Raw genomic sequence first — 144,179 nt, forward strand, 5'->3', positions numbered from 1 at the left:
TGGCAACCAGATGTCTCAGTTATCTAGTCTGGTGCCAGGTTTGGAGACCGTGGTAAATTTCAGAGGCTTGTAACCTGCCTGAAGCCAATGGTGGCTAAAATAGTATCACTCATCCAACATGGTCTTCTAGAATAGGGGTCAGGAAACTTTTCCGTTGTGGCAAAGCCAGAGACAAGACGTAAATGCCCAGACGCGACTGCCCTGGAGAGAGAGCCTGATTTCATCCAAGGGTCATAATTTGCCAACTCTACTCAAGAACTCTGCCATTTCCCATCATGAGGTGGAGTCTAATACCCCTCCCCTTGAACTCGGGGAAGTATGTGATTTGCTTGTGACCAAGAGAGTATGAAGGAACTGAGAGTGCATGACCTTCAAGGCTGCATCAGAAAAGGTGATGTTTCTTGTCCCTGAGACATCTGCCTGCCTGGAGCCCCAAGCCACCACAGAAGCATCCAGTTGTCCTGAGGCCACCATGCTGTAAGGAAGCCCAAGTGAGCCACATGGAAAGACCACATGAAGAAGAAGCCTTGAGACTCTAAGAAGAGGGGGAGATTAACTCAGCCAGCCTCCAGAGTTCTAGCTCGCCATCCACCCGACGACAAGTTTGGGAGAGACCCTGAGGCAGAATCACCCAGTTGAAGCTCTCCCCAAATTCCTGCCTCCTAGAAATAGAAATATTAATAAAAAATGATTGCTATTATTTTAAGGCACTAAACAAAAAAAACTCAGAACACAGTCTCAAAACTAGTGAGTGGCAGATATGAGATTCAAACCTAGGCTGGCTTGACCCCAACCCCACGTCTGTTCTATTACATGACTGCTAACAGCAGCCTTTTAAAAATATCGTGCTAAAACATCCATGACATGAAACATTAAAAAAATGTTGATCAGGTGGTTTATGCTCTCTGCTCAGGGGACAGAAGAACGATGAATACTACTTCTTATGAAGTGTTTCAAGCCGTGTAACCCCTCTGAAAATAAATAGTCCAAATACCAGTTCCATTTCTTCCCCTGCAGGCACAAAAAAGGGAAAATTACTTATCAGGTATTTAGTTTGCTTATTCTCTACCTCCTCTTCTTTCCCTAGAAAAAGTTCCCAGCATCCTGGATGTGCACACCAAGAGTAAGCTCGAGTAGCCATGTTCTTTACTAAAACTCAGTCACTAAAGCAACATTCAAAGTAGAGCATACCCAAAATTTAAGGGCTAAATATTCCTTTTATTTTATTGACAAAAAAATGTAGCTGTTCAGCTGAATAAGTACTGTGAAATGGAAATGGGTCATCATTCCTGCACTCTAGGAATTTAACATCTAAAGTACACAGCACAGGAGCAGACATTATTACATTACTGGCTATATTAAATATGTACACAGCAGAGTTTCTATACTGAGACAACTGTTTGGTTTTGTTACAGTCACACTTTGACTACATGCAAGTGTATTATAAAATAAGACGATGCACAGACACAACAGCAAGAGTCAAACTATGAATAGTTTTATCTATGTAGACGGTATGTGCCAATGAAGTCACATAAAAGTCACTGGAATTAATTCAGAAAGCAAATACTTTACTTTGAATTTGCCTAGGCAGCAGACTTGGGATTTGGGGAAAACTAAAGGTATAAATCCTTTTGATGAAATGAAGCTTTATCCCTGCACACGATGAAAATAAATTTCCTTACCCGAATAGAGCTCATGTTTACTTTCCTTTCTTCTGGGCATTCCTTTAAAACAAAAAAAAAAAACAAACAAAAAAGGAAATGGAGAGAAATGGGGATGAAATTATTTGGTTAGCAGAAATTACCAGAAAATTAAGATGGCTCTTCACTGTCTGATTCATTTGCTATGTTCTATTCCTACCAACATTCTTGGAATCCTTTTGAATAAACACCCACTATAACCTTTCATATTTGTCCCTAGAAGCACAAACAGAAAGAAGATAAAATCACAGCAGATAAAGTGAGCACCATTTTGTTAATCTACGGCCTCATTTTTAAAAATTCTGGACTCAGTCACGGGTGGAGATGGCAGGTGTTATAGAAGGTTTTTCCTGAGGAATATGATTATCTGAATTGAGTTTTGAAGGATGAGGACGAAGTCTGGTGAGGCAGTCTGTGTACACAGTAGGTTTCTGAAATTGTAATACTTTATGTAAACTCAAGAGCTAGGTGAGCTAGCTAGTTATTCTCTGGCTTTAACTATCACCTACGGTACTGCACTGAAAAGCCATAAATTCTAACAATCTTTTTTATGAATCACTGAGAAATAACTCTGCTGATCAAACCATGTATAACACAATTAGAAGTTTATATTTTACAATGAGTGAGTTTTAGATGTAGGCAGATTTTGAACATATATCATTTTTACCAACATGAAATGGTAAATCAAAACAAAATTCAATGGTGAAAGTTATTTCTAAAACTTCACATTCAGAGTCTAACTCTTCTGAATTACTTTTCTACTTGAGGGTTGTGGACATCTATGTTTATCTTCACACAGTATCATTCTCTGTGCCAGAGAGTGGATTATGCAGCATTTCTTAAAGGAACAGAAAGCTACGGCGCTTGGGTCTCAACTGCAAAAAGCTAACCTACTTTTGGCCCTTGCCTTAAGGAAACGTCCAAAACATGTATGGTTCACCGCTTCTCTACCTTCTTCCTCTGAGTCATTTGATTTTAAGGGCTTAATATAGTGCTCCAATATCATCTCCAATTCTCCCCCACGCTGCTGACATCCAATCTGCAAGGTCTGATTCTGGCAATCTGCCAGTACACACTTAAAACAGCAAAACTCTATCATGATTGCTACCTAGCTGACATCAATCACATGATGCATCCCAATCTCTGAAAAGTTAAAAAGCAAAAAAAAGAAAAAAAAAAAAGTAGTTTTGGAACTGATGAAGTATCATCCATGCTGATGAATTTCATACTTATTTCTCACACTCCAACACCTCTCTTGAGCTCTAAAGGTCCCTGTTTCAAGGTGCTTACTTACACTTCTTGGATATCTAATAGGCATCTCAAACTTAAGTAGGTCCTACTTAACTGATTGATTCTTGATTCTTAACCTGCCCTCCCCACAAAAACAAAATAACCTATCCTGTTATTCTATCAGTCAGTCAGTTCAGTTGCTCAGTCGTGTCTGATTCTTTGTGACCCCATGAACTGAAGCACGCCAGGCCTCCCTGTCCATAACCAACTCCTGGAGTCCACCCAAACCCATGTCCATTGAGTCGGTGATGCCATCCAGCCATCTCATCCTGTTGTGCCCTTCTCCTCCTGCCGTCAATCCTTCCCAGCCTCAGGGTCTTTTCCAATGAGTCAGCTCTTCACATCAGGTGGCCAAAGTATTGGAGTTTCAGCTTAGCATCAGTCCTTCCAAAGAACACCCAGGACTGATCTCCTTTAGGATGGACTAGTTGGACCTCCTTGCAGTCCAAGGGACTCTCAAGAGTCTTCTCCAACATCACAGTTCAAAAGCATCAATTTTTTGGTGCTCAGATTTCTTTATAGTCCAACTCTCTGGATCTTTGTTGATAAAGTAATGTCTCTGCTTTTTAATATGCTGTCTAGGTTGCTCATAACTGTCCTTCCAAGGAGTATGTGTCTTCTAATTTCATGGCTGCAATCACCACCTGCAGTGATTTTGAAGCCCCCCAAAATAAAGTCAGCCACTGTTTCCACTGTTTCCCCATCTATTTGCCATGAAGTGATGGGACTGGATGCCATGATCTTAGTTTTCTGAGTGTTGAGCTTTAAGCCAACTTTTTCACTCTCCTCTTTGACTTTCATCAAGAGGTTCTTTAGTTCTTCTTCGCTTTCTGCCATAATGGTGGGTCATCTGCATATCTGAGGTTATTGATATTTCTCCTGGCAAACTTGATTCCAGCTTGTGCTTCCTCCAGCCTAGCGTTTCTCATGATGTACTCTGCATATAAGTCTATACTCTGCAAATAAGCAGGGTGACAATATACAGCCTTGATATACTCCTTTTCCTATTTGGAACCAGTCTGTTGTTCCATGTCCAGTTCTAACTGTTGCTTCCTCTTGTTCCTTAATCTAAGTCACACTGGCCTTCCTTTTTTCCCCTGAATCCTTTAAGTACTGTCCCCACTGCCTAGAATGCTCTTCTTCTAGCTATTTTTAGGTTGGCTTATTCTCATCTTTTAGAAGAAATCTCAGATCAACTGTCACCTCTTCAAACAGGCCCTCTTTGAACACTCATCCCTGACAACTCCCCAGTCACACACTCTCACACCACCCTGTTTCTGCCTTTCATGACATTTCTCAAAGTTTAAAATGATCACATCTACTTATTTCATGACTTGTTTATTGCTTGTTCTCATTAGAATAAACTCCATTTGGACAGAGATGGTAGCTATCTTCTTAGGCACTGTATTCCTAGTGTCAAAAGTATGCTGTGCTGTGCTGTGCTTAGTCGTTCAGTCGTGTCTGTCTCTTTGTGACAACATGGACTGTAGCCCGCCAAGCTCCTCTGTCCGTGGTGATTCTCCAGGCAAGAATATTGGAGTGGGATGCCATGCCCTCCTCCAGAGGATCGTCCCAACCCAGGGATTGAACCCATGTCTCCCACATTGCAGGCAGATTCTTTACCATTTGAGTTACCAGGGAAGCCCAAGAATACTGGAGTAGGTAGCCTATTCCTTCTCCAGGAGATCTTCCCCATCCAGGAATCAAACCAGGGTCTCCTGCATTGTAGGCAGATTTAGCCCATCAAAAGCATAGTGGACACCTAATATTTGTTGAATGAATAAACAAAGATATATCTAATTATTAGTTCAAAAGTAATTGATAAGAAAACCAAGAGCTTCAGAACTTCCTGAAACATAAGTTTGACAAATGTCCAGACTCATGGAGTAACTTGAGCTCTTTGATACTGAGAACTGATTGGCCAAATTAAGTTTACTAAATTATCTCTAAAACTATGGCCAATTCAAAATATTTACAATGTGATAATTCAGCAAAGTAAAACTGTCAGAATTAAATCACACTAACATAGTATCAGAGGTTATTTTTATCACCTCAAAGGTACAATCATTCGATAAGGAGCAGGAAGTTGGTGACAAGGCTCAAAAGGAATTCTTTTAAGAGAAAGAGTGCCATTAAAGCCCAGTATTTTCTGAATCATGCAGAAACATTAATTACAAAATCCTAGTTACACATTTTGCCAAATGTGCACAATGCTGTTAGAATTAAACTTTCAAGGATCGACCTTCCTGCTGTATAGCACAGGGAGCTCAAGTCAGTGTTCTGTGATGTCCTAGAGGAACGGGATGGCAGCAGCGGAGTTCAAGAGGGAGGGGATATATGTATACACATAGCTGATTCACTCTGTTGTACAGAAGAAACTAACAACACTGTAAAGCAATTATATTCTAATCTTAAAAAGAAAAAAATCAACCTTCCTAAAATATTTTTTTGAAACACTTCTGATTTAAAACAATATATTTATTCCTGAACCCACAAAACAAGTTTGCTTACCTATGTCTAAGTTGATAGCATTTATCATTTTAGAGACTGAATCTTATAATTAAGATGTATACACACATGCACACAGTCTGGGAAGAAAAAAGAACTAACTTAAAGAAAATTAATTCTATTCTGTGATTCGTCATGTAGTATTCCAAGTAAGGATTGGATGCAACTGGACTCCCATTTATTGTTAGCAGTAATGTAAGTTGGTATAACTTCTACTGAAAGCAATTTGACAACACCTAACAAAATTACACCTAACAAAAGAAGCATGCCGCCTGCGATGGACCTCGCAGGACCTTGCAGAAGTGAGGCTGAGAGGAGCTACCTCATGTCTGAGGTCAGGGGCGGTGGCCAAGAGTGCCACGCTGCGATGGTGCAGGAGCGGCTGACAGGAGCTAACCCACGTCTGAGGTCAGGGGTGGCGGTAGAGAGGAGCTACTCCATGTCTGAGGTCAGGGGTGGCGGCCGGGAGGAGCTACCCCATGTCCAAGGAGCGGTGGCTGCGGGCACGGGAGGGCCGAGAGGAGCTACTCCACGTTCAAGGTCAGGAGGGGCGGCGGTGAGGAGATACCCCTCGTCCAATGTAAGGAGCAGCAGCTGCGCTTTGCTGGAGCAGCCATGAAGAGATACCCCACGTCCATGGTAAGAGAAACCCAAGTAAGATGGTAAGTGTTGCAAGAGGGCATCAGAAGGCAGACACACTGAAACCATACTCACAGAAAACTAGCCAATCTAATCACACAGACCACAGCCTAGTCTAACTTAATGAAACTAAGCCATGCCATGTGGGGCCACCCAAGACGGGCGGGTCATGGTGGAGAGGTCTGATACAATGTGGTCCACTGGAGAAGGGAATGGCAAACCACTTCAGTATTCTTGCCTTGAGAAGCCCATGAACAGTAGGAAAAGGCAAAATGATACGATACCAAAAGAGGAACACCCCAGGTCAGTAGGTGCCCAATATGCTACTGGAGATCAGTGGAGAAATAACTCCAGAAAGAATGAAGGGATGAAGCCAAAGCAAAAACAATACCCAGCTGTGGATGTGACTGGTGATAGAAGCAAGGTCCGATGCGATTAAGAGCAATATTGCATAGGAACCTGGAATGTTAGGTCCATGAATCAAGGCAAATTGGAAGTGGTCAAACAGGAGATGGCAAGAGTGAACATTGACATTCTAGGAAATCAGCAAACTAAAATGGACTGGAATGGGTGAATTTAACTCAGATGACCATTATATCTACTACTGCGGACAGGAATCTTTTAGAAGAAACGGAGTAGCCAGCACGGTTGACAGAAGAGTTCGAAATGCAGTACTTGGATGCAATCTCAAAAACGACAGAATGATCTCTGTTCGTTTCCAAGGCAAACCATTCAATATTACAGTAATCCAAGTCTATGCCCCAACCAGTAATGCTGAAGAAGCTGAAGTTGAATGGTTCTATGAAGACCTACAAGACCTTTTAGAAGTAACACCTAAAAAAGATGTCCTTTTCATTATAGGGGACTGGAATGTAAAAGTAGGAAGTCAAGAAACACCTGCGGAAACAGGCAAATTTGGCCTTGGAATATGGAATGAAGCAGGGCAAAGGCTAATAGAGTTTTGCCAAGAGGATGCACTGGTAATAGCAAACACCCTCTTCCAACAACACAAGAGAACACTCTACACATGGATATCACCAGATGGTCAACACCGAAATCAGATTGATTATACTCTTTGCAGCCAAAGATGGAGAAGCTCTATACAGTCAGCAAAAACAAGACCAGGAGCTGACTGTGGCTAAGATCATGAGCTCCTTATTGCCAAATTCAGACTGAAATTGAAGAATGTAGGGAAAACCACTGGCCATTCAGGTATGACCTAAATCAAATCCCTTATGATTATACAGTGGAAGTGAGAAATAGATTTAAGGGACTAGATCTGACAGAGTGCCTGATGAACTATGGATGGAGGTTCGTGACATTGTACAGGAGACAGGGATCAAGACCATCCCCATGGAAAAGAAATGCAAAAAAGCAAAATGGCTGTCTGGGGAGGCCTTACAAATAGCTGTGAAATGAAGAGAAGCGAAAAGCAAAGGAGAAAAGGAAAGATATACCCATTTGAATGCAGAGTTCCAAAGAATAGCAAGGAGAGATAAGAAAGCCTTCCTCAGTGATCAATTCAAAGAAATCAAGGAAAAGAACAGAATGGGAAAGACTAGAGATCTCTTCAAGAAAATTAGAGATACCAAGGGAACATTTCATGCAAAGATGGGCTCGATAAAGGACAGAAATGGTATGGACCTAACAGAAGCAGAAGATATTAAGAAGACGTGGCAAGAATACACAGAAGAACTGTACAAAAAAGATCTTCATGACCCAGATAATCATGATAGTGTGGTCACTCACCTAGAGCCAGACATCCTGGAATGTGAAGTCAAGTGGGCCTTAGAAAGCATCACTATGAACAAAGCTAGTGGAGGTGATGGAATTCCAGTTGAGCTATTTCAAATCCTGAAAGATGATGCTGTGAAAGTGCTGCACTCAATATGCCAACAAATTGGGAAAACTCAGCAGTGGCCACAGGACTAAAAAAGGTCAGTTTTCATTCCAATCCCAAAAGCAGGCAATGCCAAAGAATGATCCAACTACCGCACAATTGCACTCATCTCACAGGCTAGTAAAGTAATGCTCAACATTCTCCAAGTCAGGCTTCAGCAATATGTGAACCATGAACTTCCAGATGTTCAAGCTGGTTTTAGAAAAGGCAGAGGAACCAGAGATCAAATTGCCAACATCTGCTGATCATCAAAAAAGCAAGAGAGTTCCAGAAAAACATCTATTTCTGCTTTATTGACTATGCCAAAGCCTTTGACTGTGTGGATCACAATAAACTGTGGAAAATTCTGAAAGAGATGGGAATACCAGACCACCTGACCTGCCTCTTGAGAAACCTATATGCAGGTCAGAAAGCAACAGTTAGAACTGGTCATGGAACAACAGACTGGTTCCAAATAGGAAAAGGAGTACATCAAGGCGGTATACTGTCACCCTGCTTATTTAGCTTATATGCAGAGTACATCATGAGAAACGCTGGGCTGGAAGAAGCACAAGCTGGAATCAAGATTGCCAAGAGAAATAGCAATAATCTCAGATATGCAGATGACACCACCCTTATGGCAGAAAGTGAAGAGGAACTAAAAAGCCCCTTGAGGAGAGTGAAAAATTTGGCTTAAAGCTCAACATTCAGAAAATGAAGATCATGGCATCTGGTCCCCTCATTTCATGGGAAATAGATGGGGATATAGTGGAAACAGTGTCAGACTTTATTTTGGGGGGCTCCAAAATCACTGCAGGTGGTGACTGCAGCCATGAAATTAAAAGATGCTTACTCCTTGGAACGAAAGTTATGACCAACCTAAATAGCATATTGAAAAGCAGAGACATTACTTTGCCAACAAAGGTCCGTCTAGTCAAGGCTATGGTTTTTCCAGTAGTCATGTATGGATGTGAGAGTTGGACTGTGAAGAAAGCTGAGTGCCAAAGAATTGATGCTTTTGAATTGTGGTGTTGGAGAAGACTCTTGACAGTCCCTTGAACTGCAAGGAGATCCAACCATTCTATTCTGAAGGAGATCAGCCCTGGGATTTCTTTGGAAGGAATGATGCTAAAGCTGAAACTCCAGTACTTTGGTCACCTTATGCGAAGTGTTGACTCATTGGTAAAGACTCATGCTGGGAGGGATTGGGGGCAGGAGGAGAAGGGGACGACAGAGGATGAGATGGCTGGATGGCATCACTGACTCAATGGACGTGAGTTTGAATGAACTCCGGGTGTTGGTGATGGACAGGGAGGCCTGGTGTGCTGTGGTTCATGGGGTCGCAAAGGGTCAGACATGACTGAGCGAATGAACTGAACTGAACAAAATTAGAAATATATACCCTTTGAAATCAATTCATGTGGAGCAATTTTATCCAACAGACACACTTACACATGTATGAAATAGTGTATATAGTCAAACATATTCATTAGAGTTTAATTTAATAGCAATTGGAAATAACTCAAAAACTCAATTTATAACTTATATGCTTAACTTGTACTACATCCATACAATGAAATACTACCGAGACAACAAAAATGAGGCAGTCCTTTATGTACAAATATGAAACAAAAGGGATTCCCTTGTGGCTCTGTGGTCAAGAGTCTGCCTACCAAAGCAGGAGACGCAGGCTTAATCCCTGGGTCAGGAAGATCCCCTGGAGAAGGGAACGGTAACCCACTCCACTATTCTTGCCTGGAGAATCTCATGGACTGAGAAACCTGGAAGGCTATAGTCCATAGGGTCGCAGAATTGGATACAACTGAGCAACTGCACACACACACACACACACACACACACAGGCACACACACACACACACACACACACACATGCAAAACAAATGCCAAGATACTAACTCAAAAAAAAGTCAAGAGACAGAAAAGTATGTATAATGTACAGTGTTGAAAAAGATCATTTACACAGAAATATACAATACACATCTGGAAGGATATTCAAGAAATGGAAGGTGACTGTTCTATGATAAGTGTCCACATGGAGTTCCACTTCCAGGATGGGATCACGAGGAACTCTGTGGAACTACTCACCAGCAAAACAGGCAAAGTTGGCAAAGACTGTTTTTATAAACCCAGGATTTAAAGTTTCTGGAAATTATCCTAACGACATACAAAATATATAAAAATATTTATTCAACAAGATCTACTAAAATTCCATAAGAACAGCAATGTAAGCCATTGGTCCTTCCTAGTGAGCATGGCAGATGAATCAGGGCTGTAAATATTTACATTAAAAATGAAGATCTCAAATCGATAATCTAATTTATTGCCAAGAAACCAGAAACAGGAGAGCAAACTAAATCTAGAGCAAGAAAGAAAGAAATAATAAAGATCAGAGCAGAAATAATAGAAATAAAAAGTATATAAAGAGAGAGAATATCACACTTCCTGATTTCAAAACTTACTACAAAGTTTCAAATTAAAATAATGTGTTACTGGCATGAAGACAGACATAGAGACCAGTGTAAATGAACAGAGAGCTCAGAAATAAACCATCATGGTTATAGTCAAATGATCTTTGACAAAGGTGTCATGGCCATTCACTGGGGGAAAGAACAGTTTCTTTAACAAATGGCATTGGGAAAACCGCATCTCCATATGCAAAGGAATGAAGTTGGATCCTTTACACCATATACAAAAATTAACTGAAGGAAGGGAAAAAAATGGACTAAACATCTAAACATAAGACTAAAAACTATATGGATTTCCATATCCATAGAAAACTGTATTTTTGTATGGATTAGAAAAATCCATAGGGGGAAAGATTTATGACACTGGACTTTACGATTTCTTAGGTATGACACCAAAAGCACAAGCCAAAACAGACTACATCTATATCCATATATACATATCCAAATGGCATTATATCATATGCTTAAAATGTCTATGCATCAAAGGATGCAATCAAGCAAAATGAAAAGGCAACCTACAAAATGGGGGGAAATATTTGCAAATCATATATCTGTACATAATTAATATAATCATATATCTGTAAATAATTAATATCCAGACTTCTTATATAAAGAATTCCTACAACTCAAAAACAAAAAATCAAAATAACCCAATTAAAATAACAGCAAAGGACTTGTAGATATTTCTCCAAAGAAGATAAACAAATGACCAACGAACATATAAAGAGATGCTCTGCAACACTAATCATTATGGAGATGTGAACCAAAGCCACAATAAGATGTCACTTCTCACACATTTAGATGGATATTATGATTGCTATATTTAAAATGGATAACTGACAAGGACCTACTATATAGCACATGGAACTCTGCTCAATATTATGTGGCAGCCTGGATGGGAGGGGAGTTTGGGGGAGAATGGATACATGTATGCTGCTGCTAAGTCGCTTCAGTCATGTCTGACTCTGTGTGACCCCACAGACGGCAGCCCACCAGGCTCCCCCGTCCCTGGGATTCTCCAGGCAAGAACACTGGAGTGGGTTGCCATTTCCTTCTCCAATGCATGAAAGTGAAAGGGGAAAGTGAAGTTGCTCAGTCGTGTCCGACTCTTAGCGACCCCATGGACTGCAGCCTACCAGGCTCCTCTGTCCATGGGATTTTCCAGGCAAGAGTACTGGAGTGGGGTGCCATTGCCTTCTCCAGGATACATGTATATGTATAGCTTAATCCCTTCGCTGTTCACCTGAAACTATCACAATATTGTTACCCCAATAGAAAATAAGTTTAAATTTTAAAAAAGATGGTTATTATGAGAAAAACTAGGAAATAATAACTACTGGTGAGGAGGATATGGAGAAATTGGAATTCTTCTGCACTGATGCTATGAATGTAAAATTCATATGAAAATAGAATGCTGTTTCCTCAACAAAGTAAAAAAACAATTACCATATGATTCAATAATTCCACTTCTGTGTATATATTCAAAGGAATTGAAAATAAGAACTCAAAGAGAGAACTTTACATGCATGTTCATAGCAGCATTATTTACAACAGCCAAAGCTGGAAGCAAGCTAAATGTTCATCAAAGACTAAACAGACAAACAAAATGTGGTGTATACATACAATGGAATATTATTCAGCCGTTAAAAAGGATATTTCAAAACACTGCTATAACATGGATGAACCTTGAAAACATTATACTAAGTGAAGCAAGCAAACATATGATTCCACTTATATGAGCTACCTGGAACGATCAAACTCACAGAGACTGAAAGCAGAATGAAGGTTACAAAGGCTGACGTGAGGAGGGAGGAGGGAATAGGGAGTTATTGTTTAATAAGTTCTGAGTTACAGTTTTACAAGATGAAGAGTTTTAATGCCAGTGAACTATATACTTAAAAATGGTTAAGTTTTATATCATGTATTTAACCACAATTTTTAAAGCTTTTAGTTTTTAAGTAGAGAAAAATCAATGACACCAAAAGTTTGTTCTTTGAGAAGATCAACAACACTGACAAACTTTTGGCTAGACTAAACAAGGAAAAAAAGAAAAGATTCAAATTACTAAAATCAGGAATGAAAGGGGGAAAACATTACCAACTTTATAGAAATAAGTATTATCAAAACAACAAGATCCTATTGCATAGCACAGGAAACTATAGAAGAGAAATTATTAATTAAAAAAATAAAAGTTATCATCAATAAATTAGATAAATGATATAAAATGGACAAATTCTAGAATAATAAATATTGAAAGTGGCTCAAAAAAAATAAAATATCTATATAGACCTATGATAAGAAAAGAGGTTGACTAGTAGGAGACACATGCACCCATGGCTGATTCATGTCGATGTATGGCAAAAACCACCACAATGCTGTAAAGTAATTATTCTCCAATTAAAACATAAATTATTTTTTTTAAAAAACCTTCTCAATAAAAATGCCCATGACCATTTGGCTTCATGGGTAAAATTTACCAAATATTTAAAGAAGAATTAATGTCAATCCTTCACAAACTTTTCCAAAGAGTAGGAGAGAGAATATATCCTAACTTATTCTTTGAGGCCAGAATTAACCTGAAACCAAAACCAGACAAAGACATCATGAGGAAAAACCAATATCCCTATCCGCCACAATTTACTGGGAGACCAAATTTGAAGGAAATTATACTAGGCGAAATAAGTCAAACACAGAAGGACAAATACTATAAGATACCACTTATATGATAGATCTGAAATAATCAAACTCATAGAAGCAGAGAGAGTAGACTGGTCATTGCCAGGGGCTGAAGGGAGAAGGAAAAGAGGAAGCATTAAAAAAAAGTACACGTGATAAAACTAAAAACTTAATAAATTAAGATTTCATCAAAATTTAAAACTTCTGTCCTTCAAAAGATACCAAAAAACGAAAAGACAACCCACAGGAGAGAAGTTTTGCAAATCATATATATATATATATATATATATATATATATAAACTATAAACTATATATATAATTTGCAAATCATATGATAATCAACTGGAATTTATACTATAGAAATGAGTCTTATAAGCCATTTAGACAAATCACCTAATTTAAGAACAGGCAAGGATTTAAGTAGACATTTCTCCAAAGGCAATATACAAATGGGCAATAAGCACATGAAAAGATGCACACCAATAGCAATCAAAAAGCACATCAATAGCTATCAGGGAAATGCAGATTATAACCACAATGAAATACTACTTCACAGCTTCTAGGATGGCTAGAATAAAAAAAAACCCAGACAATAACAAATCTTGAGGAAGGTATGAAGAAAATGGAATCCTTACACACTGCATACCCATAGATGAACGTTGAAAACATTAGAAAGAAGCTAGTCACAAAAACCTATGTATTATTGTATGAGTTCATCTTTATGAATTTCCAGAATAAGCAAATCTATATAGATATAAAGGAGACGAGTGTTTGCCTAGGTCTGGGGAATGGGGAAACTGGAGTGTGATAGCTAAGGGGAAAGGGGTTTCTTTTGGGAATAATAAAAATATTCTAAAACAGATTGTCGTAATGGATGCAAAGCTCAGTGAATACACTAAAAGCCATTGAAGTATATAATTTAAAGTGGTGAATTGTACTGTATTTGAATTAAATCTTAATAAAGTTGTAAGAAACAAGAAGAAACAGAAAAAAAATTTTAAGTGCCCATATCTTTTAGAATAAAATTGTGTAACATTTGGTATTTGTTTCAAACTAACTGGGTCATGGGAAAGTATGAAACTGGATGGGAATAAAGACGAGCTGGATCTAAAGGGGCTCATTATACTATACATTCGCTCTCTTTTTGTATTTTTAAAATTTACAAAACATGGGACTTCCCTGGCCCTCTAGTGGTTAAGACTCCACGCTTCCACTGCATAGGGCACAGTTCCCTGATCAGCAGACTAATCCAATATGCCACACAGTGCAGCCAAAACAGAAAATAAATAAATACAATTTACAAAATAAGAAAAGTTATGTTTAAAAAAAGTAATACAGGGGTAACATTAATAAAGGGAATGCCAAAGTCGATGGTAAGGTTAAGCCAAAATCTAGAAGATGAAAGCCCAGAGGGGTAAACCTAATACTCAACGTCACTCCTGGCCTAAGGAAATTTGCCAATCCAAAGGAGTCAGCTGCAAAACTGAGCTGCATCTCCACTAAGAGGTCACGAAATCAACTCAATGGACTTCAACCAGCACTTTTTAAAAATTAGAATAGAATGGAATGGAATAAATCAGAGTATGTTACACACAGTGGAAAAAACAACCAAACAAAAACCTGAGCTGCATTTCCACAAGCTCCAAGGGCTAAGGTGACTAAAGTCAAAGCAAAGGTTTGCCAAAAGTGGGAACTCTCATAAACTAACATTCACTTTAAACTAGAAACCCAAAGGGCTACCCCTTCAAGGTAACAGTTCACCAGAAATAAATTAGCCTTCTCACAGGCTTGCAGTTTGTTCACCAATTGTGTAAGGAATCTCAATTTGCATTACGTTAGTGCCAAAGAGGGAGATGGCAATGGTATCCCACTCTGGTACTCTTGCCTGGAAAATCACTTCAACTTCTCTTGTACCCTTTTCTTACCTGGCACCACCTCTACCCAAACAGAATTGAACTAATATTCCCTCCCCCTATTTCTCACAATTATACTTCTCATTTCACCTAACTATATTGCAGTAATGTTCACAAATCTGTCTCTGCCACAAACCCAAGCTGTTTGTGGGTAGAAACTAACTTTGAATCCCCAGAGCCTAGCACAATACCTAGAAGTTAGCTGATACTCAAAAAGTATGACTGAACACATGTCTTGCAATTCAGACACACTAAATTTATGAAATTTCCTATTTGTGCCATCATGGTATTCCCACAGAAAATCTAAAAACTGTTTAAATATTCTTACCTGTAGCAGAAAGGAAACAGTATAACTCAAAAAAGCAGGATGATGGACTAAATTTAAACTTTTTTTATACTCTGCTACTGAAGCATTTCCTAAGACTTCAGGGTCAATATATAATCCTTTCTGGAAGGGTTTGGATGTCCACAGACAACCAACCATGGCTGTCAAATACTGATTAAATTCTTGATAGGTCTTGCTGCTGAAGCTGAACTCTGATTTTGTCTGTTGGGAAAGGAAAAAAAATTGTCATTATCACCTATTCTCCCTTCGTTCTTATTCCCAATAGATCTTGTATCTCTACAATGGTGACTTAATACAGATATTCATCATCCATACCTTGTGTACAAACTCATTTCTCTTTGCAGCAGTCAAATTTTTATGATACCTAAAAGACAGAACAAACAGAATAAAACTTTTACCATTAAATGCCTTTCCTATGTAAATATAAACAAAAGTTTACATTTTAAATGTAAATATATGTACATACACAAATATCCAGCTGTCTAGTTAAATATTTTTTTCCTTTTGTAGTACATTTTCCTCAAAGAATAAAAATTAAGAGGCTCAAATATTAAATTGTACACTTAAGATATGCACTTGACTCTGTAAATCGTATTTCAGTAAAAAAAGAAAGGCAATGTTTTTAATGTTTCAGTATTAAAAATTAATAAGAGTCTCAAAAGCAGCTACTGATACATAACATTTCTTAATGTGGAAAAAAAGGTGCAGTAGACAGGCTAAAGGGAAAATTAGAAATTTAATTTTTTCTTGACGGAGAACGATTCTAATTAGCTTTCGAACATTTCAGTTCAGTTCAGTCGCTCAGTCATGTCCGACTCTGCGACCCCATGAACTGTAGCATGCCAGGCCTCCCTGTCCATCACCAACTCTCGGAGTCCACCCAAACCCATGTCCATTGAGTCGGTGATGCCATCCAACCATCTCATCCTCTGTTGTCACCTTCTCCTCCTGCTCTCAATCTTTCCCAGCATCAGGGTCTTTTCAAATGAGTCAGCTCTTTGCATCAGGTGGCCAAAGTATTGGAGTTTCAGCTTCAAAATCAGTCCTATTTAAACCTTAGCATTATCCTACAAGTTATACCAAAAGGGTCTACACTTATGGCCTAAAAAGAACAATTTCAGTCCTTAAGTGGAAAAATTAGAAGGTATCAGAAATTTAATACTTACAGTTTCATATAATTGGTAATAGCTCCCCTTTATCTCCCAGAAAATGTTCTTTTTACCAAAGAAGCTATGTAGACTTAAACCAGTTGTTGTCAGTAAATGACTAACTGTTCTGTGCAACACAGCAATAAGAATTAACAATGCTGAGTGCAACATTACCACTGCATAAAAAGATCCTTAATTATAAATTCTTTTATTACACGTCCCTCATGTTGACATTTTAAGAACACAGTTAAAATAGTTCCACATTGGAAGGTCATTCCCAAAAGAAAGCCAGGTTTCCTATTTCCAAAGGCCCTGGCAGAAAGTAGATAACAATCTTATTGTTCTGAATATTTTACTGCATTATATATAATAAGCTTGTATGTGTGTGTGCAGTCGTGTCCGACTCTTTGAGACCCCGTGGGCTGTAGCTGCCAGGCTTCTCTGTCCATGGGATTCTCCAGGCAAGAATACTGGAGTGGGTTGCCATTTCCTTCTCCAGGGGATCTTCCTCATCCGGAGACTGAACCTGCATCTCCTGCAGCTCCTGCATTGCAGGTGGGTTCTTTACCACTGCGCCACCCGGGAAGCCCATATAATCTTACTGTAGTATATTTATATACTTTATTTTATAGCTGGAAAACGAGGATTGAATTATGATATAAAAATGGGGAAAAGGCTTCATACCTGTCCATAATGTAACAGAGTTGATTCAGGATACTGGAATCCAGGCTGAGGAGTACAGGATAGAAGACCCCAGGAGGAAACAATATCACTAATGGAAGGTTATAATTTATATATATGTCACACACCTTTTGGGAAGAATGATAACATCAGTATATAAATTATTCCTCAGAACCCATCAATCAACTTCACCCAAAGAATCATCACTAGAGAATAAGCATTAGGGATGGTACTGCCTGATTCATAAACAGAATAGGTAGTCACAACTTGCTTAAAAATGTACCTCACCAAACAGTAACCTTATGATAGAGGATTATTTCTGGAAGGTTTTATTATTAAAATCTCTCTTTTTTTCTGGGGAGAAATCTTAGAGTTAGGGGGAAAGGGGAAAGGAACATTTCTTTCTTAAGTCCTATGCATGCTAAGTCGCTTCACTCGTGTCCGACTCTTTGCGACCCAATGGACTAGCCCACCAGGCTCCTCTGTCCATGGTATTCTCCAGGTAAGAATACTGGAGTGGGTTGCTATGCCCTCCTCCAGGGGATCTTCCCAACCCAGGGATTGAATCCGCCATCTAGTATGTCTCCTGCACTGGCAAGAGGTTCTTTACCACTAGTGCCACGTGGGAAGCCCTAGGTGGGCTTAAGCCCCATAAATACTGATTTATCACGTTAGCTGTCAACCTGGAAAACAAGCAAGCAATCTTCTAAGCAAATATAATACAACTAGGTATCAGTGAAGGGAAGAAGCCAGGAAAACCGAGATTAGTGGGTACTTCCTAAATAATAGTTCCATCTGGGTTGAATACTACAAAACAACAGAAGAGGACCAGAATCATAGGTACTGGAAGAAATAAGGCAGCTGAAAGCTGGGGGTAGAGAGCTAAGGAAACATAGCGTATTTTTGTTTTTTTATTACCAGGGGTTAGAGATCTATAATGGATGAGTAAAAAGACAGACTTCTGTTTAGGGTTAGCATTATTCAGGGGAATGTCTATTAAAGTGGTACCTACAACTCAGAAAAAAAACTTTGCTTTTTCTCCTTGTCAATTATTCAGGCCAGAATATAATCATTAACTTCAAAATTAACTATGTTTAACTTTAGTTTATTAACTAAAATCAACTATGATAATAAGATCATAGTCCAACTTAATAGCTGTGCATAAAATTTAAACACAGAGTAGTAAAGCAGACAGCTATCACAAAAATCTAAGTAGGGGAAATGGGATGTGTACTACCTTCTCATAGAAATCCAAAATAAAGTGCAGCAAGAAAGTACGGTTGCTTTCCAAGCGAACTGCAGTAGTGGACAGCCATCCTACGTAGTGAATCAGTTCAGACACAGAGTTCATGGATCCACCTAAAGTTGTTTCTCTGCAATAAGAAACCATGACATGCAGATCCATATTAGCAAAAGTCCTCACAATTTCCCAGCTAAAGCTGGATTAAATATACAGCAAAAAGTTGTTGGGAATTTCAGAAAATGACTGGCGCTCCAAAGTATAACTCACTTTTTTTAAAACCACAGTGATTACAACTATACAGCCATCTAGGGAACCATTAAGACCAATTCATAGAATATCCTGAGCAACCACTCTAATATTAGTAAATAACAGAGAAAGAAAGGATTAAACTCCAGACTTTAGATAATATTACCAATGTCCAGGGACCACAGCAGTCAGCAAATTAGTTTCTAAATACACAAATCCAAAACCAGTTTTGCCTGAATTTCTGAACTAAAAATGCTGTTAAAAGTATATATAACCCTGTATGCAAGACAGCAAAAGAGACACAGATGTATAGAACAGTCTTTTGGACTCTGTGGGAGAGGGCGAGGGTGGGATGATTTGGGAGAATGGCATTGAAACATGTATAATATCATATATGAAACAAATCACCAGTCCAGGTTCGATGCATGATACTGGATGCTTGGGGCTGGTGCACTGGGAAGAGCTATATTTTATCATGCCAAGTAGTATTAAGATAAGCAAAATTACCTACAATCATGTACATTTATTTAAGAATTTTAGAAAGCAGAGCCCCTTTTTAAATGCCCTCTCAAAATTTATGACACTAATTAAAAAGGATCCTAGGATTTTTAGAAAGTACAGAAATTGTAAACCACCTGTATTACGGTGCCTAAGACTTACACTGCAAATTGGCTAAAGATTATAAATGTAAACATACTATTCTTAATAGAATTGAGGTATTCGAAGAAATTAAGCATTCAAATGGAATTTCTTATGATAGGGGTTCCCAAACTTTAGCTTGTACCAAAATTCTGGAGGCATTTGTTAAAATACATATTTCTGAGCTCTACCTCCAGTAGTTATGTATGGATGTGAGAGTTGGACCATAACAAAGGCTGAGCAGCTAAGAATTGATGCTTTCGAACTGCGATATTGGAGAAGACTCTTGAGAGTCCCTTGGACAGTAAGGAGATCAAACCAGTCAATTCTAAAGGAAATCAACCCTGAATATTAATTGGAAGAATTGATGCTGAAACTGAAACTCCAATACTTTGGCCACCTGATTCGAAGAGCTGACTCACTATAAAAGACTAAAGGCAGGAGGAGAGGAGGTGGTAGAGGATGGGATGGTTGGATGGCATCACTGACTCAATGGACATGAATTTGAGCAAGCTCTGGGAGCTGGTGAAGGACAGGGAAGTCTGGAGTGCTGCAGTCCATGGGGCCGCAAAAAGTCGGACACAACTGGGTGACTGAATAGCAACAAGTGCCCAGGTTATGTTGATGTTGCGGGTGCAGAAACCACATTTTGAGAAGCACTGCTTTACAAGATACTTTCACTACTCACTAATGCTTCATTTTCTTCTAAAAGTGATCAGACATACATGATATATGGAAGCACTATAATAATGAATATGAAGAAATAAAAAATTTCCAGGCAACTTCCAAGAATCTTGTTTTCTCCATTCTCATAACAAAGTTGGAGATAACTATAGGGAAAAGAACACAGAGAAAAATAGATGTAGACTAGTCTCACCAAACTAACCAACAAGTATTTGTGATTGAAGCTTAGGGATCCTTATGTTATAAAGTAAGAATGTGACTGATAATATAGGGAATCTGAACACTGATTAGATATTTGAACATATTATAAACTATTAATTTTTACATGTTATACTGATATCATTTTTCAACTGCTGAAATGATGTCTGGGTTTTGCTTAAAAAAATATCTAGTACAAAGGAGGAGAGACATGAAGGGTGTTAAAGATGAGAAAAATTTAACCATGAGTTGGTAACTGTTGAAGCTGGATGATGCATACATAAGGGTAATAATTGTACTATTTTCTCTACTTTTGAATTTGTTTGGAATTTTCTATAATATAAAGTTAAAAAAATTAATGTTAAAAAAGAATATAGGAGAACCCAAGACTCTAGGTGGAAAGAATCAATGCAACCTGGTTTAGGCAGTTCCTTGAAATTCAGTTAAATCTTTGACTTTCACTTTGAGGTTTTATATTTAATAATAATGAACATAATGGAAATTCAGGGCTTTTTTAAAATTACAAAGTGAAATTAAATTAATGTATACAAGCAAACTATATCAGGGAAACAAAAAAAATCTGTACAGCAAAATAACAGATTCTCCTAGCCATCATCAAAATTGACTTCACATATAAGCAACAATATATTTTATAAAGTGAACTAAACTGAATGAAAGCCAAAGTTGCAAGTTCTAACGTTAGAGGCTTAGGGTTTGCTTTCTGATTTATATAATAAAACTTGAAGAATTAATCTTTCTCACAGGACTGTGGGGAAGGGTGAAAAGTAGGGAAAAAAACCTTAGAAAAGTACGATTCAGTATTTACACAGAGCAATTAGGTTTCATGTCACACCGTTAAACTCCATATGCAGTTTTGCACAGATCAACTCTCGTGGAAGGTTGTAAGATAACTCACAGAGGACTGTTCCTCACAGATTTCACGTGGACGTCCATAGAAAGCCACAGCAGCCAATTCTGCAGTAGTTCTTTCAGACACTGAAGAACACTACACTGCAGAGGCAAAACAAAAAATCATGCAGTTATACCATAGTGCTGAGAACTAACAGACTAAACCAGAGGCTTAGAGATAGAAGGGACTATGGAGACAACCACATCCAATTCAGAACCCTGTAGCTGCTGCTCCAACCTGACTGGTCTCCTAGAGACAGATTAATACAAGTTTATTTTGCCATTTTCTCTACAAGCTGGCCCCCAGCTTATCAGTGAGGAATAGACTCTTGTTTTTCCAAATTATATTCATTCATAATATATTACATCATGAAATATAGCACCACCCACCTCTTATCATCTGCCCTCAGAGATCCTCTTATGTTGTTTCAGATATGTGTTTCCTACGCTTTTCACCTTGGGTCTACAACTGCAATTTATTATTTTGTTGGTCATAAAAGTTATCTTCTGTGACTGTGGAAAACAATTCTATAGTTTTCCTTTCTCAGGCTTTGCCTTGATATCCCAGGAACTTATTCACATATAAACAATATAGTCTTGAAACAAGTGCGCCTGGAACACTTGTAAGGATAAATTGTAATATCTACAAATTTGAAAGCAATCCACACCATCCCAAAACCTAATACAGGAAATCTTCCTCAAACATCCTTAATAATTAATGGTCTAGATACTATTTGAATATCTGCAGTGATACAGTGCTCACTGCTACTTCATTGAAGAGTTCAATTAAGTTTTTTTTTTTAGAAACTGACACACCTCACATTCAGATTATAAATATGTTTGAGTCAAAATCAAACCTGGAATCACCTAAAATAATCTATTTTGGTGCTAACATATGGAAAGATATTCAATATTACTATGTCATATTCAGAAAATCTCCATTCACCTACTCTATCCCATCCAGCCTTCATATTAATGGAAGGCATGAGGTTTTTATCTTTATGAGAAGGGGGCATGGGTTTAAAAAAAAAGATTGAGAAGCACAGCTCTACACCACTCCTAAGTTATGGTCTCCAACTTCATCTGGGTCCTTAATGAAGCCCAGTGATCCTTTTACTATACTTCTCTTCAATCAGCTGTCTCTCCCATTTTTTTTTAATGGCTGTTCTCTTCACATAACACCCTCTTGAAGCTCCCTACTCAATTCTGTCCTCTACAATGCACTTCTTATTTTGAGAAATTTAACATTTTTAGGAAAAAGTATTTCAATTTCTTGCTCTTTGTTCAAACTATACAAATATATCTCTATGTCCACCTATCTCTATATCCTTGTCCTCAATCTTAGAAAACAGTAGTACCTAAACCCCTTACCACCATTCAGGCAAATCACTCTACCTAGTCTTAAACCAATACTATCATGCTTTTTCTGAAACCCTGCACTGTCAATCATCCCCCATTTTCAACCTCTCTCTCTTCTCATCTGGCTCCTTCTATCCTATCTATAAACATGTTCCGGTTTTTCTCACTCTGGGGACAAAAAAAAAATTACAACCTTCCCTTGATTCAAAGTCCCACTATAGCTCTCTTTCTCTATCCCTCCCTTAGCCAAAGTTTTGGAAACACAGTCAATACTCATTGTCTTATCTTCATTTCTCATCGACTCCTCAAGCTCCACAATTTGGTTTTTAACCCCACACTCCACTGAACCTGTTCACAAAGGTAGCCAAGAACTCTGTATTATCAATTCCAAAATAAATTTTTTTGGTCTGTATCTTTCTGGACCCTCTTGGGATACGTGGCAACATTAGCCTTTCACTCCTTTTTTTTTTAATTTAAATTTATTTATTTTAATTGGAGGCTAATTACTTTACAATATTGTAGTGGTTTTGCCATACATCATCATGAATCCACCACGGGTGTACACGTGTTCCCAATCCTGAACCCCCCTCCCACCTCCCTCCCCATTCCATCCCTCTGGGTCATCCCAGTGCACCAGCCCCAAGCATCCTGTATCTTGCATCGAACCTAGACTGGCCTTCACTCCTTCTTGATAGCCTGTGTCTCTCTGTTTCTTTGGAACTACTATTCTCCTGGTTCTTTTCATACTTCTTGAAAATGTTCCTTTATAGACTCTCCTTTTCAGTGAGAATTAAGTAGTAAGTATTTCCTTGATTTCTGTCTTTGGCCCACTGTCTGTTTCCCTTCCTCTCTCCACCTCTTACTCTCAAATACGAATATATGCATGTGTTTATAAATGTATACTTGTTAGGCTGGAACATATGAAACTGGCAATTGTCAAACAGCTTTGACCTATCAGATTAAATCTATTCAGATGGTTTAATCTAATATTTACAGATAAACAGCATTCTAGATTGGTAGAATAAGAGAAAAAATAAAGAATAGCCGAGGAACTTCCCTCGTGGTCCAGTGGCTAAGACTCTGCACTCCCAATGCAGGGGGCCCAGGTTCATTCCCTGGTCAGGGAATTAGATCTCACATGACACAATTTAGAGTTCACTTGCTGCAACTAAAAGTCCTGTGTGCCGTAACTAAGACCCAGCACAGCCCAATAAACAAAAACAAACATTTTAGAAAAACAAGAATAACCGAATTAGAAGTTTGGGATAGGCAATTAATTAAGTACCATTTGATTAGGATAAACACTCATCAGGACGATATATTTTTTCTGTAACTGTGCCCAACAATAAATGATTTAAGGTGAAAAAAATTACAAAGGAACATTACTTATATTGTCACTCTTTTAGAATAGGAATAACCATTCTATAAGAAAGTGGCTCTCAAACTTAGATAGAACTCCTGTAAACCACAGTGGTCTTTTTTTGGGAGAACACTCCAAAATAGTAACACATTTTATTATATAAGGTTAGAACAATTTTATTAACAGAAAATAACTATTATAACACATAGTGTGTGCTCAATATATATCTGAGAAATGAAAAAGTGTATCTACAAAACTATCAACCACAACAATCAAACTAAGTATGCTTAAGTTATTTCCTAGTTTGTTTTTAATACTGATTTGTCACCTGTTCATTCACTTCATCATCTGCCACAAGTGGAAACAGTTCAGGAAAATTATATGTGACAAAACCTTAAAAACAGAAAATTCTATACATTAACTTTGATTTAAGTGACGTAGCATCTCAAGTCCAGGTTCAAGTGAATCCTAAACTACTGCTGTAATGTGGGTTTGAAACTGTGTACCACCAGCCATAGACTAAGACAATTTTTTTTACCTTGAAAAAAATAGATGATGTAAAGAAAAGCCGTGAAAGATGGTCAAAAAGAAGTGGCTTCACCTCTAAAAATCAGAAAAGAAAAACATCATTCAATTCTTTTAATTAACATTACACTGAATTAAATGGCTCCAAATTTTCATGATACATACCAGAGAAGCTACTAAAAGGAATCCAGCTCACAAGTTGAAGGAACTGTGATCGACAACAGAGGCCATCCCAGAGAGGAAGGCTCTTATACAGGAATGCTTCACAGGAATAAAACCCCTCCTATAACACAAGTTGATGGTAAAACCTTACGTGGGGCTCTTCAGTCATAACTACACTCAAAACAACCAATTTACATTGTGCAATAGTTGTTTTACTCTTAATTTTTTTGTCATAAATATAATTAAAAGCCTTGGGTTAGGTATCAGACTTTCTCCTAAAAAGAATCAGATGATTAATATTTGAATACTTTAACATTTTTATCAACATAGTTTTCAAATACCATAAAACTTCACCAACTAAAAAGAAGGTAAGAAATCAAATTATGAAATATTTTTCAAGGTAAATGAAACTATTATTTTGGAGTACACGCAGACACTCGAATAGTCCATAAAGTTGCACAGTACGTCTGGAATTTTAATAGGAGCCACAGACCAAACCTGAACTCTGAGCAAAACCATCTGAAGAGGGCTGAGTGTCTAGCTGCTTCTGTTTTCACAAGTGAGTAAGGATCCAGGGCTTTCCCTTTTAATTCTGTCATCCTGAGTCTTAAATAGTGGCATGCACCAAGACTCTATTCTGCACCTTCTTTTCAGACATGAATTCTCTGAACAAGCACATCTGTAACACAGCTAAAACCATCACCTATATCATGAGGAGTCTTAAATTTCTGCATTTCCAGCCCAAATCTCATTCAGATCCCTAGACTTATTATCTAACTGCCTACTGAACCTCTTAGATATTCCATCTTTTAAATCAAATATATCTTTCCTTCTTAGCCTGCTTTTCTTATACTCCCATCATCATCCTCCCAAGCAGAAAATCTAAAAATTCAACCTAAATTAATTCTTTTATTCTCACTACCATTATCCATACCCAACTTCTAATTCAATGGTTTCATATAAAATCCTTAAGATTTATTCAACAAACATTTATTGAGAATCTCTCTCTCTCTTTTTTTTAATATTACACCAGGTACCAAGTTAAACACCCATACATGAAGAAAAGTCAGACATGGTTCCCACCTGTCTGGAGCCCATAATGTGTGGAAAAACAGATGTTTCAGATAAGACGATACAGGAAAACACACAAGAGCCAAGGGAGCACAAAGAACAAACATCTAACCCAGATTGAGTAAAGGCTTCTTGATGGTGCTGATACCTGAGTAGCAGCCTAATAGTACAACTCAGGGTTACCCAGGCCAAATAATTAACTGGCTTAACATATTCAGCAGTCAAAAAAATGCTGCCAGGAGCCAGCGTGAGGAACTCCGCCCATGGCAAAGGTCATGAGGAAGGAGGCTTCGGCATATGCAAAGGCGGGATCGAGCCTCAGGAAACCCCCTGTTCCCGAGCATCTACCCCCAAAACCAGAGTCTGTTATGCTCTCACCTACACCTCTGACTTTACGGGGGGGCTCTCCCCCATCACTGTTTCTCTCGGAGAAGGAGCTAACTTGCAGCTCCAGTTAATAAAAATTCCTGGGCATGACAAGAGTGTTTCAACTTACAAACTCCTCTGAAGGTTCATCTAGCCTGCCTGAGTGGGTTCGTCTGGCCACATGTATGTGATTGTTTACAGCCTCCCAACCGTGAGAGGCATGAGATGCTTTAAAACTTTCTAAATACAGACTCTTTTGAGAAGTTAGAAAATTATTAGTATAGTATAGGAGATTGATTAGAAATTATATTGGTGAAGGGTTTTCATTTGTTGAGCCAATATCTGCTGCTAAATCTCCATATTCCCTGCCCTTATAATGAATATAACTAGCATATAGGAGAAATAAGTATTAACCTTTAAGATTAATCATGTTAAACCTTAGGCTAAGTAAATTCCTTTCTTGATTGTAACCCACTACACCCTCACCCTATAGGAATGCAACTTTATTTGGAGGGTGGCGCCTGGTTTAAGAAAAAAAAATCACCCCTGGAAAAAATAAGTTTTCTGGTTGAATGACCATTATCAGAAAGGGCCATAAAATGTCAGCGGGCCTCATGGCCAGAAGATGATGTAAAACCCATAAGACCGTTGTATACATTTATATGAGGCACCTGATTTTGACAAGGGTCAGGTCTGCTGACCCCCACGTGACTCTGTATTCATCCCTATGTATAACAAAAAGTATATAAGCAAACCTGAAAAATAAAGAAATCAGATCAGTTTCTGGAAAGACAGATTCACCCATGTCATTCTTTCTTTCCCCTTCTGGCTGAATTCCCATCTGGAGCATGGACACTCGGCAAAGTCCTTGTCTTGGAGTTTTATTGGTATTCCACGTAAACCAAGTTATTCAGCCTCTTTTTCTCCACTAACATTTCCTACTACACTATCCTTTTCTAATCTCTCTTTATATCTGCAATCAAATAAGTTTTTTCCTAGGACGTCGATTCCGTCTCCCCTTCGAATTACCCTGGATCCACCGGGGCTGGACCCCGGCAAAATGCTTGTTGATTGTAAGAACATAGGGTCACTGCTTGTGACTAACAGGGAGAGAACACAGCCCTACCCATCAGCAGAAAATTGGATTAAAGATTTACTGAGCATGGTCCTGCCCACCAGAGCAAGACTCAGTTTTCCCCACAGGCAGTCCCTCCCATCAGGAAGCTTGCACAAATCTCTTATTCTCACCCATCAGAGGGCAGACAGAAGAAGAACTACAATCCCACAGCCTTCAAAACGAAAACCATAACCACAGAAAGCTAACTAAAATGATCATATGGATCACAGCCTTGTCATGGCAAAGGGGTTTGCATGACTCAATGAAGCTATGTGCCATGCCATGTAAGGCCACCCAAAACAGACGGGTCATGGGGTGGAGAGTTCTGACGAAACATGGTTCACTGGAGAAGGGAATGGCAAACCACTCAGTATTCTTGCCTTGAGAACTCATGTATAGTATGAAAAGGCAAGAAGATATGACACCAGAAGATGAGCCTCCCAGGTCAGTATGTGTCCAATATGCTACTGAAGAAGAGTAGAGAAACAGCTCCAGAAAGAATGAAGAGGCTTTGGCCAAAGTGGAAACGACACCCAGTTGTAGATGTGCCTGGTAGTGAAAGTCAAGTCCAATGCTATAAAGAACAATGTTGCATAGGAACCTGGAATGTGAGTTCCATGAATCAAGGTAAATTGGACGTGGTCAAGCAGGAGATGGCAAGAGTGAACATCAATATTTTAGGAATCAGTGAACTAAAATGGATGGAAATGGGCAAATTTAATTCAGATGACCATTATATCTACTCCTGTGGGCAAGAATCCCTTAGAAGAAATGGAGTAGCCCTCATACTCCACAAAAGCATCCAAAATGCAGTACTTGGGTGCAATCTCAAAAACGATAGAATGATCTCGGTTCATTTCCAAGGCAAATGATTCAATATCACAGTAATCCGAGTCTATGCCCCAACCACTGATGCTAAAGAAGCTGAAGCTGAATGGTTCTATGATGACTTATAAGACCTTCTAGAACTAACACTTAAAAAGATGTCCTTTCCATCTTAGGGGATTGGAATGCAAAAGTAGGAAGTCAAGAGATAACCTGGAGTGACACACAAGTTTGGCCTTGGAGTACAAAATGAAGTAGGTAAAAGGTTAACAAAGTTTTGTCAAGACAACACATTAGTCATAGCAAACAATCTCTTCCAACAACACAAGAGACAACTCTACATATGGACATCACCAGATGGTCAATATTGAAATGAGACTGATTAAATTCTTTACAATCAAAGATGAAGAAGTTCCATACAGTCAGTAAAAACAAGATCTGGAGCTGACTGTGGCCCAGATCATGAGCTCCTTATGGCAAAATTTAGGCATAAATTGAAGAAAGTAGGGAAAACCACTAAGCTATTCACATATGACCTGAATCAAATCCCTTATGATTACACAGTGGAAGTGACACATAGATTCAAGGGATTCGATCTGATAGACTGCCTGAACAACTGTGGATGGAGGTTTGTACACTGTACAGGAGGTGGTGACCAAAACCATCCCAAAGAAAAATAAAGCAAGAAGGCAAAGTAGTTGTCTGAGGAGGCCTTATAAATAGCTGAGAAAAGAAGAGAAGTGAAAGGCAAAGGAGAAACAGAAAGATATACCCAACTAAATGCAGAGTCCCAGAGAACAGCAAGGAGAGATAAGAAAGCCTTCTTAAGTGAATGATGCCAAGAAACAGAGGAAAACAATAGAATGGGAAAGATAAGAGATCTCTTCAAGAAAATTAGAGATACCAAGGGCACATTTCATGCAAGGATAGGTACAATTAAAGGACAGAAAACATCAAGGACCTAACAGAAGCAAAAGAGATTAAGAAGAGGTGGCAAGAATACACAGAAGAACTGTACAAAAAAGGCCTTAATGACTCAGATAACCACGATGGTGTGGTCACTCATTTAGAGCCAGACATCCTAGAATATGAAGTCAAGCAGACCTTAGGAAGCATTACTACAAAGCTAGTGGAGGTGATGGAATTTCAGCTGAGCTATTTATCTTGAAAGATGATGCTGTTAAAGTGCTGCACTCAATATGTCACCAAATTGGGAAATTCAGCAGTGGCCACAGGACTGGAAAAGGTCACTTTTCATTTCATCCCAAAGAAGGGCAATGCCAAAGAATGTTCAAACTACCACACAATTGCACTCATTTCACATGCTAGCAAGGTAATGCTCAAAATCCTTCAAGCTAGGCTTCAGCAGTATGTAAACCAAAAATTTTCAGATGTACAAGCTGATTTCGAAAAGGCAGAGGAACCAAAGATCAAATTGCCAACATCTGTTGGTTCATAGAGAAAGCAAGGGATTTCCAGAAAAACATCTACTTCAGCTTCATTGACTACACTAAACCTTTCATTGTGTGGATCACAACAAACTGTAGAAAATTCTTAAAGAGATGGGACTACCAGACCATCCTACCTGTCTCCTGAGAAACTTGTACACAGGTTAAGAAGCAACAGTTAGAACCAGGCATGGAACAAGGAACTTATTCAAAATTGGGAAAGGATTATGTCCAAGCTATTTATCAACACCCTGCTTATTTAACTTACTTGCAGAGTACATCATGTGAAATGCTGTGCTGGAGGAATCGCAAGCTAGAATCAAGACTGCCAGGAGAAATATCAGGAACTTCATATATCTATATGATACCACCCTAATGGCAGAAAGTGAAGAGGAACTAAACAGCCTCTTGATGAAGGAGAAAGCATAGAGTGAAAAAGCTGGCTTAAAACTCAACATTCAAAAAACTTAAGATTTTAGCATCCAGTCCCATCACTTCATGGCAAATAGATGGGGAAAAACTGGAAACAGTCACAAATTTTATTTTCTTGGGCTCCAAAACCACTGTGGATGGTGACTGCAGCCATGAAATTAAAAGACACTTGCTCCTTGGAAGAAAAGCTATGACAAATAGACAACGTATTAAAAATCAGAGACATCACTTTGCCAACAAAAGTTGGTATAATCAAAGCTATGGTTTTTCCAGTAGTCATGTATGGATATGAGAGCTGGACTGTAAATAAGGCCGACTGTGGAAGAATTGATGCCTTCGAATGTGGTGCTGGAGTAGACTCTTGAGAGTCCCATGGACTTCAAGGAGATCAAACCAGTCAATCCTAAAGGAAATCAACCCTGAATACTCATTGGAAGGACTGATGCTGAAGCTCTAATACTTTGACCACCTGATGCAAAGAGCCAACTCATTAGAAAAGACCCTGATGCTCGGAAAGTTTGAGGGCAAGAGAAGGGGGCAACAGAAGACGAAATGATTGGATGGCATTACTGATTCAATGGACAGGAGTTTGAGCAAACTCCAGGAGATAGTGAAGCACAGGCAAGCCTGGTGTGCTGCAGTCCATGGGGTAGCAAATTGTTCGGACACAACTTAGCAACTGAACAACAACAGTGACGTTGTAAGATTTCTCTTACTGGCCAATTAATTTGATGCATTCAGTTACATCTTCAGTTTGTTCTCTTAAATTACAGATCTCTTTCTGTTTCTGTGTGTGTGTCAGGGGTAACACATGCCATGTGGCTTGCAGAATTTTAGTTCCCTGACCATGGACTGAATCCCGGTGGTCAGCAGTGACAGCATAGCATCCTAGCTACTGGACAGCCAGGGAATTCTCTAGATCTTTTTCTCTTATTTGGATAATTTAACAAGTTCTTTCTTCACAGCCATCAGTACGAAGATAAACATCAGTTCAATTGGCTCTATCTATAATGAATTTTGGGCTTCCCAGGTGGCATTAGTGGTAAAGAACTAGCTGGCCAATGCAGGAGATGCAAGAGACACAGGTTCAACCCCTGGGTCAGGAAGATCCCCTGGAGGAGGGCATGGCAACCCACTCCAGTACTGTTGCCTGGGAAATCCCATGGACAGAGGAGCCTGGCGGGCTATAGTCCAAAGAGGAGGTTTCAAAGAGTCAGACACAACTGAAGCAGCTTAGCACGCACTCATGATGAATTTTGAATTGAGCAAATATTGTTTACAAAAGATGTCAAGCACCAGTGAAAAGGTTTTCAATGAATATCTAAATTAATTAAGAAGTGATGAAGTCATGGAACTCTGCTCAATGTTATGTGGCATCCTGGATGGAAAGGGAGTTTAGGGGAGAATGGATACATATATATGTATGGCTGAGTCCCTTTGCTGTTAACCTGAAACTATCACAACATTGTTAATTGGCTATACCCCAATACAACATAAAAAGCTAAAAGAAAAAGAAGTGGTGATATAAGTAGGAAACAAGCAGAACCTTACTTGTAAGAAGCATTCTGCCCTGAGGATAGTGTCCAGGAAGTTGGCAAATTCTTTTCCATGATCATAATTATTCACCTTGTACCAAATACACTCTGAAACAGAAATATTAGGCATAAGGCTCTGGTTGCACAACAATAAAAGCTACACAAAACATCACAACTCTAAAGTGACAAATAAATGATAAATATAAATAAGCTATCAGTCTCATACATCCCAGCCAACTCACACTGGAGACTGTAACACATACGTGGAGGTGATAGTGCAATGTTCCTCAAGAACTTGGTAATACAGGGGAAAAGCTTATAGTAAAAAAAAATAAAGTGGTAAAAGTCATACATAATGAATACGATTAGCTTTATGCCACACAAGTAATCCAACAGAATGTTTAAATATATGAATTAAAAGCTTGAGAATGCCTAAATTTCAATTAGGGTGAACTGGGGGCAATCTAAGAGTGGTAGAACTTTGGTGAGTGGAAATTTAACTGCATCATACCCTATGTAAAGAAAGACTCTGAGTTGGAGAAAGAGAGTTACCCTGAAACTGACTGAAACTGACCTTAAACACTTGAAGAGTCAGGATTTGCTTATCCAGGAAAGAAATAATCTGGTGAACACAACATTATTTTTAGAGAGATTGACCCCCTCAGAGGAAATGAAATGATTGGGTTTTACTATGGCCTGGATGAAAAACTCTCTCACTTCCCTTTCCTTCAGTTCAATATTAAGAAACCTTCTGATGACTAATGTGGCTCCCATATATACTGATAGCAGAGAAGAGTGATTCTAGTCGGCAAACATGAATACTTTGGTTACCAGAAGGAATTACTTCTATTATGAAATAATAAGTTGACATTCTGGCTTACACAATAGTCTCAGAGTTTGGTTAGCATTAACCTGATGATTCTGCGGGCTTAACAGCAAGTTTCTGAACATACAACAGCTAGAGAGGGCTTGGACTGTGACAGTCATCAAAGTGGAGGCACCCAGTGAGTTCTGGTGACGATGCAGTAGTGTTTCCTTAACAACATTATCTCCTTCCTTACTTTCCCTTGAAATTAGAACAATGGCAGCATTCAGGCTCTGAATATATGATTATCAGAAAAAATTATTATAGCTTATGAAGGCTCCTCCTGTCTAGACATTGTCACTCTTTTAAAAGAAACCTATTTCTAAACCATCTTGCTCTTTCTTCATTCATCTAACACTTTAAAAGCATCAATTTTTACCTTCTTGTAATGTTTGACTCAACCAGTGATAGAGCCTCAGTAAGACTGACTCATCTCTGACACAGTTAATATAGTGAAGTAGCAGAGAGCTGTTCAGTACTGCGCCCATCTGAGAAGGCAGCTGCAAAGACAGAAAAATCAGTCAACTGTAAGTATACAGGAGATCAGAGCAACAAGGAAATCATCAGATAAGAAATATATAACAAAAATAAAGGCCATGAAGATGAAATGGATTATGCAAATAAGCATGTGGCCCAGTTATATACCTCTAAGCAATGAATGTTCTGTAAGAGTTGAGGGAAGCTTTTAAGCTGTTCCAGTGGAAATGATCCATTGCTACTGAAGTAATCAGAAAGATTCATCCTTTTTTTTCTACTTTCTTTACTGTAGTTACAGGAATTTAGCACTGGTATAATTGAGTGAGAATTCCATTTCTAAAAAGGAACGATAATGAAACAATCAGTGGATCAAACACATTACAAACTATAAATGTAAAAGCACTTATTAAGGTGATCTAATGAATGGAGTCTGAATGTGGTTTGCATAGAATCCTAATTAAAGTAATTAAAATATACTCAGATATCTATAATCTCTTCCAACATCTGAAACCTTATGGTTTGAACTTAACAATGAAGAAGGCTGTGGAAGTTACTTGGGGTTTTAAATACTTACTCTTTTTATAGGATAGACATTAGCTAACATCAACTTTAGAGGTTCTGAAGGAAATCCTTGATTCCTTGACCTCAGAGCAAGTAGAGCGGTCTGCCACAGATTCTCTGAATTCTTAAAATAAATCTGAAAATTTGAATATAAAGTACATGAGAGGAGGTATCCATAAGTTGGAACGGTATAAAATCTAAAACTCATTAACTGAAGTAAATTAATTATGAAATATTTTGCCCCATTGCAGGTCCATTTAAAGTATAATCAGCAATCTATTAAGAACATTGAATAGAATCTAAACGAAGTGTTAATCCCTAAAAAACTTCTCAGAAGCAACACTACAATATTAGATCTTAAACAGTATGCTATAAACATTTTAGTCAAAATCTATAAATTAACTTACTCAAAATAACATATTTCTATCCAAATATGACTTATTGCTCCTTAATCCCTTACCTTCTTTTTCATAGGCAAAGATACAGAAATCAAAGTAGGAACAAAGAATTTATACAGTGACAACAAAGCCTGGAGATGAGGCTGCATTCCCTGAAATAAAACAAGAATTTTCAGTTCTGTGGCCAATAAGAAAAAAAGAGTAACAATAATATAAAAAGATTAAATGTATATTCAGATCCTAATTTTATTATGTGATATAGCTATACGAAGATGCTATAGAAAATCGAGGAACAGAAACTCAAAACATTTAAATCAACTATCATAAAGCAACCCTCTCTGACTTGACATGTTCTCTTTTATGATCTTTTCCCATATTTTACTTCTTCCCTATATTTTCTCTCTTCTCTGCCCGATTAATATGAAATAAAATTAAATTTACACAAAATCATTATTATTACTATCCTCAGAGAGCTATCAGAAGATACTGTATGCACTCAAAAACCGAAACAGGAAGCTATAAAACAAGAAAGTGAAAGTGGTAGCCGCCCAGTCTTGTCTGACTCTTTGTGAACCCATGGACTACAGCCTACCAGGCTCCTCTGTCCATGGGGTTTCCCAGGCAAGAATATTGGAGTGGGTTGCCATTCCCTTCTCTGGGGGATCTTCCCAACCCAAGGATCAAACCCAGGTCTGCATTGTGAGTAGATTCTTTACCATCTGAGCTACCAGGAGAGCCCCTAATAAAACAAAAACAATCACTGAATTGTAAATACCAACAGGAAACCTCATACTGGGGAAGCACAAATGTGCACATGTGTTTGTGTTTTTCATGAAAACTGAACGCCTCTATGTAGGCCAGCAGGCTTCAGTAATTAGGCATAGGTACCACAACCTCCCTCGGTTTTACACCCAAAGCTTCTGTTACCTGGCAGGTATAGTGGAAATAACAAGGCAAGAGGGTTGTAAGGACAAGAGATAATAGGATATATACTGAAGTTTAAGCATCCAGAGAAGAATGCTTTCCTAGATCACAGCCACAGAATACATAAGCTAGTCACTTTAATAAAATAGTCATTTTTTTATTACTCGCTAACACTTAATTTCCAGCCATACCAACCCAATTCCATAAACAGTTGCTGCTATTTGATATCTACCTGGCTTTTGCTCATGCTGTTCCCTGCCATGAGGGCCCTTCGTTTCCTTCCTGGCCTAGTTAAATTCTACTCACCATCATCACTCCTCCCTTGACCCCAGTCTAATTCTGATTTTTACTTTGTCGACTCAGCTCCCTAGACAATAAGTTTCTTGAAGATAATGATGCATTCACTTTTACATCCCCAAAGCCTAGCTCCATACCTAGCACAGAGTACACTGGCCAATTTTAGGTTGAGTACTTACCATTTTGGCCTGAAGATCAAGCAGTTTTCTCACACGAAATGGTTTGACTAGTGAAGGTAAAGAAAAGAAGTTTGTGATTCAGAATAAAAAGAAACGTTGTCCATGTAGCTTCTCCTTACACCACATTAAGACTATAATTACCCTGCTCAGTTAAGCCATTAAGCAGATGCTTTTAGGTAAAAGTACTAAAAAGCAATTCCCACAAAACCTTGCCATACAACTAATGCTAATAATTAAAACTGTATAAAGGCCAATACAAATGCTAATTCCACAGAGTGAATGTAATACAATTGGAATGAAAATACTCACCATTCTCTTTTTTGGTAAGTAAATATAACAAATGGCAGACATAAGGGCACTGTCAAAATATAAAAATTAAAAGAAAAAATGACAATATATCTTGAAGAGAGCAACAATGCATTTCCATTAAATGTCAATCCTACAATGATTAAGTAAAAAGGCTTCAGGACTTGACTGAACAATAGTTTAAATTAGCATGTCTTTATGCTATTTTTGGGCTTCCCGAGTGGCTTGGCTGGTAAACAATCTGCCTGCAATGTGGGAGACCTACGTTCAATCCCTGGGTTGGGAAGATCCCATGGAGAAGGGAAAGGCTACTCACTCCAGTACTCTGGCCTGGAGAATTTCATGGACTGTATAGTTCATGGGGTCACAAAGAGTTGAACATTATTGAGTGACTTTCACTTACCCACTTACACTATTTTTAAAGTTATCTTTGGAATACAACACTGCAGAAAACTTGAAAACCAGAAACAGAATCTTCTGCCTAACAAAAATTCATGTATTCCTTCTAATGCGTGTGTACATGCTAAGTTGCCTCAGTTATGTCTGACTCTTTGTGACCCTCTGGACTATAGCCTGCCAGGCTCCTCTGTCCATGGGATTCTCCAGGCAAGAATATTGGAGTGGGTTGCCATTTCCTTCTAGTAGTCCACAGCTATTAAGTTATAAACTTAAAACTTTTATCCTGATTTCCCACTTAAAAGTATTTTCCCATGTTACTTGGTCTTCAAAATGATCATTTTCAATTATCTTAATATTCCAGTGAATATACCAGAATTTAATTAGCCATTTAGACCTCAGTCTGGCAAAATAGCACACACTCAGTAAATCTGAGCTTAAAGTACTGAAGGATTGGTTCCTTATACCACATCATTTTGAGTGACCACTTGTTGAGGTTTTATTCTAGATTAAAGGTCAGCAAACTATAGTTCACTTATTTTTGCAAATCAAGTTTTACTGGAACACAACTGCACTAACTCATTTATGTACTGGCCATGCCTGTTTTCCTGCTACAACAGCAGACCTGAGCAGTTGTGACACAAACTGAGTGGCCTGCAAGCCTAAAATATTTACTTCCTTTTCTTTATAGGAAATCTGCTGTTACTTCTTCTAGAAGAAAACAGAGGAGAGTATCTTCATGACAAGAGAGTAGCAGTTCATTTTTTCCACTAAAAAATGATAACCATAAAATAAAACATAAAAGAAAAACCCCAATATCTGTTTATCAGACAAAAAACAATATTCTATTGCAGGAAAGGGTAAACAACAACCTGTGGATCAAATTCAGCCCACTGCTGGTCACCATGAATAGTTTTATTGGAACACAGTCATTTGTTTATTGTTTGTAGCTGAGTTTGCACTGCACCAGCAGAGTGAGTACTTGTGACAAAGACAGTATAACGCTCAAACCTAAATATTTACTACTTGGCCCTTTAAGAAAAATTTGCCAATACCTACTTTAGAATATAGGAAATTGAAAAAGTAAATTATTAAAGGGGGCGACAGAGGATGAGATGATTGAACAGCCTCACTGACTCAATGGACATGAGTTTGAGCAAACTCTGGGAGATAGTGAAGGACAGGGAAGCCTCGCGCACTGCAGTCATTGGGATCACAAAGAGTCAGACACGACTTAGCGACTGAACAACAACAATAACAAATTATTAAATGGGACTAGAGAAGCAGCAAAACCCAAGATTTTTTTTTAAAGAAAGTTATATTTTGGTAGTTATGACTCTATACTTTAAAATACAGAATTCCATATTGTCACTCCTATACTTAGAAATGAGTTGATAAAGACTGAACATACTTATAAGAAGTGTGAATTTAGATATAGGATCTTTTTTTTTTTAAGGAAAGAATACATATTATGACCAAGCTGCCATATTCTACACAAAATATAGTAACTTTCTGTAAAAAAAAATTCACTGCCTCACATCCCTAGGATATGAACCATTGAAAGCTGAAGTGTTAGTCACTCAGTCATGTCCAACTCTTTGTGATCCTATGGACTGTAGCCCAACAGGCTCCTCTGTCCATGGGATTCTAGAGGCAAGAATATTGGAGTGGGTTGTCATTTCCTTCTCCAGGGGATCTTCCCAACCCAGGGATCGAATCCAGACCTTCTGCACTGCAGACAGATTCTTTACTGCCGGAGCAACACAGGGAATGCTGTGAACCATTAGCAATACATGTTGGGTATAAAATAAGTGTCACCCTAAGCTCCAGTATTCTATCTGACACTGTCCTTTAATCACATCTAAAAAGGAAAAATTCATGTGCATCTGAGACTTTACAATTGCTTTGCTGACAAATAGCCACTGCACCTCAGTCACTACAGAGTCTAGTGCCCATCAAGTTGTGACTTTTTATTTTTACTTTTTGGCTGTACCACATGACATATGGGATCCTAGTTCTTGATCAACGATTGAACCCACACACCCTGCAGTGGAGTCTTAACCAGTGGACCACCAGGGAAGTCCCAAGTTGTAACTTTTTTTAATGCTTTTTATAGTTAGGATCCTTATTTCTTCTGGGTAATACTTATACAAATGTGTTCAGTTTATAAAAATTGACTGAACTGATTAAGCCCACGTCTCTTTTGTCTCCTGCATTGGCAGGCAGGCTCTTTACCACTGGTCCCACCTGGGATACTTCAATAAATATTTTTAAAAGAGAAGAAGGAAAAAGAAAGGAAGCCCCCTTCTCACCTGCCATGCTGAGCAAGAAACTCTTTAGTCAGCATCATGAAAACTACTCAAGCATACTGAAATTATTTGACAAACATTTATGAATAGATCTTATTCATTCATGAAAGTATTTATTAAGCAGTAGATAAAACAGACAAAAAGACCTGCTCTTATGAAGTTTACAATGCTAGATATTTTGGTTATAAAAAGGTTCAGTCCCTGCCTGAAAGAACTCCTAAGTATGTATCCAAAAGAATTCTAAGCAGGGACTTGAACAGACACTTGGATGGCAATGTTCACTGCAACATTATTCATGTTAACCAAAAGGTAGAAACAATCCAAAAGTTCATCAACAGATAATGGCATATACATACAGCAGAATATCATTCAGTCATAAAAACAAAGTTCTGATATATGCTATAACATGAATGAACCTTGAAGACATGTTAAGTGAAAGAAGCCAGACACAAAAGAACAAATACTGGATTATTCCACTTATATAAGGTACCTAGAATAGGCAAAGCATTATGCTTTCAAGTAAAAAGTAAAGTAAGTTAAAAGAAGCCAGTCAAAAATCACCCCACACTGTATGATTCCATTTATGTGAAACGTCCATAATAGGCAAATCTCTAAAGACACAAAATATATTAGGAGTTGCTTGCATGCATTCATACAAAGTCGTTTCAGTCATGTCCAACTCATTGCGACCCCAGTGACGTAGCCCACCAGGCTCTTCTGACTATGGGGATTCTCCAGGCAAGAATACTGGAGTGGGTTGCATATCCTCCTTCAGGGATTCCTTCCAACCCAGGGATTGAACCCGCATCTCTTATGTCTCCTGCATTGACAGGCAGGTTCTTTACGACTAGTGCCACCTCAAAAGCCCTAGGAGTTGCGTAAGGACCTCTAAACAGAAAGATAGAGGTGACAGCTAAAATGTATGAGTTTTTTTTTTTAAGTGTAAGAAGGTCACAATAAAGCAAGCCACATGAATATGTTGGTTTCCCAAGTGGTATGAGATTTTTGAAGTGATGAAAATAGTCTACAATTGACTCTGCTCATGGTTGCACATATCTTTGAACATACTAAAACCCAGTAGATTTTACTTTGAGTGGACTGTATGGTATGTAAGTTAAATCTCACAAAGCTGCTTTTAAAAAGTATTCAGAGAGAAAAGAAACAACATATTACAATTAGACTGATTCAACAACAATGGAAAGGAGGTGCCAGCGGAATAATACTGTCAATGTCCTGAGAGAATTTAACTGTCACCCTAGTGTTCTACACACAGCAGAACCAAACTTCTTTTTTTCCCTACCTACACATGTATCTGTTCTTTTTCAAATTCTTTTCCTGATTAGGCAGAACCAATTTTCAAGAACATGGGCATAGTAAAGACATTTTTAGGCAAAGACAGAATTTACCATCAAAGATTCTACTCTTAAACTGGGGCACTATGACAACCCAGAGCAGCAGAATGGGGTGGGAGGTGGGAAGAAGGCTCAAGAGGGAGGGGACATATGTATATGTATCTATGATATATGTTGATATATGGCAGAAATCAACACAATATTGTATTATCCTTCAATTAAAAAATTAAAAATAAAAAGATTCTACTGAAAGAATATTCTAGGGATTTCCCCAGTGGTCCAGAGGTTAAGACGCCACACTTACACTGCAGCAGGCACAGGTTTAATCCCCAGTTAGGGAAGTTCTATATGCTGGGTGGTACAGCCAAAAAAAGAAAAAAAAAAAACTAAAGAAAATATTTTCAGAGAGGAAAATAATCTCAATTAAAGGTCTGAGATGTAAAAACAAATGATGAGCAAAGAAACTGGCAAATATGTGGGCAAATCTAAACAAATATTAACTGTGAAGAAAATAATAATGTCTACTATGTGTGTATGTGGAGGAGGATGGTGAAGAGTCAGAGCTAAAATCAGATAATATGTACAATCCGGGAGGGATGTGATCAGAGTTAAAGCATTCTAGGGCCCTGTATCTTTCAAGATGAAAATAACGATATTGGTTACCTCTAGACTTTAAGAAAACCTTAAAGATTTCAACTGAGAAAAATTATAAATAGTTATTAATTCATTAAAAAATAAACCCACTACATGATAAATGACATATTTTATTAAAAATAACTATATCTTCCAAACAAAAGAAAAACAGTAAGAAGGATGACTTTTTATATATTCTACATTTTATACTATATATGCATATTAAAATAGGTACAATAGCAACACCACACACAGAGTATGTAATTTCCAACCAAGAATGGGGGAAAACCACAATCAATCCAAAATATGAGGGATGAGGGAAAGAATCAGAAAAAAAGCAGATCACTTAGAAAGCTCAAAATAAGAGATCTCAGGGCTTCCCTGGTGGCTCAGTGGTAAAGAATCCACCTGCCAATACAGGAGTTCCACTCCTGATCTGGACGATTCCACATGCCATGGAGCAACTAAGCCCATGCACCACAACTGCTGAGCCTGTGCTCTAGAGCCTGGGAGCTGCAACTGCTGAAGTCTGTGCATCCTAGAGTCTGTCCTGAGCAACAAGAGAAGCCCACATACCACAATTACAGAGTAGCTCCTGTTCCCTGCAATTCTAGCAAAGACTGCAGCAATAAAGACCCAGCACAGCCCAAAATAATAAAATTTAAAAATAAGGTATTCCTACTTATTTCTACGATATCAATAATCACTACAGAGGTAAATAATTTTCCAGGCAAAAGTGAAAAATCATTAAACAGGATTTAAAAATAAAATCTGTGCTACACTAAGTTGCTTCAGTCATATCCAACTCTTTGCAACCCTACGAACTGTAGCCAGCCAGGCTCCTCTGTCCATTGGATTCTCCAGGCAAGAATGCTGGAATGGGGAAGTGTCTAAGACATAAGGTCAAAGGAAGATTTTTCAAAAAAACCAAAAGATCGAAATACACCAAGCAATGTTGTTGCTGTTCAGTTGATAAGTCGTATCCGACTCTTTGTGACCCTATGGATTGCAGCACACCAGGCCTCCCTGTCCCTCATTACCTCCCGGAGTTTGCCCAAGTTCATGTCCATACCAAGCAATATACTAGCCAAAATAAAGCCTGAATTGACAATGTCAATATCAAACAAAATGACTAAAATGAAAAGCATTTCTAAAACGCTACTTCATGATACAGGTTTGAATCAGCAGGACAATATGAAAACTATAATTGTGCCTTTACCTAATAATAGACTCAAAATATATAAAGCAAAATTTGACAGGACTTTTTAAGGAAAAACTGACAAGTCTGCCTTCTGAGTGGGAGATTTTCAACATATATCACTTGGTAATTGATAGATGAGCAGCAAGAGCAACAACAACAAATCCATAGGATACGGAAAATTTCAATTACAATAACCTTCATTCCCTTACTCTAGTCTTCAACAACTCACCCCAATGTCACTCTAAATCCTGTCATCACATTGAACCAGTGCCCCCCTGCAATCTTAAACTCCAATGCTACAACTTCTATCATTCCAGTTTTTAATACTAATACATGCCTTTAATGTTATCAAAGCAACCTGAAACTCAGCTGTTTGTGCTCCCAATCTGCTCTCTTTAGTTTTCACCTTCTCCCTCTTCTCTCTAGACTTACTGATCCATTAGCTCAGTCACTCTCTTGCCTTCGTGTCCCACCCTGGAGGAACTACGACCCTTGACATTAGTAACATCACAAATTCGTGCTCCCTAAACTTAAGAGTTGGACTGTGAAGAAAGCTGAGCGACGAAGAATTGATGCTTTTGAACTGTGGTGTTGGAGAAGACTCTTGAGAGTCCCCTGGACTGCAAGGAGATCCAACCAGTCCATTCTGAAGGAGATCAGCCCTGGGATTTCTTTGGAAGGAATGATGCTAAAGCTGAAACTCCAATACTTTGGCCACCTCATGCAAAGAGTTGACTCATTGGAAAAGACTCTGATGCTGGGAGGGATTGGGGGCAGGAGGAGAAGGGGACGACAGAGGATGAGATGGCTGGATGGCATCACTGACTCGATGGACATGAGTTTGAGTGAACTCCGGGAGTTGATGATGGACAGGGAGGCCTGGCGTGCTGTGATTCATGGGGTCACAAAGAGTCGGACACGACTGAGCGACTGAACTGAACTGAACCTTATGTGGGCCTTCAGAACTGTGTCTCTTAATCTATCTCTATTTCCACCAAGAGCTATTTCAAAATGTATACTCTCAAACATTAACATTCTATCTTTTCTTCCTCATTCTCAGCAGAAGACCTTGCCTCCTACTTGAGTGAAAATTTGAGAAAAAAAAAATCACTAAAACCACTGGGCAGGAATTCCCTCAATCACATCCCTTACTAACTCACAAATTTATGGACATCAACACCCATATCTCTCTTCCTATTGAAAAGAAATCCCTATAACTTTAACCCTGAAAGTGAAAGTGATAGCCACTCAGTCGTGTCTGACTCTTTGCAACCCCTATGGATGGTAGCCCACAGGCTACAGAGGCTACAGAGGACAGGCTCCTCTGTCCATGGAATTCTCCAGGGAAGAATACTGGAGTGGGTTGCCATTTCCTCCTCCATTAACCCTGATCCCTACTCTTGATACCGCTCCTCTATATTCCCATGGAACTCTGTGGATACTATCACAGGATTTATCACACTGTACTTCTCTCTCCTACTACATTTAAAGATCTTCAAGGCTCAGGCTCTGACTAGGTAGGTTGCCTTAGCAAAGTTACATAACTTTTCCAAGCCTCAGTTGTCTCATCTCTAAAATGGGAATAGCATTTCCCATGAATCCTGCCTCTAGTCACATGACCCTGGATAATTATTTGACTTCTCTGTGCCTCAAACTCCTCCTCTCTAAAATGGGGATAAAAGTGTATATGTCACAAAGGCTGTAAAGAGGTTTAAATGAGTTCAAATCACTTCTTATTGGGTGTGTTTTACATTTACAGCACATTTCAGTTTGGCCTAGCCACATTCCCAGTGCTCATTTAGTCACATGAGGTTAGTGGCTACCACACTAGAGAGCACAGTATAGAAAATAGTAGGTGCTAAATAAATGGTTATTTTGAATTGAGGTTAAGAATAAAAAGAACTTTCAGACCCTCAGAACTAGGAAAAAAATACATAGTCTGACATTTCATTTTCTACATTTTAACATCTCTGAAAACAAAACTAATCCTAAAATCAGTATCAGGTAACAATTTTAATGGTAATATCTCATTGTAATGGTTCAAAAGATAATGATGCATCTTAAAACTGATGTCATCTTAGAGTTGGTGAAATACTGTCTAAAGCACTTGGCGCATGGTACATAAAGCTCATATAACTATATGAAGCTTATAGTTAACTTATGTGCTAAGTTGATTTGGTTGTGTCCGACTCTTTGCAACCTATGGGCCACAGCCCACCAGGCTCTTCTGTCCATGGGATTCTTCAGGCAAGAATACTGGAGTGGGTGGCCATGCCCTCCTCCAGGGGATCTTCCCGACCTAGGCATTGAACCCGGATATCTCATGTCTCCTGCATTGGCAGGTGGGTTCTTTACTACTAGCGCCATATGGGAAGAACAATAGTTAACTTATTCTTACTCATATTTGTATCTCCAATACTAGTTCAATGACTCCCACATTAGTTAATAAATGTTAACCCTCATGACAACTGTTGTGCTTTAATATGCAGAAGGGATTTATTGATACTTCCCATTTCACCAGACAGAATATTAAAGATATGTCTCACAGGTTAAAGTTTAATATAATTAATGAATTAATCTTTATTGCTTCATTTGGGACATTATTAAGTAAAACTTGCATTTTTGTTTTTTATTACAGTAAAGAACACAACAAACCCTACTACAGTGTGGACTCACTGCCCTGAGTATGTCAGCAGTTTTATCCACCATCAGTGCAAATGTCAACACAGTGAAAATAGCTATTAACATCTTGATATCGCTATAAAGATAATTTTAACCTCTGAGACCTCCTGGAAGTTTCTCAGGAAGCATCAAAGGATCCACAGAGCATATCTGAGAATTGCTAAGTTTAGGATATCATCATCATGTCAGTCTCCTAACTAGTCTTCCTGATTCTAGCTTCCACCCTAATTCATAATGTTTGGCATTATTAGATACAACTTCCTACAATGTTGCTTTCAACATGTTCTGTCCCAAGTTTTTCAGTGATTTCCCCACTGGATAAAGTTCAAATTCCTTACCATCATATTTAAAGACCGCTACAATTTTTCCTCACCCAATTTTTTCAGCCTTACCACCCACCACTGCCTGACATCAATTGCAATTTAGTCAGTCTGATATATTTAAGGTTTCCTAAAACACAATTTACACAGTTCACAACTTTGCTTGAAATGTTCCTGTCATATCAAACATCAAATCTCAAATCCTACTCCACCTTCATGGCCCAGTTCAATGCCCACGTACTTTATGATGCTTTTTCTAATCACTCTGGTTTACAGTGTTCTTTTCTTCCTGGAAATATCACAGCAATTATTATCCTCACATTAACATACACTGTCTTTGATAATAGAACTTACGCGCTGTCATTTAATTCTTTGTGCTTCCCTTAGTCTCTGAAATAGATTACAAACCCCTGGAATATAGAAACTCTCAGCTAATCTTTGAATCTTCTACACTGTCTCATATAATGCAACAAACATAGTCAATTTTTGAAAATGAAATCAATAAATGAATTCTCTCCCTTCCCCAAAGCAAGAGAAGTTCTGTTAGATGAATGGTTCACATGGTCTGTGAACTACTGATGGTCCTTGAAAGACTTCCAGGTGGACAGTAGATTGATTTCTTAGAGTTATTAATGCTTTCAATGGGACTAATTATGCTATTTAATCAAAATCAGTCCACTGGCATCTCATGAAAAGTAATCCTCTCCTTCTCATTAATTCTGATGAGGTTTTCACAGTGTTAATCAAGAAACTGTAGAATAAGTGACCCAAAGGACCCTGCTGAAGTGGTTTAAAAGGGAAAAGATGGCAATCACTGCTCTAGACCAGCAAAGAGACTCCAATGTGAACTCAATTCTATCTGTAACAATTATTTCCTTAAAAGAAGATAAAAAACAAATGTGGGGAAAATGTCATTTGTTAATCTGAGAGACGGGTATAACAGTGTTCGTTATGCTACTCATTACATCTTCCTGTTTCATACATTTTAAAATAAGTAAGGAAAGTTGTTTGGCACTTTGAAGCACATATGGTGCATCGATATACAAGCACGTATCACTGATCAATGCATAATGCTGTTCAATTTTTACTTACCAGTGCATCATCTTGCAATGAAGCAAAAAAGAAGCCATAGAGCAAGTTAATTTGCTCCTTGTGATCAATGAAGTCAAACATTGCAACCAGCCAACGATAAAAAAGCACCTATTGAGAAACAAAATGCTTATCTTTAGAGAAATATAACTGGCAACAAAAGAGCTTAATTACCCCCCTCAGGACTGTTTTAGAAGCCTCTAGCACAAAGAAGGATAATAGATTTTATTTCTCAGTAAAAATTTCTATTTGAACAGAGTTCTTGCATCAAGCTATATTGTTCCAAAACTACAAGCTTTGCACAAAAGGCCACTGCCATTACTTCATAAGTGGCTCTTCCTTGCCAGCGCTTAAGTGGCTCTGAAGGACTTATCATCAAAGTGTTTAAAAAAAATTACCTTGGTGCTACCAGAACACTTGCCAGCACAAAGCCAGGAGACCGCCTTAACCACAGAATCTTCTGATATTAGAGTTGCTGGAATCATACACTTGAATATCCGAGTGTTTACAGCACTCCCTAGAAAGTAGACAAAGTCCAAATTAAACTACATTTTAGGGTCTTGATTGTCCCTTCACTGTAATTAACTCTTGGTCCTAAAACTTTCCCTTTACATTGAAGGCAATAAAGTAATATTCAATAACACTTACGGCAAAGGCAATGGCAACCCATTCCAGTGCCTGGAAAATTCCATGGATGGAGGAGGCTGGTGGGCTACAGTCCATGGGGTCGCTAAGAGTCGGACACGACTGAGCGACTTCACTTTCCCTTTTCACTTTCATGCATTGGAGAAGGAAATGGCAACCCACTCCAGTGTTCTTGCCTGAAGAATCCCATGAACGGGGGAGCCTGGTGGGCTGCCATCTATTGGGTCACACAGAGTCGGACACGACTGAAGTGACTTAGCAGCAGCAGCAGCAGAAATAACTCTTATCATCATTACAAAGCATAGTTTGAAACAAAAATGTACCTTTAACTTCTAACATAAACTACAAAGCAGATTCTCTGGCTCTAATATTTCTATCTAACAATGGAGGATGAATACAGGATCTCTTCTTGGAAGGATGAAAATGTTTGGACAATTAGATAGTAGTGATGATTGCCCAACTCTATGTGCTGTGCTTAGTCACTTAGTCATGTCTGACTCTTTGCAACCCCATGGACTATACAGTCCATGGAATTCTCCAGGCCAGAATACTGGAGTGAGTAGCCTTTCCCTTTTCCAGGGGATCTTCTCAACCCAGGGATCAAACCCAGGTTTCCCACATTGCAGGCAGATTCTTTACCTTCTGAGCCACCAGGGAAACCCAAGAATACTGGAGTGGGTAGCTTATCCCATCTCCAGGGGATCTTCCTGACCCAGGAATTGAACCAGGGTCTCCTGCATTGTAGACAGACTGCAATGTAGGCAGACCTGGGAAGCCCACCCAACTCCATGGATATGCTTAAAAAAAAAGAAGAAGAAGAACAAAACCAACCCCATATGCTTCCAAAGGGTGAATTTTATGGTATATGAATTACATCTCAAAAATACTGTTTTACTCCTAAGAAAATTTCAAGGACTTTTAAAAATGGCATAATAGATTCTGGTTTATTTAAATCTACTGTAAGACATCTTACATCAGCTGCTACATTTAAGAACAGACAGATGCATTTGTATTCTCCATCCATGCCCCAAAAGTGGGAAGGATACCAGAATGAAACAACTACCCTATTAGCTGGTAGTACTGTCATTCTATATTGGTCCAATCTTTCCATCATTCTCTGTCTTCCATGCTATTCTCCCATCTGCTAATAGAAGTGATGTGACCAGTAGCTTTGTCTTAATATACACCCTATATCAGCTTCTGCTTATTAAGGCTTCAATAATTTTATATATACATATATTATCAATTTCTTTTTGTATTTAAACATTGTTTTATTTGCATTATACTGTGGTGATCAGAACCATTCACTGAAAAACTAATGTTCTCAACTTCTCATACAAGTAGAAGCCACAACAGTATCTTGGATACATGTGTTTTTAACCAATGTTTTAAAGGCATTACAGTGTGGTAATCACATCCATTCAGTATAACACTGTTCTCAACTTCTCCCGAGAGTAGCATTCTTAGAAATATACAGGTCTTTAAACACTGTCTTAAATGCACTATACCATGGTGATCACATCCATTCACAAAGATAACACTGTTCTTAACTTCACCCATAAGTAGCATTCTCAGAAACATCTTATACATGTCTTTTATTTTCCTACAGGTGCAGACCTCTTGTTTTTTTTTTTTTCCTTAGTAAAAATTGTATATATTTAAGATGCACAACATGATGATATGTTATAATCAGCCCTCCATATCCTCAAGTTCCACATCTGTGAATTCAACTAAACACAGAAAGTGTTCCTAAAAAAATATTACATAAAGTTCCAAACAGCAAAGCTTGAATTAGGCATACACAGGCAACTATTTACACTGCATTTACATTGTATTTACAACTATTTATATAGTTGTATCACTGGAAAAGACTCTGATGCTGGGAGGGATTGGGGGCAGGAGAAGGGGACAACAGAGGATGGGATGGCTGGATGGCATCACCGACTCGATGGACATGAGTTTGAGTGAACTCCGGGAGTTGGTGATGGACATGGAATGACTGAGTGACTGAACTGAACTGAACATGTAAACACCTGGCAGATACTGTATACCTATTATAGTAAAATGACTACTATAGTCAAGCTGATCAACAATTTATTTCCTTACATAGTTACCATTTTCTTCTCTGTGATAAGAGCACCTAAAGTCTATTCTCTTGCAAATTTCCAATATTCTATACAATATTACTAACTTTAGTCATCATGTTCTCTAGATTTACTTATCCCACATAACTACAACAATGTGTCTCATCAATTTCTACCCCATCATTTTGTGTTGAAAAAAGGAAGCAGTGATGGCAGATAATGAATCATAAGAATAAAAATCTCTGGTTTCCACTCAGTGATTTCCTGTTTTTACCTCTCTTCTCCCCTATTCCCCTCCCCCAATTCTTGTAAAGTTTATAACAGTCTGACCACTAATACTTTATACATATACCAAATTCAAGGGGAGAATTCTTTGTTGAATAGAGTCCTATATTGACTCTGTTCTTACTTCCCAGTGACTTTTTAATTACTAAAGAGTACAAAGTCCCTTTGTACCTAATTATGACATTTCTAGCATACCTGCCCTTGAATATGCATTTCAACTTAGCAAAGGAGTTACAGACAAAGATCTAATAGTGATGGGGGATATTATAGAAATAACTAGAAGGAGAAAAGCAATTAAGGAGGCTACCTTTAATGTCTCCAAATTCCAGCTTAATAGAAAAATGAAATTAGACTGGAAAGTTAGAGATTATTTTTCAAATTGTTATATACAAGTTTCAAAGCCTGAGGCATGCATTTTTAAAAACACATGCATTTGCTACAAGACCTAGCAAACATCACGAAAACCTAATCGTTCATTTCTGAGATATCATAAAAGAGAAGAGAAATTCCAAAGTAGAAAACATCTGTACATTCTATACATGTTTTAAGGGGAGAAGGAATAGATAGAATTGTTCTCGATAGACACTAATTAGTTAAATATGAATTCATGGATATTTGTTAGAAGCAAACAATCTGAAACCACTTATAAGAAGACCAATTTTATTAGGTCAAATTTAACTTTCTAGGAAAACAGAGAGCACTAATCAGGTAAAAATAGAGAACTAAAATATCTGGAAGTCATATACTGAATTCAGCTAGTCATGCACTGTTCCTTTAAAATAAACACATATGCCCTTGCAAATGGCAACCCACTCCAGTATTCCTGCCTGGAGAAGCCCATCGACAAAGGAGCCTGGCGGGCTATAGTCCATGGGGTCGCAAAGAGTCGGACACGACTGAGGGACTAACACATACCCTTGCAAACATGATAGGATATGCACAAAGGAACCCAATATGCAAAATGATATATTCAGTATCCAATTTTGATAGTTGTCTTAAAGAAAAAAAGCAGAAAATCTGATAGCAGTGTGGTGCACTATGAACACTAGAAGGGGAGTAACGAGACCAGAGTTCCCCAGTTTTAGCTCTGAGATTAAGCAAGTCTCTCTAACCACTCTGGGCTTCAGTTGCCTCACATTTAAAATGAGAATGTTCAAGGGCTAAAATACTCTCTAAGTCTAAATTTGGATAAAGGTAGGTTAAAAGGTTCTCAAGTGAAAAGAATAATGGACAGATACTATTTCTTTCTAAGATTCCCCACCTCCACCCCCATACAAATGAACTTAGAACAGAAAAGGAAGCATTTGCTCAAAAGAAAAAGCATCTTAACAGTTAAAGCCACAGACACTGGGATGGAGACAATATCAACAGCAACTTGCTGTCACTGATAAGTGAGTCTAAAGGCAATAAAGTACACCAGTGATCTCTTAATGTGCCTTCCAGCAACACTACTTAAACTATTATCTACCCTTCCTAACAGAAATACTAAAAATTGCTTCCAAGCATTTGGTAACAAGAATCCATTTGAAAAATAAAAATAACTGATAACTAGCCATTTTCAGCATATGCACATAGAAACTTTTCGTTAAGGTAGTTTCAACATAGTGAAAGTGAAAGTCGCTCAGTTGTGTCCGACTCTTTGCGACCCCGTGGACTATACAGTCCATGGAATTCTCCAAGCCAGAATACTGGAGTGGGTAGCCTTTCCCTCCTCCAGGGGATCTTCCCAACCCAGGGATCAAACCCAGGTCTCCCGCACTGCAAGCAGATTCTTTACCAGCTGAGCCACAATCGAAGTTTGGAGATAAGAAAGGTCCGTTTGTATAATCTTAGATTGGTTTTATGAAGAGAATAGGAAAAATATACAGTTCTTTAACTGCATCTGATTCCAATCAACAATGTAATTCAAATTCTGAAAGGCAAAACTAATGCTGAAAAATTTATCCCCGTGACATACCAAATTTGCCACTGAGTGCCACACTTAATAGAATGTCAATTCCTTCTGGAGCTAACCCATTCTTCCATGCCACGTTTTCCACAGTTTTCAAGTGTTTCTCTTTATTCTGTGAAGTTTTAATGGGACCTGAAAGAGGAACAATAGTAAACAGTGAGAACTTTAAAACTCTCTCACTCCTCAGCCTCAACAGTTACAATTAGACTACTTCAAACGAACACCTTTATGTAAAAAAAGTCTTCCTAAAAACCCTTCAAAGCCCTTAAAACTCTAGAATATTTGACAGCAGGAAAACTGAGTCCTGCCCTGGTTCCTTTGCTCTAAACTAACTAAAAGCACTGAACTTAAGACTAAGCTGTTTTCAATAACTAAGACAGTGGTTCACAAGGTTTCCTGCACATTTGAATCACTTAGAGCTGTTGAAAAATTCCAATGCCCAAGTTGTGTCCCATACTAATAAAATCAGAAAATCTAAGAGTGGATGCCAGGTACCAGTGGTTTCTAAAGATTCTCGGGTAGACTTCCCTGGTGGTTAAGAATCTGCCGTGCAATGCAGCGGACTCGGGTTCGATTCTCAGTCAGGAAACTAAGATCCCACGTGCTGCAGAACTACTGAGACCTTGTGCCACAACTAGAGAGTCTGTGAAATGAAAGACCCCATATGACACAACAAAGATCCCGAGCACCTCCTGTGACAAAGCTGCATCCGTGATGCAGTCAAATAAATCAATATTAAAAGAAAAAGATTCTGAGGTAATTTAATCCCAATGTGCAACAGTTTGAAAACCACTCTGCCGGAACATTCTTTGTTATTGTATCCCTAGTACCTAGCATACTGATATGTAGTTAAGTGCTCAATAAATGTCCATTAAATAAACAAAAATCATGAATGAGCAAAAATATGCTTTCCTTTAAAAATCCTTACCAACAAAGTCTAGAATTTTTTCACAGGAACAGGCCTTACACAAGGAAAACAATCTCTTACCTTTCTCAAAGTATCTCAATGCTATCTGCAGAGCGTTTTCTGTTTGACCATCAGCACCTTCACAATCTTCCACAGTATTGTTCTGTCCACATTTTGAGATGCTCTTTGAGTCATTTAGGTCCTCTTTTACTCTCCAGGCTGAAAGTCTAGTCTGATAGCTACTACTATCCTGTGAAGTCCTCTTTCGTGCCCAAGAGTTAACTTTCTTTTGAGATGACATTACTGCACATGTTCTATACAAAAACAAGTGTCAGGTGTCACTAACCAGCCAAACAGTTACTCCCTTTTTACTCCAAAGACAGAGCACCTAGCATACAAGTACACAATAAAAAATGACAGCAATCCAGGCAACAAAATCTATAGGTTAACTTTCTCAAAAAGCCCTTTGACTTAAAGAGGAACAGAGAGAAACAGCTCTCCAAGGTAACATTCACCAGCTGAACTGGCCCTGTGGGAGGGGGGAGAAAAGATGGTAAGAGTACAGGGAACATAACAAATTCTCCTAAAATGGCTATATCACATAAGTGAGTCTAATACTAATTCATCTCATGAACTCAATGTTATTTTCTCCACTCCTATTTCTCTCCACTTTGCCTTGATTTTGCTTTTAATCTTTAATGCTGCCTGCCTTGTCAGTGCAAAGTTTAAGACAAACTGGTTGCCAAGCTAAGGATTCTCAGAACAGAAACATGCCTCACTAATTCACTTATTCAGTAAATAATTACTAAGCATCATCTATATGCCAAGCACAGTTCTACTTATCAGGGATAAATCATAAAAGTCAAGGCCTCTGCTATAGTGAAACTTACCGGGGGTGGGATGGGGAGGCGCACGAGAGTCAATAAATAAGTAAATAACTAATGCTGCTGCTGCTAAGTCACTTCAGTCACATCGGACTCTGTGCGACCCCATAGACGGCAGCCCACCAGGCTCCCCCGTCCCTGGGATTCTCCAGGCAAGAACACTGGAGTGGGTTGCCATTTCCTTCTCCAATGCATGAAAGTGAAAAGTGAGGGTGAAGTCGCTCAGTCGTGTCCGACCCTCAGCAACCCCATGGACTGCAGCCTTCCAGGCTCCTCCATCCATGGGATTTTCCAGGCAAGAGTACTGGAGTGGGTTGCCATTGCCTTCTCCGAATAGTGAACATAATATACAGTGGTGTGATTTTAAAAAAGGGGGGGGGGTGAGGTGACAGTGACAAGCTACTGTGGAACAAGTGTTCAGAGAAAGCCTCTCTGATGTGACCTTTAAGCTAAATTCAAATGCCAGGAGGAACCAAATATGTTAAGATCTGGTCAAAGAGTATTTCACAGAGAGGAAAGAGCAAGACATACTAAGATCTTGAAGCAAGGTCTTTGCGTGTTAAACAAACAGCAACACCACCAGTAAGAGGTGAGGATGAGTAGTGGCATGAAAGAGGTACAGAGTAGTGGGAGACAAAGTCAGAAAGGCAGACAGGGACTGCTATATTGGGGTTTGTCAACCAAAACAAGGAGTCTGGATTTTAAGTGTCATAGGCAACTAAGAGAAAGTGATACCATCTGATTTGTTTTAAAATCGTTTTCGCTGCAGCGCAGAGAATAGAATGTCAGGAGTCCAGGAGTGGAAACAGACAATTTAAAAAGTTTAGCAAAGGGCCAGAAGAGATGTGAGTGTGGTCTGAACCTGGCCTAAAGTGTAAACAGTAAGAGAGACAGAAGATGATTGTAATCGTGAAATGTTTTGGAAGGAGATTGATCAAGGCCATAACAAAAGAATTGGATGTAGGGAAAAAGAGAGAAAGCCAGAATGACTTCTAAATTTGGGGCTGCAAATGGGAAAAACGAAAGGAATGGTCGTAATGACACTCAACCCCACCTCCCTAGAACAGATGAGGCCGGAGCAGGAAGGAGAGCAATACGTGTGTGTAGACCACCAGGAAGTTCCAGGTTGCCAGTTGTTTCCTCGGTTCCTGCGTAAGAAGGGCGGGCGACCTGCTTCTGGCCCCTTCTGATGGAACTGTCCCATCGCTCCCCAAGAACTCCTCTCTCACAGCCTGCAACAGGGAGCAAACCTGGCCGCGACCACGGACCCACTGGGCAGATTCCTGGTGTGGGGGAAACCCGACACCTTGGAGGACTGCCTTGCTCAGAAGTCAGGAGATTAATTCTCTTCGGTACCTGAGCTCCCATTTTGCCTTGTGTTTAAAAGTACCTCACCTCATACACTCCGGGGTCCCAAATCCTCCGGGTTCCAAACACCAGCTCTCAGATTCAAATAAACAGGCTCCACCCCGCGCATGCGCTTCCGCGGGGACGCGGCTGGCGCCGGGGCGGAACCCCGTGCTCTGCTGAAGCTTGATTGGTTGAGTCACAGCTCACTGGCGCGAGGCGGTGCGCGCGCTGACGCTGACGCAAACTCAGTTCCTCAGAGCCGCGCGCCCCACCCGCCCGGGCCCGGCCGTTGCTGCTAAAATCAGCTGATTGGCTGACGTTCCCCTAGTTCTAATATTGTTCGCATTCGTCACTGTGCGTAAAACAAAACGATTAGTGTCTCGGTTCTTGAATTTAACAAAACCAATTGTAGTGATCCTTTTGCTCAGGCTGATCCCAAATGTCGGGACTTTGTAGGAAAATATGAAACTGCAAACTTCTCAATAAAGGCTGTTCTCCCTTGCTGGGCAAGAGATTAAGTTAAAGGGCCTGAGACCTCTGAAGCTGTCTCTAGGAGGTGAGAGGAAAGAACAGCTGAATTGACCTTCTTTTTACCGAGAATGGGCACGCATACCTTCGAGGGTTTGCTGGAAACGGCGTCTTGTATGTAGCTGGCCAATCAAAATGCAAAGGTTCCTAACTTTGAGGAAACGATGGACTTTACAGACACTGGCTAAAACAGCAACAAGGGCTTAGTCTGAGACCTGAGATTAGTCCCTGGTTTAATCTTCCTAGAGTGGGGAGTGGTGAGAAAAGATAAAAATTTAGTGGCTCTCACAGATTTTTTTGAAGCCAAAACATAACCCATAAACTGTAGGCAAAACTGTGGGAGGAAACTTTGCAATCTTAGGGAGAGATGAAGAATCAGATTATGTTGATGTATTTGGGAAAGACTACAGCAAAAATGTGAAAGTTGGACTGTGAAGAAAGCTGAGCGCCGAAGAACTGATGCTTTTGAACTGTGGTGTTGGAGAAGACTCTTGAGAGTCCTTTGGACTGCAAGAAGATCCAACCAGTCCATTCTAAAGGAGATCAGTCCTTCCAAAGGAAGGAATGATGCTAAAGCTGAAACTCCAGTACTTTGGCCACCTCATGCGAAGAGTTGACTCATTGGAAAAGACTCTGATGCTGGGAGGGATTGGGGGCAGGAGGAGAAGGGGACGACAGAGGATGAGATGGCTGGATGGCATCACCGACTCGATGGACATGAGTTTGTGTGAACTCCGGGAGTTGGTGATGGACAGGGAGGCCTGGCGTGCTGCAGTTCATGGGGTCGCAAGAGTCGGACACAACTGAGCGACTGAACTGAACTGAACAGCAAAAATGGTTATTTGCCACATCTTACATGCTTTTCAAAGTACTTTCAAGTTTAATCATGCATGAGAACTGACTATTCAATATTTTCTATGATAGCTGCTCTTCCTTATCTAGTAAAACTGAAAAATTCTTGAGACACATGTTCATAGTTTTAATCATTTCATAGACTCATGTGTAGATTGGAAAGAATTTTAAGCCTTCAATCACCTTGTTTTTGTAAATGAAATTGGGGCCCTGAGTGGTAAAATAATTTGCCTAATGTGACAAGTCTGTGGCACTGGAATTTGTGCCAGTTTGTGGGTACATATATAGTGAGACACACTGGCTCATCTTTATTTATTCATCTGCAATTCTTTTTTTTTGTGAAATCATTCTTCAACCTTCCCTTGGCATCACCAAACCTAGGAATTGTACTGAGATCTTAATTTTGTGGCTTTCTGTTTCATGTGCTGACATCACAAAATTGTGAGTGAACTTAAATGAGATTAGAAAGTTTGTAACCTCACTAGTATATTATTATACTCCCCCTTGTCTTTATTTTCCTCCCACATCCACTCAAAAATAAAACAGCCTGAATCCCATGATATGACCCTTTCTTCCCAGACTTTCATTATTTGTCCAGACTATTTCCTCCAAACTTCAAAAATGTTTATTTTGAAAGAATGAGAGAAATAAGACAGAGGTATCATTTAACAAGAACAATGACACTGCAGAAAATACATTAATTCGTACTCCCCACACACAACACCCCCACCCCTTTCCCCATCCCTGGCACAATGATATTTAAACCATCAGAGCACATCTAACAAGGAGAAGCAGCAGTATATAATGAAGAAAGCAATTTTCATACTGCTCAATCCGACTAACCCGTATCGAATGTCCTTCCCCCAGCTAAACTCCACCCACTGAAAGAGGTGTAGTAGAGCAGACAACCATGGGGGTAACTTGGATCTCTGCTTACACTAGCAAAGTTCAGTGAAAATTCAGTAAGAATAGTGAATCTGATTTGCAGAAAAGACTGGATATAGCTCATCTGTCAAATTTCAGATGATTGAAGAGAACAGCTTGAGTTGGAGATTCACAGACTTCTAACAGGACTAATCTTTGCTCCCTCAACTGCAACAGTGGAGCATCTGCCAAATACTGGTGAGCTGCTGAGAATAGTGGAAGTGAGGCAGCTTTTGGCTTAAGAAAATCCAAAACAGATGTCTGATAACAAGTTTATTGTTTCAGTTTCCAACTGTGAATAAAGGAGCTTAGTAGGCTGGGCTCCGACAAAGGCAAGGTGAAACTTCCGATTTTATCACTTGAAGAATTAGACTATCTACTGACTGCATTATTTCCCTTATTTTAATTAAACTCAATCTGGAGTATTTACAATTTAAACAACTTTTAAAGTAGAGGTTAATTCATTTTACATGTAACTCAGGGTCTCAAATTGAAGGAACTTTTTCCTAAAGTGGGAGGTTTAAGTTTTCAGCTTAAACTGAGGGATCCCTGTATCCCATGGGAATACATAGTTTGTTTTATACCAAGAAGTAAGTGGGATTCTCTTTATAGGAGATTTGTTTTATTCTGCCTTCACTAGAATCAGTCTATAAAGGAAAGGTTACCTATGCAGGATTAGTTCAAGATCAGAGCCTTTTCCTTTGCACATGCGTGCGAACACACACACATACACACACCCACACCCACCCACCCACCCACACACACACACACACACAGAGTAAGTAACGTTTACCCACACATAATCTCACAGTCACATGCTTGCTGGAATCCATCTCACAAATACACTTCAATAGTTAGCCATATACATGTACATGCAGCAAGATGTGAGAGTTGCCCCAGAGTGATTAAAGGTGGTGCACACACGTCTATGTGGGGAGGTCATTTTAGGGTATAGGTGTACACAAGCCAATAGGACCATCAACTTGCAGGTTATATGTGTCCCTTTCCCCCAAGATAAATAAATCAAATGAAAAACACACACTGACATCTTCCTGGGTGTCATGGAGGCAACTGCCTGGAAGGTCCATTTTTTGCACTTCTGCTCTCCTACGACAATTTCATTTTGCCCTGAGGGGCCTTCTCATATAAGGATGGCTGCTCCTCGGTATTCCCGGCATTGCCGTCACTCCCCGCATTCCCTGGTGGTGAGGATTTCTTCTCAGAAGACCGGTCTTCAGGCTTGCGGGCAATCAGCAGGCGGCAGGTGAGCAGGATTCCAAACACCAGGGCATGGGCGTAGCGTTTGAGAGGATCACCGACTAACTGGTGGAAGAAGAGGACCGCCAACACCAGCAAGAGGAGGAAAAAGTTGGCCACATCTTTGGGACGCCCAGGCACAAGAGTCATGACAATGCCACAGGCCACCTCAAGAGCACCAATGCTTTTGCGGAGGAGAATGGAATTGATCCCCATTTTCTTCAGCAGAGGGAGGGCTCGCACATAGCTCTTGTAAGCACGTTTCTAGAGTGGAATACCATAAAGAAATCGCTGCATTAACCATGATTTTACCATTAGAATGAAGAGCACACAAGCAAGGTCCTTCTTCCCCACCATTCCCTTTTCACACCAGTCAAGGGTGTCCTGTTCTTTGTTTACCATGTCCCCTAAATAAGAATCTTATAATAAAGGGAAAAAAGCAAGCAATCCGCTGAGATCCTTGTGATTTAATCCTTAGTAACACCATCAAAGGTAACAGAATTTGACTTTATAGTTTAAAAAAATTTTTTTCTGCCATACCAAGTGCCAGCACTGGGGATTTGGGATCTTAGTTCCAGACCAGGGATCAAACCCAGGCCCTCCTGCAGTAGTGGAAACACCCTTGAAAAAAATTTTTTTCTGATTATAAATCATAAACAACATTAAGAATTTAAAAGAAAATTCATTGGGCCCATAAAAACTGGTACAGATTAGCCAAATCCCCTTTTTCCAGTGCCTACTTTGTCCAAATGCAGATGCATATGAGCAACAACAAAAATGAAACAAGACAATAAAGCCTCACTAATTTGGACTTTTCTAATTTGGAATTTTTGATAATTCAAAAAATATCTGATCGGAGTCTACATTTGTGGAATCTGTAAAAAAAAATTTTTAAGTGTGCTAAGCAAACAGAAAAATTTAAATGTATGCAAATATTAGCCCCTTATATATCTTTAAGATATAGTAAGCCAAAAATCATTCTTATGGTCATTGATATAAATCCCTGGGCTTTTACAAGACACTGATTAATTTTAATTCAATAAACACTTATTGAATACCTATTATGGATTATGTGATGGAGATATAGAGATGACTATGACAGGGTCAAGAAGCTGTTGTTCTAGTGGGGGGAAACATGCATAAAAACATCATGGAAGCAACATGGTTAGTGGTATATAATAGAGTACTGTATAAGGTCTAATTGTAGCCCAAGGCAGATATCATGGAACAAAGAAGGGAGGCACTGGTTATACTACAAAGTAATAGAATTTTACTGACCTTAGAGTAATAGATAATATTTTTCACTATTCAGATGGACCCAATCCTCATCTTGTAGTAAATTGATGAGATTTTATCAAATCTGTTTTTTCCTGGTTTTGCCCACTACTTTGTTTTCATGAAGTATCAATTAATTCATTCAATATTTATTAAGTGCCTCCTTGTGCTAAGCATTGTGCTTGGTACTCTGGATTCAGATATCAATCATTCAAAAGCCTTGCCTTCCTAAAGTTTGCATTTATAGGAAGAAAAGTTATGGAAGTACATAAACACAATGTAGCATTATGGTCATAGATACAGTGGAGACGCACTGGAATGGTCAAATTTCCCTAGACGGGGACTGAGAAAAGCTAGATGGAATCTTAAAGAAGAGCAGGTGTTTGCAGGATCAATAAGGGAAGGCCAGTGCAGGCAGAGGAAGCTGGATGAGTAAAGGCCCTGAAGGACATAATAGACTGGTGTATTTCAAACACTGCCCCAGCTCAGCATAGGTTGGGGGAGGGGGAGGTAAGGGGGAGACATGAGACAGAGACGACAGATATGAATCAGATCATAGAGTGTAGCATTGTGGAGCTGGATTTTATCTTATAAGCCAAGAGAACAGCATAATTTGCTTTTAAGGACGATCTCTCTGGAAGTAGCATCAAGGATGGATTGGGAGAGGTATGCCTGGAAGTGAGGAGATCAGGTGAGAGACCTGGACTAGAGTAATGACAATAAAGATAGAGGGAAGGGATGGAGTCAAGGATACTTTGAATGCAAAGTCAACAGGAATTGATGTTTTATCAGATGTGGCCATGGTGGGAAAGGGAGAAGTCAAGACTGCATATGGAAGAAGAGGGGGAAGAGGCAAGAAGGAATGAGGAACTCAATTTGGAGTTTTTTAGTTGAAGTATCTCTAAGACATCTCTAAGCGGAGCTGTTTCATAGGCAACTCAGTAATAGAGGTCTGGGGTAAAGATACAGAATTGATAGTCATCAGTGTTCCCAGGTAGAATGTATACAGTGGGAAATTTTGTGTGACAGACATTTTAATAAGGGGAGGAAGAAGAGAATCCACAACATAGAGGCAAGTGTGGTTAGAAAAGTAGGAGGCAACCCAGGAGAGATGGGGTCATAAGGGCCAAGAATTTTAAGAAGAGAATAGTCAAAAGCACCAGATGCAAGACAAATATTATAAGAATCAGGCAGAAAGCCAACTGGACCTGTCGGGAGAATCTGGTGCTTAGAATAATGTTCACACACTCTAGTTTGGAGCAAATGTTAAGTCATTCCTCTAGTGAATGCACCTTTATTTCATGGACTAATTATCATGAGTGGCACAAGATAGTCCTTTATGAGTATTCTAGGAATGAGTACTGTTTTAAGATCCATGGTTTAGATTTAAAAAAAGCATGGGTTTGGATTCAAACAGGCTTGGCTTCAAATCCTATCTCTGTTACTTTTTAGTTGGGTGCCCCCTGGGCAAATTACTTGCTTCTCTGAGTCTCATTTTCCTGAGCAAAACTGGGACTAAGATGAAATGAGTAAGGCTATGTCCCCTGAGTACAAAATCTAAGGCACCAAAACACTCATTGATTAAGTTAAATAATATCCACACACGCACAAAAAAAATCACAACTTTAAACAGAGACAGGATCCAATTTTGCACTTTTACGACCCTGCCTCACACCTCTTCCTAAACCTGGCCCTGTCAGATTCTGTCTTAGTTGTCTTTATTTACCTTTATTCACCTCTGACTGGTTTGATCTCCTTGCTCACAGCATTCTCATTTTTGGTGTATCCTTGACTCTTGAAGCTTCCAAATAATTTGGGTTCCTTGGTAGCTCAGACGGTAAAGAATCTGCCTGCCATGTAGGAGAGACCCAGGTTTGATCCCTGGGTCAGGAAGATCCCCTGGAGAAGGGAATGGCCACCCACTCCAGTATTCTTGCCTGGAGAATCCCATGGACAGAGGAGCCTGGCAGGCTACAGTCCATGGGGTCACAAAGAGTTGGACACAACTGAGCAACTTTCACTTCAATCACCTCTAGTCCCTACCCTGTTACTGAGCATATAAGAAAACTCAAAGTATCAGTCCTTCCTCCTCCATCTCATGTTAGGTTAAATCAGGCATTTTCAGAGAGAAATTAGGAGAGGTTGACCAGCAGGATGAGTAAAACCCTGGGTTTAACTGAGCTAGGCACATGTGGATCAGAGTTGAGTCAAGGAATAGGGCATCTGGTGGTTTCCTCTCACTATTAGCCTAGATGCCACCTGCTCACTCTCTGTCCCTCTACACTCTGGTGATGGTAGCAGGGGGACATGAGGGAAAGAAATCTAGACCCGAGAGTTTTTCTTATCACTCTGAAGGTAGGACTTTTTCTAATTAGCAACACAAAGCTCCCCAACAGGCAGATCCTAAATCCTAAGTATAACCTTCTAACATAATAAACACAGGAAGCAGGATGAGTTTCTTACAATCAGTTCAGAGTAAAGATTCTAGATGCGGACTGAGTGGCTTCTGGAAACATTCCCTTGTTTTGCCTAGGGATAACCACCCATCTCCTCCTGGGGCAGCAGCCGAGAGGAGCAACCCAACGTCCAAGGAGTGGTGGCTTCCCGGGCACAGGAGGGCTGAGAGGAGCTACTCCACGTTCAAGGTCAGGAGGGGTGGCGGTGAGGAGATACCCCTCATCCAAGGTAAGGAGCAGCAGCTGCGCTTTGCTGGAGCAGCTATGAAAGATACCCCACGTCAAAGGTAAGAGAAACCCAAGTAAGATGGTAGGTGTTGGGACAGGGCATCAGAGGGCAGACACACTGAAACCATAATCACAGAAAACTAGTCAATCTAATCACACTAGGACCACAGCCTTGTCTAACTCAATGAAACTAAGCTATGCCCCGTGGGGCCACCCAAGACGGGCGGGTCATGGTGGAGAGGGCTGACAGAATGTGGTCCACTGGAGAAGGGAATGGCAAACCACTTCAGTATTCTTGCCCTGAGAACCCCATGAACAGTATGAAAAGGCAGAATGATAGGATACTGAAAGAGGAACTCCCCAGGTCAGTAGGTGCCCAATATGCTACTGGAGATCAGTGAAGAAATAATTCCAGAAAGAATGAAGGGAAGGAGCCAAAGCAGAAACAATACCCAGCTGTGGATATGACTGGCGATAGAAGCAAGGTCTGATGCTGTTAAGAGCAATATTGCATAGGGACCTGGAATGTTAGGTCCATGAATCAAGCCAAACTGGAAGTGGTCAAAGAGGAGATGGCAAGAGTGAACGTTGACATTCTAGGAATCAGCGAACTAAAATGGGCTGGAATGGGTGAACTTAACTCAGATGACCATTATATCTACTACTGCAGGCAGGAAACCCTTACAAGAAATGGAGTAGCCAGCATGGTCAACAAAAGTGTACAACATGCAGTACTTGGATGCAATCCCAAAAACGACAGAATGATCTCTGTTCGTTTCCAAGGCAAACCATTCAGTATCACAGTAATCCAAGTCTATGCCCCAACCAGTAATGCTGAAGAAGCTGAAATTGAATGGTTCTATGAAGACCTACAAGACCTTTTAGAACTAACACCCAAAAAAGATGTCCTTTTCATTATAGGGGACTGGAATGAAAAAGTAGGAAGTCAAGAAACACCTGGGGTAACAGGCAAATTTTGGCCTTGGAATACAGAATGAAGCAGGGCAAAGGCTAATAGAGTTCTGCCAAGAGGATGCACTGGTCATAGCAAACACCCTCTTCCAACAACACAAGAGAACACTCTACACATGGACATCACCAGATGGTCGACACCGGAATCAGATTGATTATATTCTATGCAGCCAAAGATGGAGAAGCTATGTACAGTCAGCAAAAATAAGACCGGGAGCTGACTGTGGCTCAGATCATGAGCTTCTTATTGCCAAATTCAGACTGAAATTGAAGAAAGTAGGGAAAACCACTAGACCATTCAGGTATGACCTAAATCAAATCCCTTATGATTATACAGTGGAAGTGAGAAATAGATTTAAGGGACTAGATCTGATAGATAGAGTACCTGATGAACTATGGATGGAGGTTTGTGACACTGTACAGGAGACAGGGATCAAGACCATCCCCATGGAAAAGAAATGCAAAAAAGCAAAATGGCTGCCTGGGGAGGCCTTACAAATAGCCATGAAAAGAACAGAGGTGAAAAGCAAAGGAGAAAAGGAAAGATATAAGCCTCTGGACATGGAACAACAGACTGGTTCCAAATAGGAAAAGGAGTACATCAAGGCTGTATATTATCACCCTGCTTATTTAACTTCTATGCAGAGTACATCATGAGAAACGCTGGACTGGAAGAAACACAAGCTGGAATCAAGATTGCCAGGAGAAATATCACTAACCTCAGATATGCAGATGACACCACCCTTATGGCAGAAAGTGAAGAGGAGCTAAAAAGCCTCTTGATGAAAGTGAAAGAGGAGAGTGAAAAAGTTGGCTTAAAGCTCAACATTCGGAAAACGAAGATCATGGCATCTGGTCCCATCACTTCATGGCAAATAGATAGGGAAACAGGGGAAACAGTGTCAGACTTTATTTTGAGGGGCTCCAAAATCACTGCAGATGGTGACTGCAGCCATGAAATTAAAAGACGCTTACTCCCTGGAAGAAAAGTTATGACCAACCTAGATAGCGTATTAAAAAGCAGAGACATTACTTTGCCAACAAAGGCCCGTCTAGTCAAGGCTATGGTTTTTCCTGTGGTCATGTATGGATGTGAGAGTTGGACTGTGAAGAAAGCTGAGCACTGAAGAATTGATGCTTTTGAACTGTGGTGTTGGAGAAGACTCTTGAGAGTCCCTTGGACTGCAAGGAGATCCAACCACTCCATTCTAAAGGAGATCAACCCTGGGATTTCTTTGGAAGGAAAGATGCTAAAGCTGAAACTCCAGTACTTTGGCCACCTGATGGGAAGAGTTGACTCATTGGAAAAGACCCTGATGCTGGGAGGGACTGGGGGCAGGAGGAGAAGGGGACGACAGAGGATGAGATGGCTGGATGGCATCACCGACTCGATGTACGAGTTTGAGTGAACTCCGGGAGATGGTGATGGACAGGGAGGCCTGGCGTGCTGTGATTCATGGAGTCGCAAAGAGTCAGACATGACTGAGCGACTGAACTGAACTGAACTGAACCATCCATCATTGAAGAATAGATTTTTATCTATACTATAGTAGAATCTGTGGGCCAAATTCCAGGTCTTTAAATCAAGTTCCTGTGACCTCAATGAACACTTTTCTCTCCATTTGGTATAACTCCATATTACTTTTTCAGTTTATCTAACCTCTGGAACTGCAGCTGTGAATATTTGTATGCAGCAGTTGCCTCTTTCTTTCCTTCTTTTCTCAAGAGGAAACTGCATGTGGATAAGCCATTTCATCACATCTTTAGTTTAAAGCTGAGTAGGTACAGATAGCATCTCTTCTCCAGGACTCCAGACAGTGAACGTTTAACTTGTTAGAGATGGGACTCAGCTTGGATAGGGTCTTGACAGTATAGGAAGCCCTTTATTCTTTCTCCTGTGGAACAGGATAAAGACATCAAAAGTATCCTACTATTGCCAGCCCCCACAAGACTTGGGCCAGGTCACCTCAATTCTAATAGAAGGGTCACTTGTCTTAAGTCGATAGTAATTAGATCTCTAAAGACTTTAATTGTTGTGACAGTAAGAATAAAGAGGTAACTGAGTCACTTTATCAAAAGGCTCTCACAGTTCACTTTGTTAGGTCTGTTTCTTTCTCACAGACTTTGTATAGGTCTGTTTCTTTTTCACTGCCATGAGCCAGACCCTGTAACCATAGTTTCCTTATAGTAAAAGGAGAGAGAAGGGTTTAGTCAACTTTTTCAAATACCTTTAGTCAAAGACAGTCATCCAGAAATATCCCTGGGCTAAGATTAGCTAAATTCCAATTCTAGTTTTGCCCCTAAATTGCTTGGAGAAAATTAGTTAAGTATTGTATTACCTCAATTTCCCCCCTTTTGAAATTAAATGAGCTTTTTGGAGATTTGGTCAAAGAATCATAACATCATAGCATCAACCAAGGGCCACATACACATATTTTATCATTACTGAAGCACACAATTAGAAATCCATATATTTGCAAGCCACAGTAATTACTTTAATGATAATAGCAATGACTCAAGCTGGTTCATTTGTATAGTATGAGATGGTATGATTCAGACATGAATCAAACACGTACGGAACCTTTCTTTAGTCATATCTTTTTTCTTTTTATCATTTAGTCTTCACTCCTGGGTTCATGATCTCATTTTAATTACATTAAACTTGAACACCTCACAACTGTCTAATAATACTCATCTTCAATTACAGTTAATTACCCGTCCAAGCCAGCTAACAGGACAAAATGTGAAGAGAGGGCAAATAATTTGTTCCACTTTAGTTCACTTACACCAGTTAGGTAAACGAAAAAAAAAATAACTTGGCTAATATACTGTATAATTCCATTTATTTGTTGCTGTTCAGTCGCTCAGTCATGTTTGATTATTTGTAACCCCATGGACTGCATCACACTAGGATTCCCTGTCTTTCACTATCTCCCAGAGTTTGCTCAAACTCATCTCCATTGAATCGGTGGTGCCATCCAACCATCTCATCTTCTCTCATCCCCTTCTCCTCCTGCCTTCAATCTTTCCCAGCATCAGGGTCTTTTCCAATGAGTCAATTCTTTGCATGAGGCAGCCAAAGTAAAAACAGTAAAACTAACATATTGTTGAAGTCGGGATTTATGCAGGGGATGGGTGTAGGTACTAATGGGAAGGGGCCATGAGGGAAGTTTCTGGGATGCTGGTCATGTTCTATTTCTTGATCTAGGTTACACAGAATTCTTAAAATTCCTTGAGCTGTACACTTAGGTGTACATTTCAGTATGTATGTTATACTTCAATACAATTTATAGGGGAAAACTATATGAAAGCAGAAGAGAGCACTGACAAAAATATATTTTGGCTAAAAACCTCAGTCTGGTTGCTATATTAGATCATAAAGGCTACATAAGTGCTGAAAAATTTACTGACTCAAGTATGATTTTCCTGAATCTCTGTAGGAAAAAAAAAAGCCATATGTGAATCATAGATCATCTCTTAAATGCAATAAAAAGCCATCACATGCTTAATTGCCAAATATCATGTGAACAAAAGCACCTTTTAAGCAGTTCTACTTTCCACTATCATATAATGCCCACCTAAAAAGGAAGCTGCTAACCAGAGTGGATCCCTCCCAGATTGCATCTAACGGGAGAAGGGTCTGACTTCCACTCACAGTCAAAAGTCGCTCTAAAACAAGCACAGCTGTTGACCATTGGAGGCTACAACCTCCCTGGCATAAATTTCAATGTAGTTTAGCTTAGGCTAGCTAGCTGTGTAAACTAAGCACAGTCACTTCACATCTCAGGATCAGTCGCCTCTCTGAGGGAATAAACGTATTGTACCACCTCAAAGAACAGTCTAAGCATTGGTAAATTACTATCTTATTATGTAGTTGGAATGCAATTAATAGTGTGATTGGAAGCATAAAAGATCACCTGTGGACATTAACTAAAACCCTGGGGAAACACTGGAGGGCATTTAACTACAAATAAGCAAATCATTCAAATCAATAATAAACCTTCCCTATGAGGGGCTGCAAAGAAGCAGCAAAGACCTGCCCTGTCTTCTTCAGGGTCAAAAATCCTTTGGCTTCAATGTGACAGTATTTTTGGTGTTTTCTTACTGTTCCATTTGTGGCCCTTTGTGCTTGCAGGATAGAACCACCGCTAGTGAACCCCTGCTACAAAGAGCTGAACACCAGATAGAGAGCAAGTCAACCATTCATATGTTAAACTGCCTAGCAGCATCTGTGTCCTGTCTCCCAGCTGCAAGTGAATTAATGAAGGCACTTAGTCAAGGGAGTGGTCAGTCGTGTTGCATTCACGTGGGATTTAGAGTACTCTATAGTGACACTTGCTAAATTGGGAGGAGGTATGGAGTGACACATACCAAACGGCTATTCAAGAGAGGCATCCAGAAATTCTGCACGAGATCCACTATGCACTACCCAGCAGCGAGTGTAGGGTTTTCTATATTAGCTGATTGCATAGAGGTCTGTTCACCAACGCATGTAAAAATAGCAACCTACTCTTTTAAATGTCTGATTTCAATCCCTTAAACTGGTCCTTCAAATTAGTCAGGAAATCACTACATAACATAGTGTGAGTAATATCATCACCTGAACCTAGAGCATTTCTTGAACACCTATCATTTTCATATACTGTACTAGATTCTTCCATATGCAACCTCAGTTCATATTTACAACAACCTCCTGTGGTAGGTATTATCCTCATTTTGCAGATGAGGAAACTGAGGCAGACACTTCAGGAGTGTCAGGTCTTGAACCCAAACCAATATGACTCGAAGTCTGCACTCTTTCCAATACCCTTTCCTGGCTCCTCCAGTAGAGATGGGAAAGAAGTTCATATTCATTTGTCTGTCTAGTTATTAGCAGTGATTCTCCATGGACGGGATAACACCTAAACACGACACTAATGGCTTTAGAACAACAACAAAAATAGTTGACACAAACAAAAAAAAATCCAAATTAAAAAAAAATTGGTTTCAAAGTAAAATGAAACCCCAAAATATGGGGTAGGGACAGTTGGACTGGTACCAAAAAAGGAGAAAGAATGTGCCACACATTTTCAAGAATCAGTCATAATTTCTGACATCCAAAAAAGCAGTTGTAACCATTAATGATTCCTCTACTGGGAATATTGAGTCACAGATTTGGTTTCTAATCTCTGCTCCAGCAGAAGCTTAGCTTAGCATCTTGAATAAGTCATTAAACTTGCTCTATTTTGGTTTATCCATCAATAAAATAAGCATAACTTTTAAAAATGAATCTACCTCACTGAGATGTTTTAAACAACAATCACAAACAATAAGAACAACAACACCTTGAGATTTTATATAAAAAGCCATTGCAGTCAATACATGACTAACTCCATCAATGCAGAGGAATCACTCCTCAATGGAAAACAGAAAATCCCAGATCATTATCCCAGCTGATCTCTGGTTTGAGTCCTGAGGGGCTGTAACCTGCTTCTGAGAGGCAAGAAATGACTTCTGAACTGCATCATCAAGAGCCAACCAGAGAAATCTGAAGGGTGGTGACCAGCCAAGACAACGCTACAATGACTCATTCATTCACCCAGCCATTCAACGAATATTAACTGAGCACTTTCTTTGTACTAGAACTGAATTGTCCCCACGTCCTATGGGTTCAACAATAAAGCTAGGCTGGCCCAGGCACAATGCAGTGGGCCCTATGCCAGAAAGCCATCTCTAGCCTGGGGCCTAATACTCAATACAGGAGAGAACTCTGGACAAGGGCAGTCTGAAAATTCTCCTCAAGCTTCATAGTACCGTGATGTTTACCTCCCAGCTATAGTTCTTCCATTTCTTCCAGATGCCCTTAAGCACAGAATTGTGCACACACACGCATGCGCATGCGTGTGCGCGCACGCACGCACGCACGCACACACACACACACACACACACACACACACACGGGCTTCCCAGGTAGCTCAGCTGGTAAAGAATCCACCTGCAATGCAGGAGACCTGGGGTCAATACCTGGGTTGGGAAAATCCCCTGGAGGAGGACATGGCAACCCACTCCATTATTCTTGCCTGGAGAATCCCCATAGACAGAGGAGCCTGGCGGGCTACAATCCATGGGGTTGCAAAGAGTCAGACACAGACACAGACACAGACACACACACACACACACACAATCATTCTATACTGCTGTATTAGATTACACCTATTTAAATATCTTCCTTTGTATGATATGGAATCTTCATATATTCTGCCTTTCACTAGACTGTAACAGACAGCTCCACTCCCTGGGAAGAAAGCTACTGTAAACCCATTTGTGGCTGATCCTCCTCGTGGGCGCCTGCCAAGCTGATCGGAAGCTTCCTGGTGACTCCATCTTAGTTGGATTGTCTGCAGAACCTTACACTGTACTTAGGGTGCAGCTTGGATGGCCTCTAATGCAGGGTCCAGGGAGAAAGGGAGTATACTGAGCAAGGGTACTATGTCCCTACAGAAAGGGAAAGCTTAAATATACCTAAGGCACACACACACATACACAAACATATAAATGTATGTATATATGAAAAGGAGAGAAAATCAAGAGTATATGCATTTATTTATAACCTAACACCAAACTACTACTGCCAAGATAAAAATATAATGGCAATTCCCCTCCACCCTTTCCCTCTGCCTTTGGTGGCTTCTGCTACCCCACCTCCTCTCTCCGATGCAGGCTGTCTTGGATACTCATTTTGACCTGATTTCATTTCCATCTGGTCAAATGTGGGAGGAGGGAAAGCGGGAAAGAGAAACACATTAGGATTTGCCACTGGGGGTAGCCCTTGGCCCTTGAGTATCAGCTGCCCTCCCTGACCCCAAGGTGATCCTGTGATGAGAGACATGGGAAACACCAGCTTAAACCCTGAGACTGAAGCCAGAGCTTCTTGCAAACATTTCCGAGTATCTGATTTGCCAGGCTCCATCCATTTGCAGCTCACGGTTGAGGGGCTCTGGAAGGCTCCGCAGTGAGCTCCAGAAGAGCTATTTATTCCTGTCAACTGTCAGCATGTGGGGCTATTCCTCCTTGCCTCAGCCCTAATGGGGAGTCCCTCTTGCTTCTTCTCTCCTCCTTTTTCTCTCCTAAGCTCCTTTCTTTCTTGACCTTGAGAGCCCAGTAATGGGTTCCCTCCCAGGACTGGCAGTCTGGCAGAAGCAGTGAGAAGGAGGTTCTCTTCAGCTGGGGTGGGGTAATGAAGAGGCAGAGTGACTGGAGGAGAAGCGAGAGAGCAAGAAAGTGCTGGAAACAGCCCCTGTCATCTCCTTCCTACTGCACAGCCTGGGAACAAGTCCTCTTCACACGCAGCTGGGGAGTACAGCCCAGCCCCCAGGTTGCAGAGATGTTTTGGTCAGTCACCTTCAGGTGATTTGAACTCTGCAGAGGGGAAACCCTGCAGAGGGCCTGGCCTTGGGCATCCACAGGAGCCAAGATGGGGATTATGGACTATTTTGCGGGAGGGAAAAAGCAGACTGCAGATTAGCCCAGAAACAACACAAAACAAAACATCCAGTTTTCCCTTGAGAGAAGAAGAAGCAGGGTTTCAGTGACCTTTATTTGGGCCAAGTCTGCTTTTGTCTCCAGGATACAGACACACGCCCAGGCAGCTAGGGGAATACCATCCGCTCCCCAGCTGGGATGAGGGATACCATCTCCGCCCCTAAAAATTGCTTGTATTAGTAACCCATTCGCCCTCAGCTTTTTCCTCCTTCCCTTTTGTTCTTCCTCAAGATAAATAAACTCTCCAGCTTGCTAAACTCTAAGCTCCAAGGGAAGCAATCAGACTTGCAAGCTGGTTGCCCGGACTTTGGGTGTGCTGGAAGGAGGAAAGGGCTCCTGCCGGTGACAGGTGTTACGCAGGTCTCAGCCCTCGGGTTTACTTGAGGGTGGAGGGTTTACTTGGGCAACCCCTCCCCCAACTGCCATGCAGTGGCTCCCTAACAGCTGTTCCCGGCTAGCTCTCGCTCTCGTCCAGCTGCTCCTTCCCAGCTGCAAAGTTGTTGGGGAGAAGGGAGGGTCCGGGGTGGGGGTAGGGGTGAAAGGGCTGGGACCTTGGACCAGGGAGGAAAGAAGGGGAGCGGTACTCTCCATCCCTTCGGAGTGCGCTCCTCATCACCCGTTTGCTTCACTTACCATCTCACTGTAGGCATCCTTGCTGAGCCTGGGGGTCAACTTGATAGTCCCCATGAAAACAAAGAAGAGTCCCAGGGCCACTGAGAGGGCCACGACGGTTACGGTTCTAGGGGATGCCATGGGGTCACCAAGGCAGGTCCGGACTAACCGTTCTGCTTTGCGCACCCTCTGGCCTAAGGCGCAGGCACTTAGCGCAGAGAGAGCTACAGGGACACTGCGGAGGCAGCAGGCAGCTAGAATGACAAAGGGAGAGGAGGGAGCTCGAGGGAAAAATTGAGAGATCGAGATTCAACCTCTCACTACAACAATCGCTGGGTCCTAATGCCCTACGCTTGCTCTTCACTGGCCGGAAAGCACAGTCTCGAAATTAAACGGAAGTCCCAAACTGGGGTAGAAACTTCAAGTCTTAAATGGGGAAATAGGTAGGTTATGTTGTGAATTCAGTCCCCAGGCTGCCTCTGAAATGAGGAATGAAGGAAGATCATTCTATCACTTCCCCCAGGAGCGCTTTCGATCTCTCTAGTTCTTTATTCACTCTCCCTTTTCAGCCTCTCTCCTCTCCCCTTATCCTTCCTCTCTCCTTCTCTCCCCTTTTCCTTTCCTTCACCAAAACATGAGCCCTTGGAGTTGCTAGTTTCTGCAGTAGGTAACAGTGGAGGATGAATCTGCAAAGTTTTCAGGCTTGATTGTTGCCAGAGAAAGCTTTATCTTCCTTTTCCTCCAAGTTTTTTCATGGCTCCTATTGCTCAGTGGTTAATTTCAGAGTTTTAAAGTTGACATTTAAGGCCCTCCACATTTGGACCTCTGCCTCTCTTTGGAGGTTTGTGTGTGTTCAGTCATGTCCAACTCTTCGTAACCCCATGGACTGTAGCCCACCAGGCTCCTCTGTCCATGGAATTTCCCAGGCAAGAATACTGGAGTGGGTTGCCATTCCCTTCTCCAGGGGATCTTCCCGACCCAGGGATCAAACCCCCGTCTCCTGCTTGACAGGCAGATATTTTACCAATGAGCCACCTGGGAAGCCCCTTTGGAGGTTTATCTTCCAACAACCCCCACTGCTACCCCGTCTCCTTTCTACTCCTGGTCCCATTCAACCTGACATGTCCCACCTCCCCTACATTCGCTTTCCCTGCTCAGTCACTCTTCATTAGCAATCAGCCTTTCCTTCAGTGTCACCTCCTCCATAAAGATTTCCCTGATGCACTCCCAGCTGGATATGATTTCTCCCTCTGACTTCCTGTTCTGGTAACCAATATTTATTGGCTGTTAACTAAGTGCTAGACTGCCCTTGACTTGTATTAATTAATTTTATCTTAACAACATCAGTAAGCTAGATATGAGTTCCCATTTTATGGATGTGACATTGAGGAAGTTTAATTAACACAGGGAAGTTAATTAAGTAACTTGCCCTAGAGTATATGCTAGTAAGTGGCGAGACAGAAATCAAACCTGGCCAGTCATTTCCAGAGCCCAGGTTCTCAACCATTCATCTGCTTTCTCTCTGTATAATATTTTGCATCATAAATATGGCACTTACCTGATACTGCTGAATGTTTTAATTACACACACAGATGTAACTTTTTGAGAGGCAGTGTTCATTAAGAGAGAGAGAACAGTCTGGAGTCAGACCCAGAAGGTCCAGGGTTTCAATCCCAGCTCTACCACTAATTGTAAACTTGGATAAGTCACTTATCTGAACCTCCATTTCCACATTTATAAAATGTGAATGAAAATTCTACCTCAAAAATTTGTTGTAAGAATTTTATGTTCATAAACTGCTTAGCACAGTGTCTAGCACAACGAGACCTCAATGGATATGGTTCTTTTCTTGCTTGTTCTGCTTTCCTAATCCACACCACAACTATGATTGTAAGCATTTAGATGGTAGGAATAGGACTTACCTGGTGGTCCAATGGTTAAGAATCTGCCTGCTAATGCAGGGGAAACAGGTTCTATTCCTGGTCTGAGAAAATTCCACATGCTGTGGGGCAACTAAGCCTGCATGCCCTACAGCAAGTGCTCTGCAACAAGAGAAGCCATAGCAATGAGAAGCCGCCACTCGCCTCAACTAGAGAAAGTTCATATGCAGAAACGAAGATCCAGCACAGCCAAAAATACCGAAATAAATAATTTTTTTTAAAGGTAGGAACAACTTCTGCATATCTCCTACAATACCTAGAACAACCCCTGTTGTGCACCAGAGCCTTATATATCTTGACTGGGAAAAATGTGATGAATTTAAATGCAGCTATTCTCGGGAGTCGGCTTCCCTGGTGGCTCAGACAGTAAGGAATCCACCTGCAATGCAGGAGACCTGGATTCGATACCCGGGTTGGGAAGATCCCCTGGAGGAGGGCATGGCAACCCACTCCAGTATTCTTGCCTGGAGAATCCCCATGGACAGAGGAGCCTGGTGGGCTGCAGTCCAGGGGGTCACAGAGTCGGACACAACTGAGTGACTAAGCACAGCACAGCATGTTCTGGGGAGTTGTAACACTTTACGCTTTAGCCATCATTTATATCTTACGGTGGAAGAATTTTTTACTCTTTTCTGATTATGATTCAACCTATAAATTAGTGAGTGACTGCAAGGTACATACAAGTTAATTAGGCACTGTAGGAATACACAAATAAATGAGGCATAGATCCTGCTCCCAATGGGCTTGTTGCATAGTGGAGAGTAGGATTTGTTAGGAGAAAATTTCTTCATACATAAAAAACTGGAAAGAATAAACCAAAATGAAATGTTTGTCTTGATAATTTGTTTTCCAAATGTCCTACATTTAACATGGCAGTAAAATGAGTACTTAGGGAAATCCATTCATGTACTTGAGTAACTGATTTAAAAAATATATATATACACATATATATGCTATTTTCCTTTCAAATTACATGATATTGGGAATAACACTATTAATTATAAAAATGTATAAAATACTGAATAATAAATAAAATCCTGAATAAGGAAAAAGTTACTAATGATTTCAGTGTGCAGAGATAAATATTCTTAATATTTTGACGGGTCAATATTTTCACTGACATTTTTCTTAAATACCTCTCTGTATAAAGTATTTATAAATTAGTTTTTCAAAATTTGATTCTACTATAGAGTCAGCTTCATGCCCTGCTTTGTTTTTTAACTTGTTAGCAGTTTTTCTGTATCATTAGACACATCTTTAAAAAATGATTGCATAGTACTTTAGCATCTTTTGATACTGCAGTTCATTTAACTATTCTCCTATTGCTAGATGCTGATGGTTGATGTTTCCATGTTTTTTCCCTGTGCATATCCTTATATATCTTTATCTGAATTCCTGAACTTTTTCTTAGGATAAATTCCTAGAAGATGATAGGTCCAAATTCTGAAGTTTTCAAATATATACAAATGTAACTAGAGCTAACATCTACTCATCACTTAGAGGATACCAGGCACTATGCTAAGTGACTTGCAAGTACTGTGAGATTAGTACTATTAATTGTCTCCATTTTGTGAATGAGGAAACTGAGCCAGGAGGGAAACATCTCCTCAAGTCTAGAGCAGGGCTTCCGCCTGTTAGGGTACTCAGGCCTGTATTGTTCCTCAGTTTGTTGCTGCTGCTTCTTTGATTGGGCATTCCAGGTGGGGCTAGTGGTAAAGAACCTGCCTGCCTACTTATACAGGAGATCTGGATTCGATCCCTGATCAGGAAGATGCCCTGGAGAAGGGAATGGCTACCCACTCCAGTATTCTTGCCTGGGAAATTCCATGAACAGAGGAGCCTGGCAGGCTATAGTCCATGAGGTCACAAAGAGTCGGACACGACGGAAGCTACGTGGTGTGCGCACTCCTTTAATTCATTTAGAAGACACGAATATTTAAAAGACTTTTGGTACATATTAATAAAGTGCTTTCCAGAAAATATTGTACCCTCTGATCAGCAACATAGAAATATATACTCATCACCACATCAGATCTGCACCAAGAGTATCAATGTGGTTTTCATCTTCACCAATTTCATTGTGTAGAATTTTGTAGTTCATGGATTATTAGTGTGTTAGAACATTTTCATATATTTATTAGTTGTATGCATGTCTTCAGTTTATGTCCTCTTCCATTTCTATTTTGAGTGTTAGTGGGTTTTGATCGATTCGTAAGAGCTCTTCTTTGTCAATAAATCTGGTAGAGTCAAATCTAGGAATCTTTTTGTGATTTTATTGATTTGTGCTTAGAAAATTCATCTCAATCTCAAGATTAAACATTTGTCTGTATTTTCTTAAAGCAGTTCTAGTTCTTCATCTTTTTTTACATTTAATATTATTGATGAAATCTGTGCTCATTGATCTGTGATGCTTCTTTTTCTTTTTGAATTGGAAGAAAATTGCTTTACAATGTGATGTTGGCTTCTGCCATATAACAATGCAAATCAGCCATCAATTATTGTATATCATCAGGTTCTTGTTTTGTTTTAGGTCAGTCTCAAGGCTTTCTGTTCAATCCTACTGATTTTGTTTGCTGATTCTTGTGACAGTATGTGCATGCATGCGTGCTAAGTCATTTCAGTTGTGTTTGACTCTTTGTGACCCCCATGGACTGTAGCCTGCCAGGCTCCTCTGTCCATGGGATTCTCCAGGCAAGAATACTAGAGTGCATTGCCAGGCCCTCCTCCAGGGCATCTTGCTGACCCTGAGATCAAATCGTTGTCTCCTGCATTGGCAGGCAGGTTCTTTACCACTAGGACTACCTGGGAAGCCCTCTTGTGACAGTACTGTATTTTAAATATTATAACATGTATATATTTTAATATCTTATAAGCCAAGTCTCTCAGCACTATTATTCTTTTTCTAAAATTTCTTTGCCATTCTCCCCTCTTTATTGTTTTATGTATACTTTAGAATCACTTTATCAAGGTAAAATGACTTTGAATTTTGACTGGATTGAATTAAACATGTAATTAATTTTAAACCTTGATATCTTACAAAATTTAGCTTTCCCATCCAGAAATATGGTATTGATTTCCATTTATTCAAATCCTAGTTGCTGAGAGATGTACAAACATCCTCATTTTCTTTGTGTAGGGCCTATACTTTTAAAAAAGTTATTTCTATGGATTTTATACTTTTCTTGTCATCATGAATGGATTTTTTTCTTCATTATACTTCTAACTAGTTGTTGCTGACTTACAGGAAAACTATTGATTAGTACTCAGCCACTCTGCTGAACTCTTCTGAACTCTTGTTAAATCTGTGGGTTTCAGTTGATTCCCTTGGGTGTTCTCTGGCTAGACAACCAGATCAGCTGCAAATAATGATGATTTTTGTCTCCCTTTCAATACTTACACCTTGCTTCTTTTTCACATCTTACTGCTTTAGCTACCAGCTAAAGCTTCTTACATTTGCCTGGCCTGGGGCAAGAGTACAAATGGAGGCCCACTTACTGTATATCAAGGAACCATGGATTGGAACACAAAAAGAAGCATGAAAGCCAATGCTTGTTATTACTGGGAAACAATCATTATGAAAGAATCTATTGCTATTGAGAGAGGAAGGACTTGACAAGTTAATTTGTCTTTTCTCTTACTAAGCACTTCTGCTACTCAAATTTTCCCTGTACACCAAACAGTGTCTGACATCAGTGGCAGCATAACTCACATCATGGCATTTGGATGCATTTGCCTTTTATTTCAAGTTAGTAAAGAGCTATCATTTATTGAGGACTCGGCATGTGTCAAATGCCATTCTAAGTGCTTTACACATGTAACCGAATTCATTCCTATGGCAACCCTAAAAAGTAGCAACTATCTTTGTTAGGCTTTGACTGATTATGTAATTTGCTCAAAGTCACATGCCTGTATGTCCCTGAGCCGGCATTTGAAACCTAGGTAGGTGTGAAACCAAAAGTTCATTTTGTTAACAACTACTCTTTTGCTAACTTCTGTCTTATCATTTGTCATGATGTTGGCTGTTGGTTTGAGATGGATATTCTTTATCTTTATTTGGCTCTGGATGTGAAATAGAATACTAAATTTTTCATCTTGAACTTAAAACTGAGCTGAGATCTTATATCTTGTTCCTTCAAAGAGGTGGACGTCTTTGTTGTTTCTTAGGGCCTGAGAAATTCTTTTCTTGATCCATCTCATTCCTTACATCCTAGCACTTAAATATTGGTGGGGTTTTGCTCCAACTGTAGAGGTCTCTGAATGGTGACTGCCCAAGACATTGGAAACTCACAAGCCCGCAGACAGTGAAGAGTTAACAAAAATGTGTTAATTGGTGAGACATTAGGCAGCAGATACTAAGTTTTTATATTGTGACTCCTGAATGCTCTGGAAATTCGGGGATGACTGCTAATGAGGGCACCAATTATAGCACAGATCACTCACATTCTTTTGGTGGTTCTCAAAGAGTAGTTTGAGAACCTCAAGTGGTTCATTATTTCCTTGAGGTATTTCGTGGGCTGATCACTTAGAAAGTGAAAGTGAAGTCGCTAAGTCGTGTCTGACTCTTTGCGACCCCGTGGACTCTAGCCCACCAGGCTCCTCCGTCCATGGGATTCTCCAGGCAAGAATACTGGAATGGGTTGCCATTTCCTTCTCCAGGGGATCTTCCTGATCCAGGGATCGAACCCAGGTCTCCCACATTGCAGGCAGACGCTTTAACCTCTGAGCCACATTATTTTGTTTCTGATTTGCTTTTACTTGTGTCTTATCCAAAGAAGTGTCATTCCCCCTATCTGTTATGGGAGAGGTTTGCTGTGATGTACAGTAGATGTCCTGCTGAGTCACTTGCCTTGTGATGGCACCCTACTCCAGTACTCTTGCCTGGAAAATCCCATGGGCGGAGGAGCCTGGTAGGCTGCAGTCCTTGGGGTTGCGAAGAGTTGGACACGACTGAGAGACTTGCCTTTCACTTTTCACTTTCATACATTGGAGAAGGAAATGGCAACCCACACCAGTGTTCTTGCCTGGAGAATCCCAGGGTAATCCTGGTGTGGGCTGCTGTCTATGGGGTCACACAGAGTCGGACATGACTGAAGCGACTTAGCAGCAGCAGCAGTGGTCCTGATTGAAAGACTAAGCGTCACAGCAGCATGTGTGTAACACCCACACCTCCCATAGGGTCACAGCATGATGACTTGCTCTGTAGACTGAAATGGGATGCCTTAATTTTATCACTGGCTCCCAGCCTGGCATCCTGCAGTCCATGGGGTCGCAAAGAGTGGGACACGACTTAGTGACCGAACAACAACCATCTTGACAGCAATCATTCTGTGTTAGGCACTGTATCATTACAGTGCATTACATATGCCAGCCCATTCAATCCTCCAAATAGTCCTATGGATCAAGCCCAGTGGATTCAGTCATTACGCCAGTTTTTACAGATGGGGGAAACTGAGGCTCAGAGAGTTTAGGTCATTTGCCCAAGATCATTTTTTCCTAAGTGGCACAGTTAGAAATGGAGTCTGAGCCACAGCAGAGCCTATATTTTTGGATTATTATTGATCCTTAACCTTGACTAGCATTAAAATCACCAGGAAATGGGTTTTTAATGCATATTAGTAGGGCTCAGAGGCCCTGATATTCCGTCCCTCCCTGAATATTCACTGGAGGGACTGATGCTGAAGCTGAAGCTCCAATACTTTGGCCACATGATGCGAAGAGCCAACTCATTAGAAAAGACCCTGATGCTGATTGAGGGCAGGGGGAGAAGGGGATGAGAGAGGACGAGATGGTTGGATGGCTTCACCGACTCAATGGACATGAGTTTGAGCAGGCTCCAGGAGATGGTGAAGGATAGGAAAGCCTGGTGTGCTGCAGTCCATGGGGTTGCAAAGAGTCAAACACGACTGAGCAACTGAAAAACAACCACAGAGGTTTCCCAGGTGGTGCTAGTGGTAAAGAATTGGCCTGCCAATTTGGGAGACATAAGAGATGTGGGTTTGATCCCTGGGTTAGGAAGATCCCTTGGAGAAGAGAGTGGCACTCCATGCAGGTATTCTTGCCTGAAGAGTCCTCTGGCAGAGGAACCTGGCAGGCTACAGTCCATGGAGCTGCAAAGAGTTGGACACTACCGAACCCCTGAGTACCAGCAGCAGTGGGACCCATCGACAGAGATTGATTTAATTTGTCTGAGGTGGGATCTGCAGCAGTTGTATTTTACAAAGCTGTTCAAGTGCTTCTAATATGCATCTACATTAATGAACACTGTCTTAAAACTCAGAGGCCTCAGCTGTATCTCAGGAAAATACGAGGCCCGTGGTGGAAAAAGTGAAAAGAGAAATCAGGTCATGGTGGGGTGAGTTTATGTTCAATGTGCGCCTCTGTTTGTCTACTGTAGGCAAAAGACATTCTTTAGAAGGTAGGTGTGAACAGCCAGCTCTGAGGAGAGCTTTCACAGTAATGGCTCTTTCCTCAGCTTCACAAGTGGTGCTAATCAAGCCCCTCCACAGCCTTGAACTGAATGTGTGAGTTATATCAAAATCCCAACTGACAGGTAGCTCTACTGGGCCAATACTGAACTTCCTGTCTAACTCTTCAGGTTACTTCCAAAGGAGAACCAAGATCACACAGTACATGCGTCAGGCTTCCATAACTGTCAGGACTAAGAAACTGAGCCTAACTCAAGATATGTCTAGCTGTTTCCAGAAATATCATATTCTGTGAGGGCAGCCAGTGCACTGTTTTCTCAGCCTGGGTGGTGTCTCTAGCCAGTTGTCTGGTCTTCCTGGAGAGGCAACTGAAACCTGAAGATCAGAACATCCCCAGGATCCCTGAGCACTGAGCCAAGAGGCAAACACAAACCACCTACAGCTCTGTTCAGCTGTAGGCTCTTCTGTTCTCCACCAGAGGCAGTAGAGTGCAGAGTGCAGTTCCTCTGCTCCAGCAACGCCAGCACCACGTGGGGATGTCTTACAAATGCACGTTCTCAGGCCCTGCCCCCAGACCTACTGACTCAGAGTCTCTGGAAGATGGAACCCAGCAATCTGTGTTTTGAGGAGCCCTCTAGGGCATTTTGATTCATGCTAAAATTTGAGAGCCACTGGCCAAAAGTTAAAAGATTAAAAGTGGAGATGTGGCATCAGACTGTTGAATTCAAGTTCTGGTTCCATCACTTACAGTGTGACCTTGGGCAGGTTACTGACGCTTCTCTAAGCCTCAGTTACCACATCTGTAAATAGAGCTGCTAATTTTCTTCTCCGTAAAATAAGTACTTACACAGAATGATGTGTATAGAACACAGAGCACAGTATGACACACAAAGTAAGGATTCAATAAATGTTGGATACTTTGGCTCAGTGAGTAAAGAATATGCTGGCAATTCAGGAGACACAGGAGACTTGGGTTTGATCCCTGTGTCAGGAAGATTCCCTTGGAGGAGGAAATGGCAACCTACTCTAGTATTCTTGCCTGAAAAATCCCAAGGACAGGGGAGCCCAGGTAGGCTACCGTTCAGAGAGCTGCCAAGAGTTGGACACAACTTAGTGACTAAACACACACACACACACACACACACACTCATTATTATATGGGCTGTTCTGGATGCAGCAAGTCCTTTACATAGGAACCTTCACATTGAGAACTTTTAAAGATGCAAACATTAAGTTCGCATGTCCAAATCCACAAGTGAGTTCACATGTCTGGCGTACATTGTCATATACGTGCATCCTTTAGTAAGTCGTTGTGCTTTTGTGCACTTTGTTGTACAGTAATGTCTAGAGTACAGTAGTACAATATCTCCAATTCAAGCTCAAGATGTCTAGAAGCAAGCATAAAAACAGTGGTGATGTAGCTGGTACTACTGTACTTTTCAAGGTATTGTACTGTAAGATTAAAATGTCTTATTTTTTGTGTTTGTTTTATGTAATATTTGTGTGAAAAGTATTATAAACCTATTACAGTACAGTACTATATAGCCGATCATGTTAGTTGGATACCTAGGCTAAATTTGTTGGACTTACAGACTGGACTTACGAATGTGCTTTCAGAATGAAACTCATTTGTATGTAGGGGACTTACTGTAATCACCTTTCATTTCCGATATGACTGGGTTCCCTTGGAAAAGATCCTGATTATAAGATCATAAACCTAGTAGTGTATCTTAACTCAGTGAAGTGAGTGAAAGTTACTCAGTGAAGTGAGTGAAAGTTGCTCAGTTGCGTCCAACTCTTTGTGAACCCATGGACTATACAGTCCATGGAATTCTCCAGGCCAGAATACTGGAGTGAGTAGCCTTTCCCTTCTCTAGGAGATCTTCCCAACCCAGGAATCAAACCCAGGTCTTCCCCATTGCAAGGATTCTTTACCAGCTGAGCCACAAGGGAAGCCCAAACAACTCAGTGGGAATGGGGCAAAAAGTATTTCATCTACCAGTTTCTTCAGCGATTCATGGAACATAAAAGTGGGGACACGACTCGGAAGCAATCTAGTTCTACCACTCCATTCAACCTAATAATGGCTCTTAAAAGAAATCCAAGCACAGAGCATCAGGAAAGAAAGTAGAGAGGAGTGTCTGTGTTATTGAGGGTCTACTGAGGATGGCAATTTGGAAAGGATTGAAATTTTAGCCTCTAGGTAGTTGTAGAATTTGTGCCCTTGGTGCTGAGTCCCAGGCATGAAGCCAAGGCTCATGTACTGATAGCATTCCAATCTAGAGCAGGACATGGAATAGGTGTCCCCGTGTTATTTCTCTACACCTAGCTCTAAGGGATGAGCTGTCAATGCTGAAATGCTATTGACATTGAATTGCAAATTTCAATGCTATATAAAAGCAAAGGGTTGAAACCTTATTAAGTGAGAAAATGAACATTAGCACCACCCATGTAAATGTGAGGTAGTAAATATCTATGTTACCCTAGAAACCAGAACATAAAAGTAGCTAGGTAGTTTGGTGACAGTTTCCAAGGTAATTCCTCCCACCTCCAACATAAGAGCTTTCCTATTATGTTAACTTTTTTTTTTCTACATGCCCACTGGACCTTCACATGATGTTCCACTATCATCTCCTTCTCCCAAAAGCTTCCCTTTCTGACTTCCCTATTTTTGTAAGTGTCATTTTCCTAAGTACTATCATCCAAAATGCTTGATGTTTATCAGGTAATTGAAGGGCCCCCAAGGTAATGTGTCTCTCCAAACCTAAGAGGTAGAGTTTAGAAAAAATTAGACACATATATCAGAAAGCGATAGACACTTCAATTGAAAAATTTTTAAAAGCTCACAGTGGATGAAACTAGCCATCTGTGACTCTTTCTTGAAGCAACTTCTTGTGAATATAATTTGCAGATATACTGCCAATGAGATTAAGATGCTTCCCAATATCTCACTTGGGAGCTACCAACCTAGAATGTAATTCATGTAAGATGAGCTGTTACCTTGGCAACTGTGACATGTAATGAGGCTAGAAGGCAATTAATAATGTAATGACAGAAGATTCTGGTAACTAGTTAGAGATGGTGGGAAAAGACCATTGGAAAGTCCGTGTTTATCCATCTTTGATCAAGTAACAGAAACACTGATCTGATAAATGTGTTACATATAGCCCAGTCAAAGAGCTCTGTCAAAACCATTTAGCTCCATATATTCGAACTACAAATGATTGTTAGTTTGGTTTCTCAGATACATTCATGGCTGGTAGGTATAACCTTATATAGGAGATAAGAATGTTTCAGTCTCTAGAAACTATATTCCTCACTGGCACTATGTCTCCTATAAATCTGGTTAGTGTAAGTTAGTCCCTCAGAGGCTAAACCACTTCCCTGGCAACTGATGAAATCTAGTTCTCAATTTCACATACTATGGAATTTTCACTAAGATTTATCAATTCACTTTTTCTCTGATATTTTAGGTGTAATTATCAATGTAATGACTGTTCATTGTAGAAAACATTGGAAAGTACAGAAAAGGAAAAATGGAAGAAAAATTTTGTAAATTGTCACCCCAAGTTCACTCTTTAGAAGCAACCATTGTCTTCCAATGCACTTTTGTCTTTACAAATTTAAAATTATACTGAGTGCACAACTCTTTATCCTGCCCTTTTCACTTAAGATTGCCTTCTACACACACTTTCATGTCATTATAGACTTTTCAAAGACACAATTTTAAGTACATTTTTTATTGACATATAACATGCATACAGAAAAGCACACATATCAAGAGTATAACAATGAATTTTCACAAAGTGAATACATCTTTATAACCAGCACCCAGATGAAGAAATAAAATACTATCTGTACCTTAGCAGCCTCTTCATGCCCCCTGACAGCTACTCCCTGTACCCTAAAGGGCATCCTGATTTCTAACACCATGCCACAAGCATAATTTTTAGTGTCTCTGTAATTGTCTATGGGTATCTTCTCACGGCCGCCCCTCCTGACCTTGAACGTGGAAAGTAATGCTCTAAATTCTCCAAGCCAGGCTTCAGCAATACGTGAACCATGAAATTCCAGATGTTCAAGCTGGTTTTAGAAAAGGAGAGGAACCAGAGATCAAATTGCCAACATCCGATGGATCATCAAAAAAGCAAGAGAGTTCCGGAAAAACATCTATTTCTGCTTTATTGATTATGCCAAAACCTTTGACTGTGTGGATCACAATAAACTGTGGAAAATTCTGAAAGAGATGGGAGTACCAGACCACCTGACCTGCCTCTTGAGAAACCTGTATGCAGGTCAGGAAGCAACAGTTAGGACTGGACATGGAACAACAGACTGGTTCCAAATAGGAAAAGAAGTAGGTCAAGGCTGTATATTGTCACCCTGCTTATTTAACTTATATGCAGAGTACATCATGAGAAACGCTGGGGTGGAGGAAGCACAAGCTGGAATCAAGATTGCCAAGAGAAATATCAATAACCTCATATATGCAGATGACACCACCCTTATAGCAGAAAGTGAAGAAGAACTAAAGAGCCTCTTGATGAAAGTGAAAGAGGAGAGTGAAAAAGTTGGCTTTCAGCTCAACATTCAGAAAACGAAGATCATGGCATCTGGTCCCATCACTTCATGGGAAATAGATGGGGAAACAGTGGAAACGGTGTCAGACTTTATTTTTTGGGGCTCCAAAATCATTGCAGATGGTGACTGCAGCCATAAAATTAAAAGACGCTTACTCCTTGGAAGAAAAGTTATGACCAACCTACACAGCATACTCAAAAGCAGAGACATTACTTTGCCGACTAAGGTCTATCTAGTCAAGGCTATGGTTTTTCCTGTGGTCATGTATGGATGTGAGAGTTGGACTGTGAAGAAGGCTGAGCACCGAAGAATTGATGCTTTTGAACTGTGGTGTTGGAGAAGGCTCTTGAGAGTCCCTTGGACTGCAAGGAGATCCAACCAGTCCATTCTAAAGGAGATCAGTGCTCGGTGTTCATTGGAAGGACTGATGCTAAAGCTGAAACTCTAGTACTTTCGCCACCTCATGCGAAGAGTTGACTCATTGGAAAAGACTCTGATGCTGGGAGGGATTGGGGGCAGGAGGAGAAGGGGATGACAGAGGATGAGATGGCTGGATGGCATCACTGACTCGATAGATGTGAGTTTGAGTGAACTCCGGGAGTTGGTGGTGGACAGGGAGGCCTGGCGTGCTGCGATTCATGGAGTCGCAAAGAGTCGGACGTGACTGAGCAACTGAACTAAACTGAACTGAATCGTCTATGGACAGACCATATTTTATGTAACCATTCCCTATTCTTCTAATGTTGGACCTTGAAGATGGTTTTTTATTTTTAACTTTGAGACCCTCTGGTCATATATCTTTGTTCACATCTCTACTTCCTAAAAATAGATGCCTAGAGGTGGAATTTCTGGGGCAAATAGTATGAAAAATTTAAAAGCTCTGCATTCTAATTGCTTTCCAGGAAATTTGTATCAATGTGCGAGAGCATCTGCCTCACTGTCCATGGACTACTTTCAGTAACATCGGTTCTTTTCTTTCTATTAATTTTATAGATAAAATAATATTATGTACATGCTGTAGTGGGCATGCTCTGTCATTATTAGAGAGGTAGAACAAAGCAATTTTTGACCACTTCTGTTTCTTTTCCTGTGAATTATCTCTCCGTGCCTTTGCCAAGGTCTCTGTTGGGGTCATTGGGTTTTTCTTATAAGTTTATATAGCTCTTTATGCAATAAAATAATGCTCTTTTGCCATAGTCATATATATTTTTCTGTTTATGACTGAATTTGTTAATTAAATTTTTGTCATATATAAGTTTTTCAGATTTGTCTTGTAAAATCTACCTACACGGTGGTTTTTCGCACTGCTAAAGTTTTCCTATGTCCAAATTTCAGAGGTATAATCATCTATATTTTAGGGCTTTTATGATTTGATTTTCTTTTGACCTTCAGTTAATCCATCTGGCATTTTGAGTTGTTGCCTGGTAGTGGGCTCAAATTTTCATGGGTATCACTGGAGTACTTATTAAAAGCCCAATATGCCTGAGCCCTACCCCTGACCCCCAGGATTTCGATTCTGTAGGTGCGGAGTCCAGACCATTTCTGTCCTTTATCGAGCCCATCTTTGCATGAAATGTTCCCTTGGTATCTCTAATTTTCTTGAAGAGATCTCTAGTCTTTCCCATTCTGTTCTTTTCCTCGATTTCTTTGCATTGATCGCTGAAGAAGGCTTTCTTATCTCTCCTTGCTATTCTTTGGAACTCTGCATTCAGATGCTTATATCTTTCCTTTTCTCCTTTGCTTTTTGCCTCTCTTCTTTTCACAGCTATTTGTAAGGCCTCCCCAGACAGCCATTTTGCTTTTTTGCATTTCTTTTCCATGGGGATGGTCTTGATCCCTGTCTCCTGTACAATGTCACAAACCTCATTCCATAGTTCATCAGGCACTCTATCTATCAGATCTAGGCCCTTAAATCTATTTCTCACTTCCACTCTATAATCATAAGGGATTTGATTTACGTCATACCTGAATGAATGGTCTAGCGGTTTCCCCTACTTTCTTCAATTTAAGTCTGAATTTGGTAATAAGGAGTTCATGATCTGAGCCACAGTCAGCTCCTGGTCTTGTTTTTGTTGACTGTATACAGCTTCTCCATCTTTGGCTGCAGAGAATATAATCAATCTGATTTCGGTGTTGACCATCTGGTGATGTCCATGTGTAGAGTCTTCTCTTGTGTTGTTGGAAGAGGGTGTTTGCTATGACCAGTGCGTTTTCTTGGCAAAACTTCATTAGTCTTTGCCCTGCTTCATTCCATACTCCAAGGCCAAATATGCCTGTTACTCCAGGTGTTTCTTGACTTCCTACTTTTTCATTCCAGTCCCCTATAATGAAAAGGACATCTTTTTGGGGTGTTAGTTCTAAAAGGTCTTGTAGGTCTTCATAAAACCGTTCAACTTCAGCTTCTTCAGCATTACTGGTTGGGGCATAGACTTGGATAACTGTGATACTGAATGGTTTGCCTTGGAAACGAATAGAGATCATTCTGTCGTTTTTTAGATTACATCCAAGTACTGCATTTTGGACTCTTTTGTTGACCATGATGGCTACGCCATTTCTTCTGAGAGATTCCTGTCCACAGTAGTAGATATAATGGTCATCTGAGTTAAATTCACCCATTCCAGTCCATTTTAGTTCGCTGATTCCTAGAATGTCGATGTTCACCCTTGCCATCTCTTGTTTGACCACTTCCAATTTGCCTTGATTCATGGACCTGACATTCCAGGTTCCTATGCAATATTGCTCTTTACAGCATCGGATCTTGCTTCTATCACCAGTCACATTCATAACTGGGTATTGTTTTTGTTTTGGCTCCATCCCTTCATTCTTTCTGGAGTTACTTCTCCACTGATCTCCAGTAGCATATTGGGCACCTACTGACCTGGGGAGTTCCTCTTTTGGTACCCTATCATTTTGCCTTTTCCTACTATTCATGGGGTTCTCAAGGCAAGAATACTGAGGTGGCTTGCCATTCCCTTCTCCAGTGGACCACGTTCTGTCAGAAATGGTCTGGACCTAACAGAAGCAGAAGATATTAAGAAGACGTGGCAAGAATACACAGAAGAACTGTACAAAAAAGATCTTCACAATCCAGATAATCATGATGATGTGATCACTCATCTAGAGCCAGACATCCTGGAATGTGAAGTCAAGTGGGCCTTAGAAAGCATCACTCTGAACAAAGCTAGTGGAGGTGATGGAATTCCAGTTGAGCTATTTCAAATCCTGAAAGATGATGCTGTGAAAGTGCTGCACTCAATATGCCAACAAATTTGGAAAACTCAGCAGTGGCCACAGGACTGGAAAAGGTCAGTTTTCATTCCAATCCCAAAGAAAGGCAATACCAAAGAATGCTCAAACTACCACACAATTTCACTCATCTCACATGCTAGTAAAGTAATGCTCAAAATTGTCCAAGCCAGGCTTCAGCAATACGTGAACCGTGAACTTTCTGATGTTCAAGCTGCTTTTAGAAAAGGCAGAGGAACCAGAGATCAAATTGCCAGCATCTGATGGATCATGGAAAAAGCAAGAGAGTTCCAGAAAAACATCTATTTCTGTTTTATTGACCTTGCCAAAGCCTTTGCCTGTGTGGATCACAATAAACTGTGGAAAATTCTGAAAGAGATGGGAATACCAGACCACCTGACCTGCCTCCTGAGAAATCTTTATGCAGGTCAGGAAGCAACAGTTAGAACTGGACATGGAACAACAGACTGGTTCCAAATAGGAAAAGGAGTACATCAAGGCTGTATATTGTCACCCTGCTTATTTAACTCATATGCAGAGTACATCATGAGAAACGCTGGACTGGAAGAAACACAAGCTGGAATGAAGATTGCCGGGAGAAATAACAATAACTTCAGATATGCAGATGACACCACCCTTATGGCAGAAAGTGAAGAGGAGCCAAAAAGCCTCTTGATGGAAGTGAAAGAGGAGAGCGAAAAAGTTGGCTTAAAGCTCAACATTCAGAAAACGAAGATCATGGCATCCGGTTCCATCACTTCATGGGAAATAGACGGGGAAACAGTGGAAACGGTGTCAGACTTTATTTTTTGGGGCTCCAAAATCACCGCAGATGGTGACTGCAGCCATGAAATTAAAAGACGCTTACTCCTTGGAAGAAAAGTTGTGAGCAACCTAGATAGCATATTCAAAAGTGGGAACATTACTTTGCCGACTAAGGTCCGTCTAGTCAAGGCTATGGTTTTTCCTGTGGTCATGTATGGATGTGAGAGTTGGACTGTGAAGAAGGCTGAGCGCCGAAGAGTTGATGCTTTTAAAGTGTGGTGTTGGAGAAGACTCTTGAGAGTCCCTTGGACTGCAAGGAGTTCCAACCAGTCCATTCTGAAGGAAATCAACCCTGGGATTTCTTTGGAGGGAATGATGCTGAAGCTGAAACTCCAGTACTTTGGCCGCCTCATGCGAAGAGTTGATTCATTGGAAAAGACTCTGATGCTGGGAGGGATTGGGGGCAGGAGTAAAAGAGGATGACAGAGGATGAGATGGCTGGATGGCATCACGGACTCGATGGACATGAGTCTGAGTGAACTCCGGGAGATGGTGATGAACAGAGAGGCCTGGTGTGCTGCGATTCATGGGGTCGCAAAGAGGTGGACACGACTGAGCGACTGAACTAAAGTGTGGAGTAGTGCTCAGAAACCTATGTTTATTATAATCATCCCCTGGTTAAGATGCTCATGGGCTTCTGTGCACATGTTAAAACACTCTTACAGAATACAGTGTAGCCTGCCTTAGTACAAAGACTCAGCACCTCCCATCTTGATGATACAGCTCCTAGAATTCCCTTCCAGGAACATCTCATGAAAAACTCTTCACTGGTTGCCTATCGTTAAGGGAACTAGATCAAACCCTGCATCCCAGCACTCCAACTCCAGGCTCTTCTTTTTTATTCTATTTAATAAAAATATTTAATCTGCCAAAATGTATAAAAATACAGTAGGAGGAATTCCCTGACAGTCCAGTGGAACTAAGATCCAGCAAGATGCATGGAAAAAAGGCACCACAATCTTTTCCAACCTGGCCTGCCTCCTCCTGGGCCTTGGACCTTGGACACATATGGACACATATTGCTCACTCCTGTTTTCATGTTGCAGCCCCTACCTCCTCTAAAGTGATTAAAATTCTATGCATTCCGTTCAGTTTTCATTCTCTTCCTTCCTGGACTACCAAGAAGATCTGCTTCTTTCCTAGAATTACCCAAACCCACGGTTGTGTATTCTGACTTTGTGCATCTTGTCTTTCCATCAGGTCACACACTCTCAAGGGTGCGGTCTGTGTCTATCCCTCGTGGCCTCTAACACAGGCCAAGAGGCCAGGAAAGCACACCGAAAGAACATGGTTAATGGAACCAAACCAGACCTCACTGCCAAGTGATTTTAATACATGTTATTTCTGAGAGCTAATGCTGTAGCCTCAGAAATTCTTTCCTTGTCCAAAATGAGAATATTTGACAGTTTTCTAGAGACTTCTCTTTGTAGTGATTTGGTTTGCTGATAACAAAGTTAGCAAAGGTTTTTTTGGTTTCAGCTCTTATCTAATTTAACAATATTGCTTATCATCTATGACATGTTCATTTATTGACTTGCCAGTTGAAGAGTCTAACCTTTTCCATAATATGGGATATTTCTTTCCCCTCTTACATATGTAATGATTTCTTAAGTAGAGTAGACCATGGTTTATCAGATTAAACATATATAAAAGTGTTAATGGCTAAATAATTACATTATAGCTTCCTTAATCTCTTTTCTCTCTGCACCCCTCAGGGTTTTCCTTTCTCAAATAGCAGACCTGCTTTCAATGAGTTTGCGTGGATGCTCAGAGCAGGTGGGGGTGGGGGTGACCAAAGATGCACTTTTCCTTTCAGTAGAGGAGGTGGGATTCAATTCAATTCATCAAATATTTATTGAGCTCCTATTGGGCATCTGGCTCTGGAATAGGTACAACAAGGGATGCCAAGATGAGCAATGATAAAGGATCAGAGGGCATCAGAAGGAGAAGAAATGGGAAGAAGAGGTGAGGAAAAGAGCAGGGCTGACTTTCTGAATAAGAGAGAATTAAAAGGAGAGAGAGAATAGACCCGAAAGTGCAGTCTCTGGCTTGGTCTCACTTCCTAGCTCAGCATAGAATTAGAAACCTGAAGCAACAGTTTGAGCTCCCATTTTGCTCAAGAGCCATTAGAACAGTTAGGAAGGACACAATTTGAGTCAAGCACTTACCTGCTCAAGTGTTTAGAAATGGAAGGCAAAAGTCTCTCTATTTTCTTTTTTAGTGGATAAAAATTATTTTTCCATTGGGGTATAGTTAATTTACAATACTCTTAGTTTCAGGTGTACAACATAGAGACTCAAATTTTTTATATATTAAAAAATATAAAATTCCCTGTGCTGTCCAATACATCCTTGTAGCTTATTTATTTTATACATCATATAAAGATCTCTTTTTTAAAAGGTATATACTCACATGTGTGCACATGTCTGTATACACACACAGTATATACAAATATTTTTGAATGATAATAGCTAATATTTATTGTGTGCTTACTCTGTTTTTAGCATTTTGCATGTATTAACTTTGTTAATCTTTCTCACAACCCAGTGAGATAGGTGCAGTTATTAGGGACATTTTTTTTCAGATGAGAAAACTGAGGCATTCAGCAATTATGTAATTGGCTCAAATTCACACAGCTTATAAGTGGCAGATCTGTGCTTTGAATCTTGGTCTGGTGGACAGTGGGCTTCCCTGGTGGCTCAGCCTGTAAAGAATCCGCCTGCAATGCAGGAGACTTGGGTTCCATCCCAGGGTTGGGAACATCCCCTGGAGAAGGAAATGGGCTACCCAGTCCAGTATTCTTGCCTGGAGAATTCCATGGACAGAGGAGCTTGGTGGGCTACAGTCTCTGGGGTCACAGAGTTGGACACGACTAAGTGCGCAAGCCCTAGCAGACAATGTTGGCTGTTATACAGTGGAAGTGAGAAATAGATTTAAAGGCCTAGATCTGATAGATAGAGTGCCTGATGAACTATGGAATGAGGTTCATGACATTGTACAGGAGACAAGGATCAAGACCATCCCCATGGGAAAAAAATGCAAAAAAAAGCAAAATGGCTGTCTGGGGAGGCCTTAAAAATAGCTGTGAAAAGGAGAGAGGCAAAAAGCAAAGGAGAAAAGGAAAGATATAAGCATCTGAACTCAGAGTTCCAAAGAATAGCAAGGAGAGATAAGAAAGCCTTCTTCAGCGATCAATGCAAAGAAATCGAGGAAAAGAACAGAATGGGAAAGACTAGAGATCTCTTCAAGAAAATTAGAGATACCAAAGGAACATTTCATGCAAAGATGGGCTCAATAAAGGACAGAAATGGTCTGGACCTAACAGAAGCAGAAGATATTAAGAAGACGTGGCAAGAATACACAGAAGAACTGTACAAAAAAGATCTTCATGACCCAGATAATCACGATAGTGTGATCACTCATCTAGAGCCAGACATCCTGGAATGTGAAGTCAAGTGGGCCTTAGAAAGCATCACTCTGAACAAAGCTAGTGGAGGTGATGGAATTCCAGTTGAGCTCTTTTAAATCCTGAAAGATGATGCTGTGAAAGTGCTGCACTTGATATGCCAGCAAATTTGGAAAACTCAGCAGTGGCCACAAGACTGGAAAAGGTCAGTTTTCATTCCAATCCCAAAGAAAGCCAATGCCGAAGAATGCTCAAACTACCACACAATTTCACTCATCTCACACGCTAGAAAAGTAATGCTCAAAATTGTCCAAGCCAGGCTTCAGCAATATGTGAACTGTGAACTACCAGATGTTCAAGGTGGTCTTAGAAAAGGCAGAGGAACCAGAGATCAAATTGCCAACATCCACTGGATCATGGAAAAAGCAAGAGAGTTCCAGAAAAACATCTATTTCTGCTTTATTGACTATGCCAAAGCCTTTGACTGTGTGGATCACAATAAACTGGAAAATTCTGAAAGAGATGGGAATACCAGACCACCTGACCTGCCTCTTGAGAAATCTGTATGCAGGTCAGGAAGCAACAGTTAGAACTGGACATGGAACAACAGACTGGTTCCAAATAGGAAAAGGAGTACGTCAAGGCTATATATTGTCACCCTGCTTATTTAACTTATATGCAGAGTACATCATGAGAAACGCTGGACTGGAAGAAACACAAGCTGGAATCAAGATTGCCAGGAGAAATATCAATCACCTCAGATATGCAGATGACACCACCCTAATGGCAGAAAGTGAAGAGGAACTAAAAAGCTTCTTGATGAAAGTGAAAGAGGAGAGTGAAAAAGTTGGCTTAAAGCTCAACATTCAGAAAACGAAGATCCCATCACTTCATGGGAAATAGATGGGGAAACAGTGGAAACAGTGTCAGACCTTATTTTTCTGGGCTCCAAAATCACTGCAGATGGTGACTGCAGCCATGAAATTAAAAGACGCTTACTCCTTGGAAGAAAAGTTATGACCAACCTACACAGCATATTCAAAAGCAGAGACATTACTTTGCCGACTAAGGTCTATCTAGTCAAGGCTATGGTTTTTCCTGTGGTCATGTATGGATGTGAGAGTTGGACTGTGAAGAAGGCTGAGCACCAAAGAATTGATGCGTTTGAACTGTGGTGTTGGAGAAGACTCCTGAGAGTCCCTTGGACTCCAAGGAGATCCAACCAGTCCATTCTGAAGGAGATCAACCCTGGGATTTCTTTGGAAGGAATGATGCTAAAGCTGAAACTCCAGTCCTTTGGCCACCTCATGCGAAGAGTTGACTCACTGGAAAAGACTCTGATGCTGGGAGGGATTGGGGGCAGGAGGAGAAGGGGACGACAGAGGATGAGATGTCTGGATGGCATCACTGACTCGATGGACATGAGTCTGAGTGAACTCCGGGAGTTGGTGATGGACAGGGAGGCCTGGCGTGCCGCGATTCATGGGGTCGCAAAGAGTCAGACACGACTGAGCGACTGAACTGAACTGAAGTGAGTTACTGGTCCATGTTTAATTTTAACTGCTGTACTCACTAGGGTAATACATTGCCTTACACATAATAGGCATATTTTGCTTTGAATAAATAAATAACTGAAATGCTGATTATAAAGTGCTTTCATTTAAGCCCAATTACTATTAAGCATGCAAATCAAGTGTCATAAAATGAGATTCGCTTTGTTGTAAATTTTATTCTGTTAAAGTAACTGTTTTTTACAGCACACACGTGTGCATCCTTCAATACTGATTTGAGGAAACCACCCGACTCTACCTCTCCCAATCTTCCATTCCATAAGGATCTGATGCCTGTAATTCTACCACTAGAAAACTGTTCTTTCAGTTGAAAGAGTTAAAGGGCAAGCAGCCGGGACAGGTTTAGGGCTGTTTACACCACAGGGGGATTTCTAAGTGATTTTGGAGCTTTATCCAGGTCCACCAATGGGAGGGTGAGGAGAGCAGGCAGTGGGCAGGGTCGCGCAGAGGGGTGGGGTGGGGGGAACTTGGGCGCGGAGGCGCCAGGCTGTAGGGCCAGTAGTGCTTTGGCGGAAAGTCTGCAGAAGACGTGCCCCGGGCGAAGTCTTGGGACTGGATCCCGAGACAGGCTGCCCGGGGCCGGGCCGCTAGTTCCCGGCAGAAACCCCCGCGTCCTGCCGCGCCTGCTCTCGGGAACTCGCGGCGCCATGCGCACCAGGAAGTGACTCTCCCCAGCGGCTGCGATCCGGGACCTGAGCTTAGTCTTTTCGTTGACAGCCTCCGGGTTGTATTGGTTACAGAAGGTAAGAGGGGTGCGTGAAGTGTCCGAAAACCCGACTTGAATATTCCCTACAGTGCAGAAAACTGCTTACTGCGCCAAACTGCCCTCCGGGCGGGGAGTGGGGAAGGTAGGCGCGGCGGGAGGGGACGACCCCACGCTGGCTGCACTTGGGCGCGTCCTGCCCTGCGTCCGCCTGTCTGTGCTCAGACCTCCGGGTTCCCGGCTCCCCTGGCCCTGCAGCCCGCCAAAGTTAAGTAGTTGCCTTTCCTAGTGTCTCTTCTTTATAGGCTTCTTATGGACTCGGTGGGCAGAACTTGCCCAAAGAGGAAAGGGGTGGAGGGGCTGGTGAATGGGGTCTGGTGGGGGGAGGAAGGACCTGACTGCATGAGGGCTGCAGTCGTGAGGGCTGCAGCCACAGATGCGGCAGTAAACCCGGCTGTCCATCTGGTTTAGCCAGGAAGCATGTCTGGGGCCAGGTCACCTGAAAGAAAGGTGAATGGAGAATGTAAGCAGAATCTTTTTCTGCAGGTGAACATTTGCTCCAAGAAGATCCATGGCTCTGTGAGGATCAGACTTAGCACATAGTCTCTGCTTTGAACCTCTCTGAGCATTTCAGGCTAGTTAGCTCTTCAGCCCTGGAGGCTTAGTTTACCTCCATGTCTGGCGGCTTTGGACCCTGGGTGCCCTTTCTGATAAATTCCTGAGGCATAAATAGATTGTCAGTCTTTTTTTTTGAACCCAAGCATTTACTTAAAACAGGAAACATTATAAAAAATTACTGAGTATGATGAGAGGTTCTTTATCAGGAGAGGTGTCTTGTTGGCACCTTGAAATAGTAGAGTGCTACTTTAGACTATATCTGATCATTTGGAGAAGGAAATCTAGAAAGACAAGGGGTACAAGGCAAATGGAGCACAGTCATTGTGGCAGTCAGGAGGGAAGGGGGCCACACTTTCCCCAAAAGTCTGGATGTTATGGGGTAGAGATAGCTGTCTTCAAGTACCTCAGCTCCCCTGCCAAACCCACTAAGGCATGCAGCTTCCTTCCTTCCTTGCCAGCTGGAGGGAGAGTGGCCCTTTCCTGGATGAGCACCGCTCCCTCTCTCTGTAGTGGGGCCTCCTCAGTGCCCCCCTCCAAACCATTCTTTATTCTTTGTCTTGCGCTTTCACTCACTTCCTCTCTCTGGCTTTGCTTTTCCTTATATCAAGTACACACATGTGTCTCACCTTGGAAAAAGGTCTCTCACAGGTCACACATTTAATAATATTAACAGGTGGTCCGGAGTGAGCCTTAAGTTCATCACACTCCAGCAAGCACTGAGGTTAGGAAAGTGTGTGTGTGTGTGTGTGTGTGTGTGTGTGTGTGTGTTTTAATTAATTAGGCTGTGTCAGGTCTTAGTTGTGGCATGTGGGATCTTTCATTGCAGTGCATCGATTCTCTAGTTGTGTCACACAGGCTCAAATAGTTGTGGTGTGCAGGCTCCAGAGTGCATGGGTTTTAGTAGTTGGAGCACGCAGGCTCTGTAGTTGTTCTGTGCTGGCTTAGTTACTCCGACGCATGTGTAATCTTAGTTCCCCGACCAGGGATTGAACCCATATCCCCTGTAGTGGAAGGCTGATTCTTAAGCCCTAAACCACCAGGGAAGTACCTGTGTGCTGTTTTTCAAGTTTCCACATAATTGTTTTTGAGCTTTCCAGGTGGCTCAGTCAGTAAAGAATCTGCCTGCAATACAGGAGACCCACATTTGATCCCTGCATCGGGAAGCTCCCTGGAGAAGGGAATGACTACCCAGTCCAGTATTCTTGCTTGGGAAATCCCTTGGACAGAGGAGCCTGGCGGGCTACAGTTCATGGGGTCGCAAAGAGTTGGACCCGACTTAGTGACTAAACAACAACAATAATAGTTTTTACCCTCACAGCACTCACATGCATTGTTACATCTTGCCAGGTTCACAGGTTGTACACATTGAGGCATAAAGAAGTCAAGTGACACACTTTGAATCAGAGCCTGAGGCAGGACGGTGATACATGTTGAATACCTGCTGTGTTAAACCCCGTCCTGAGTGCTTTCCATATATGAGGCCATTTAATTCTTACTACCCAGGGCTGATCTCCTTTAGAATGGACTGGTTGGATCTCCTTGCAGTCCAAGGGACTCTCAAGAGTCTTCTCCATCACCACAGTTCAAAAGCATCAATTCTTCAGGTGAGATGGCTGGATGGCATCACCGACTCGATGGACATGAGTTTTGGTGAACTCCAGGAGTTGGTGATGGACAGGGAGGCCTGGCGTGCTGCGATTCATGGGGTTGCAGAGTCGGACATGACTGAGCAACTGAACTGAACTGAACTGAATTCTTACCACAACCCTGAAAGGTAGGTGTTACCAGTTCTTGTTTTATAGATGGGGACACTGAGATTCATAGCACTTAACTAACCTGCCCAAAGTCATAGAGCTAGTGAGAAGCAGAGCTGGGGTTTGAACATGACCCCAAAGCCGATGTTCTTAATTACATGCCCTTTTCTGGGAATTGGTTGAAGTATGTTTATTTCCAAGGCAAACCATTCAATATCACAGTAATCCAAGTCTGTGCCCTGACCAGTAATGCTGAAGAAGCTGAAGTTGACTGGTTCTATGAAGACCTACAAGACCTTCTAGAATGAACACCCAAAAAAGGTGTCCTTTTCATTATAGGGGACTGGAATGCAAAAATAGAAAGTCAAGAAATACCTGGAGTAGCAGGCAAATTTGGGCTTAGAGTACAGAATGAAGCAGGGCAAAGGCTAATAGAATTTTGCCAAGCGAATGCACTGGTCATAGCAAACACCCTCTTCCAACAACACAAGAGAAGACTCTACACATGGCCATCACCAGATGGTCAATACTGAAATCAGTTTGATTATATTCTTTGCAGCCAAAGATGGAGAAGCTCTATACAGTCAGCAAAAACAAGACCGGGAGCTGACTGTGGCTCAGATTGTGAACTCCTTATTGCCAAATTCAGACTTAAACTTCTTTCTTAAATTAAAGAAAGTAGGGAAAACCACTAGACCATTCAACCATTTGACCTAAATCAAATCAGGTCATTATACAGTGGAAGTGATTATACAGTGGAAGTGAGAAATAGATTCAAGGGATTAGATCTGATAGACAGAGTGCCTGAAGAACTATGGACGGAGGTTCATGACATTGTGCAGGAGGCAGGGATCAAGACCATCGCCAAGAAAAAGAAATGCAAAAAGGCAAACTGGTTGTCTGAGGAGGCCTTACAAATAGCTGTGAAAAGAAGAGAAGTGAAAGGCAGTGGAGAAAAGGAAAGAGATACCCATTTGAATGCAGAGTTCCAAAGGATAGCAAGGAGAGATAAGAAAGCCTTCCTCAGTGATCAAGGCAAAGAAATAGAGGAAAACAACAGAATGGGAAAGGCTAGCGATTTCTTGAGACAGCAAAAGAGACACAGATATATAGAACAGTCTTTTGGACTCTGTGGGAGAGGGAGAGGGTGGGATGATTTGGGAGAATGGCATTGAAACATGTATAATATCATATATGAAACGAATTGCCAGTCCAGGTTCGATGCATGATACTGGATGCTTGGGGCTGGTGCACTGGGACGACCCAGAGGGATGGTACGGGGAGGGAGGAGGGAGGGGGGTTCAGGATGGGGAACACATGTATACCTGTGGCGGATTCATGTTGATGTATGACAAAACCAATACAATATTGTAAAGTAATTAACTTCCAATTAAAATAAATAAATTTGTATTTAAAAAATTTAAAAAAAAGAAAAAGAAAACTAGAGATACCAAGGGAACATTTCATGCAAAGATGGGATCAATAAAGGACAGAAATGGTATGGACCTAACAGAAGCAGAAGATATTAAGAAGAGGTGGCAAGAATAAACAAAAGAACTGCACAAAAAAGGTCTTAATGACCCAGATAATCATGATGGTGTGATCACTCACCTAGAGCCAGACATCCCGGAATGAGAAGTCAAGTGGGCCTTAGGAAGCGTCATGACGAACAAAGCTAGTGGAGGTGATGGAATTCCAGTTGAGCTATTTCAAATCCTAAAAGATGATGCTGTGAAAGTGCTGCACTTGATATGCCAGCAAATTTGGAAAACTCAGCAGTGGCCACAGGACTGGAAAAGGTCAGTTTTCATTCCAATCCCAAAGAAAGCCAATGCCGAAGAATGCTCAAACTACCGCACCGTTGCACTCATCTCACACGCTAGTAAAGCAATGCTCAAAATTGTCCAAGCCAGGCTTCAGCAGTATGTGAATCATGAACCTCCAGATGTTCAAGGTGGTCTTAGAAAAGGCAGAGGAACCAGAGATCAAATTGCCAACATCCGCTGGATCATCGAAAAAGCAAGAGAGTTCCAGGAAAACATCTACTTCTGCTTTATTGATTAAAGGCTTTGACTGCGTAGATCACAACAAACTGTGGAAAATTCTTCAAGTGATGGGAATATTAGAGCACCTTACCTGCCTCTTGATAAATCTGTATACAGGTCAAGAAGCAACAGTTAGAACTGGACATGGAACAACAGACTGGTTCCAAGTAGGGAAAGGAGTATGTCAAGGCTATATATTGTCACCCTGCTTATTTAACTTCTATGCAGAGTACATCATGAGAAACGCTGGGCTGGATGAAGCACAAGCTGGAATCAAGATTGCTGGGAGAAATGTCAACAACCTCAGATATGCAAATGATACCACCCTTATGGCAGAAAGTGAAGAGGAGCTAGAGCCTCTTGATGAAAGTGAAAGAGGAGAGTGAAAAAGCTGGCTTAAAACTCAACATTCAGAAAATGAAGATCATGGCATCTGGTCCCGTCACTTCACGGCAAATACATGGAGAAAGAATGGAAACAGTGACAGACTTTATTTTTGGGGGCTCCAAAATTACTCCAGATGGTGGCTGCAGCCATGAAATCAGAAGAGACTTGCTCCTTGGAAGAAAAGTTACAAGCAAACTGGACAGCATATTAAAATGCAGAGACATTAGTTTGCTAACAAAGGTCCGTCCCAAAGCTGTGGTTTTCCCAGTAGTCATGTGTGGATGTGAGAGTTGGACTGTGAAGAAAGCTGAGTGGTGAAGAATTGATGGTTTTGAACTGTGGTGTTGGAGAAGACTCTTGAGAGTCCCTTGGACTGCAAGGAGATCCAACCAGTCCATCCTAAAGGAGATTAGTCCTGAATGTTCATTGGAAGGACTGATGTTGAAACTGAAAACTGCAATACTTTGGCGACCTGATGTGAAGAACTGACTCATTCAGAAAGACCCTGATGCTGGGAAAGATTGAGGGCAGGAGGAGAAGGGGACGACAGAGGATGAGATGGCTGGATGGCATCACCGACTCAATGGGCATGAGTTTGAGTAAACTCAGGGAGTTGGTGATGGACAGGGAGGCCTGGCGTGCTGCAGTCCATGGGGTCGCAAAGAGTCAGGCACAACTGAGGGACTGAACTGAACTGATATTAACACTTGAACTCTGGGCCAGCTTACATTTATCCTGTTAGAAATTTAACTCCCCCACCCCCAACCCCCGCACAGAATGCTTCCATGTTTTGACAGTTACCTTCTTTAGTCCTTTGTAAAGACACAAAATGTTATATGGCTAAATATTACAGCACCCATGTCAGCATCCTTTAAATTACCTAGTGATCATGCATACTAATTTTGTGGTAATAGAGCCGAGGAAGAATCTTTGTTAATAAACCAACTCCATAATTAAACTTTAAATATATTTCATTCTGAATTAAAGTATGACAACATGAAATCCAAGGTAGAGGGCAAGGGCAAAAAAGTTATTTCATGACAGATCAGTGAGGTGTCTGAGTCCGTTCACGTGTCCTGGGTGTTTAAAAACGTTACGCATCAATGATCATGCACCATTAGGTAAATAGGCAACAACACTCTTTCCAAAGTGAGGTTGCTCACCTGTTCTACCTCTTCCAGTTTTTGATTCACAGTTACTCCCACTATTCTTTCCCCCTCTGCTCCCTTCCTTTAATATTGGCACCCTACTCAGTCCAATACTGTGTTTAAATATTATGACAGTTGTAATTAACACGTACTGAGTTTTTCCCAGGCACTGGACACTGTGTTCTGAGCTTTACAAACATCATGTCTATTTAATGTTCTGCTAAGTGCTTTTTATTAATTATCCTTTATTAACTCTTGGAGCTACTCTATAAGGTAGATGCTATTATTATTTGCATTTTGCAGATGAAAAAGATGTGGATCAGAAAAAAAATGATTAACCTGCCAAAGGCCACCTAGCTAGTAGGTGGTGGAGCCAGGGAATTGCCCAGGTCTTCCTGACTCTAGGGTCTGTACTCCTAAGGTCTCAAACTTTCTTTTGTCCCTACTGCCTACCATTTCCTATTGCCTTATTTCCTGTTTTTCGTTGGACTCAGATTTACTGAATGGGTCTGTGCTCCGGCCAGAAGTCATCTCCCTTGGCCACCAAGCTCTGTAATCCCCTGATTCAACTGGGTCACCAGCATCTCATCTTTCTTTCCAAATATTGCCTTTCTCCCAGGTTTTGTCATTTTGCTCTTCTCTTTGCTAAAAGCTCTTTTTTAATCTTGTAGACACTTGACCAAGTCTCTCACCCTGACTTCTCTCCTGAATTGTACTGCTTCTCTACTTACTTGTTAGATGTTTCCACTTGGATGTTTCCCTACCATTTCAAACACGTGCCTCAAACATGATTTTGCTTTTTATTGACCTCCGAGTTTCATCTTAATTTTTCTATGTAAAGACTCCATCAGCTCACAGTCGCCTTCACAATAAAGTCCACATTTTACCCAGGCATTAAAGTTCTTCTAGATAACCCTTTGGTGGAACTTTTCAACCTGATTTCCTCTGTTCCCTAAAATGAACTACCATTTTAGCCAGACTGATTGAGCCACTGTCCTCCAAATATCTGGTTCACCTCCCTGCCATCTTTTAAGACCCAGTGCATGGTCTGCTTACTGTGAGAAACCTTTCCTGAGCACTCATCAGGAACCAGGCATAGGGTGTTATTTCATCTTTTCCTGTGTCCATGCTTGATCTCCTAAATTACTCAATAGATTATGACCTTTGTAACCCCTCTGGTATCTAGTGTGGCACAGTGCCTGGCACATAGTCAGTACTTACTAAATATTAGTTGATTGATGGGTTGTTTAGTAGGAGGGTAGAATGAATGGAGAAGGACTGGCCACAAAAATGTATCCAGAGAGTTGAACCCTTTTCTGGAGGACAGATACTATCTTTTCCTCATCTTTTTATATTGGGAGCTATAGCTAGTGCCTGGAGCACAGTAATTGAGTTCAGCCGAGCAGTGACTCTGTGCCATGCAGTGTGCTAGGTGCTGGGTAAAGTTTCTAAATGAATGAAGGACTTTTGAAGTTGTGCCTCTGTTTCCCAACTTCTATTTGTCCACCTTTCCTGCTGGTGAATTTCAGTGTTTCTGTGGTTGTCAGGTATTAAGAGTCCCAGTGCACAGCCCAAGATGCTTCCTCTCCAGAATGGGTCTCTTCTCTAAACCGGGGCTGTTCCCCTGGTATGCCAGAAAACCTCCAGGTTGGTCACAGCTCTTTCTGGGCTCAGCATGTAAGGAAAACTTCACCCAGGTGATAACCAAGAAGCGTCAAAGAGGACAGGAAAGTCAGAAGAAACCAAGATATCTTGGACCACTAGATGATTCCTGGCAGGAAAGGTAAGGCCCTTCCCCTTAACAAGTCTGAATCTCTGGGCCTGTAGGCTTGATGTGCAATGTGGCATTGCAAGGACTCAGAGGGTACCTCAGGTAGGATACCCAGGACAAACTGAAAACATCTAAGGAATGCTGATGGAAATGCTTTGGGATTACAGAAAATATTCTTGCCTTTACGTGTGTTTTTGGCAGAAAGGGGATATTAAACTGCGATCCTGTGTCTATAAAGGTCCAGGATAGGTCTGCTGAAAACAAGGGACTTGGAGATGAGATGGATTAGAAATGAATAGTCTCACTGCAGTCATGCAAATACAAATATACCTCATTTTATGCAACAACTGTATTTTCTAAATCAAATTATATTTTAAAAGCGTTAGGGAGGTGAGCTATTTAAAGGAACCCAACAGTGAAGCCTTTTTGTAATATGATTAATTACCTCCTGATAAATCTGGATTTTTCTTATATTAGGTTTGCCCATCTGTTCAGCTTTGTTAAGCAGATAGCACCAAAACGGGCTCTTCTCCCAGACTCTTATCTCCCCGGGGGCCTGAGAGTTAGGTCTTCTGAATGACAAGTAAAATGCCGGAGCAAATGGCCCCAGGAAGTACTTTTGCGGAGTAAGAGGCTCGGTACATATTTAGATAATGAATTAGGTACCTGGTTTATTTTATTCAAAGCTGGCTGATGTTGTGACGCCACTCTGGAGGCTGAGCTATGAAGAGCAGCTCAAGGTAGGGACCCAGCTCAAGTCTTTACTACTCCATCCTATCAGGTACTAGACTTGTAGGAAGCTTGGCTAGACAGCTCTACCCAGATGCCCCAAAAGGTCCTTAAAAAAGCAATATGCTAATGAATCTGAAACTTTCACTTTAGGCCAGTTATGTCTGCCAAACACTAGAGCCTTATATCCAAATGCCTGTTTCCTTTCTTCCTTGATTGTTTTTGTGTGTGTGTGTGTGTGGTACTTATAGCTCTGTGTATGTGTGTAGCAACTGTTCTTGCTTCATATATAGCTGCACTTTCCAACACGGGAGCCACTAGCTACATGTGGCTATTTAAATTTAAATACAGTCAATCCTGCTCTAATGCTTGTTTTGAAAATGAAAATTTGTTCCAACAGATTGAGGTCTTAGGGAACAATTTGAACATAATGCAGATTTCATGTTTGCTTAGGAATGACTTCATCCGTAAGAAATGCAAGATAAAAGGGTATCCATACCTAGCTGAACTGAGCTGGGTATGAATTCATCAAATGAACACGTGTACACATATCATACATCTTCCGGCTTCCTCAGTTCACTGAGTATATTATGAGCCACACCCATTCACATCTGCTATGAGAACTTTCTGTTCCACCCACATAACCCTCTTTTCACCATCTCATGGTAACTCACAAGTGGACAGCCACTTCCGCAAGCAAGTTTCAGGTCTTTGTGGTAACGTGCCATCCCATTTATACATTGCTTAACCATTTAACATGCATAAAACTGTGTTGTTTTTATTAGTTTCCTACACTTTCTGTGAGTGTAACTGATAAAGGTTTGAAATGTGAGTGTGCAACCCCATTTTCCCATGAGCCCTGTGATTTGTTTGGAGTATTGTGCATAGTATGGAGTAAGAATGCTTGTCATACATGATAGCAGAGCCAACTGTTATTAAAATGAATTAAGATGAAAAATTCAGTTCCTCAGTTCCATGAGTCACTTTTCAAGGGCTCAGTAGCCACCTGTAGCTAGTGTAGGCTGCCATATTTTACTGAACATAACACCAATAGAGAACATTTCCATTATCACAGCAGGTCTACTGGACAGCACTAACATATAGCTGGAGTGTTCAGTCTGAAAGGTCAGATAGAACGATGAGTTTACACAAGAGCTCACTTAACCTTTTCCCAATACCATGTTAGATCCGTGGCTGTCCCATCATTCTGAATTCCTTATCTGCTGAGACCATGACCCAAGGATTCATGGGACCACTTTCTCTCATCCTGTTTGTTTTCTGTTCTTTGAGTTGATACTGCTGAAGTTGTTTGTGTCATTGCTTATGTTCTTTTGCAGGTGAAATTTGAAGCTCACAAGAAAATTTTACAGAGACTAGAATTTTACCTCCAAGGGCTAAACGGCGTCAATATGACAACAACTGGACCCAGATCCCAGGGGCTCTGTTGTTTTCTCCAGCCTATTATACCTTCTGTAAGTCCATACTGTCCTATCCTTTATCTACTAAGTCTCCCTAATAGCTAATAATATCAGCCAATACTTAACTGGGCACTTGCTGGGGACCAGGCTCTATGCTAAGTGAGTAACATGCATCATTGTCCTGTTTTACTGTTTCCAGTCACACTGAGGGGTAGACACTATCATTTTACAGGTGAATACTTGAGGCTCAGTGATTTTATTATTTTTGTCTATTTTAAACTTAATTTTTGGCTGCACTGGGTTTTTGTTGCTGCACACAGGCTTTCTCTGGTTGCAACAAGCAGGGGATTAGTTGTGTTGTGTGGGTTTCTCATTGTGGTGGCTTCTCTTGTTGGCAGAGCACGGGCACTAGGGCATGCAGGCTTCAGGAGTTGTGGTGCATGGGCTTAGTTGCTCCGTGCCGTGTGGAATCTTCCTGCAGGGATCAAACCCATGTTCCCTGCATTGGCAGACAGATTCTTAACCACTGCACCACCAGGGAAACCCAAGAGATTAAATGATTTGCTGAAGGACACACATCCAAAAAGTGCCAGATCTACTGAAGTCGATCTGATGCAAAGCCACTTTTTCAACCAGTACACACTGCTTCCTCCTTGGAACGATCTCAGACTTTGGAAAACTTCTAATGAGGCTGCAGAGAGGCAGAATTTAATTTGTGGTTGACAAACTAGGGCCCAAAAGCCACATCTGCCCTGCTGCTTGACTTTGTAAATAAAGTTTTATTGGAACACAGCTGAGCTCACTTGTTTATGGATTATCTGTGGCTACTTTTGCACTGCCATGGCAGAGTTAAATAGTTGTGATAGGGACCATACAGCCTGAAAAGCCTAAAATTACTTACTGTCTGGCCCTTTATTGGGTTTCCCAGATGGCTCAGTGGTAAAGAATCTGCCTTCCAGTGCAGGAGACGCCAGAGACATGGGTTTGATCCCTGGGTTGGGAAGATCCCCTGGAGAAGGGAATGGCAAACCACTCCAGTATTCTTGCCTGAAAAATTCCATGGGCAGAGGAGCCTAGCGGGCTATGGCCAGGGGGTCACAGAGAGTTAGACAAAACTAAGCCCACATGCACACTTCCTTTCTTGAAAAAGTTTTTCAGCTCCTGCTTTATGGAAGTATTGGAGCTCTTTTTCTTCTGTAAAGTGTCTATGGGGTGCTTTTATCTTCTCAGCCATGGACTTTCATGTAGTCCAATCAAGCATCTTTTTTTTTTTCTTTCTCATCCAGACAACACTCTTTCATTCTTTGTATTTGTCCTGCTTGGTTTTAATTGACCTATTGTCTCTATCCTGTCCTTCTGCCTTCTCCAGCCTGTCATTGATGGCTACTGAAATAAGTCCACCTTGTTTGTGAACCGAGGTCCAGGTGGCAATCCAAAGACTGTGGGGCACTACCTGGGAACTTGGAGAGGTCAGCTGGAGCCTGTGCCTAGTAGAAATAACAAACCAAACACTGAGAGGGAAGGGGAGATTGCAGAGAACAGTGTCTGTGGGAGTGGAGAGGAGTGGAAAATATGGTGGATTTAAAGGAGAAGGTTGAATTTGAAGCCTTTGATGCCCCATGGACTATAGCCCCACCAGGCTCCTCTGTCCATGGAATTCTCCAGGCAAGAATACTGGAGTGGATTGCCATTCCCTTCTCTAGGGGATCTTCCCAACCCAGGGATTGAATCTGGGTCTCCTGCATTGCAGGCAGATTCTTTACCATCTGAGACACCAGGGAAGCCCAAAGGAGAAGGTTAAATTGGAAGCCTTTGATTCAGAGCACGATCACAAGGTTAATTGGAGATGTGGTGTGTATATATACAGAATGGAATATTACTCAGCCACAAAAATAATAAAATAATGCCATTTGTAGCAACATGGATGGACCTAGAGATTATCATATTAAGTGACATAGTTCAGTTCAGACCAGTCCCTGAGTCGAGTCCGACTCTTTGTGATCTCATGAACTGCATCGTGCCAGGCCTCCCTATCCATCACCAACTCCCAGAGTTTACCCACACCCATGTCCATTGAGTTGGTGATGCCATCCAACCATCTCATCCTCTGTCATCCCCTTCTCCTCCTGCCCTCAATCTTTCCCAGCATCGGGTCTTTTCAAATGAGTCAGCTCTTCGCATCAGGTGGCCAAAGTATTGGAGTTTCAGTTTCAACATCAGTCCTTCCAATAAACAATCCAGGACTGATCTCCTTTAGGATGGACTGGTTGGATCTCCTTGCAGTCCAAGGGACTCAAGAGTCTTCTCCAACACCACAGTTCAAAAGCATCAATTCTTCAGTGCTCAGCTTTGTTTATAGTCCAACTCTCACATCCATACATGACCACTGGAAAAACCATAGCCTTGACTATATGGACCTTTGTTGGGAAAGTAATGTCTCTGCTTTTTAATATGCTATCTAGGTTGGTCATAACTTTTCTTCCAAGGAGTAAGCATCTTTTAATTTCATGGCTGCAGTCACCATCTGCAGTGATTTTGGAGCCCAGAAAAATAAAGTCAGCCATTGTTTCCATTGTTTCCCCATCTGTTTGCCATGAAGTGATGGGACCAGATGCCATGATCTTAGTTTTCTGAATGTTGAGTTTTAAGCCAACTTTTTTCACTTTCCTCTTTCACTTCCATCAAGAGGCTCTTTAGTTCTTCTTCACTTTCTGCCATAAGGGTGATGTCATCTGCATATCTGAGTTTATTGATATTTCTCCCAGCAATCTTGATTCCAGCTTGTGCTTCCTCCAGCCCAGCGTTTCTCATGATGTACTCTGCATATAAGTTAAATAAGCAGGGTGACAATATACAACCTTGACGTACTCCTTTCCCTACTTGGAACCAGTCTGTTGTTCCATGTCCAGTTCTAACTGTTGCTTCCTGACCTGCATACAGATTTCTCAAGAGGCAGGTCAGGAGGTCTGGTATTCCCATCTCTTTCAGAATTTTCCACAGTTTATTGTGATCCACACAGTCAAAGGCTTTGGCATAGTCAATAAAGCAGAAATAGATGTTTTTCTGGAACTCTCTTGCTTTTTCCATGATCCAGAGGATGTTGGCAATTTGATCTGTGGTTCCTCTGCCTTTTCTAAATCCAGCTTGAACATCTGAAAGTTCACGGTTCACGTATTGCTAAAGCCTGGCTTGGAGAATTTTAAGCATTACTTTACTAGCGTGTGAGATGAGTGCAATTGTGTGGTAGTTTGAGCATTCTTTGGCATTGCCTTTCTTTGGGATTAGAATGAAAACTGACCTTTTCCAGTCCTGTGGCCACTGCTGAGCTTTCCAAATTTGCTGGCATATTGAGTGCAGCACTTTCACAGCATCATCTTTTAGGATTTGAAATAGCTCAACTGGAATTCCATCACCTCCACTACCTTTGTTTGTAATGATGCTTCCTAAGTGGCATAAGCTAGAGAGATAAAGAAAAATATATTATATTGCTTATATTTGGAATCTAAAAAAAATAATACAAATGAACTTATTTGCAAACCAGAAATAGACCCACAAACACAAAACAAATTTGTGATTACCAAAGGGGAAAGTGAGGGGAAAGGATAAATTAGTAGTTTGGGATTAACATAGACACACTACTATATATAAAACAGATAACTAAGAAGGACCTACTGTGTAGCACAGGTCCTTGTGCTATATATTAGACTCTACTGAATATTCTGTAATAACCTATAAAGGAAAAGAATCTGAAAAAGAACATATATATGTATGTGTGTATATGTGTATATATCTGAATCACTGTGCTGTACATGTGAAAATAACACAAAATTGTAAATCAACTATTCTTCAATTTAAAAAGACATAAAAAAACTAAGGTTAGTTGGGGATACTTTTTGGTGAGTAATCATTCTATTATAGTGCTAGCAATCAACCTCCACCCCCAGCTTTCTTCCTCTAAAAACCATATGCCTGAGACCTAGTAAGCACTTCATCAGTGTTAATGCTTGTACTGGTGCTCTCTCATTATCATCACTGTCGTCATCATTGTCATCATTATTGTCTTCATTTTATGTTACTTTCTGAACTAACAGTGGTCTGCTGCTTATTAGAGAGATGCCTTTTTTATTTCACATCCCTAAATCCCTGAAAATCAGAGCTTTCTGTGATAAATCTACCTTAAAAAGAATTGATAAGGAAGGTGAGTTCTGTGAGGGAAATCACAATGTCATATTTCTGATACTTAGTTCCAGTATCCATTCCCAGATTCCATTCCTGAACTTTCCATTTGCCCATTTTCAATAAATTCACTTGAAAAACCATCTTTTTATATTAGTCACACTGTTTAATATCCATATGCCTTAGACTACAGTTCATTAGGGCAGGCACTTGGGTTTCTTTTTTCCCCCTGTGTACTGAATTAAATGAGTATATGACGTCAGTGTTCTGTTATTCACTAACAGAAAAACAAAATCCGTTACATTTTATTTCCCTCTTAAAATCTGAACAGAAAGCATACATTGTCATATCATGCATTTGTGGCAGGAGAGAAAATGTAGAGAACTAGCTTTGTTAAGAATAGGTGTTTTAATGGCTAGACCGGGAAGCAGGTTTTTCCTCTGAAAAATGCCCTTGAGCATGAATTAGGTACTTTGCTTCTTCACATCTGCATATGCCTCTTTGGAGGAGAGGATTTGAGTTGCCAGACATTTTCTTCTAAATTATCTTTTAGGAAGAAAACCATGTAAATCAAATTTTTTTTCTTTCCGTAGACAGGGACATAGTCTGTGTACGGTCTAACTGTCTGAAAAACATCCCCGAGAAACACAGTCAAGTGGCACAGGTAATAAAGAACAAAGAAAGGCTGGTTGAAGATGACCCGAGGCATTGCAGTCTAACTACAGCAACGCTGACATTTGAATAATAGAGCCGCATCTAGTGCTGCAGGGGAGGAGGGGTTCTGTTCTGAAAGTGTACCTCTTAACGTCAGAGAGAACATTGCTAGTGTTTCATTTCAGAGAGGATGGAGAGGAGAGAGAACTGCATCCATTATTGCAAATGTCAAATGTCCAAAGCATTTAATAGGGGGGAAATTTAGAACAGAGAGGTACTGATGAGGACAGGATAGCAAGCAGCATGTGTCTGAAATAGTGGGAAGGCTAGTGTTTTCAGCAGAACAAGGTTGAAAACTATAATGAAAGATGTGAGCGTGGGCATAAGACATCTACATCATGACATTTTTACATCCTTCTGTTGCATGTACCCATTATTTACTGAGTACCTACTATGGGTCAGGCACTGTGGTACGTGCTGGGGATTCCGGGGTGACTCAAACATGGTGCCTGCCCTCCTGGAACTTAAAAAGGCCAAAGCCTTACTTATGAGGACTAGACAAGACTCCCAACTGACATACTTGTTCCCTATTTATACTTATCAGTATCCATCAGCTTTATGAGACTTGGTGGTTCCTTCTGATAGGATGCATCTTGACCTCAAAGATTTCCTGGCCAGGACATAGCTCTCATCACAGGATCATTCTCCAGAAATCTTCCTACATGACCCTTATCAGCATCTTCTCCCATTGTATTCAGTGACTATTCTAAATTCTTACCTGTCCTTGAATTTCCTATCCCATCACGTTTACCCTTGCTTTTGACAGATGGCTGTGCCTGGTTCTTCGCTGGAAAATTAAGACCATCAGATGAGAACTCTCTTAGCCACTTCCCCTACCATCTACCAATTTTGCTGAAACCGTACCTGCCTTTTTCCTCCTATCAGTGAAATGCTGTCAGTTCTCCCTGTCCAAGGCTGTTCTTCTTGAAACACCATCTTGGACTCATCTCCTCTCTCCCCAGGATCCTTGCTCCTTCATTACATTCCCTCTTTCTCCTATTTCTTTACCTCTTTTCCCCCACCTCTGTCAGCTCTTTTCTTTCAGTTCATAAGCATGTTCAGTATCTTTCATCTTTTTTATTTTATTTTATTATTTTTTTAGAATAATAATAATTTATAGTTGTTCCATCACTAAGTCACGTCCAACTCTTTGTGACCCTGTGCACTGCAGCACACCAGGCTTCCCTGTCCTTCACTATCTCCCAGAGTTTGCTCACGTTCATGTTGATTGAGTCGGTGATGCTATTTAACCATCTCATCCTCTGCCACCCTCTTCTCCTTTTGCCTTCAGTCTTTCCCAGCATCAGAGTCTTTTCCAAGGAGTTGGCTCTTTGTATCAGGTGGCCAAAGTATTGGAGCTTCTGCTTCAGCATCAGTCCTTCCAGTGAATATTCAGGACTTATTTCCTTTAGGATGGACTGGTTGGATCTCCTTGCAGTCCAAGGGACTCTCAAGAGTCTTCTCCAACACCACAGTTCAAAAGCATCAATTCTTCGGCGCTCAGCCTTCTTTATGGTCCCACTCTTACATCTGTACATGACCACTGGAAAAACCATAGCTTTGACCGTATGGACCTTGGTCGACAAAGTGAAAATAACAATACTATATTTTTTATTTATTTTTGTTTAGGTAGGTGTCTTCTAAAATATCATCTTCCTTGGGGGGGGCCCTCCTTCTCTCACCACCCCATACAAGGAAGGCAGCACCCTTATATTGGTCTCCATCCCCTCACTCTGCTTTCTTTTCCATAGCACCTGTCCCAAAAATCTGATGGTTCTTGCTTCTGCCCCCAGTAATCCCTAGAAATCAATCTTTCCAAAGTTATCAGTGACCTCTGTTTTGCCAAATTTAATGGAAACTTTCTGCCTGTAACTTATTCAACTTTTTTCTGCCTTTGGCACCACTTCTTATTCTTATTTTACTCCTTGGGAACACTGTTTTTGTTTGGTTTCTGTGATACCATTCTCTGATGGTTTTCCTCCTGTTTCACTGGCCAAAATCTCTTAGTCTTTCTCATGGGATCTTTTTCTCATTTTCTTTCCCATGATAGGTGTTGGTGTCCTCCAGGACTCTGCCCTTGGCCTTCTTTTTGAATATATTCATGGAAAACTGCACAGCCCTATAGCTGATGATTGGAATCAGTCAGTTCAGTCACTCTGTTGTGTCCAACTCTTTGCAACCCCATGGATTGCAGCACACCAGGCTTCCCTGTCCATCACCAACTCCCGGATTTTACTCAAACTCATGCCCATTGAGTTGGTGATGCCATCCAACCATCTCATCCTCTCTCATTTCTTTCTCCTCCTGCTTTCAATCTTTCCCAGCATCGAGGTCTTTTCAAATGAGTCAGTTCTTCATCAGGTGGCCAAAGTATTGGAGTTTCAGCTTCAGCATCAGTCCTTCCAATGAACATTCAGGACTGATTTCCTTTAGGGTGGACTGGTTAGATCTCCTTGCAGTCCAAGGGACTCTCAAGAGTCTTCTCCAACACCACAGCTCAAAAGCATCAGTTGTTCAGTGCTCAGCTTTCTTTATAGTCCAACTCTCACATTCATACATGACGACTGGAAAAACCATAGCTTTGACTAGACGGATGGATGGTTGGAATGACCGCCTATAAATTGACAACTTGAGCATTGTCCTGCAGAGCTCTTCAAGTCAGCATTGGCCCACATCAAGATTTCTCAACCTCTACACTATTTACACTTTGAATTGAATAATTATTTATTGTTTGGGGCTGTTAGGTGCGCTGTAGGATGTTTAGCAGTATCCCTGGCCTCTGCCCTTAGGGGCCATCAATCAGTTGTGACAGCCAAAAATGTCTCTAGGTATCTTTTGTGCAGTACAATCACCTCTGGTTGAGAGCATTGCCCTAAACTAAATATATCCTCTTCCCTTTCCAAGTGTGCCCTTTTTTTTGTCACCTTAGTGAATGGTAGCAACGCGTACTAGAAACATACATCATCTTTGCCTTCTCTGTATTTTTTATGGCTGGGCCATGCAGCTTCCAGGATCTTAGTTCCCCAGCTAAGGATCGAACCCATGCTCCCTGCGGCGGAAGTGCAGAGCCCTAACGCCTAGGCCAGTAGGGAATTCCCCTAGATTCCTCTGTCTTAATCCCACCTCTTCCTCAGCTGCATCTAATTATCTCCAAGTCCTTTCAGTTTTCCTTTCCTTTTTTTTTTTTTTTTGGTGCTGTGGGGCAGCAAGGGCGGGGGGTTGTTCGGCTTTGTTCTTATTTATTTATTGGGTTCAGTTTTTCTTTCTAAAATAAATAAATCTTGACTCCACCTTCTTCTTTCTATTTCCACCACCACTATCACTATCATGATCACTACCACTCCAGTCCAAGCTTCCATCTTCTCTCAGACTGCTGCAATAGCTTCTAACTTGGTCTCACTATTATTTCGGGTCTGTTTGTTATGCATGTGTGTGTTCTCAGTCGTTCCAGTTTTGTTTGACTCTTTGCAACCTATGGACTGTAGCCGGTCAGGCTCTTCTGTCCATGGGATTCTCCAGGCAAGAATACTGGAGTGGGTTGCCATGCCCTCCTCCAGGGGATCTTCCCCATCTGGGGATTGAGGCTGTGTCTCCTGCATTGCAGATTCTTTCCCCACTGAGCCACCTGGGAAGCCCCTATATTGTTATGATTCTATAAATATTCACTCCTGAGCTAAGTAGATGTATTAAGATTTTGTTTCCTTTATTGTACTATTTTTTTCTTTCATTTTGTATTATGGAAAGTTACAAGCATATTAAAGTATAGAATGGTATAACAAACCACATATACCCATTACCAAGCTTCAATAACTATCAACACGTGGCCCAACTTGTTTTCACTGTACTTTCACCCACTTTCCACTTACCCCTTTGGATTTGTTTGGGGCAAATTCTAGGCATTATATTATATAATATGCAAATACTGCAGGTTGAGTTTTAACAGAAAGGACTTAAATTTTTAAACATAATTTCATACTCTTGTCACACCTGAAAATAAGCATTTATCCCTTAATATCATCAAATGCCTAGTAAATATTCAGATTTGGCACTATATTATCTCATAAAAGGGGCTTCCCTGGTGGCTCAGATGATAAAGAGTCTGCCTGCAGTGCGGGAGACCCGGGTTTGATCCCTGGGTCGGGAAGATCCCCTGGAGAAGGAAATGGCAACGCACTCCAGTATTCTTGCTTAGAAAATCCCATGGATGGAGGGACACGACTGAGTGACTTCACTTGTTTTCTTATCTCAAAAAGCTTGATTGTTATAGTTGCTTGGGTCAAACCAAGATTCAAGCAAGGTATACACATTGCATTTGATTAACATGTCTCTTCAGCTTCTTAATTTATAAGTACCCTTCCCTATTAAATTCTTTGTCCCTGCAGTTTACTTTTTAAAGAAACTGGTTTGTTTTCCTGTGGAGATTCTCACTTTCTGGATTTTGCTGATTGAATCTTCTTGATATCATTGAGTGTTCTTCCTCTATCCCCTGTATTTACTATGAGCTGGTAGATGTAGAGTGTTTATCAGAATCACGTTTGATTTTTGTCAAGAATGTTTTTATACACAATGTCTAATGGGCTGCTTTTTGGTGATATTAAGATTGAACCGTTGATTCAGGTATCATCAGTCTCATCCACTCATTGAAAAGTTCCCTGTCAGCTTTCCACCTAATGGTTTAGCTGTCTTTGGTGATCATTGCCTAGATCCATTATTTCAGAAAGGGGTTACAGTGTAATGATATTCTAAATCTATCAGTTATTAGTGAAAATCCTTATAGAAATAACTTTTCCCTACCAATCCTTTGATTACTCTAAGGTACTCTTACAGGAAAGGCAGGATAAATCCTTGTTTCTTTGTCCTTCCTCAAAAGATGATCAGTTAAATGTGTTTGTTTGGTACCATTATGAATCATAAATTTTTTTAGCATACTTGATATATTTCAATCTACTACAGCTACTAGAGTTTTCTTGGTACTCAAAATATTCCATTTTTGGCCAATTGAAACCTCTTTACGTTGCTTATGAACCCTAGATGGCCCTGATAGTTCTAGAATGATATTTCTAGCACATCTAGTCCATTTTCTGTTTAGGAGCTGAAATCAGCTGTTTCTTCAAGGAATCCTTGTCTCGTTTAATGGGAAATGGTAGGGTGCTAGGTGGCTGCTTATTTATACTAAGTCGGTCATATTTCAAAGCCTCTCAAGTGGACAGTGCTAGAAAATATTTTTTAGAAAAGAAAATATATCATGAACTTATAGCGATATACCCAAATCAAATTAAAAATTAGAGTTTTTACTTAAATTCTTTGATTTTATATTTTTATCTCCTGTCTCTTACAGTAAAAACTTTAGTCATGACAACATTAGCATAATTACAGTTTACCCTTGAACAAGGTCACGGTTAGGGGTGCCAACCGCAGTGCAGTTAAAAATCCACCTCTTATCTGTGATTTTTCATCTGTGGATTCAACTAGCCATGCATCATATAGTCCTGTAGTACAGGTTTAGTGAAAAAAAATCCTCCTATAAGTGGACCTATGAAGTTCAAACCCGTATTGTTTAAGGGTCAGCTGTACCTATTTATTCTATACAAGTCTTTATGTACAATTTCAGAACAGTCATACTAATATTACTAACAAATGGTTACTGAAAAGAGTTTGAGATCTCTGTCCAGTTCTTTTTGTCAGATTATTGTGACTGTGAAGGAATTCATCTCTTTGTAGTTACATCACCAGCTTGACACTTGATACATGGGTTTTGTTTTTTTTTTTACTTTTTCCTTCTGATTGAATTCTTAAAATAATTTTATAAGATATTTACATGGTTTCAAAGTCAAATCTACAAAATGAAGGTGTATTTAGAGAGTTTTAGCTTTTACCTCTGCCCTGTTTACCCAGTTCCCTTCCTTCGTCCAAGGGTGACATTATTATTCACTTTTATTTATTAGTGAAAAATGGAAACATATTTGTATCTCCCCCTTTCTTAGCTAAAAGGTAGCTTAATGTGAACATGGTTCTGTATCTTAAAAAAATTAATTTATTTTAATTGGAGGCTAATTACTTTACAATATTATAGTGGTTTTTGCCATACACTGACATGAATCAGCCATGGGTGTACATGTGTTCCCCATCCTGAACCCCCCTCCCACCTCCCTCCCCATCCCATCACTCAGGGTCATCCCAGTGCACCAGCCCTGAGAACCCTGTCTCATTCATTGAACCTGGACTGGCAATCTGTTTCACATGTGATAATATACATGTTTCAATGCTATTCTCGCAAGTCATTCCACCCTGGCCTTCTCCCACAGGGTCCAAAAGTCTGTTCTTTATATCTGTGTCTCTTTTGCTGTCTCACATATAGGGTCATTGTTACCATCTTCCTAAATTCCATATATATGCATTAATATACTGTATCAGTGTTTTTCTTCCTGACTTACTTCACACTGTATAATAGGCTCCAGTTTCATCCACCTCATTATAACTGATTCAAATGCGTTCTTTTTAATAGCTGATTCCATTGTGTGATATTGTAATATTCTATTGTGTATACATACCACGGCTTTCTTATCCATTCGTCTGCTGATGGACATCTAGGTTGCTTCCATGTCCTAGCTATTATAAACAGTGCTGTGATGAACATTGGGGTACACATGTCTCTTTCAATTCTGGTTTCCTCAGTGTGTATGCCCAGTTTTTTTTTTTCCATTTAATAATGTACTTCCTTTTTTTTTTTTTTTTTAAAAAATAGCTGCTTAGTTTTATGTAGTGTGATGAATTTTAAAACTTTTGGTTTCATTGGCTTGATTAATTACATTATTTTCTCCTTGGCTTAGTTTTCTATGAACCTGTTGCTTTTTGTTTCTTCTGAGTGCTGTAAGAGCTCTGTTGAACATTCATCAATATTATCCATATGGTCAAAAACTTGAGTTTAGTTTTTTTCCCTGAAGAGCTTTCTTTCTGGAGAATCCATGCTAGGCTCCTGAGGGCTTCTGCTTGACTGTTACCTTGGGACTCCTTTTGCTGTTCTCCTCCTGTCCTTCCCCCTGTTTCTTAGATCCTCTGTCTTTTTCTGGTTTACATCCTCATTTGGCTGGAATACAACCTCCATTAGCTTCCTGAGGAGGGGTGCCCAGGAATGAGTCTTCGCATGTATATAAATGTCTTCATTCTTTCCTGACATGTGATTTAGAGTTTTTCTAGATTTCAAATTCTAGATTTGAATCATTTTCCTTCATAAATTTGAAGACATGGTTTCATTGTCATCTGACTGCTAGTGTGGTGTAAATCTAAATGCTACTTGAAGTTCTATTTCTTTGTAGATAATCTCTCCCCTCTTTTTCTGTCTAGAAACTTTTAGGAAATCTCTTTATCCCTGAAACTTCATGACCATGTGGCTCTTCTTTCACTCATGGTGGTGGGCACTTTGTAGCCTTTGTTAACCTGGAAGCTAGTACTTTCAGATGTAGGGAATTTTCCTGTGTTATTTCTTTAAATATTTTTTATTTTTATTTTTTGTCCATGCCACTCAGCTCATGGGATCTTAATTCCCTGACCAGGGGTTGAACCCTGGCCTCTGCAGTGAAACTGCCAAGTCCTAACCACTGGACTGCCAGGGAATTCCCTATTTTTATTTTTTGAAGTATAGTTGATTTACGATGTTGTATTAGTTTCAGGTATACAGCAAACTGATTCAGTTATACATATATATTCTTTATCATATTCTTTTCCTTTATAGGTTATTATAAAATATTGAATATAGTTCCTTGTGCTGTATAGCAGATCCTTGTTGCTTATCTATTTTATATATAGTAGTGTGTATAAGTTAATTCCAAACTCCTAATTTATCCCTCCCCCAATCCTTCCCCTTAGATAAGTTTGTTCTTATATCTGTGACTCTTTCTATTTTGTAAATAAGTTAGATTGTGTCATTTCTTTGAGATTCTGCATATAAGTGATAGCATATTATATTTATCTTTTTTCTGATTTAATATGGTAGTCTCTAAGCTTATTCTGGAATGTGAAGTCAAATGGGCCTTAGGAAGAATCACTAAGAATAAAGCTAGTGGAGGTGATGGAATTCCAGTTGAGCTATTTCAAATCCTGAAAGATGATGCTGTGAAAGTGCTGCACTCAATATGCCAACAAATTTGGAGAACTCAGCAGTGACCACAGGACTGGAAAAGGTCAGTTTTTATTCCAATCCAAAGAAAGGTAGTGCCAAAGAATGCTCAAACTACTGCACAATTGCACTCATTTCACACGCTAGTAAAGTAATGCTTAAAATTCTCCAAGCCAGGCTTTAGCAATACGTGAACCGTGAACTTCCAGATATTCAAGCTGGTTTTAGAAAAGGTAGAGGAACCAGAGATCAAATTGCCAACATCCTCTGGATCATGGAAAAAGCAAGAGAGTTCCAGAAAAACATCTATTTCTGCTTTATTGACTATGCCAAGGCCTTTGACTGTGTGGATCACAATAAACTGGAAAATTCTGAAAGAGATGGGAATACCAGACCTCTTGACCTGCCTCTTGAGAAACCTATATGGAGGTCAGGAAGCAACAGTTAGAACTGGACATGGAACAACAGACTGGTTCCAAATAGGAAAAGGAGTACATCAAGGCTGTATATTGTCACCCTGCTTATTTAACTTATATGCAGAGTACATCATGAGAAACGCTGGACTGGAAGAAACACAAGCTGGAATCAAGATTGCCGGGAGAAATATCAATAACCTCAGATCTGCAGATTTGCCACCCTTATGGCAGAAAGTGAAGAGGAACTAAAGAGCCTCTTGATGAAAGTGAAAGAGGAGAGTGAAAAAGTTTGCTTCAAGCTCAATATTCAGAAAATGAAGATCATGGCATCTGGTCCCATGACTTCATGGCAAATAGATGGGGAAACAGTGGAAACAATGGCTGACTTTATTTTTCTGGGCTCCAAAATCACTGCAAATGGTGACTGCAGCCATGAAATTAAAAGACGCTTACTCCTTGGAAGGAAAGTTATGACGAACCTAGACAGCATATTGAAAAGCAGAGACATTACTTTGCCAACAAAGGTCCATCTAGTCAAGGCTGTTGTTTTTCTAGTGGTCATGTATGGATGTGAGAGCTGGACTATAAAGAAAGCTGAGCACCAAAGAATTGATGCTTTTGAACTGTGGTGTTGGAGAAGATTCTTGAGAGTCCCTTGGAGTGCAAGGAGATCCAACCAGTCCATTCTAGAGGAAATCAGTCCTGAATATTCATTGGAAAGACTGATGTTGAAGCTGAAACTCCAAAACTTTGGCCACCTGATGTGAAGAGCTGACTCATTTGAAAAGACCCTGATGCTGGGAAGGATTGAAGGCAGGAGGAGAAGGGGACGACAAAGGATGAGATGACTGGATGGCATCACTGACTCAATGGACGTGGGTTTGGGTGAACTCCAAGAGTTGGTGATGGACAGGGTGGCCTGGTGTGCTGCAGTTCATGGGGTCGCAAAGAGTCGCACACGACTGAGTGACTGAACTGAACTAGGGTTATCCCTGTTGCTGCAAATGGCATTATTTCATTCTTTTTTTAATGACTGAGTAGCATTACATTGTATACATGTATATATCGTATCTTTATCCACTCATCTGTTGATGAACATTTGGATTGCTTCCATGTCTTGGCTATTGTAAATCATGCTGCTATGGACATTGGGTTGCATGTATATTTTCAAATTATAGTTTTATCCAGATATCTGCACAGGAGTAGGGTTGCTGAATCATATAGAAACTCTATTTTTAGTCTTTTAAGGAATCTCCATACTGTTTTCCATAGTGATTGCACCAATCATTCCTACCGACAATGTAGTAGGGTTTCCTTTTCTCTACACTGTGTCCAGCATTTACTATTTGTAGATTTTTTGATGATGGGCATTCTGACTGGTGTGATATATTATGATTTGAATTATCTCCTCTCTCTCATTTTATATGTTCTCGCTATACTGCTTGTTATTTAGACTTTGGACTTCACAAAGTAATTCTGTAGTCTGCTAGTCACTCTTCTATTTGCCATCTCTTTCCCCTTTTGTTCTTTTCATGAAAATTTCTTGACATAAACGCCAACATTTTTATTGTTTTTTTTCTACTACCTTTTAATTTTCAAAAGCTTTTCTTGTTCTCTCATTGTTCCTTTTGTATAGCATCTTCTTTTTTTTTTAGTAATATATGTATGTATATATATATATATTGTTGTTGTTGTTCAGTTGCCAAGTCATGTCCGACTCTTTGTGACTCCATGGAAGCATGCCAGGCTTCGCTGCCCCTCACCATCTCTTGGAGTTTGCCCAAGTTCATGTCCATATATATACATATATATAAATATATATATTTTGCTTTTTTCCCCTGTTCACTGAATTATCTGCTTCCTTTAGGAATATATTTTTCTTGTTTGTTTTGGGCACTGTCTTTTGCAATGGAGGCTTTAATCAAATAGCTGGTTGGTATTTGCCTACCTTCATATTTTAAAATGAGGCCTTAAAAAATTGATTGGCAATTCATCTTGAATGGGCTTGTTGATTCTTGGCTTCACTGCTGGTGCTTATGGGTGGGGGCCCAGGTCTCTGTCTTGGGAGATCATTACTCTGAGACTTTTCAGTTTCTTGAGAGAATTTATATTGAATTTTCTTTTTTTAATTTAATTTTATTTATTTTCATTGGAGGCTAATTACTTTACAATATTGTATTGGTTCTGCCACACATCAACATGAATCCGCCAGATGTATATTGAATTTTCCAGTGTCCATTGCTCTGCCACCACTCTGCCTGGTATTGCCAAATTCAGAGCTTTTATGTGTTCATTTTCTCCTGAGGAAAAAAGAATTCCCAATCTCCTGCTATAGAAGGATAGAGGTTTTTGGTAGGATGAGGTTACTTACCAGTTCTATGTCCGGACTTTCAACTAAATCCTGTGTTTAGCTCTATACCTTATTCCACCTCTGCCTCCTACAATAGTTTGCACTTCAAGTTTCAGTCTTTGCAGCTTGTGTGGAGCAGATAAGCTTTATGTCTCATCAGATCCCCCTTTGTAGGTAGTCCAGATGTAGCTTCCTTCATCTTGCTAAGTCAGTTGCCACTACAGTCTGCTTTGCATCTTTTAAAACTTTATTTAGTTTGCTCTTGTTGTCTTCTCTCCCATTATCTCTGTTCTTTCTTTCATTTATTCATTCAACAAGTTCAGTTGAGTACCAAGTGCCAGGCACTGTTCTGGGTATTTAGGATATAATAATGAAGAAAATATCCCTTCCCTTGTGGAACTTATGTTTTAGTAGGGGGAGACAGATTTTAAAAAATAATAAAGTAAATCATATAATATATTAGAAAGTGATAAGTATGGCTGTGGTCTGAATGTTTATGTCCCTCCAAATTTTATATGTTGAAATCTTAACCCTCAGGGTAATAGTATTAGGAGGGTGGAGCCTTTGGGGGTTACTTAGATCATGAAAATGGAGTTCTCATGAAAGAAATTGTGCCCTTATAAAAGAAACCCCAAAGACTAGGTTGTCCCATCTGCCATGTGAGGTTACAGTGGAAAGACAGCCATCAGTGAGGAAACTGTCAGCAGACCCTGAATCTGCCAGTATCTTCAGTTTGGATTTCCCAGTCTCCAGAGCTGAGAAATTTTTGTTCTTTATAAGTCACTTAGTTTATGGTGATTTTGTTTTAGCAGTCCAGACAGACTAAGATAAATGCCATGGGAAGCCTACAGCAAGATAAGGAGGATGAGAATTCATAGGTTTGGAGGAAATGTGGGTTGTAGTTTTAAATGGGATCAAGGCAGGCTTCATTGAGAAGCCTGAATACTTGGCATATATACTGATACTGATACTTGAATAAATCAGTTTTCAACTAGGTATGTTAGTTGCCTAAAATGGGTAGCCCTTTCCTTCTCCAGGGGACCTTCCTGACCGAGGGATCAAATCCAGGTCTTCCAAGTTGCAGGCAGATTCTTTACCATCTTTTATTTTTTCATAGGAGACATTTACAGTGTTAGAGAAATTTTTGGCTGTCCCCACTGGGGGGTGGTTGGGCAGTGCTGCTGGTATCTGTTTAGTTAGTAGAGGCCAAGGATGCTGTTAAACATCCTGCAATGCAAGGAATTGGCGATAACGCCAAGGTTGGGAAGCTTTGGAATTAAGACTTAAAGGAAGTGAGGGTATCCGCCATGTGGAGGTGAGAGAAGACCATTCTAGGCAAAGAGAACAGCCATGGCAAAAGCCCTAAGGTAGGAGTGTGGCATGCTTTCTGGAGGAACTGAAAGTACACCCAGAAGAGGAACAGCAGATGAGGTAAGATGATTAATATGGGCCAGAACATGTAGTACCTTAGAGGTCGTTGTGGGGACTTTGGCTTTTATTCTGAGCTATTGGAAGTTGGTGGGTCAAGATGAGGACTGCGAATTAACCATAGTGACCATTAGTGACTGCAGCAGAAGCTGTTTTGGTGGAGTAGTGGGGACCTGATTCAAGTGGGTGAACAGGAAGTGAGGAATGGGAGGCAGTGAGTATAGACAGTTCTTTTGAGAGTTTTGATTCAAGGAGGAACAGAGAGATGGAACAGTGGCTGGTGGGGAAAGTGGGGTCAAGAAGGTTACTTTTCTTTTTAAAGGTAGGAGAGTAACAAAGGCATGCTTGTATATTGATGGGAATGATCCCGTAGTGAGGGGTGAAAATGATGCAGGAGAGAAAGAAGGGAGAATTGGTGGAGCAATGAGTTTAAAGAAGTTTATGTTTTTTATTCCTGTTTCATTTTAGTGGGATTTTTAAGAGGAATAGTCTGTTATTTTAACCAAAAGGCCCTTTTACTCTTAAAACAATATTTTATTGAGGTATAATTGACATGCAGCATTGCATAAGTTTAGGGTGTACAGTGTGTTGATTTGATGCATTTATGCAGTTGACCCTTGAACAACACAGGGATTGGGCACTGACATTCTGCAGTTGAAAATCCACCTATAACTTTATAGTCAGCCCTCCATATCCTTGGTTTTCCCATATTTGTGGTTCCAGATCTCGAGTTCAACTAACCCCAGATTAAAATAACCACAGATAGTATAGTACTTCTTTATTGAAAAAAATCCACATGTAAGTGCATAGTTCAAACCCATGTTGTTCAAGGGTCAACTGTATATTGTAATATGAAACTTGGCATTCCCACGTAAGAATAAGAGTTTCAGCCTCTATTTTGTAAATAAACAAACCAAGGCCTTGGCTCATACAGTGGAGAAGCTGTATTTCATATTTACTTACCCATTATCTTCCAGGTCAGATTCAGCTTTTCAGTTCCCATCCTTCTAGGACCTCAATGACATTTGAATTTTGCCTCCAGAAAACCAGCAAGTAAACAGCAGTTGAACCAGTCTTTTTTTTTTTTTTTAACAATTTAAAAAAATATTTTTTGTCTGCATTGGATCTTAGTTGCGATTCGTGGGCTCTTCATTGCATCATGCCAGCTCAGTAGTGTGGCACTTGGGTTTAGTTGCTGTGTGGCATGTGGGACACTGGTTCCCCAACCAGGGATTGAACCCATGTCCCCTTAATTGGAAGGTCAATTCTTAACCACGAGGCTACCAGGAAAGTCCCTGAACCAGTCTTTCTTTAAATCACCAACTTCAAAATTTGGGAAAATATGTTCAGTATAGTTAAGCATCTTATGTTGCATTTATATGAAATTATAGCAAAAGTAACCAAGTGCGCCCTTAATTGATTTTTACCCTTTCAGGCAGTACTGGTTTCTGGTGTAACTCTCCTTTCCATGCACAATTTTGGGTTTGTTTGAAAATAGAGTGGACCCCAAACACATGTATTATGAAAACAAGAGGACCTAGTCAGTCAGATAATGTGTCCTGTTATCATAGCAACTGGCTTTTGTTTGGAGGTTGGCTTTAAGGATTTTTGATATCTCAACAACTCAATCAGGATTGCTTTTGACCTGTGTTTACCAGGACAGAATGAAGGATCTGACTAAGCTATGGTATAGTTGGTACCTGGTTACCTGAAGAAATACAGAAACAATGGGCTTACATTAGGAGGTTATAATAAAAATGGAATCATAGCAGCTTAGTAGTATATTAGGAATTGCTGCCAGGAGGAATTCACAGAAATGGAAGATTATTGTCTGCCACATTATGCATACAATAAACTGAGATTCTACATAGAAATACCTTTCCTGTTCTTTCATACCTTCTCTCAATAATAATTATTGAGCACTTGTTGTATGCTAGACTCAGGGTACAATTCTGTGTCTTCATGGAGCATACTGTTTGAGCTACAATGGGTAGGATCCCTCTGTGAGGTCATAGGCAGGAATCATATTTCTTATATCACTGCATTAGTTTGCTAGGGGCGCCATAACAAAATACTGCACAGACCGGGTGGCTTAAACAACATAAACTTGTTTTCTCATAGTTCTGGAGGCTGGAAGTGCCCAGATCAATGTGTCAGCAGGTTTGGTTTCTTTGGAGGCCTCTTTACTTGGCTTTCAGATGGCTGCCTTTCTGCTGTGTTCTCATGTGGCCTTTCCTCTGTGCACATGTGCATCCCCAATGTCTCTGTGTATCCAAATTTCCTTTTCGTATGGAGATAACAGTCAGATTAGATTAGGGCCTACCCTAATTGCCTCCTTTTAACTTAATCACGTCTTTAAAGGCCCTATTTCCAAACATAGTCACATTCTGATGTATTCAGGGTTAGGGCTTCAATGTATGAATCCAAAGGAGACACAGTGTAGCTCATAATACTGTATCCTCTGGACCCTCAAAATTCATGTTCTTCTCATATGCAAATACAATCATGCCCATCCCAGCAGCCCAAAATTCTTAACCCATTCCAGCATCAATTCTTAAGTCCTAAATCTTAACTAAATGAAATATGGATGAGAGATACCAATCAAAGTATAGGTCATCCTGGGCTTCCCAGGTGGCTGGACAGAGGAGCCTAGCAGGCTATGGTCCATGGGGTCACAAAGAGTCGGATACAACTGAGCAACTGAGCATGCATGTGCAGCCCAGGAAGCCCTCACTTACATTGGGCTTCCCAGCTGGCATAGTGGTAAAGAATCTGCCTGCAGTGCAGGAGATGGGGATTTGATCCCTGGGTTGGGAAGATGCCCTGGAGTAAGAAATAGCAACCCTGTCCAGTTTTCTTGCCTGGAAAATTTCATGGACAGAGGAGCCTGGCAGGCTGCAGTCCATGTGGTCACAAAGAGTTGGACATGACTAAGTGAGCGCACACACACATAATTCATCCTAAGACAGAATTTCTCTTTAGCTGTGAGCTTGTGAAACGGAACAAGTTAACTGCTTCCCATGGGAAGCAGAGGATAGTCATTCCCATTCCAAAAGGAACAAATTGGAAACAAGAAAGGGGTCACAGGTCCCAAGCAAGTTTGAAGCCTAGCAGGAAATTCCATTTTAAGGCTCAAGAATAATCCTCTTTGGGTTAATACTGTCCTCCAGGCTCACTGGTGTGGTGGGCCCACTCGGGTGGCAGCCTTGCCGACTGAAACCACCGGGGTTCAGACACCCTAATGGTCTCATTTTAATCTCTTTAAAGACCTCATCTTCAAATCTAGTCACATTCTGAGGTACTGAGGGTTCAACATTTGAATTAAAGGGGAGGGATGTATTTTAGCCCATAGCAGTCACTCACCGTGAGTAATCAGCTGTCAAACTTTGTTAGTTTTGCCTGTGTTATCATACTGTTTTCTTCCAGTACTATGAAGTATTCCTTTGACAGTCCCCATTGGGGCCCTGACTTTTGTTTCATGAAGGTGGATACTGGCGTGAGCTCACAGTCTGCACCAATAGCCAAGGGCACACAATGGCCATCATCATTTTTTATCCCCAGGAATTAATGCAGAGACTCAAGGAATGACAAGGGGCAGCTTCTATAGTAATCCTTAGTATCAGTATGCTGTAGTTGGTGTTGAGAGGTTTCAGGGTAAATACCAGATACAAAGCATCCATGGAACGTTTGTATGCGTTAGAAGGGTTAGGGATGATGATGAGGAGGAGGTGGCCAGGATTCTCTTAACTATGCTGCTGACATAATCAAACCAAAGGGACAGGCTCCCTTACCAAGTTAGTTATCACGGAAGGACTCCTAAGGTTTTTCACAAGAACTTTGCCCACGGAAGTTATTAGATGCTCTACCAAATTCAAAAAGCCAATTTAATAGAGATTAGAATACAGAGCTTCCCAGTGGCTCAGATGGTAAAGAATCCACCTGCAATGCAGGAGACTTGGATTTGATCCCTAAGTCTAGAAGATCCCCTGGAGAAGGAAATGGCAACACACTCAAATATTCTTGCCTGGAGAATTCCATGGACAGAGGAGCCTGGAGGGCTACAGTCCAAGGGGTCGCAAAGAGTCAGACGTGACTGAGAGACTAATACTTTCACTTTTTTTTTTTCAAAATATGGTCAGGATTTCATAATCCACATAATACTTTTACATTTGTAATACACTTAGAACGTTCAAACATTCCAACATGAAAACATTCTTATGTGATCATCTCAAGTAATTTGTAAAGTAGACTAGAGAAGGAGAGGGTGGCATAGAGGTACCTGAGGTTAAAGGGCCAGTAAATGCCAAGAGCCAACTCATTGGAAAAGACCCCGATACTGGGAAAGATTGAGGGCGGGAGGAGAAGGGGGTGACAGAAGATGAGATGGTTGGATAGGATCATCAAATCGATGGACATGAGTTAGAGCAAGCTCTGGGAGATGGTGAAGAACAGGGAAGGCTGGCATACTGTGGTCCATGGGGTTGCAGAGTCGGACACGACTTAAGAGACTAACAACAACAGAATAGCAAGGCTAAGGCTTGAACCTACACCACTGATTCCTGGCCTTTTGGCTCTATAGCTCAAACATGGCTTATTATTGTAAGTCCTGGTGTCAAGCTAATGGATAAGGCTCTCTGTAGTGATAACAAGAATTTTAAAACATTTGGGACTCGAAGAAAGGATTTAGTTACTATGGTCATTCTCTTCCATGCCCTTTCTTTCCTTTCTCCTAGGATGCATGTCTTCTGAGATGGCATTTGGATGGGTGGGTGGGATATTTGAAACAGAGAAGTATGAAGCGAATTGAAAGGTCATTGTTTACTTGAGATGGAACAAAAGCTTAGTTTAGCTCCTTGGTTACAACAAGAATAAGTGTCACAGTTTCTTTAGAGAATTATTAAAGATGCTCAAACCAGAGAAAGTGCCATGTCTATGGCACTTTAGGATTTGTCAAAACCCAATAAGCAAAGCAGTGCTTCTGCTGAAATGGGAAAATAACATTTTTTTTTCTACAGAACATTGCTTTATGTTAAGTGTTATTTATAATAGGATTTGAGAAATGTACCTTCTTGTCTGATTGCTGCATGGCTGATTACCATAGAGCTTGGAGAGAAAATTATCAGAGATGAGTTTTTCTTGACTCCTGATTTTGTGCTGTGGGCATGAGAAGCTCTCTGTTCAGGAGGAGCTCTCTGTTCAGAAGGAAGCTGTAAAGGAGTTTTTCACCAAAGGGCCAGGGGCAGTCTGTGACTTAACATCACTTTACTTCCAGGAAAGGTAAACCTGGGATAGCCCCACAGCAAGCCGGAGGCTGATGGCTTGCTATATCCTGGGTTGTGGATTAGTGAGGCAGAGCTGCTGATGGCTGAGTGCCTGCACGCACCTCCATCCCCTGAGAGGGGAACACCAGCAGAGCTCTCCGGGCCATGCCATGGAGGCTTTGTCTCCTAGCTGAGATGCTGGGGGCTCCTTCTCCAGCCAACCACAGAGATAGGTTGGCCTGCCATTCCAAAGGGCTCTCTTCTTTTATTCTTTTGTAGCACAACGACCCATTGCAGCCATCAGCAGTCTCCCTACTAGTTCCTCTTTGGGGATCCCCACATCTTTGAAGATCTCCTAGGCTTGAAGATCTGCATGTCTCCCGATGCCTTTTTCCAGGTCAACACTGCTGGTGCAGAGATGCTGTATCGGACTGTGGGCGAGCTGAGGGGAGTGAACTCTAACACCATCCTCCTCGACATCTGCTGTGGAACTGGCAAGTGGCAGCCCAGGGAAGAATCTGCATGCAGCTTATCTCCCTAATGTCATCCACCCTGCACCCAGGGCCCTTGCAGACTGGGAGGTTGTAGTAGTGGTATAGGCATAAGCTCATTGGTCTCATACCCTAAAATACCCTCCTCTTATTCTCTCCTACTTCTTCAGGTGTGATCGGCCTCTCTAGCCCAGTATGCCTCCTAGGTCCTTGGGATTGAGTTGGTGGAGCAGGCGGCAGAGGATGCCAGGTGGACAGCAGCCTTACCTTCTGCTTACCTTCTGGGGAGAAATTTAAGAGTTGTTGTTGTTTCTCTGCCATGGGAAAGAGCATGCACTGTATCCACGACTGTGGGGAGGAAGGGAAAGTATTCTGGAATGGTCAGAGTTGGATCCTGATGGTTTTCCAAAAGAGGTCCCAATAACTAATCCCCCCCTTTTTTTTAAATTGAAGTATAGTTGATTTATGTGATGTGAGTGAAAAGTCGCTCAGTTGTGTCCGACTCTTTGTGACCCCGTGTGCTGCAGCCCACCAGGCTCCTCTGTCCATGGAATTCTCCAGGCAAGAATACTGGAGTGGGTTGCCATTTCTTTCTCTAATAGTTGATTTATAGTGTTGTGTTAGTTTCAGGTATACAGCAAAATGATTCATATATATATATATATATACACACACACACACACACATACATATATATATTCTTTTTCAGATTATTTTCCCTTATAAGTTATTACGAAATATTGAGTGTAGTTCCCTGTCCTAAACAATAGGTCCTTGTTGGTTACCTATTTTATATATAGTAGTATGTATCTGTTAATTTATCCCTCCTGAATTTATCCCAAACTCCTAATTTATCCCTCCTGAATCATTCTTTTTTTCTCTCCAGAAAAAGCCTAAAGAAAGGAATAAGCCTAGTTGATAGAAAGGGAACTTGGCTTTAATATAAAAAAGCCTTCTTGACATTAGACTTACGAGGCATCATAACATAATACAGTCAGTTTCAAATTATTTTTAGCAATAAGATCTTTTCTTTGAACAAAATCTTCTGCCAAATGCAACATAGAAAAAAGATTTTCTCTCCCCCTCTACCTCACCTCCAGACAGTTCCTGAGGCTCTGTGTGAAAGCCTCCAATATAGCAGAAAGAGCACTTGAGTTATAGTCAAGGTTCTCTTCTTGGTATAGGTCCTTAAGTACTGTGTGAGTTGCTGAGCTATAAAATAATACATCTATTCTCTCAAGGTGAAAGTCTCACTGAGATACTGCAAGGGAAGTGCACTGGAAGAAATGAAGCAGGTCCAAAGCATTTCTTTCATTGTTAGGCAGAAATATGCTAGATCCAATGGGAAGATCCTTGGCTTCTGCATGTTTCCATAAAGCTGAAGCTCCCCACCCTCAACTGCTGGGCTTGTTCTTTTTTTTTTTTTTTTCGTTTTATTTTTATTTGAAGGATAATTGCCTTACAGTATTGTGTTGGTTTCTACCAAACATCAGCATGAATCAGCCACAGGTTTGCCCATGTCCCCTCCCACTTGAACATCCCTCTCACCTCCCTCCCTGTCCCACCCCTCTAGGTTGTTACCAAGCCCTGGTTATGGCATGTGGGCCTCTCTTTTGCAGGCATCACCAACTGTGAATTCCACCCTGGTCAAGCAGAGAAGATTTTGCCACAGCTACTAAAGTCAAAGGAAGATGGGCAGTTAATTGTTGCTGTGGTGAACCCAGCCCGGGCGGGACTGTGTAAGGATGACTAGCTTTCCTGCTACAGTGCAAGTTAGGCGTTTCCATGATGTCCACCAGCTTTGGTTCCTCACATCTACACCTTGGTAAGGCTGCTCTTAGTGGGCTGGCTCTGAACCTGCTTCTCCTCTTTATTCCTAACTGGTCCTGTGTGCTCACCAGTTGGGAGTTTGTGAAAACCTGGACCATGATAGTTTAATTATATTAATAGCAACCTGTTTCCTCCTTCAGACTACCAGGTGGTTCAAGCCAATTGCAACTGTGGGGCCATCCACACTCTAGTTTTTGCTTCCTGCAAGCCCCATGGTGAAACCACAAGGAACATCATTGAGTGAGTTTTGACTTCATTTTCAGATTCTCTTTTCCTGATGATCCTTATTGTTATGTTTATTGTGCAGAATTTGGAAAGCATAGAGAAGTGAAAAGAAATTTAAAAGTCATTATTCTATCATCAGGCATTAGTTATGGGGCCAGATCTTGGATGAGGCAAGTAAAGCAACCCACATTGGGTATAAAATTTAAGAGGATACCCCAAATCTTAGTAATCAAGATAACATTTAAAAAATTATTTATGTATTTATTTATTTTTGGCTGCACTGGGTCTTTGTTGCTACGCAGGGGCCTTCTCTTAAGACAGAGCATGGGGCTCTAGGTATGAGGGCTCAGCAATTGTGGCACACAGGCCCAGCTGCCTTGAGGCATGTGGAATCTTCCCGGACAAGGGATCGAACTGTTGTCCCCATCATTGGCAGACAGATTCTTAACCACTGGACCACCAGGGAAATCCTCAAGAACATTTTTAATGCAATATTTTAAAAAAATTAAAATTAGTCCAAAATATCTGTGAACAAAATACGAAGTTTTTTACTAAGTGAAATTCATTCCTGTACTTGCTAAACCATGCCTTATTCATCTTACTCTAGTCCTGGCCCTACTTCCAATAAAACTTTATTTATAATAGCAGGCAGCCAGTCTGCAGGTCATAACTTTACAATTTGATTTTCCAGATTATTGTATGAAGATATCATTTGTCTTGAGTACTGAGTTTGGGGCACCGTTTTACATTTTGCACCCACAGTGAATGCCTCCTGCCTTATTCCCAGTTCTGACCCTGGTCAATTATTTTGATCTTTGAAATGTTCTTTTCTTGTAATCTATCTCTCTCTCTCTTTTTACATAAGTAACATAACTTCTTTGTAATATTCAAACGATATAGGTAGGCATAAAGTACAAATGAGGGAATTCCTTTGCAGTCCAGTGATTAGGACTCTGTGCTCTCACTGTCAAGGGCCCGGCTTCAGTCCCTGGTTGGAGAACTAAGATCCCACAAGCTGTATGGTGTGGCATAAATAGATAGGCAGACAGATAGATAAATTAAAGATGATATACCTAGATGAAAGTACGAATTAAAAGGAAATAAATTGAGCTTTCGGGTTAGTGAGCTAGAAAAGAACAGTGACTCTAAGAATAACTGAAGGAAGAAATCACTAACATTTTAAAATTCCAGAAAGAAATGAACTACAAAACAAAAAAACCTATAGACTTCATCAAATAAGCCAGAAGGTATTACTGGAAGAAGAAAATGAAATAGATAGGTAAACCTAATCAAGAATATAGTCTTAAATGAGAAAAAGAGTATAACTATAGGTATGAAGACATTTTTAAAATTTTAAAGAAGTACTTTGTATAACTCCGTCCTAATACTTTGAAAACCTAGGTGAAATGGAAGATTTTCAAGAAGAATGCAAATGGCTAATATGAATTCTAGAAGCTATAGTAAACTTTAACATACCAGTACCCACAAGAAAAAATTAAGAAAGTAGTTAAAGAGCTTCTTCTACCCAAAATAAAGTCATGAAGCCCATATATTTTCACACTCTTATTTCCTTCTCTTTTCTTGAATACTCTTCCAGTTATCCTTTATTTTCATTATACAGTTTAAAAATGTTTATGTCTATGTTTATGAAGATGGGACCTCAAATCACTGAGGAACAAATGAACTACTTAATAGATTAGGTGGTGGTTGACAACTGGGAAGCCCAGGCAAAAAGAAAAATGATTGGATCCATATCTCATGCTGCAGACCAGGATAAACTATGGAAGAGTTGAAGATTTAAGTGTAAAAGGAAGAAATCTTAAATATACCCTAGGAAATCAGAGAATTTTAAAAAATAATCTTCAAATGTAGAAACCCTAACTGTGAAAATTCAGAAGACATATAATAAAAGGTTAAGTGTGGCTACATAAAACATAATTTCGTTTCTTACACAATACACAAAAATGATTTCAAAATGGATTTAAAGAACTAAATATAAGAGCCTGAAACATGGGAGTACATCTCTTTGACCTTGGGTTAGGCGAAGCCTTCTTAGAAATAACATCAAAGACCTAAGGAACAGCTACAAGAATGTGTGTGTGTGTGTGTGTGTGTGTGTGTGTAACTGAACATCATCAAAGGTAAAAAAAAAAAAACAACTTTTTGTGCTACAAATGATACCATCAACAAAGTGAAAAGAACCCACAGAATATCAGAATAGGAGAAAATATTTGAAAAATCATTTACCTGATAAGGGACTGGTATCCAGAAGCCAGGCACAGAAGGTCACATGGTATATGATTTCATTTATAGGAAATGTCCAGACTAGGCAGATCTCTAGAGACAGAAAGTAGATTTGTTGCCTAGGCCTTAGAGTCGGAGAAGGCAATGGCACCCCACTCCAGTACTCTTCCCTGGAAAATCCCATGGACGCAGGAGCCTGGTAGGCTGCAGTCCATGGGGTCGGTAGGAGTCGGACATGACTGAGTGACTTCACTTTGACTTTTTACTTTCATGCATTGGAGAAGGAAATGGCAACCCACTCCAGTGTTCTTGCCTGAAGAATCCCAGGGACGGGGGAGCCTGGTGGGCTGCCATCTAAGGGATCGCACAGAGTTGGACACGACTGAAGCGACTTAGCAGCAGCAGCAGCAGGCCTTAGAGTGGGGCTTCCCTGGTGGCTCAGCAGTAAAGAATCTGTCTGCTAATGCAGGAGACTTGGGTTCAATCCCTTGGTCGGGAAGATCCCCTAGAGAAGGAAATGGCAGCCCACTCCAGTATTCTTGCCTGGGAAGTCCTGTGGAGAGAGGAGCCTGGTGGGCTACAGTTCATGGGGTTCCAAAGAGTCAGACACGACTTAGTGGCTGAACAACAACAGGACAGAGGATCGGGGTTTTGAGGAGAAATGGGGGTGACTGCTAAGGAGTTAATGAAAATATTTCAAAATTGATTGTTGTTATAGATGCATAACCTTGTGACTATACCAAAAACCACTGAACTGAATAAATGATTGTGCTTTATGGTATCTGAATTATATTGCAATAAGACAGTTTTAAAAAATCAATAACTTGCTTGATAAAAAGCATCAAAAGCAAAGAGAGGAGAAAACATACAAACTGGAAAAAATTTGCAGTTCATATCACAAAGGCTTTTTTCCTTAATTTATAATGAACTCCTGGAAGGAGATAAGAAAAAACACAATAGCCTAAAAGGAAAATGAATGCACGATATAAAAAGAAAACATAAATGTGTTTACGACCCATGAGAGGAAATTCCGTCTCTTCCATTACAGCGAAAATGCAAATTAAAACTACCCTGAGATACCATTTTTATATCTTAGATTGGCAATTTCATAAATTTGATAATATACTGTTGGCAATACTGTGGGGAAACACAAATCCTAAAAATTTACCAATCAGAGTGTAAATTAGCACTATCTCTATGGAGGGAAATTTAGCAATATGGATTAAGATTATAAATGTATATATACCCTTTGACACAGTAATTCCATTCCTGAGGCTTTGTCCTACAAATATACTGACATACGTTGATTGATTGATTGCAATATTGTAACAGCAAATGATGAATAGCCAAAAAGCCCTATCAGTGAGGAACTAAGTTAAATTAAATATGCTACATCCCATATAATGGAATACCATTTTTTCCTAACTTCCTAGCCCTAGGTAACCACTAATCTACTTTGTCCTTATGGACTTGCCTATCCTGCACAATTCATACAAGTGAAGTTCTTTGCAAATGTGGTCCTTTGTATCTGACTTCTTTCTCTTAGCATGATATTTGTAAGGCTCTTCTGTGTTGTAGCATGTAGCAGTACTTCGTTCCTTTTTATGGCTGCATAATATTCCATTCTATAGCTATACCACATTTTATTTATTCACTCGTGAGTTGATGGGCACTTAGGTTGTTTCCTTATTTGGCTATTATGAGTAGTATTGCTATGAATATTCATGTGCAAATTTTTGTGAGAACATATGTTTTCGTTTCTCTTGGGAAGATACCTAGTAGTGGAATTGCTGGGTCATATGATACCTATTTTAACCTTTTGTGGAACTGCCAGGCTATTTCCAAAGCAGCTAGCCCATCTTATATTCCCACCAGCAGTATGTGAATGTTTCACTTTCTCTACATCCTTGTCAATTCTACTGTCTGTGTTTTATATTATATACATCCCAGTGGGTGAGAAGTGGTATTTCCTTGTGGTTTTGATTGCATTTCCCCATGGTTAATGATGTTAACCATGCATTTCCCTGTGGTTAATGGTGTTGAGCATTTTTTCAAGTTTGTTGGCCATTTGTATATATTCTTTGGAGACCTATTTAGATGTTTTGCCCATTTATCAGTTGGATCATCTTTTTATTATTGAGTTTTAATAATTCTTTTAAAATTATAGATACAGGTTCCTTATCAGATACATGATTTGCAAAAATTCTCTACTATTGTGTGGGTTGTCTGTTTACTTTCTTTGAAGCACAAGATTATTTAATTATGATGATGTCCAGTCTGGTTTTTCTTTTGTGGCTTCTGATTTTGGTTATAAGGTATGTTACTAAGTGGAAATAGCAAGGTATTCATAATATCTTTGTAAAAAAGGGCAAAAGATGAACAGAATATTGATTTATATTTGCTGTATATGCATAGAGAAAATTGGTAAGTTTTATAACAAACTGATAATTGAAAAAAATTAAAATGAAAAGGACTTCCCTGCATTCTAGTGGTTAAGAGTCTGCATTTCCACAGCAAGAGGCACAGATTTGATCCCTGGTCAGAGGACTAAGATTCCAAATGTCATGCCACATGGCTGGAGGGGGAAAAAAAAGAAACTGATAATAGTAGTTACCTACTGTGGAGGAAAACTACAGGGATGGGAGTCAGAGGTAGGGAGAAACTTCATTATATATCTTTACATGTTGTTTCACTTTTGAATAAAATGAAAATATTTTGCAAAACAATAGATTAAAAATGCAATGATTTAGAGTAAGCCTAGGATTCTGCTAATGGTCAGACTGAGTAAAATGAGCAACTTGGTGTCAAAAAGGCAAGAAAATTTTATTTTGAAAAGATGGTATGTGCACGTGGTAGAAAGATTAAAACAATATAAAAAAAGTGCTTGTGCATGCAGTTAATGAGTCTTTTTTATTTCTAGCTCCTAGTGCTTCAGATGTCACTACTCTTATTAGTTTCTTGTGTAGCCTACCAGAGATATTCTGTGTGTGTGTGTGTGTGTGTGCACGTGTGTGTGTGTACACATCCTTCTTTATCTCCTTTTGAAACAAGTAGAAACAGACTATAAACCCTGTTCTAAAGGACCTAGAGATTATCATATTAAGTGAAGTAAGTCATACAGAGAAGGACAAATATCATATGATATCCCTTACTTCAGTCAGTTCAATTGCTCAGTCGTGTCTAACTCTTTGCAACCCTATGGACTGTAGCACGCTAGGCTTTCCTGTCCATCACCAACTCCCGGAGCTTGCTCAAACTCATATCCATCGAGTTGGTGATGACATCCAGCCATCTCATCCTCTGTTGTCCCCTTCTCCTCCTGCCTTCAGTCTTTCCCAGCATCAGGGTCTTTCCCAATGAGTCAGTTCTTCACATCAGGTGCCCAAAGTATTGGAATTTCAGCTTCAGCATCAGTCCTTCCAATGAATATTCATGACTGATTTCCTTTAGGAGTGACTGGCTTGATCTCTTTGCAGCCCAAGGGACTCTCAAGAGTCTTCTCCATCACCACAGTTCAAAAGCATCAATTCTTCAGTGCTCAGCTTTCTTTGTAATCCAACTCTCACATCCATACATGACTACTGGAAAAACCGTAGCTTTGACTAGACGGACCTTTCTTGGCAAGGTAATGTCTCTGCTTTTCAATATGCTGTCTAGGTTGGTCATGGCTTTTCTTCCAAGGAGCAAGTGTCTTTTAATTTCATGGCTGCAGTCACCATCTGCAGTGATTTTGGAGCCCAAGAAAAAAATCTGTTACTGTTTCCATTGTTTCTCCATCTATTTGCCATGAAATGATGGGACTAGATGCCATGATCTTAGTTTTTTGAATGTTGAGTTTTAAGCCAACTCTTTCACTCTCCTCTTTCACTTTCATCAAGAGGCTCTTTAGTTCTTCACTTTCTGCCAAAAGGGTGGTATCATCTGCGTATCTGAGGTTATTGGTATTTCTCCCAGCAGTCTTGATTCCAGCTTGTGCTTCATCCAGCCCAGCATTTCGCATGATGTACTCTGCATATAAGTTAAATAAGCAGGGTGACAGTTTACAGCCTTGACATACTCTTTTCCCAGTTTGGAACTAGTTCATTGTTCCATGTCCAGTTCTAACTGTTGCTTCTTGACCTGCATACAGGTTTCTCAGGAGGCTGGTCAGGTGGTCTGGTATTCTCATCTGTTGAAGAATTTTCCATAGTTTGTTGTGATCTATACAGTCAAACTGTGGGGCTTCCCTTATGGCTCAGCTGGTATAGAATCTGCCTGTAATGTGGGAGACCTGGGTTTGATCCCTGGATTGGGAAGGTCTGCTGGAGAAGGGAAGGGCTACCCACTCCAGTATTCTGGCTTAGAGAATTCCATGGACTGTTTAGTTTATGGGGTTGCAAAGAGTCGGACACGACTGAGTGACTTTCACACTCACACAGTCAAAAGCTTTGGCGTAAATCAATGAAGCAGAATTAGATGTTTTTCTGGAATTCTCTTGCTTTTTCGGAGAAGGCGATGGCACCCCACTCCAGTACTCTTGCCTGGAAAATCCCATGGACAGAGGAGCCTGGTAGGCTGCTGTCCATGGGGTCGCGAAGAGTCGGACATGACTGAGCGACTTCCCTTTCACTTTTGACTTTCATGCATTGGAGAAGGAAATGGCAACCCACTCCAGTGTTCTTGCCTGGAAAATCCCAGGGATGGGGGAGCCTGGTGGGCTGCCGTCTGTGGGGTCACACAGAATCGGACACGACTGAACTGACTTAGCAGCAGCATCAGCTCTTGCTTTTTCTATGATCCAACGAAATCACTTATATGCGTAATCTAAAAAGGTGATATAAACAAACTTATTTGCAAAACAGAAATAGACTCACAAACATAGAAAACAAAATTATGGTTACCAAAAGGGTTAGCAGTGGTTAGTGGGGAGATAAATTAGGAATTAGGAATTAACATATATACACTACTATATATAAAATGGGTCTTCTCAAGTGAAACTAGTGGTAAGGAACCTGCTTACCAGTGCAGGAAATGAAAGAGACGTGGGTTCAATCCCTGGGTCGAGAAGATCCCCTGGAGGAGGGAATGGCAATACCCTCCAGTATTCTTGCCTGAAGAATCCCATGGACAGAGGAGCCTGGCAGGCTACAGTCCGTGGGGTCCCAGAGAGTCAGATGAAACTGAAGTGACTTAGCACACAGCATACACATATGTAAAATAGGTAAACAGCAATGACCTACTGTATAGCACAGGGAACTATATTCATTATCTTGTAATAGCCAATAATGGAAAAGAATTTAAAAAGGAATATATATATTGTATATAATATATATGTATAACTGAATCACTTTGGTGTACACCTGAAACTAACACAATATTGTAAATTAGCTATATTTCAATTAAAAAAAATTAAAAACCACTGTTCTGCACCATGCTTGCCACTTAACAAGAGACTTTGGAGATTGTTCTACAATGATGTAGAATCTATATCAGTACTTATAGGTCTACTTGATTTTTTAGTAGAGGCTATATAGTTTTAACTTCCATAAATATGTCATTTAACTTGTCTGTTGCTAATTAATTTTAAGATTGTTTCTACTTTATCGTTATCATAATGTTAGTGAATGTCCTTGTACATATATCTTTGTGTATTTGTGCAATGACTGTATATATGTAATGAATAAGTGTATGTGATGATATATATATATTTGAGATAAATGCCTGATAGGGAAGTTCTGGGTTAAAGGATATATACTGTTAACATTTTCATGTATTTTCTAACAGAGCTCTAGAATCAACTTATCAAAAATATTTTTGGGCTTGTGATTGGAAGTACACTGAAGTAATTAATTCATTTAAGGAGAATTGAAATTTTTACAGTATTTTTTTCTGTTCAAATATGTGACCTGTCTCTTAAATTACTGTAGGCTTATGTGATTCTTGATTTTTTTTCCAATATAGGTCTTTTTTCTTAAGATTAATATAAGATACTGTAAAGTTTTTCATGCTATTATGAAAGGGACCATTTTCATGATATTTGCTAAGTAATTATTGGTGGCTCAGATGGTAAAGCGTCTGCCTACAATGTGGGAGACCCGGGTTCAGTCCCTGGGTCGGGAAGATCTCCTGGAGAAGAAAATGGCAACCCACTCCAGTATTCTTGCCTGGAAAATCCCATGGATGGAGGAGCCTGGTAGGCTACAATCCACGGGGTCTCAAAGAGTCCGGACACGACTGAGCGACTATCACTATCACTATCACTATCACTATCACTATCACTATCACTATTGGAGATTTTGAGTCAAGCTACCTATTCTTTGCTTTGCTTTATACATTTTCCAGTTGATTCTCTTGCATATTCTTGGTAGCTGGTCATGAAAACAGTTTTGTCTCTTTCCTTCAAATACTTTTTTTCCCTCATTATATTGGATAGAAGATGTTCCCATGTAGGAATGATGGTGCATATCTTGTCTTGCTCCTTATTTCAATAGGGCAGTGCTTGAAACTACTGAGTGTTAGCCAGGGAAACCAGAACTCTTCTTCTTTGTTGGTTTGAGTGTAAATTAGTACAACATTTACAGTTTTAGTTGATTGATTGATTTTGGCTGTGCTGAGTCTTCATTGCTGTGTAGGCTTTCTCTAGTTGCAGCAAGTAGGGGCTACTCTCTATTTGTGGTGCGTGGGCTTCTCATTGTGATGGCTTCTCTTGTTGCAGAGCGCAAGGGTCTAGGGTGCAGGCTTCTGTAGTTGCCTTGTGCAGGCTCGGTAGTTGTGGCACGTGGGCTTAGTTGCTTCAGAGCCTGTGAAATTTTCCTAGACCAGGGATCGAATCCATGTCTCCTGCATTGACAGGCAGATTCTTAACCACTGGACCACCAGGGAAGTCTAATATAACATTTTTAAACAACTGTTTAGTCATACATATCTTAGGGCCTTAAAAACATACAGACTCTTCAACTGAGCAGTTCTACTATATAACTAACAATGTATGCAAAAATTTTACTGTCAGAGTATTGATGAAGAGACTTTTTGAAATAGCGAAAGGTTAGAAACAACTTATATTTCCAGTGGTAAGGAATTAGATAAATAAGCTACATTACATTTATTTAATGAAGTACCATATAGCCAATAAATAAGAGATAACTACATATAATATAGTAGAAAGATGCTCATGATATATTATTACTTGAAGAAATTGTTGTAAAGCAATATGTATAATATGTACAGTGTGATTCCACTTTAAGACACCAATTTAAATGTACGTACTTGGGAAGATACATCTTAAAAAGTTAGCAGCAGTTATTCTTCACTGAATGGTGAGCTTATAGGTGAATTTTTGTTCTAAATTTTCAATAGAGTAAGTCAGTAATATATGTTAATTACCTAGTGGTTGCAGATTATACAGAAATATGTGATGCTTCATTTACCATTGAACCCCTACTTTGTGTTGCACACCAAGAACTCAGAGATGAATAATAAGCAGTTTTGGCCTCATTTCTACCCTTAAAAAGATTATATACTCCCATGAGGAAGATGGTTACAAAAAAACAAACCCAGGTAGTTGCATTAAATATGGTAAGTGCTATTATACAGAGAAACATGGGGCTGTGGGAACACAGAGCGAGGGCTTAAATTATAAGGAACTGGATTCCTGTAGTTTCTCCTCGGTTTATTAAACTGGTACTAGGATTGGTTTCTACAGGTTGTGCTGTCCCCCAAACTCCACTAAGGAGCTCCTCGGCAAGCCTTTCATCCCGAGACAAGCTGTGCCCATGGATCTGTTCCCCCACAGCCCTCACTGCGAACTGGGGCTTCTCTTCACTTGATAAGCAGCCTCGTACAAACCTGTTGGCTCTTTGTTAAGGCTGAAGTGTCAGTACCTTCCAGGTTTGGCATATTGTGACACCATAGACCCTGAAAACATTACTAAGGAAACCGATCTTTGGATCTTGAGCAGGAAGAATAAGTGGGCCTCCTTCCCGAGGCAGATTTATAACCTTAGTTTTCAGGTTAACTGGCTCTCATGCATATTTGCCTGGTTGTGACCATTCTTTGGATGTGGATCTGGACTATTCCTTCCTTTTGCTGTCAGCCTGTCATGGCTCCCTTGATCCCAGTTTATAGCCTGTCTCCTCCGTCTGGTTCTGCCTGTGGTGGGGTGATAATTGAGCTTTTCTCTGTATGTGGTCATAATTTCACATTGACTCGGGTATCTCTATTTACCCAGAGATTTTACTAGATGTGTTCTGCATTCATGAGGTAGCTGTGGATTAGAATTAGAAACAAGTCTAGCTTTTTAAAAAAGCAGAGTAAGCTATGAATTGATCCCAGAGTGGCTGTGTGATCTCAGTAGAGCTTCATTCCTTTGGGTTTTTTAGGCTAGAACAGCCTTTAAAAGTGTGGTTACCCTTAAGAGCAATACCCCCAATTACCTCTCACCTATGGAAGGAGAAGTGATTGTAGTAGAGACCCTATGGGAAAGGAGAGCTTCAAAGAAGAAACTGAATACGTATAATTGTGCCGTGTAGTTTGGAGGCAGAAAGTTCCAGAATCCCCTAATGATCCAGTATATACTATAACAAACTGTATATTGAAACTGACATTCTCTAGTCATGATTTCTTCAACTCTGGAGTTATTCTTGGATATGTGCCCAACAATTTTTAAAAAGTTTTTAATTGAAGTGTAATTGCTTTACAGAATTTTGTGGTTTTCTGTCATACATCAACTAGAATCAGCCATAGGTACACCCATGTTCCCTCCCTCCAAGACCTCCCTCCCATCTCCCTCCCGATCCTACCCTTCAGCCTGTTAGAGCCCCTGTTTGAGTTCCCTGAGTCATACAGCAAATTCCCATTGGCTATCTATTTTACATATGGTATTATAAATTTCTATGTTACTTTCTCCATACATCTCCCCTTCTTCCTCTTCTCCTCCCCCCATGTCCTTAGATCTGTTCTCTATGTCTGTTTCTCCATTGCTGCCCTGAGAATAAATTCATCAGTGCTATTGCTTTAGATTCCATATATATGTGTCAGTATACAGTATTTATATTTCTCTTTCTGACTTACTTCACTCTGTATAATAGGCTCTAGGTTCGTCCACCTCATTGGAGCTGGTTCAAATGCGTTCCTTTTTATGGCTGAGTAGTATTCCATTGTATATATGTGCCACTGCTTCTTTATCCATTCATCTGCTAGGTTGCTTCCATGTTCTAGCTATTGGAGATAGTGCTGTAGTGAACACTGGGATACATGTGTCTTTTTCAATTTTGGTTTCCTCAGGGTATATGCCTCAGAGTAGGATTGCTGGTCATATGGTGGTTTTATTTCTAGCTTTTTAAGGAATCTCCATACTGTCTTCCATAGTGGCTGTATCAATTTACATTCCCACCAGAAATACAAGAGTGTTCCCTTTTCTACACACCCTCTCTAGCATTTATTGTTTGTAGACTTTTTGATGGTGGCCATTCTGACTGATGTGAGGTGGTATCTCATTGTGGTTTTGATTTGCATTTCTCTGATACTGAGTGATGTTGAGCATCTTGTCGTGTGCTTGTTAGCCATCTGTATGTCTTCTTAGAAGAAATGTCTTTTCATGTCCCTTTCCCACTTTTTGATTGGGTTGTTTGCTTTTCTAGCATTGAGTTGTATGAGCTGCTTGTATATTTTGGAAACTAATCCTTTGTCAGTTGTTTCGTTTGCTATTATTTTCTCCCATTCTAAGGGTTGTATTTTCACCTTGTTTGTAGTTTCCTTTGCTCTGCAAAAGCTTTTAAGTTTAATTAGGTCCCATTTGTTTATTTTTGTTTTTATTCTCATTACTCTAGGAGGCAGGTCATAGAAGATCTTGCTTTGATTTCTGTCATCGAGTGTTCTGCCTATGTTCTCCTCTAAGAGTTTAATAGTTTCTGGTCTTAAATTTAGGTCTTTAATCCATTTTGAGTTTTTCTTTGTGTCTGGTGTTAGGGAGTGATCTAATTTCATTCTTTTACATGTAGCTGTCCAGCTTTCCCAGCACCACTTATTGAAGAGGCTGTCTTTGCCACATTGTATATTCTTACCTCCTTTGTCAAAAATCAGGTACTGATAGGAGCATGAGTTTATCTCTGGACTTTCTATCTTGTTCCTTTGGTCTGTATTTCTGTTTTTGTGCCAGTACCATACTGTCCTGATGACTGTAGCCTTGTGGTATAACCTGAAGTCCAGCTCCATTCTTCTTTCTCAAGACTGCTTTGGCTATTCGGGGTCTTTTGTGTTTCCATATGAACTGTGAAATTTTTTGTTCTAGTTCTGTGAAAAATGCCATTGGTAATTTGATAGGATTCACATTGAATTTGTAGATTGCATTTGGTAGTATAGTCATTTTCACAATATTGTTTCTTCCTACCCAGGAACATGGAATATTTCTCCATCTGTTTATGTCATTTTTTATTTCTTTGATCAGTGTCTTATAGTTTTCCATATACAAGTCTTTTGTCTCCTTAAGTAGATTTATTCCTAGATATTTAATTCTTTTTGTTGCAATGGTGAGTGGGATTGATTCCTTAATTTCTCTTTCTGATTTTTCATTGTTAGTATATAGGAGTGCAAGTGATTTCTGTGTATTAACCTTGTATCCCATGACTTTGCTGTATTCACTGATTAGCTCTAGTAATTTTCTGATAGTTTCTTTTGTGTTTTCTATGTATAGTATCATGTCATCTACAAATGGTGAGTTTTACTTCATCTTTTCCAATCTGGATTCCCTTTATTTATTTTTCTTCTCTAATTGCCATAGCTAGAATTTCCAAAACTATGTTGACTAATAGTGGTGAGAGTGGATACCCTGGTCTTGTCCCTGATCTTAGAGGGAATGTTTTTTTTTGTTTTTCATCATTGAGAATAATATTTGCTGTGGGCTTTTAGTGTATAGCCTTTACTATATTGAGGTAGGTTCATTTTATGCCCATTTTTTGAAGCGTTTTTTAATCATAATGGATGCTGAATTTTGTTAAAGTCTTTTTCTGCATCTATTGAGATGATCTTATGGTTTTTTATCTTTCAGTTTGTTAATATGGTGTATCACATTGATTGATTTGTGTATATTGAAGAATCCTTGTATCCCTGGAATAAACCCAACTTGATCATGATGTATGAGCTTTTTAATGTGATGTTGAATTCTGTTTGCTAGAATTTTGTTGAGGATTTTTGCATCTATGTTCATCAATGATATCGGCCTGTAATTTTCTTTTTTCATGTTGTCTTTGCCTGGTTTTGGTATCAAGAGAATGAGTTTGGAAGTGTTCCTTTCTCTGTAATTTTTTGGAACAGTTTCAGAAAAATAGGCAAATTATGTTTTGAATCTTAGCCTAGTTTAATTAAAATTAATAATTTAAAAATAGTTAAATTATGTTTTGCATCTTAAGAGCCTAAGGACATGTAACTTAGCAAGCACTTTCTGATTTACAAAGTGATATCAGGTCACCTAGTGTTTCTAATTCTTGTCAACCATAAATACCTCTAGAGAAGCCTCTTTGTCATAAAAAATACGCCTTTTAAAGCTACTGTGTGAAAGGAAAAAGCAAAAGTCACTCAGTCGTGTCCGACTTTTTGCAACCCCATGGACTATACAGTCCATGGAATTCTCCAGGCCAGAATACTGGAGTGGGTAGCCTTTCCCTTCTCCAAGGGATCTTCCCAACCCAGGGATCAAACCCAGGTCTCCTGCATTGCAGTTGGATTCTTTAACAGTTGAGCCACAAAGGAAGCCCCATTGTATGAATATCCATATAAAAATATTAGAAGGAAGTAGTCTCAAATGATAAAGAGTATTGATTAATGGTTGTCAAATAAGTTTTATTTCCATTTCCCTATTTCTCATTTTATAAAAATAATATATGTTTATATATTATAGACATATATTTCCATTTCCCCATTTTTATTTTATATAAATAATATTAGTATATTTTTATAATTGAAAAATTTTAACATAAAGCATAAATGTAAAATGACTTATTTTCTCCTTCTTTGTTCCCTATCTACTAAATGTAAACCAGAAGTCAGAGTTATCTTTCTCATTCTCATATTCAGCTGCCTACAAGGTAGGTTCTAGCTGGATATCTTCTGGGTACTCTGAACTCAAAGTATCTAATTTATGTACTTTACATCTTTGCTCCAGACCTGTTCTTGCTTCTGTGTTTTCAATCTTGATGAATATAACAATCTACTCAGTCACTCGAGCTAGAAGCCTGGGAATTACACCTGGGTCCTTTTCCTGTGCCCTCTGCCCACATGCAGCTGGCCACCAGGTCTCTGTCCTGCAGGTTGCATCATCTTGCAGCAGCTTATTATTGAAAGGGCCATCTTCCCAACTTGTGCTGCTGTATTCACGCTTGCCCCCATCCATTCCATTCTCTGTAGCCAGAGTGAGTTTTTTAAAATGCCATTCTCATTGTTTCTCCAGTGCTTGAAATCTGTCTGTCATGGGCTTCTTGTTTTTAAAATAAGATCCTAAATAAAATAAAGACCCTTCTTCATAGAGCCCCCAGCCCTTTCATCATCTGGGTAGCCTCATTTTTCTATATACATTGAGTTCCTTTCCTTGAAAAAGACAAATTTCTTCCATTCTGGTCCCTTCTACATTCTGTTTCCTCAGCATGGAATGTGCTTTTTTCTTTTGGCTAACTTATTTTTCTGTTTTTAACTTAGCTATTCCCTGAGGAATATCTAATGAATAAATATAGGATTAGTTGTAGATGATCAGCTTAGTGCTAATTGTGTTAGTGTACATTGTGTAAGTAATATGATTTTAGAATTTGTGCTTTCATCATTTTTATAATGCAAACTTTTAAACATACAGGAAAGTTGAAAGAATAAGTATTGGGTTGGCCAAAAAGTTTGTTTGGGTCTTTCTGGAATATCTTACGAAAAAACCTGAATGAACTTTTTGGCCAAGCCTGGTACACTGTAGTCCATGGGGTTGCAAAGAGACATGACTGAGGGACTGAACTGATCTGAATACAATGAACGGCAGTATACCCACTGCCAGGATTCAACAAATGTTAGCATTTTGCTAAGAAAAGGAGCTTGCCCCAGAGTGTGTATCAGTGCACCACATCCTTCATTGAGGAAGTTTCATTTCCAGAAATATGTCAGGCGGATTAAATACTGTGCTTAGTGACAATGGTTCATTTACATCTCTGGGCTGCCTGAGTAGTACTGCTCTATATTCAGATTTCGCCAGCTGTCCCCCGAATGTCTTTTATGGTCGATTCATATGTTGCATTTGAGTATGGTCTGTCTTTAGTGCCTTTTAATCTAAAACAGTTTGCCCACTTTTTGTTAATGGCATGGACTTTGAGACCAGGTCTACCCCACTTATGAATCTGTCTGATTGTAGTGTGTGTGCCCAACCATCCTGGTTTGCCTAGGATTCTCCTGGTTTAATACTGACCCTACATCCTGGAGTAACCAGTTACCTGTAGTAACTGACCCTCAGTCCTGGGCAAACCGGGATGGTTTGTTTTCTTAAGAAAAGCTAAAGTGTTTAGCTTTCCCTTCCAGCCCCTGAATTTCCTATAAACTGGAAATTGTTGGGTTTAGAGGCTTGATTAGATCCAGTTTTTTTTTTAATTTATTTTTAAATGGAGGATAATTGCTTTACAATGTTGTGTTTACAATGTTTCTGCTGCACAACAATGTGAATCAGCCATAATTATATATATATCCCCTCCCTCATGAATCTCCCTCCCCCCTTCCCATCCCACCCCTCTAGGTTGTGACAGAGTGCCAGGCTGGGCTCTCTGTGTTATATGGTAGCTTTCCCATTAACTGTTTTACACCTGACAGTGTGTATATGTCGATTCTAGTTTCTCAATTCATCCTACCCTCTCCTTCCCCTACTGTGTTCACAAGTCTGTTTTCTACTTTTGCATTGCTGTTCCTTCCCTGCAAATAGATTCATCAGTACCATTTTCCTAGATTCCATATATATGCATTAATATCTCAGCTGGTAAAGAATCTGCCTACAATGCAGGACATCCCGGTTTGGTTCCTGGGTCAGGCAGATCCCCTGGAGAAGGGATAGGCTACCAACTCTAGTATTCTTGGGCTTCCCTGGAGGCTCAGACAGTAAAGAATCTGATTGCAATGCAAGAGACCTGGGTTCGATTCCTGGGTTGGGAAGATCCCCTGGAGGAGGGCATGACAACTCACTCCAGTATTCTTGCCAGGAAAGAATCCCCATGGTCAGAGGAGATTGCCAGGCTACAGTCCATGGTGTCACAAAGAGTCGGACA

General features: G+C 40.3%; 2 protein-coding genes across 2 annotated transcripts; both read right to left on the bottom strand.

Moving 5' to 3' along the window:
- Nucleotides 1–770: 770 nt before the first annotated feature.
- On the bottom strand, nucleotides 771–53,550 carry CENPI (centromere protein I). Its single transcript, XM_052663480.1, has 21 exons — nucleotides 53,527–53,550; nucleotides 51,329–51,561; nucleotides 50,347–50,472; nucleotides 45,774–45,892; nucleotides 45,379–45,486; nucleotides 35,397–35,445; nucleotides 35,088–35,134; nucleotides 33,750–33,839; nucleotides 33,303–33,425; nucleotides 32,897–33,064; nucleotides 32,631–32,751; nucleotides 31,403–31,494; nucleotides 24,596–24,713; nucleotides 24,444–24,508; nucleotides 21,194–21,288; nucleotides 18,505–18,640; nucleotides 17,271–17,395; nucleotides 15,754–15,802; nucleotides 15,421–15,639; nucleotides 1,683–1,724; nucleotides 771–1,011 (listed from the first exon to the last, which is right to left on the bottom strand). The coding sequence occupies exons 1-21, from the start codon at nucleotides 53,529–53,531 to the stop codon at nucleotides 910–912; spliced, it is 2,232 nt and encodes a 743-aa protein (XP_052519440.1). The 5' UTR covers nucleotides 53,532–53,550; the 3' UTR covers nucleotides 771–909.
- A 3,051-nt stretch (nucleotides 53,551–56,601) lies between these two features.
- Nucleotides 56,602–70,295, bottom strand: TMEM35A (transmembrane protein 35A). Its single transcript, XM_052663784.1, has 2 exons — nucleotides 70,128–70,295; nucleotides 56,602–57,306 (listed from the first exon to the last, which is right to left on the bottom strand). The coding sequence occupies exons 1-2, from the start codon at nucleotides 70,245–70,247 to the stop codon at nucleotides 56,893–56,895; spliced, it is 534 nt and encodes a 177-aa protein (XP_052519744.1). The 5' UTR covers nucleotides 70,248–70,295; the 3' UTR covers nucleotides 56,602–56,892.
- Nucleotides 70,296–144,179: the final 73,884 nt, after the last annotated feature.

This window comes from Budorcas taxicolor, chromosome X, assembly GCF_023091745.1.
Source record: "Budorcas taxicolor isolate Tak-1 chromosome X, Takin1.1, whole genome shotgun sequence".
Lineage (NCBI taxonomy): Eukaryota > Metazoa > Chordata > Mammalia > Artiodactyla > Bovidae > Budorcas > Budorcas taxicolor.

Bases quoted from the DNA above. Each gene is read 5' to 3' on its own strand.
- CENPI (XM_052663480.1), bottom strand. The intron at 33,426-33,749 runs GTAAGGGATTAA...TCAAATTTTCAG, and splicing joins CTTTGCCTATGAAAAAGAAG to ATTTATTTTAAGAATTCAGA. The intron at 18,641-21,193 runs GTGAGTTATCTT...TTCTTATTGCAG, and splicing joins TCTGTGAGGAACAGTCCTCT to AGAAACAACTTTAGGTGGAT.
- TMEM35A (XM_052663784.1), bottom strand. From the start codon at position 70,247: ATGGCATCCCCTAGAACCGTAACCGTCGTGGCCCTCTCAGTGGCCCTG. The intron at 57,307-70,127 runs GTAAGTGAAGCA...ATTCCACTCTAG, and splicing joins AGGATGCCTACAGTGAGATG to AAACGTGCTTACAAGAGCTA.